The following is a 144,179-nucleotide window of genomic DNA, read 5'->3' as shown; positions in this document are numbered from 1 at the left end:
CCGCTACATCCAAAACAATACCCCAAAGTAAACCCACAGGTTGCACTCTTCGCTGATCCGCCATGCAGACTACAAAGGGTGCAGGCTCCCAATCACTGAGACCAAAACGCTCACACGCTGCTTGGGTGATAATGTTTACCCCCGCTCCTCCATCCAAGATTACCTTGTCAATGTATGTGCCATGGTACCGAACTGAAAGTTCCGGAATACGGGTATCCGTGATCCTATTCGTCGGCAACGGGGCTGAATCATCATCCTCGCTTTCAACCTTCCCAATGGCGACTTCCCTCATCTCAGTGGCTGTTTGTCGCAGCAATGCATTATGGAAATTCGGGACCAATTTTAGCAATGAACCCAGAGGTACTTGAATTGGTGACGTGAGAAACTCTTTCCAAACTGAATTCCACTCCTCCTGTTCTTTAATATCACCCTTAATTCCAGCTTTCCCTTCCCTTATTTCCAGGCCTACAATGGTTGGCATAGTCGATGGTCCTGCTGTCTTTACTGGTGGTGCGGATTGTGGCAACCAAGACACAGTCTTTTTTCGCACCTCTTCCTGAGCCGTCCAATTCGGAATTTTCACATCGGGAGTTGGAACCACATTTTTACCCGATCGCATGATTAATGAAACCGCTGGGTCAGACTCCTCCAATCCTTCAATTTGAACCATAGCCACACTAGGCTGTTTCCTGCAGTGCGTTCCTGCTTTTTCCGATCGTATTCCATAGCTTCAGTACACTCAGATCGCCAATGACCATCCCCCAAACAGAAAATGCATGTCTTGGGGCGATTAGGATCTCGGCCACCTCTTCCACGGCCTTGTCCTCCCCCTTGACCCCGTCCTCCTGCTTGACCTTGCAGAGGCGGCTCTGGTGTATGAGCATGAGCCATCGCCACAGCAGGCTCTTGTCCCTGCCCTATCTGTGGTTGTTGCCAGGTAGACGAGTCCCCTTGTCTCCAACGACCCCGGCCATTGAAATAACATTCCACTGTATTATGAGTATTGGTCGTGCAAATCGCACACCACTTCTAATTCATTGCACATTCCTGAGCAGCATGGCCCGGATTCCGACATTGGGTACACCATATTTCCTTCAGACTTTTAGCCACTGCAGCCGATTCCGTCGATCCGGAGGATACACCTTTTCCGTGACGGTGGGATTTTTTCCGTGGTGTCTCTTCCGATTCTATTCCCAAATCGCTGTTGCCTAAGTCCGAGGAATCAGATCCTGCGGATTCCGACTCCGAACTATCACTGCCACTGTCCTGTGACTTCCGATGAGATTTCTTTCTATCTTTCTTCTTTGACTTCTTTGGATGTTCTGTATCCTCTAAAGCCTCTCCTGCTACTACAGCCCTAGCAATTACAGTATCCAGTGGAGTAGTTACCTTATCCACTGTCGCCATAGCCGTTCTGAGATCCTTGTTGAGCCCCCGCAAAAAATAGTCATTCAGTACTTCCGCTCCCGGTCTTTGTGCTTGAGGTACCCTCTGCAAAAGCATCCAAAATTTTGCAGTGTAATCCTCCACTGGCAAATGTTGAGGAACTGTCTTTTCCGTTCGAAACCTATGTAGAAACACTATGGATCCGTCAGCATACGTCTGGAAATGATCATCAGGATATTCGGACAACCATTTCGCAGCTTTCCCTGAGAGTGTAGATTCAAATACTGACTGTTGATGGAGAGAAATCACCACCCCAGGATGATTCAATCCATAAGCTTTATTGAATTGGCATAAATGTGCATCCGGGTCTTCACTCGAAAGACCTCGAAACCGACTATACTTAATCTGAGGATGAGCCATCACTCCTTGCCCAACTATTCCTCCTCCCCTCGTAAAAAGCTGACGAGCACTAGGAGGTGGGGACAATGGCGAAGATACTCCCGGACTGCTTACCGGAGACGGTGGTGGAGCAACCTGTGTGGGTGAGGGTGAACGTACGACAGGAGGACATGACTGACTGCGCGGAGTACGTCTCGCTCGCCGCAACCTCCTACTTCGCACCAGGCTTGGTGATGGAGATACAGATTCCTCAATCTGCGGTGAAGAAAAAACAAATTCATCTGAACCGCCTCTCCTCCGACGTCTTCCTACAATTGGAACCACAGGGTCAGGCGGACCCTGCGACCTAGTGAACATGCATATTCATCGCAAGCCGTTCATCACGCATCGTGGTCGCCAGATGTAATGGCTATTGCCCACACAAGAGCAATAGGCATTACGGGAATGATTACCCGCAACTACATTATATGAACATCAACGCACAGAATGACAAGAGAAGGAAGTACAAAGTACACAGACACAGAACAACCCTTGCTTCATTCATCTCTAATCCAGACACAGAGTACAATAGATGATGCCATGAATATCATAGAGATTGGTTAAGTTACATCAAAAGACAGGTATGCCCCTCCATATACAACCGCTGCTCCAACGCAGATCGGGAACGGTGCACACACTCCTGTCCCATGATATCCTATGAAGAACTGCCGCTCCGGCCGCCGTATACCGTATGACTCCTGACTCCTGATCCGTAGTGTCCAGACCTCCGCAAGACCGCAGGACCGCATGTGCGGCTAATGCCGTAACATTCATGGGCTGCTCTCGTTGGCTCCCTTGCCACGAATCTACTACTAGGAGGCAAATGTAATGGTGTTGCTGCAAACATCGGACCTATCGTAGTATGTGTAGGAATGGAACTGCACTACCTCGATTCGTAGCCATTAACTCTCTAGAATGTAATGTTCCCATGGGGCTTGGCATAGAATACTGAGGTCGATTGAAAGAATCAGCTACGTGAGTCCTCTCTCCACATGTTGCCATCGGGTCTGGCATGACAGTTGTAGGTGCTAGTCTCAATGGGCTTGGAGTGACATAGTAATGGTGGAATGGTCCCCCAAAGTACGTATATCCTTCCAACTCCTTTTTATCGATTATTGCGTATCGCCTTCCATACTTGTCGTATGCGACAATCTTCGTTTCTGATCCCTCTGTGTAGGTAAAGACATAAAGTCTTTTCCGCTCTGTCAACTCATCGACGTAGGGTTCCTCGCATCTATAATATAGATCTTCCTCTCCATTATTATACTTGTATAACCCCACGTAGACGTTGTCTGTGTTGATTCTCAAAGTTTCATTTTCTCGCCTTAATCTCGCATTAGGGAAGCTCATTGTTGGTGCTTTCTCCGTAGGTTCCTCATCTACTTTGGCTTTCGTGCCCATAAATCCCCACTTGTCCACAATGTTAGGATTCAGGACAACCAAGTACATGATACCTTCATCATCTAGGTACCTATCTCCGCTATAGCTCACAGGCACTAAGTCCTTGAACTCACTCGGTCTATCTTCTATTTTCACACAGTAGCGGTCCATACCATCTTTGTAGATCTTGGCACCTTGCTTGTTGTCATACTGATACTTGATGAACAATAGCTTCATTGTGGCCGAAGGGTTTGATGGTCCTGATGCCATGTTTTCTCTTTCGTTTAGGTTTGAATGTCCCAAGTGTTCCGTGAAATACTCGTAAGATCTCTCTAAAGAAGTATCGAAATACTTTCTTCAGGGGTCGGCTCTAACGGTCGTACTACACCTTGGTTTACACTTTCCTCGGTTGATATAACACTCTTTTGTTCTCTTTGTCTCGGTTGGTTATTCTGGAGATATCTATCGGATCTCAAATTCATCAATCCCCCTAAAGGAATCTAACTTTTCAGTCTCGGCAATTTGTTTATCCCAATTCTCTGTGAAAAGTGATCCAAACTGAATGATACTTGGTCAAATGGTTTGTTTTGTCAGTTGGAAGACTTTTGTTACCTCAAGTGAAAATTTTGTATCAGATTTGCTCAAAAAGACATTATACGCGTATGATGTCTTTTTTTAGAGATTTTGGATATTTTTGCTTTGCTCACTCCCAGTAGCACCCTTATACTCTGTCCACTCACAAAATTCAAATTGAACTCTATTTGTGCAAGTTATGCCCAGATTAGGCTTTTCTTGGCAATTTCCCGATTTTTGACTTACTTGGGGTCAAATGTGATCCAAATGACATGAAACTTGAAATACAAGCTCTAGACAACTAGTACAAAGGATCTGTGATAGAAAAATATCAAAATATGCCCAGAATAGGAAAAAGACATTATATGCGTACGATGTCTTTTTGGCCAATTTCAGTCCAAAATTGATATTTGAGCTTTACACAGTATTTGTAACAACCTTGTCAAGTCAAATTTGAAAAATCACTTCAGCAAGTGCCAAAAGACATTATACGCGTATGATGTCTTTTTTCACAGATTTGCCCAATTTTCAATTTTAAGCTTCTCCAAGTGTTTATCTTTGAGTTTCAAGTGTTTTTATCAAGTCTGAATGCAAAAATGAGCTCTGAATCAATTTTCCCTATTCTTTGCATTTTTTGCACTCTGACTTGGTATTTTGAGTTTCTAGGGTTTTTAAAGCCCTTGTTTTATGTGATCTTAGGGCAAAACCCCCTTCTGAACACTAGGGTAATGTTAAATTTTTTGTTTTGGTCTCTGTTTAGCCCCTAAGACATCATACCCGTATGATGTCTAAAGTTGCAGAATTCCAGTTTTTCAACACGGAACTCTTCCAAGAGCTCTCCTAAGTGCTCAGCAACACTCAGTCTCACAGAAAATTTCTCTGAACTTTGTTTATGCAAGTTTCACTACCAAATCAACGGTTTAGTGATCTAACATGCAAACAAACACATCAAGCAAATAAATCACTGATTAATAGCTCTAGATCAGGATCAAATCAAGTCCTACCTAAGCTACTTCTAATCATAAAATGGGTTTTTGCAATTGTGAGTATAAGGAGATTCTCAATCTCAACAACCACTCAACACCAACAAAAATCAATCTAATTTAAACTAAAAAAATGTCAAACACGAACGACCCAAGAATATCACAAGTTTTCTAGTACCTCTCAAAGATCCTCGGAGTCCACCACTCCTAGACCTTTCTAACTAAAATATATAAAGTAACAAAATAAATCACCTTGTAGGATTAGTCTAAGGTCACCTACTTAGGGCTCTAGTCCCTGACAACGGTGTCAAATGTTGTGGCGGTTACGCCGCTAGCGGTGGCTATGATAGCGAGAACTCAATCAACAAACAAGAATGTCAGACGAGGACGGAGCTTGACCCGCAGGCGCATGGAAACAAATAGGTGGGTGTCAAATCACCTACTCGACCTTCTAATGACAATCACTACCAAGGAAATCCATCTAAGTTCTCAAATACACAAGTGACTGAAATACGTACTATGAACGAATGCTATCCGAAACATGATCTAGAGTCATCGAATCAGTCTCAAACTCAAAAGGGGGTCTCCACACTAGGTAAGGACAATACCCTATGAATCTACAATACAATCTCAATCTGTAACCACTCCGTGCGGTAAACGCGTATGAAGACAGGCCGAAAAATACAGGTGACCAAATTTCGACTCCGATGGTACTAATGTGTAGCTCTACTCGCTGCTATAGATATATGGCACGCTCAACTCCGACACACAGGTAGGGAGAAAACTCACATGCAAGCTCGTGGGAGCTCACCTCGCGTAGAAGCCGAATGCACGCACACTTGGTATCGGTGTGTAGCTCTTGCCGTTGCTAACACAATGGTAGTGTCTCTTCTCCAATGGCGGCTCCGTAGCTCGCGTAGCAAGAGGATAGACTCTCTCTCTCTCTCTCTCTCTCTCTCACTCTCTCTCAGACACAGTCACAGCGCTCAAAAACTCACCTTGATTAATGATTCAAAATTGTTCTCTTGGGTTTACAAAAATTGGCTCTTATACCTCAGCCTTGGAGGTGTGAAAACATCTCTAATCTAGTTACATAAGCAGGTGAAACAACTTGGGGAATACAAGCTGGAAACTCAATTGAGTCCCACTAATTACAATGAATCGTCTCCATTAAAAAAATGAAATGTCGGAAAGACATTTATTACAATAAGTGTTTACAAAAACATGAGTGTGAGCAAAAATGTATAGATGTGGTCCTCCGCTCAACAGAGTGGCAATAGGTTTGCAATCCTCAAGTCCAAACTTACATAGAAATGTCTCTATGTAACTTTTTTGACACAAGGCAATACCACCATCACACTGCTTGAACTGTATGCCCAAGTAATGATGCAACAGCCCCAAATCTTTTATCTTGAAAGTAGCATTCAAATCAGTCGTGAATTCAGTAGTATGTGCCTCATTGGGACTAGTGATCAGCAAATCATCCTTATAAAAGAACAACAATGAGAAGTACATCACCCTCAGGCTTTACATACAATGTGCTTTCTATTGGACTGTTACAAAAGCCTCGTTTGACCAAATGAGTGTCAGCCTTCTCAAACCAAGCACGAGGAGATTGCTTCAACCCATACAAAGCTTTGTTACATTTTCACACCTTATCCTCTTGTCCTTTCTTGACAAAACCGCAAGGTTGCGTTACATAAACTTCCTCAAATATGTCACCATTCAAGAAAGCTGTAACAATGTCTGATTGATGTACATCCCAACCAAAATGAGCTACCAATGCACATAGAAAACGCACTGTAGTCATACGACAAGTGGGAGAAAAAGTTTCTTCATAATCTATGCCTTTCTATTACGCATAGCCTTTTGCAACAAGTCGAGCCTTATGGCGATCAACCCCACCATCCGGCTTGCGTTTTAACTTGTAAACCCACTTTGTACCAATGGCCTTTTTGCCAGGAGGCAAATCACATAAAGTCCATGTGTCATTTTCTATAAGTGCATCATATTTTGATTGCACGGCAGCCATGCAATTTTTTGAATTTTGTGCTTCATCAAAATCCAGAGGTTCCTCAACATCATGTAAGCTAGACATAGCCAAAGCATAACAAACTGATGCATAAGATGCATGGCAAGAGCCTGAATGAGTAAGGTTAGACAAAGGTGCATCCAATTTACTATCACGCAAAGTGTGCACCAGCCATTTTGGCATACCTCTAGCGTCCTCATTTTTAGTCCTTTCCTCATCAAATACATCATGTACATCTGCATCAGTAATAGGCTGATCTGTAACATTTTTTTAAAACCCCCATAGGTTGTACATTTGCCTCATTGGAATTTAAATTTGAACTTCCACCACTAAAAAGAGGCGATAAACTATCATAAATGTCTTGTGAGCTTACATTACGATCTCTAGTACATGACAGCAAAGGCTGAAATAAATCTTTCACAAACACAACATCATGTGAGACAAAAATACGCTTTGTTTGCGGATGGTACAACCTGTAACCTTTGCTTTCAGCACTATAACCAACAAAAATACATTTGACAGCCTTATCATGCAATTTTTTGCGTTGCACTTGTGGCACTAAACCATAAGCAAATAGCCAAAAACACACATGTGCTCAATAGATGGCTTTCTATCATGCCATGATTCATATGGAGTCATAGACTGCAACACTTTTGTAGGACACCTGTTGAGTACATAAGTGGCACACATGACAGCCTCAAGACAAAAAGAATGTGGTAAAGCTTGACTCTTGACCTCACATCGTGCCATTTCCATAAGAGACTTGTTTTTCCTATCAGCAACACCATTTTGTTGAGGCGTATATGGCATTGTACCCCATCAATCAGAATGGAGGGTGTCCATAGTACATTTCAAGACATTTTCAGCCATAGCAAGAAATTGCTTGAAGTACATAAAGACTTCGGACTTAGCTTTCAACGGATACACCCATGCATGCCTAGAGTAGTCATCAATGAAAGTCATGAAATACAAGTAATTCCCCAAGGACGGAGTTTGCATAGGCCCACAAACATCACTATGCACAAGCTGCAATCTGCATGTTGCACGAACTGACCCAGCCTTTGGAAACTTAGCACGCTGCATTTTTTCCAAAATACATCCTTCACAAACATGTTTGACAGGTTTTTCAAGAGGCGGCAAAGAAGCAACCATATCAGGTTTCTGAAAATGCAGCAAACTGACAAAATTTATATGCCCAAAACGTGCATGCAGTTTTGCATCTGAAACAGCCCTTGAATTTGCAATTGCATTTGCAAAATTTTGTCCATACTTGTCATACAGAGTGAGTGTATACAACCCATGACACAAAAGGCCAAATGCAACAATTTCATCACCAAAATTGAGATAATGAATTTTACATCTCTCATCCATAAATTTGACTACGAGACCAAGTAAGTGCAGATACAGACAAAAGGTCCTTTTTTTCCCAGGTACATGCAATGCATCAACAGGTGTAAAAGAACTACCATTTGCAGTAGTAAGCACAATCTTTCCAACTCCTTGAATAGAATAAGAGGCATTCTTGGCACAAGTCACTGTATTCCCATGAGGGACAGACTCAATAGAGGTAAACAAATCACGATGTGAGGTAATGTACTTTGTAGCACCACTGTCAAAATACCACACATGTGAATCTGCAGCAACTGACATGCATGCATCATGGACAATAGGATCATAAGTGTACTCTGCACTAAATGGCCATTTTGCATCAACATCAGCATCACAATCTCCTTTGACATAAGACTCTACAATTGTTGCACTTGTATTGGACCTTGTAGTGGATCCAGCCTCTTTCTTCTTAGCCTCTTTAGCCTTCAATTTTGGACACTGCTTGATCGAGTGATCATTAGCTTTACAATAATGGCAACACATCTTCTTTTTGCCCTTATCACCAGAATTACCAGACGAAGTGCTGCCAACATAAGCATTAGGAATAGAAGTTTTGCCACTCGCAGCAGAACCATAAGAAGTGGTTACATTTCTGTTCCCACCTTTTCTTTGAGCTGCAATAAAAGCCTGTTAAACTGCATGCTACCTAGTCCTATTTTTTTTGGAAAGTGACTCTTGCAACAGCAATGTGCATAATGCATCCAACTTGACAACTTCAGGATTTCCTTGGGTCATAAGTCTCCAAGTACTAGCAAAAGTTTGGTAAGAATCTATCAAAGCATCAAGAACAGTTTGCACAAGTGAACTATCAAAAATGACTTCTCCTGCAGAAATTAGTTGCTCATTAACATCCTTGACACCAGCAAGGAAAGTGTCTATTTCATCTTCCTCGTGCATAATCTTCGATTCTAGCTCTTTACGCAGCAAAGCAATTTTAGCCTCATCTTGCATAAAGACCTACTAGAATATCCCAAGCTTGTTTTGTAGATTTTGTTGAACGAATGTGAGGAGTAATGGTGCGCTTCACAGACAACACAATCAACACATGAGCTTGTGCATCCTTTAAATCCCAAAGAGCTTCTTCTACCGTAGGCAAAACCACTCTACCAACAGCAATCCTTGCAGCAAGACCTGCAACATCCTCAACATTGCCTACATCCTCTGAACCAGGACGTACATCAATACCCTACACAATATTCCAGACGCCCTTTGACACAAGAACATGTTGCATCATGTAAGCCCACGTAGGGTAATTGTCCCCATCCAATCTGTCCTCAGCACAGTAGCAAACATCTTGAACACATATGTGTTGTTGTCAGCCATGGTAAATGCTGCACTTGATGTAAAAAATGCCCAAAAAGAGGAGAAATGAAACGGGAACAACGCATGCTATATAGCACAAACCGTAGAAGACTGTAAGGGACCTATTATGCAAAAAAGGCACTAATAGAATTTTTGCACAAAATGACAAAATAGCATGTGTAGTACTGCCTGTAGTGGAAATGGAGGCCAAAAAGAGCCCAAATCAAAAATCTAAGCAAACCCAAAAAAAAACTTGACCTGCGAATGCTCGCCAAAGCTCACTGAAATTGGAGAAAGTGAGCAGGCATGTGCTGGAACTGTTGTGGCGACTAAGCCCGGGAGGACGCAACCTGTTCTGGTACCAATTGTTGGAATTAGGGTTGCAGGAAACACACACAGCTTGGAGAAGATGAAGGAAGATCAAGGCACACAATAGAGAGAGTGTTACTTAGTGTGCAATGGAAAGATAGTTAGCCCTAGAGTAATGGACATATATACAATGCACAGGGAAAAAAACCTCCTAAAGAGGGAAAAAACGCCCTAGCGGTCCTAAGTTCACACACATCATTACCACATGTATATGGTAATAGCTCTTCTATTTTTTTATTTTTGTTTTCTTGAGTATAGGGCTATATATATACATTCCCTAAGATTGGGAGATTGAGAGGTCAGGGAAGGTTAAGAGGGGAGCAAGTGAATGATGGATGTCAGCAAACACTCCCCCTTCCTTGGGTAGATCATACCTTTTGGAATGATGTCGTCACCTTTTGAAACTAATTGTTCCAAATTGTAATGGGTGAAGACTTTGACCATTAGTTTTTCACCACCCTAGGCATTTGATCTAGTTGTTGCAAGGGTGGTAAGGTACTCTCCCAAGATTTTACGTGCAATGTTGTTGTAGGTGGTGAACTTACAATGGGAGGTGCAAATTCTTTTTTGTTTGTATGGATATTTACAATGGTAGGTGGAGGTTGTGTCGAAGCTTGTATTTCTGTATATGAACTACATGAAGAGCAAGAAGCTTCATTTTTTTTCTATGTTTGAGCTAAGTGAAACAAGCCTTTCCCGCTTGGGTACCCAAACTAGCTTCGGATTAGGTGTATAGTGTTCTGTGATCTTTCCCTTCCCACAATATTCAACTGGCTTTATCGTTACAGGATTTGACTCACATGGGTAAGGTGATAGGTGAGAACACAATTTACATTTTGGCACCTAGATCATTTTCTTTATAGTAGCTTTGGCCTTCCAATAGTCATTTAAGAATCCAACACAACGTCTTCTTACATTTCTTGGAGCGATCGTGGCGTCTCTTACAAGGCTTTTGTTTTTTAACATCCGAAGTGGTCGCTAAAGAAGCTTTAGGGACCCATTCGTATGTTTTCTTAGTTATATTGCGATGGGTCTTGGATGTCTCATTTTTTATTTCACCAACAGAAGGTGAAGCTTTAGAGAGTCGGGCTATAGGGACATATGGTTCAACGACTTCGACATGCAATGTTGTGGGTTTTATTTCCTTAGGAGGTAATATCTCAGGGACTATGGCTTGAGTGGTAGGGCTATGAGTTGCTTTATGTGTTGTGACACTCCCACTCCCCCAATCAATAGTGCATTTGGAGGCTATCATCCACGTGCGTCCTAGGTTTATATTGCCTTCCATAGTTCTAGCAGCATTACCAAAAAGTCTTGAGCTGCAACCCCGTGATAAAAGTGTGCCAGATTCCAAAAACCATAGTTTTTTCTTGTTGATACCCTTGACTTGGATGGTACTCTTAGATAGAGATGGCTTTCCTAACTGACAGCACACTCCATATGATTACAGATTATATTTAGCACCTATGTCCAATAAGGCGTTAAATAGCAATTTCCCATAGGCTCTATTTAGCTCAATAGGGTATCATAGAGGCATGTCAGAGTCCAACCAATCATCCTCTGTTTCAATGTGAAATGCAAGTGTGTCTCCAAGGTTGGTCTCTCATTGGCGTCTAATATGTTGTTGTGGTTCCTTAGCCTCAGCTTGAGCTTGTATCTTCTTCAATTCTGCTTGTGCCTTGGCTGCCTTTTTCTTTTTAGATGGCACATAGCTCCTCTTGGCTTAAAGAATCATAGTATCTTTTAAATTTACTCCCATTGAGGAATCCAATGGTTTCAACTCCATCAAGAGTTTCCACACGAATGGTACCTTGTGGGATGATTTCACATACACTGTATGGTTCCCGCATATTTCAACTTTTTCTTCGTGTTATGCACTCCATACATAAGGACTTTATCCCCAACCTTGATATCCTTGTTCTTTAAATGACGGTCAAACAATTTCTTTCTCATATCTTTCTCCACAAGTGCATTTTGCACATCCAATTGTCTTTCTTCATCTAACCTCTCAAGGGTATATAAGTGCTCAACTCAAGGGTTACCATACCCCAAGCTACCCGCAGACTAGGAATTACAAATTCCTATGGCATAACTGCTTCTTGGCCATATACCATTTTGAATGGTGTACAATTAATAGCCACTTTATAAGCAGTGCGATAAGCCCATAGAGCTGATGTCAGCTTCAAATCTCAATTTGAGCGATGAGGTTCCACTGTTTTGGTCAAGATAGAAATCAAAGTCTTGTTAATTCTCTTAGCTTGGCCATTTGCTTGTGGATAATAAGGTGTAGACTTATGGTGGGCTATCATGAAGTTTGTCATGAGTTCCTTTATCACTCTATTTATAAAATGAGTACCATTGTCACTCACAATCTCAAAGGAACAACCAAATCGTGTATGAATGTTCTCAAAGAGAAACTTAGCAGTTGACTTTTCATCAGCTTTGTGTGTCGTCCTGGCTTCCGCCCGCTTTGTCACATAGTCAGTGGCAACAATAGTATATCAAGATTGAGTGTTACGAGCTGCCGGACTAATGGGGCCTACAAAGTGTAAACCCCATTTTTCAAATGGTTGAGTCACTTTAATAGGATGCATGGGCATCTTATCCTTTCGTTGTGTGATCTTGTAATGTTGGCATTCATCACACCCTTTTGGAAAAAGTGATGCATCCTTGAATAAGGTAGGCCATCAATAGCCTCATTGCAACACCTTTCTAGCAATTACTTTCCCTAAAAAATATCCTCTGGCTATACCCATGTGGGCTATACTCATCCATACAAGCACAACAGCTAAGAATATCGTCCTTCCCTAGCTTGTAGAGAGTTCTTGCAATAAGAGAATAAGGTTTACATTCCTTTAACAATTTTTGAGCTATATCCTTACAAAGCTCGTTGGGTGGAAAACCATTACTAAAAAGTTCACAATCTTCTCACTCCATTCGGGCATGGTCACAACTAGGACTAGGAAAATATCAAGAAATTCATCATTGATTCCAGTAGGGGCTTCACCATTGGGTATGTGAGACAAATAATCCACCATGACATGTCTTTTACTGGGTCTCACCACAACAGTAAAATCAAAATCAAGAAGAATTAACAATCATCATGTAATTCTTCTCGTGGAACAAGGTTTATTTATTAGATACAACAATGCTTGATGGTCCACATAGAAAACAAACTTGTTGGTAAGAAGGTAGTAGGGAAATTTCTTCACTACGTAAATCATAGCCAAACCTTCCCGCTCTGCAGTGGTGTAGTTCCTCTCACCATCATTCAATTGATGATGTAAGGTAAATGGCCTATGAACTTTGAGAATAGCGGAATTAAGAGAATTAGAGTGAGCAATTTTGTGAGATTACTTTGATAACTTGGAGGGTGAACTTAGTTGATGGTAGCAACATTAACATAATACTTAATTAACTTAGCATGAACAATAATTTTGCAAGAGAGAGAGATTTAGAGAACATGACAAAAGATGAGGACCGGATTTACTTGGAGCTGGTCCCCCCTCCAAAAGGCGTTTGTATTATAGATTCTCCCATCAAGAGAGACTTTGTTACAATATAATATTTTATTTCCTTGTGACCTTGGTGATGCTATGAAGATGGAAAGCTTCATGCATCACGATCTTAGCATAAACTTTTTAAAAAGCATTAATTATCCCAAGCCTCAGTCCCAATGCCTCAAACACCTTCGAAGGTAGAGAGAGCTAGCGGGGAATGAGGGTAGGAAAGAGGAAGAAGAAACATTCCATAGGAGAAAGAAATAGTCCCTCACTTATCATCACTCTTCTTGCTTAGCATTGCATAATAGCGTAGTACTAAAGATGAAGAAGATGACAAGCTTAAGCATTGAAGCATGGCTCTTGGTTAGATTTGCATTCCATAGCCAAGAGTGTTGGTGTAGGCTCTCCACTTCTCAACAAATTTGGAGAAGGAGATGGAGCTCTTGCATTTTGCACTCCACACAATGAGAGAATGTGTGTGTTTTGGTGTGTGGGAGAGTATACCCCCCCTCTCATGCTTGGTCCCCACCTCTCTCTCTCTCTCTCTCTCTCTCTCTCTCTCTCTCTCTCTCTCTCTCTCTCTCTCTCTCTCATTATTTTATTATTTTATTATTTTATTTGAACATGTGTCCTCTTTTTTCTCTTTGAGAGAGAGAACATAATTATATATTTTTATGTATCTAAATTCTCATTGGACCCCTTTAAAAACCTAACCAATAGCTTCAAACACATCATGAGGGCCACATGTGGAGGATCATTTGAACATGTGTCTTTTGTGCTTATTAAGTCATTTGGTTGAATGGAATACTTCAAAGAACTAATCAATCAAGCATGGCACATTCATGTCTCGTGAGAGTTATCTTTGAATTGAATACTTCAAGAACTTTAATCATTTAAGCATGTGAGAAACACCTCAAGCTTTTGGGTAAAGTTCCCACTAAAACTTAGCAAGCCAACAAGCACCTCATGCTTGGGTTGGATTCCCACCTCAAGGTCAACCCTAGCTTGCCTAAGGTCAAAGGACTTTTGGACACTTAACTTTTGGAGGTCTTTAATGAAGCTAACCCTACGGTCTTTAAACTCCATTAGGTAGCAGTGCTCTTTGACAGACTATCTCTCATTTGGACCCCTTTACCATTGGCCCCGTGTTGAGATAGATCCGTAAGCACATGTCTCTATTCTAACCCTTGTTCCCATTTATTATCCCACATTAAATGATCAGTTTAATAAGAGAAACTCATTTGGGTTGATTAGATATTAGATTTTATGACATTACCTCACTCTTGAAATCATAGTAGTCCTCTACTATGAGGTAAAAGAGATAAAGCCATAGTCATTAGTCAATTGGTCTTAGCGGGTAGAGGATCCCCTTTTACCCTACGACATCATTCCAAGATGGATGACTAATCCATTTGGTGCTTGGGAGACATAGCTGCCGCAAGCATGGTTGCTCTTTAGTCCATTTCAACCTCCCAAGTAGAGTAACAAATTCTACATGGTGTTTGAGAGACGTCGTCATCACAAACATGATTCTTAGTATGCATACTACTTAAATTTGTGCACAATAAAGAGAGAATTAGTCTTATAAGACAAAAACATTGATCATTTAAAAGAACATGTACATTTGCTTACTCTAATGTAGCATTGTAAGCGTTGACAAGGTTCATACTATCCTTAAGTTGGATTCCTTGCATCCATCTAGCATCTTCAAAAGGATAATTTTTGAACTTAATAAGATACCGTCGGATAATCTTACCATATTGTAGTACCTTGTCTTCGTGCCGAAGGATAGCTTTGGGTTGTAGCACCTCTTCTTGGTCTTCGATTTCTGGAGGATCCTCAATAATTGGTTCTATTGGTGGCTCTCCTTTATAGGGCTTAAGTAGGCTTACATGAAAAGCATTGTGTATGAGCCAATGGTTGGGCAACTTGAGTTGATAAGCCATGTCATTGATTGGCTTCAATATTTGAAAAGGACCACAATATCTTTTTGCTAATTTAGCATAATACTTCTGATGGCCCGCAGGATTTTTGCCCGTCGTTTGCCTTCATCGAGCCTTGGGAAACTTAAGTAAGACCCAATCATTTTCTTTGAATGTTAAGGCCCTGTTGTGCTTGTCAGCAACAGCTTTTTTCCTTTGTTGAGAGATGGATATAGCCTCCTTAACCTTTTGAAAAGATTCTTGTAGGTCATGGCTATACTCATCAACAGCAAAGATCTTCCCATGTACTTTAAGTAGCAAGGGACTTTTAGGTCTTCCCTCTATGATCTCAAAAGGTTCTTTTCTTGTAGTAGTATGGACAGTATTATTCTACGCATACTCTACAAGGGGTAAGTACTTCTCCCATAGTGATCGTTGATATATTTCTGTAGCATAAGTCTTTAGTAGATCGAGTATCGTTACATTGTCTATCTCACTTTGGCCATCCGTTTGTGGGTGGTAGGTCGAAGAGAAATTCAATCTTGTACATAGATTTTTGAAGAGATCTTTCCAAAAATTATTGGTCATTCTAGGATCTTTATCTGACACGATGGATGTTGGTAATCTATGGTGCTTGAAAATCTGAGATATGAAGAGGGTTGCCATTTGGTGTGTCTTGATAGTCTTTTTAACAAAAATAAAGTGTGCTTACTTGCTAAACCTGTCGACTATTGTCCATATTCCCGTATTCCCATGGATAGACTTGGGTAATCCAAAGATAAAATCCATGGATATACTCTCCCATGGTGAATTACGGATGGGCAATGGCTGGAGTAATCCAGGTTTCTTCTCTCTATCATATTTAGTCTTTTGTCATATCACACATTTTGAAACATACTCTTGTATGTCCACTTTCATGGTAGGCCAATAGAAATACATCTCTACTTCTTGAACAATAGGTTGAATGCCTCTATGCCCCGCATAGGGAGGATCATGGGATTCATACATGACTTTCTCACGAAGAGAGTGGGTAACACATAGCCTATTTCCATGGAGAAGATAACCATCCTACAAGCTGAATGGTTCCTCTTTCTTTCCCAAAGCAAGAGCTGATATTATGTCTTTAAAGTCAGGGACAATAGCATACTCATCTAGCATAGAAGATAGATCATTGTCAGTTGCTATAGACACAGCATTAACTTTTGGTCATCGTGATAGTGCATCAGCCACTTGATTGTGCTTACCAGCAATGTGAGCAATATGAAAATTAAATTGCAAAAGAAAATTTATCCACCTCATTTGTTTGTCGAAAAGCTTTGTTTGCGTCATGAAGTACTTGAGACTTTGATGGTCTGTTTGTAAAATGAATGGAGTCCTTGATAAATAGTGCTTCCATGTGTCTAGGACATGTAGAACAGCTAAAATCTCTTTCTCATAAATGCCCAAGACTTGTTCATCCGTATTGAGCCTTCGGCTCTCATATGCTATGGCATGCCCTTCTTGAAGCAAGACTGCTCCAAGGCAATCACCAGAAGCATCACAGGGGACCTTAAATGGCTTTGAGAGATCCGGAAGCATGAGGAATGGTTGAGAGGTAAGTTTCTCTTTGAGCTTGTCAAAAGATTTTTGCTCCTTTGTAGTCCATGAATACTTAACATTCTTCTTTGTTAAGTCATGTAATGGTCCTGCTATTTGAAAAAAATTTGCTATGAAGCATCTATAGTATGCACACATACCAATAAAGCTTCTTAGTTCATGTAGATTCCTTGGATTAGGCCATGCTTATATTACCTCTAACTTTGATGGATCCATACGAATACCATCTTGAGAGATAATATGACCTAAGTATTGAATCTCTTGAAGGAAAAATTTGTTGTTCTTTGGGTTGAGAAAAAACTTGTTCTCCCTCAATGCTTGAAAAATCACTTGGAGATGTTGCTTGTGTTCCTCCAAGGACTTGGAGTAGATGATAATATCATCAAAGAACACTCCAGTGAACTTGTGGTAGGGTCTAAATATTTTCTTCATCAAACAATTGAATGTGATAGGTGCATTGGTCAAGCCAAAAGGCATGACTAGATATTCATAAAGACCAATTGTTGTACGAAACACGGTCTTTAGGATATCTTCCTCCACTATCCTTATTTGATGATAGCCACTTTTAAGGTCAATCCTACTGAAGTAGTAGAACCTTGTAGCTTATCAAACAGATCTTCTACCTGAGGTACAGGAAATCTGTTTTTGATAGTGATATGGTTTAGTGCGCAATAGTCCACACACATGCGGTATGTACCATCTTTCTTTTGCACTAAAAGGTCAAAAAGGAAGAGGATCTAAGCCTCACTATCCCTTTTTCTACCAATTCTTGTACTTGCCTTATAATCTCCTCTTGTTGAGCTTGGGAAACTCGATAAGGAGGCTTGTTAGGTGGTGAGCTTCCTGATAGGATCTCAATTTGATGGTCATCATCCCCTCGTTTTGGAGGTAAGTCCATAAGGATATCATCGATGAACACATCTTGGAATCCTTTTAAAAAGTTAGACAAGTCTAACTCTTCTTGATTCCTACCATTTTCACTTGATAAACCATTAGCATCATTAGTGGATTCTTTGACAAAAATCATGTACACAAAAATCGAGCTTTTCATTGACTTATCAAAAGCTGGTGGATTTACAAGTGGTATAGTACGACCAGACTCATTAGCATCTATATACATGTTCTTTCCCCTGTAGGTGAAGTAGATTCTCCTTTCAAGGAACTTCATGTTGGCAGCCATGCAATCAAACCATGGCGCCCCTAGGATAGCATCCTCATGTTGGAGAGGAGCGATGAAAATTTCTTCTTTGTCGACATAGCTTTGGACATGAAGCCTCAACTTCCAATCAAGGGAGTAACAGAGGCTTGCTATACCTTGAAAGTTGTGTCAGCCGTTACAATATCTCCCATCTCAAACGCTTGAATGCCCAACTTGGTGGCCAACTCCATTGATATGAAGTTGTGAGTAGAGCCAGGGTCAAACAACATGAAGGCATCATGCTCCCTCACCTTTCTCCAAGCATAGGAGAGGGATGATCCTTTGCAATGAGCATCCTCTTTTAGAGCTTAGATGGTGGAATCTCTGGGAGTCTCATTGCGAGCATTTTTCTTGGGGCAAGAACGATAGCCATGTCCTTGCTCCCCACACTCAAAACACTTATGGTCCTTGCGAAAAGCTTCAAGCTCTTCATGAGAGAGTTTGTTTTTTACCTTTGTAAACTCCCTTCTCCTTGGACCTATTGTTGTTGTTGTAGGAAGTGCCTTGGGAAGAATTTTGGGCATTGGTTTTTTCCTTTGCATCATTTTTTTCTTCGTTTTCCATGGGTTTGACATTCCATCTAGCCCCTTGTTGGAAATTGATGTGGGAAGCAACCATGGTGTGGTGGATTACTTCGGTGATAGAACCAGGCTGTTAAGAGTTGACATACTCGGCCATTTCTTCAAGTAATCCCGCACAAAATTGTTGCTTTTGCTCCATGAAGTCTATCTTTTGGAAGGAAATAGCCTTGAGATGTAAGTCCCAAAACTATCTACATATGAATAGACTCATCTGAGAGAAGCTTCAAACTGCACCATTTGGTAAGTACTTTGTCCTTTGCATCACTTGCAAGGAATTACTTCATGATGGAAACGCATAGAATTTTCCATGTCTTTGGGGCTTCACTATTGCCATGAAGTCTATCCCACCATTGACGAGCTGATTTTTGGAAGTGCATAGCTACATGGCATAGCTTGGAGGACTCCATGAAGCCCTCGTCTCTAAAGGCCGCATCAAATTGTTGGATGAAGGCCAATACTTTGTCAGTGGCACCAAACGTGCCATCTAGGTGATAAAAGAGATATTCTTTCCTCCCTCTTTGAACTTATTGAGCTTTTGTGATCTTCGCCATGCAGGGTATGATTTGCGATGTCCTCCCCTCTTCTATTCTCTAGGAGAATAGCCATAGATTTTGTCGGGAGAGGAGGAAGGTGAAGAAGAAGGAGAAGAGGGTGACCTCTTTCTTGACCTTTTTTTCCTTTGTTTCCTCTCTTCCCTTTTGGAGTGAAAAGGAGGACTATGTGTTGACCGTTTCCTCTTGGGAGGAGTTGGCGATCGTTTAGTCTGCCTTCTTCATGGAGCCACATCTTTGGAGTAACTTAGGGATTCATTACTTTCTTGAGCTTTGGATTCCTCCTCTCGTAATTAACTCACTTTTGGGAGTCTCATCAAGAGGCCTCCTAAGCTCTCTCTCCTCTTGGAGAGGAAAGGAAATCCCATAAGCACGAAGTTGTTGAGTAACTTCGGCTTGCAAAGCGGGGTTGCCTATAGCTTGTTGCAACCTAGTAACAAGATAATTAACAAACATGGGGGCATCATCATTAGCACCTTCACATGCAAATTCAAAGTTATCAATGTTCATTCTACTCTCTTGGTTATTGTCAGCCATGTTAATTAAACTTATGTGTTTACTTAGTGTATGCTTTGGCAATTCAAAACCTTAGTTGCTACTCCTCTTAGCCTTTGAAAATAGGCACTTAAGTATCTACACCCACGGATCAAATTGGTTAATTATAGAGAGTAGTGGAGTGGGTCTACCATAGCGAAATTGCCGAGGAAGAGCTCCTTTCCTTCTTATGGCTCAATAATGGTAAAGCCGTAGGCAAGTCTAAGAAGACTCCATTATTAAGACCAAAGCTCCCAAGGTGTGCACCATATCCCACATAGTGGGCTCAACAAAACCGATAATAGATCCCAATCCCACTTAATCTAATATAATTAACAAAATCAACCATTAATAGGCTACTTAAGGACCTCTCTTCTTAAGCAAGAAAGAGAAACCAAATGCTCTGCTACCAATGTAATGTAAATGACCTATGAACTTTGAGAATAGCAAAATTAAGAGAATTAGAGTGAGCATTTTTGTGAGATTACTTTGAGAACTTGGACGGTGAACTTAATTGATGGTAGCAACATAAACATAGTACTTAATTAACTTGGCATGAACAATACTTTTGCAACAGAGAGAGTATTAGAGAACATGACAATAGATGAGGACCCAATTTACTTGGAGCCGGTCCCCCCTCCAAAAGGTGTTTGTATTATAGATTCTCCCATCAAGAGAGACGTTTTTACAATACAATCTTTGTGTTCCTTGTGACCTTGGTGATGCTATGAAGATGGAAAGCTCCATGCATCACAAGCTTAACATAAACTTTGCAAAAAGCATTAACTATCTCAAGGCCTCAAACACCTTTGAAGGTGGAGAGAGCTAGCGGGGAATGAGGGTAGGAAAGAGGAAGAAGAAACATTCCATAGCAGAAAGAAATAGTTCCTCACTTCTCATCACTCTTCTTGCTTAGCATAGCATAATAGCATAGTAATGAAGATGAAGAAGATGACAAGCTTAAGCATTGAAGCATGGCTCTTGGTTGGATTTGCATTCCATAGCCAAGAGTGTTGATGTAGGCTCTCCACTTCTCAACAAACTTGGAGAAGGAGATGGAGCTCTTGCATTTTGCACTCCACACAATGAAAGAATGTGTGTGTGTGTGTGTGTGTGTGGGAGAGTATATCCCCCCTCTCATGCTTGGTCCACACCTCTCTCTCTCTCTCTCTCTCTCTCTCTCTCTCTCTCTCTCTCTCTCTCTCTCTCTCTCTCTCATTATTTTATTATTTTATTTGGACATGTGTGCTCTTTTTCCTCTTTGAGAGAAAGAACTTAATTATTTATTTTTATATATCTAAATTCTCATTGGACCCCTCTAAAACCTAACCAATAGCATTCAAACACATCATGAGGGCCACATGTGGAGGATCATTTGAACATGTGTCTTTTGTGCTTATTAAGTCATTTGGTTGAATGGAATACTTCAAGGAATTAATCAATCAAGCACGGCACGTTCATGTCTCTTGAGAGTTATCTTTGAATTGAATACTTCAAGAACTTTAATCATTTAAGCATGCGAGAAACACCTCAAGCTTTTGGGTAAAGTTCCCACTAAAACTTAGCAAGCCAACAAGCACCTCATGCTTGGGTAAGATTCCCACCTCAAGGTCAGCCCTAGCTTGCCTAAGGTCAAAGGACTTTTGAACACTTAACTTTTGGAGGTCTTTAATGAAGCTAAAACTACGGTCTTTAAGCTCCATAGGTAGCAGTGCTCTTTGATAGACCATCTCTCATTTGGACCCCTTTACCATTGGCCCCATGTTGAGATAGATCCGTAAGCACATGTCTATATTCTAACCCTTGTTCCCGTTTATTATCCCACATTAAATGATCAGTTTAATATGAGAAAATCATTTGGGTTGGTTAGATATTAGATTTTATGATAGACGACTTGCAAAGCTAATGGGGTAGTCCAGTTTATGTTCTCCTGGTTGAGCTAGAACACACCCAATAGCAAATTTTGATGCATCAATATGCACATGAAAAATTACATTCCAGTCGGGCACTCGTAGAATGGGAGCACTTATGAAGGCCTTTCTTAATAACTCATAGGCATGGTCACACTCCGCGGTCTAGTGGAAGTCAATAAAAAATTTGTACAATGGGCCAGCTTTTTTGGCAAAGTTTAAAATAAACCATCGGTAATAACCAACCTTGCCCATGAACCTTTGAACTCCTTTATAATTTGTAGGTGGTGGCAAATAAGCAAGGACTTTAATTTTTCTCTCACCTGTGGAAATCCCATTTTTGGACACTATATGCCCTAAAATGACTCCATGTTCAACCCAAAATTGGCATTTGAAAGGATTTAATGAGATGCGATACAATCTGCACTTTTCAAAAACACTTTTCATAAATCTGATAGATGTTCTTTCCAAGAGGAATAAACACAAAGTTCATCTAAGAAGGCTTCGCAAAACTCCCTTAAATATTCTCTAAAAGCAGTGTTTATTAATCTTTGGAAGGTAGTAGGGGCATTGGTTAAGCCAAAAGCCATCACAATTTATGAACTTTGAAGCAGCTTCCACCAAAGAGGCTAGTCTTTCAGAGCTAAATATTTCACATGATGAAGCTGGACCATCCGCTCAACCAAAAAGCTTAATTGCTGAGAAAGAAGCGACATTAAAGAAACAGGTGGAAGAGGAGACTGAGACCAACTGGAAGGAAGCCATGCAGTGGGAGGAGCAAATACTACACTCCATCAATGTCAACCTCCTCTCACACCATTTGATATCAATGAGGCATGGCATCAACAAGCTCTCCTCTTTCCCCTCATAAAGTTTGAAGGACTCCAAATCAAAGAGAGACTACTCAAGGATTTCCAAGACAACCCAACAGTGGCACATCCCAAATGGTGGGAGATCTGGCTAAATTGGTACCCCAGGTATCTTATTTTGTATACAAATGTGCCAACTCATATCAAGCAAGATCTTGTGTAGTACTTGATACCAAGAGTCAGAAGTTGACAACAACATTCTCTCCTCCAGCAAAAGCGGCCTACTTGGCTTGACTACCCTAGGTTTCACTACCCTTGAATAACCAACCCACAAAAACATATATGGGGGAAACATTATCCTTGACTATTCGATTGTTTTGTATGGTCGCTAAAGGAGCTTTAGGGACCCACTTGTATGTTTTCTTTGTTATATTAGGATGAGTCTTGTCAGAAGCTATAAGCATTGCTTGTAGCATATTTAAGGGTACGAATGATGGCATTTCATCTCCCTCAGGTGTTACCCAGGTCTTCCCCCTATTTCTCCAAGTATCTATGGTTGCTACTAGGTGGACCCATTCCACATTGTTCGACTCAGTCATCCCAGGTAGTACGTCCATATAAGGAGAATCTTCCCCAACATCAGTGTCTACTTTACACGCGTAACAATAATTCAATGGGGCCGAGTGAATTGTGGTGTCAAATCTATGATCAATTTTAAACCTGTTTTCTAGAGGATGTGCTTGACCAGTTACAAGATCCACTCGAATGATAGAATCTTGGAACTGCAAGTAGACATGGTTTTTAGACCAGTCATGCACCATTTGTGCTTCCCTCATGAAAGGACGTCCGAAGATCATCTCCGATGCCATAGTGTGCTTGGAGAATTACATAACAATGAAGGTAATTCTTATTTTATGTCCAAAAACCTTGATTTTGAGATCTTCTATCATCCCAATAGGTTTAACAATAGACCCATTGGCCATCTTCACTACTATGGTTGTGGTCGTAAGGTGAGGTCTTCCCATAGTTTCCCAGCAATTTTTAGTCACAATGCTAACCCCATCACCACCATCAAGGATTCCCTTCACAACTTATCCCTTAGGCTCTAGGCCCTCAGCGGGAACCCAAGGTAGTACCACTAAGGACCCGCATATAGCGTCTAGTGACTCTTCCTCTAACTAGGACGTCATGGAGGGTTACCCAATGCCTAGTCCTAATAGCTCAAGCCAAGACATGCATGCCACGGGGTCGCGGTCCGGGCCGAGCGTGCTTACCCTCTTGAAGGAAACCTTTAGTAGAGCCACTCACTCCGAACATGGAACAAACGATGTAAATGAGGGGGTGGCGAAGTAAATTCGCCATTCATGACCAACGTAGACCCTATGCCCTTAGAGAATGTGCACGTGAATACTCCATTCACTGCACCCCCTGACTCTTCATAACTACTCCCCTCTGAGGTTATATTACTTGATGGTAGAAGCCCTGCCAAAGTGCAAGAGGTTAAGCGATATATCATTGCGGCTAGGGAAAAGGAAATCGAGAGCTTACACAAGGCGGAGCAACGAAGAGAGTTAAAAGCGAAAGCTCCTATGTCAATATCTTTGCTAGGAGAGCAATCGAGTGCTCCGGAATTAGCGACCACTAAGGGTCAACCCATAGAGAGCCCCATTGCATCTAGTTCAAAGGACCCCCCTAGCACCTCAAGCTTAGATGGAGCGTTCCTTAATGAGAATTGGGAGTACGAACTACAAACCAAAAGTCTAACTGACCTATACACAGGTGACATCTATCACGTGGGTTGGTTAGATGTCCTACAATCCACAACGGGTGCTACTAGTGTGGAGGATCAACAACAAAGAGTTTGTGAGGTCATCCATAGGGTTATTGAGCTAGAGAGACAGAACAAGGGGATCCACATGCCTTCAACGGGTTTCATGAGATTCTTGGATACAGGGAAGGCTAAACAACCGACCGTATCACAAATGGAGACTCCCTCGGTAAGTTCGATGGATCCTCCATATGTTGTTTCGCCAAGGGTCTCAATGCAATTTGAGCCTACGAGTGACAGTTTTACTTTTCCAAGTCTGGCTCATCTTTCTCTTTATGACACCACGGCTACCATGCCTACTCCAATGATGGGCATGCCAAGAAACACGTCATGGACCTCATTTGCTAGTAAAGCACCGCTATATGGTAGCTCAATGCCGACAACAGTACCTACAAGTGTGTATCAATCGTATACACCCATGGGTCCTCATACTCATGTAGCCCCTACCCCTCTCATTGTTTCAACTATCTATGCTCCACAACCACAACACCCAAGCTCTTATTTCCATCGGACCATACCAGCTAGCATTAGCATGTCACATCATATGTCTGCTATGCCTAGGGCCACACATCTGAACTTCGGACCGCCATATGGCACAACACCATACCAAACATGGAACCCAAGGGCTTCCTATGCGCCAAGCCCAATGTCAATACCTACTCCACATGTAGTCTCTGGAGCACCTCCACCCACGGTTCCTGCTCACTTAGGTGACTTGGCAACATTTGCTCAAGCTATCGATCAATCTATTGGTGAGAATATGCGTAACACGCCTGATAAAGAACTTAGAAGTAAGGCAGTACAAATAGCCAAGCTCACACAAAAATTTAGTGGAGACGGGGATGTGAGAAATCATATCAAAGTGTTTGAACAAATATGCGATTCTCTAGGAGAACACAATGACCTACATAAGAGTAATGCTTTAAGCCTAACCTTAAGTGGGAAGGCTGGGGATTGGTATAGAACCCTAAGGGTGGAAGAAAAAACGATTTACCCTACTCTTAGGAGACTGTTCTTAAAAGAATACATACAAGAGGGAGTGCTTTGGGGTGTAGACTCTCACCTCCAGAAAGCCCAACGAGAGGAAGGAGAGTCGGTGAGAGACTTTATTAGTCACCTAAAGCATTTGAATTCTCATTGTAATCCAAAAGAGCGCTTCAATAATAATCAATTGCTTGATAGATTCATTAGGGGATTACGACATGAGGATATCTACAATGGCCTAGTCATTAGAGGCATCACCACTTGGGAAGCAGTCACCACCAATGCGATCCAATTGGAGGATAATTTAACGATTCAAGGGGAAAGAGTGTCTGTTGAGCCTAAGTCTATTAGCTTGCAAGCATCAGGGCATCAGCCAATGACCCTAAGCCTATTGCTAAGGAGCCAAAGATATCTGAGATGACTTTAGCAGATCTCACCAAGGCCATTCAAAATAGTCTTAGAGACAATAGTGCTCCGCAAAACAATCATATGTATCCAAGAAGGGAGCAACAACAGTGCTCAGTATGCTATGGGCCGCATAGTACCAGTGAATGCCCTACTTTTAGAGTAAAATTCAATGGGAACTACAATGCCTGTGGGAGGTATGGTCATCAAGCTAAGGATTTCATAGTATTTAAGCGTGCGATGGCCAATAGACCAACCTTAGCATGGACACACACATCTCGAGTGCCTGCATTGATGCCTGGCCCACCTCTTGAATAAACGTCACAGCACATGGTCCTTAGGGCCCAAAATGTTGTTCAAACAACACCCTTACCACCTCCAGTGCTAGGACCTCAACCACCACATCCAAGAATCACTTATGTGAATCAAGTGGGTTGTGAGTCATCTATTGCTTGTTTGGAAGGCTGTGAGGAAGATATAGACCTTAATATTGCCTATGGGATTGATGTGCTTGAAGAAAGTCCACTATACTATATGGAGGACTATTGAGGACAACTCAAACCTGTCTATCAAGTAGCTGCTCTTGCTACAAGAGGCCAAAATATCAATTACACTACTAAGAGACCAGCTCTTCAATGCTATGAGTGTGGAGGTCCACATCGTGTGGCTGAGTGTCCTATTAGGCTACAAAAGAATGCCGCACTAATGCAAACCAATCAATCCAGCACATCTACAATGCCGATACTCTAATCCAAATGCACCGAAGGTCACGCCATTTAACTTGATTGAGGTTACCGAGGAGCCATCACAAAGTATACCTGTGGTACCGGTAAACGTACTCACACGATTGATGCTCCAAAAACAAAATTATATTCTTGAGGAAAGAGACACGACATCAATTGCCCAATCTCAGAAAAAGGAGCAAACCACAAAGGAAGAGATCGCAAAAAGCAGCGAAGTCAGACCCCAGTTCAAAGACAAGCATAGGGACTGGTGACGATCCCGTATATATGAACGACGCTGAAGAGGATTTTGATTCAAGTGAAACCATGGAGACCAAAATGACCACTAAGATAGAAACCAACAAGGAAGATCTTCATGAGCCACAATGGCCAAGATCCAAGAAGAAGATAGGAACTTATCCAAACCCTACGGAGGAGATCGAGCAAGTCAAGCAATTAAGGATTTTGGTAGAAGATACCCAAAGGGATCTAGAACCAGTACCTAGGCAGATCCAGATTATAGACACCGTGTTCCCTACGCAACAACAACCTCACCAAGTCCATAGACCCTTAGCCATAACTAGTGTCATCCAAGAAGAAAGTGACTTAAAGTCATGGGAAAGTGGGCATACTCACTTCTTGATGAAAAGAATGTTTACAGAGGGACTACCTGATCGTATCAGGGAAATGGAGATCCCATCTTCCCCATGTCAAGGGACTGAAGCCCAAAAGGTACCGTTAAACATTGCCAAATTGATGGATTTCATGTCTTCAAAAGTTAGAACCACCATCATGTCCAAACTATATAAAGACCCTGAGCTAGTCTCAACTCTTCGAGCCTTCCTCAATGGAGAACTAAAGTTTGGGCTACCACAATTTGCACAGATGGATGGAGCTGGGGAGATGCCAATAGAGGAGGAGCACTTAGATCCACAACCCAACCTAGATGAGAACCTTGTTATAGAAATACCTGTTAACAAGTTGGGACAATAATTTGAGGGTGATGAATCCAATGCGACCATACTTAAGGGATTAACTATGAAGGGAATCCTTGATGGTGGCACTGGGGTTAGCATTGTGACTAAAAATTGATGGGAAACTATGGGAAGACCTCACCTTGCAACTTCACAACCATAGTAGTGAAGATGGCCAATGGGTCTATTGTTAAACCTATTGGGATGCTAGAAGATCTCAAGATCAAGGTCTTTGGACATAAAATAAGAATTACCTTAATTGTTATGGATTTCTCCAAGCACACTATGGCATCGGAGATGATCTTAGGATGTCCTCTCATGAGGGAAGCAAAAATGGTGCATGACTGGTCTAAAAACTATGTCTCCTTGTAGTTCCAAGATTCTATCATTCGAGTGGATCTTGTAATTGGTCGAGCACATCCCCTAGGAAACATGTTTATAATTGATCATAGATCTGACACCACAGTTCACTCGGCTCCATTGCAGTATTGTTACTCGTGTAAAGCGGACACTAATGTTTGGGAAGATTCTCCTTATATGGATATACTACCTGGGATGACTGAGTCGGACATTGTGGATTGGGTCCACCTAGCAGCAACCATAGACACTTGGGGAAATAGGGGGACAACCTGGGTAACACCTGAGGGGGATGAAATGCCACCACTCGTACCCTTTAATATGCTAGAAGCAATGCATATAGCTTTTGATGACCTACAAGATGAAGGTTTGATTGGCATTGGAACCAGTGGCGCCTCACAAGACTATAGCCCACATGATTTGGGGTCAGAATTATCAATTGAAATTGACTTTGAGGACAAAGAATCTTAGTTAAATCTTAGTGCAAATGTGGGGACAAACTATTCAGGGCCCAGTGATACCCTAGATGACAATCTATCCAAGGGAGCAGAAGACACAAGTAGTGATTTATCTAGTGACTCTTCACTAGAGATCGGCCGTAATCAAAATTTAGACAAGAAGAGTAAGAGATATAAGAGGCGACAATATCGATCAAATGTGCGTACTAGAATAAATGAAAAGAAATCTACCGCAGAATAGCTTAATTATATAGGGGCATGTGATGCTCATCGAAAGTTGGTAGATAACTGGGGTGAATACCTTCAAAGCGTTATGTGGTGTAGCCCACAACCCATTGACATCACACAACTAGAGGCTACAGAGCAGCCAAAGTTGAGCCGTACTGTAAGGAGACAACAAAATCGAGAGTTAGCTCAAGAACAAAAGGAATCGGAAGTAAAATCACAGTCCACAGAACAACAAGACCCCACAAACTTACACCTTGCACCTGACCATTTCAAATCCTATACCACAGAGGAACGTAAGGTTGTGTATACAAAGGCTAAAAGAAAACCTATCGATGGGAGCAATGGAGTCTATGAAGGTCTAGTGATAGTTAAGGAATAGAGTTAGCAGACCCAGGAGAAGAGTCCAAACATGTTTTCATTGCCCAAGATCTGACAGAGACTGAGGAGTGTATACTTAAAGAACTTCTCAAGGAATTCAGGGATATATTTGCCTGGACATATCATGATATAGAAGGTGTTCCACCTTTCGTGGTGCAACACACAATCCCCATGAATAGCACGGCTAAACCAGTTCAGCAACGACCCTACCCAATGAATCCTAAATATGCAAAAATCGTTCAAGAAGAGATTGAAAAGCTTGTGAAATGAAGATTCATATACCCTATTGAGCACTCAGAATGGGTGTCTCCAAATTTTGATTGTGCCAAAAAAGAATGGGGAACTCAGAGTGCGCGTGGATCTCAAGAAGGTCAATGCCACCACTAGGAGGGACCATTACCCCTTGCCATATTCAAAACATGAGTTGCAGGGAAGGAAGCTTATAGCTTTCTAGATGGGTACTCTGGCTACAATCAAATCACAATTGTACTGGAGGACCAAGCTAAAATAGCCTTTATAACCGAATTTGGAGTGTTTGTATTTTGTGTTATGGCTTTTGGCTTAACCAATGCCCCTGCTACCTTTCAAAGATTAATAAACACTACTTTTAGAGAATATTTGAGGGACTTTTGTGAAGCTTTCTTAGATGGCCTTTGTGTTTATTCCTCTTGGAAAGAACATCTATCATGCTTACAAAAAGTGTTTGAGAAGTGCAGATTGTATCACATCTCCTTAAACCCTTTCAAATGCCAATTTTGGGTTAAACATGGAGTCGTTTTAGGGCATATGTGTCCAAAAATGGGATTTCCACAGATGAGAGAAAAATTAAAGCCATTGCTGAATTGCCACCACCTACCAACTATAAAGGAGTTCAAAGGTTCATGGGCCATGTTGGTTATTACCGACGGTTTATTTTAAACTTTTCCAAGATAGCTCATCCTTTGTACAAGCTTATTATTGAGCTCCAATGGACCGCGGAGTGTGACCATGCTTATGAGCCATTGAAAAAGACCTTGACTAGCACTCCTATTCTACGAGTGTCCGATTGGAATGTAATTTTCCATGTGCATATTGATGCATCGTACTTTGCTATTGGGTGTGTTCTAGCTCAACCAAGAGAACATAAACTGGAATACCCCATTAGCTTTGCAAGTTGTCAATTGAATGATGCCGAGAGAAACTATACCACCTACAGAGTGAGAAGGTTTAGGTATGATTTATGCAGTGAAGAAATTTTGCTACTACCTTCTGGCCAACAAGTTTGTTTTCTATGTTGATCATCAAGCCTTGTTGTATCTATTAAATAAACCTTGTTCCATGAGAAGAATTAAACGATGGTTGTTAATTCTCCTTGAGTTTGATTTTACCGTTGTGGTGAGACCTGGTAAAAGACATGTCATGGCGGTTCATTTGTCTCACATACCCAATGGTGAAGCCCCTACTGGAGTCGATGATGAGTTGCCCGATACTTCTCTATTCCTAGTCGAAACCATAACTGAATGGAGTGAGAAGATTGTGAACTTTCTAGTTAATGGTTTTCCACCTAAAGAGCTTCGTAAGGACATAGCTCGAAAACTGTCAAAAGAATGTGAATCTTACTCTCTCGTTGCAGGAACTCTCTACAGGTTAAGGAAGGATGATATTCTTAGACGTTGTGCCCATGAGGATGAGTATTTATACATACTGAAAGAAACCCACATGGGTATAGCCGGAGGACATTTCTCAGGGGAACTAACAGCTAGAAAGGTATTGCAAGGATGCATCACTTTTTGCAAAAGGATGTGATGAATGCCAATGTTACAAGATCACACAACAAAAGGATAAGATGCCCTTACATGCTGTTAAAGTGACTCAACCATTTGAAAAATGAGGTTTGGACTTTGTAGGCCCAATAGTCTGGCAGCTCGTAGCACTCAATCTCGATATATTATCATTGCCACTGACTATGTGACAAAGTGGGCAGAAGCCAGGGGGACACATAAGGCCGATGCGAGGTCAACTGCCAAGTTTCTCTTTGAGAAAATTATTACAAGATTTGGTTGTGCCTTTGAGATTGTGAGTGACAATGGTACTCATTTTATAAATGGAGTAATAAAAGAACTCACTACCAACTTTATGATGGCTCACCATACGTCCACACGTTATTATCCACAAGCAAATGGCCAAGCTGAGAGCACCACCAACAAGACCTTAATCTCTATCTTGACCAAAACGGTGGAAGCTCATCGCACAGATTGGGATTTAAAGCTTACATCAGCTTTAGGGCTTATCGTACTGTGTACAAAGTTGCCATTAATTACACACCGTTTAAGATGGTGTATGGCCAAGAAGCGGTTATGCCATGGGAGTTTGTCATTCCTAGTCTTCGAGTAGCTTCTCAAGAAGGTTGGGATGGTAACCCCTTAGTTGAGCGATTATATATCCTTGAAAGGCTAGATGAAGAGAGGCAATTAGCTGTGCAAAATGCACTTGTGGAGAAAGATAGGAGGAAGAAATGGTTTGACCGTCATCTAAAGAACAAAGATATCAATGTTCGTGATAAAGTCCTTATGTATGGAGTACGTAACGAAAAGAAAAAGTTGAAATATGCGAGAAAAGGACCATATAGAGTATGTGAGATCACCCCAAAAGGAACCATCTGTGTGGAGACTCTTGATGGAGTTGAAACCATTGGATTCCTCAATGGGAGCAAATTTAAAAGATAATATGATCCTTTAAGACAAGAGGAGCTACGTGCCATCCATACAAAAAAGGCAACCAACGCACAAATAGAATTGAAGAAGATACAAGCTCAAGCTGAGGCTAAGGAGCGACAACAACACATAAGACAAAAACGAGAGGCTAACCTTGGAGTTACACATGCATTCCATGTTGAAATTGACGAGGATTGTTTGGACTCTGACATACATCTACGATACCCTATTGAGCTAAATAGCACTTATGGAAAAGTGTTATATAACACCTTATTGGACACGAGTGCTAAATATAATCTGCTATCATATGGGGTGTGGTGTCAGTTAGGGAAGCCCCCTCTATCTGAGAGTATTATCCAAGTCAAGGGTGTCAACAAGAAAAAAACTGCGGTTTTTGGAATCTGACACACTTCTATCAGTTATGACAATGGGGTTGTAGCTCAAGACTTTTTGGTGATGCCTGTTGGAACTATGGAGGGTAATATAAACCTAAGATGCACGTGGATGATAGCCACCAAATGCACTATTGATTGGGGGACAGGGGGTGTCACAACACAGAAACCAACTTTAGCCCTGCCACTCAAGCCATAGTCCCTGAGATATTGCCTCTTAAGGAAATAAAACCAAAACATTGCATGTCCAAGAGGTTGAACCATATGTCCCCATAGCCCAATTCTCTAGAGCTTCAACTGATGTAGTTGAAATATAGCTTGAGACACACAAGAGCCATCCCAATATAACAAAGAAAACATACAAGTGGGTCCCTAAAGCTTCTTTAGCGACCATAGCTAGTGCTAAAAGACAGGAGCCTGGTAAGAGACGTCCCACTCGCTCTTGTCTTTTAGCTAGTGCTAAAAGACAGGAGCCTGGTAAGAGACGTCCCACTCGCTCCAAGAAATGTAAGGAAATGTGGCGTTGGATTCCTAAATGACTATTGGAAGCCCAAGGCTACTATCAAGGAAATGATCAAATCTGGGTGCCAAAACGTAGATTGTGTTCTTACTTGTCACCGAGCCCATATGAGCCCAATCTTGTGGCTCCAAAACGAATTGAAGATCGCGGAAAGGAAAAAATCACAGAATGCTACACACCCGCTCCTTGGGTACCAAAGAAAGAACGATTTGTTCCACCTAACTCAAGAACAGGGAAGTCAAATGAAGCTCCTTGCTCTTCATGTAATTCCTATACGGAAATAGAAGCTTCGACACAACCTCCACCTACCATTGTACATATCCATACAAGCAAGAAAGAGTTTGCACCTCCCGTTGTAAGTTCACCACCTACAACAACGTTGCAAATAAAATCATGGGAGAGTACTTACCACCCTTGCAACTAGATGAAACGCATAGAGCGGTCAAAAACTATTAGTTAAATCCTTCACCCATAACAACTTGGAACAATTGGTTTCAAAAGGTGACGACATCATTCCAAAAGGTATGATCTACCCAAGGAAGGGGGGAGTGTTTGCTGACATCCATCATTCACTTGCTTCCCTCTCAACCTTCCTCCCTGACCTCTCAATCTCCAATCTTAGGAAATGTATATATAAAGCCTTATACTCACAAAAACAAGATAAAAAAGTAAAAGAGCAGGAGCCATAACACAAAATCATAAAAAATATATTATACACAAGAACACGACCCTCATAATATTTGCACTCTAACCATCATCTATTTGCGTGTACAGATATGGCTGGTACGCTACAGTCATCCACTCCTACCTTGGGTCAGAGGTACCCTCGTTACTTTTCACAAATGTTTCACATGGTCTTTCCGGTGCTTGCCTGTGAATGGGATTTGGTAGGTACGCTAGCATGTGAGAGGAATTTCGAGGAGTTAGAATGGCTGATACGTCTCTTAACCACGACTGATCCATACTCAGTAGAGAGTGTATCTCCCATTACACAAGCCTATCCTTTTGATCAAGATAACAATAGGTGTCTAGTGACCTTCTTAGTAAACATGGGTGCCTCTGATGAAGAAGAAGATTTACATGACTACACCGATGGCACATATGGTCTCATGGATGATGACTTTGTTTTTCTCGACGATGAGGATAGGGGTTTAGCCTTAGGGTTTCCCCCCAATCTCTATAATATCCTATTCCCTTGACTCTCTAGGGGGAGTGCAAATAATTAGGTTAGGGTTCCTTATGTTTTTTAATTGTGTTCAATAAGTGTTGGTACCTTTTTCCACTAATGTGCCTCCTAGAGGTATTCTTTGTGTTTCCTAGTGTGTACAAGAACGTGTTGCGGTTGTTAGGATTTGGACCTTCATGGAATCTTTCTCTCGTTCACACTTCAAGTCAAGCGCGACCACCATCAACATAAACAGGTGTTTCTTGTACATTAGCATTGCCCCTTATCTTTTTGCATCCATGTTTGTCTGCTTTATTTGTGATTGGTAGCATAATATCCATCACATTTTCTTACTATCAAACATTAAATTCAATGTAATTTTTTGTGATAATCACTTGTCTAGGTTTAAAAATCAAGCAGTCCGACTAAGCTAGTTTGACCGAGCTAGGCATTACAGATCTTCTCTTAATACCATGGAGAATGCCTTCCTAATAATCAATGGTTACTTAGGTTCTTAATCCGATTTAGGTAGCATTGTGTGAAATGTACTAGGGCTTTCTAGTGGGCTTAGTCCCTATTGACCTTTAGCTTAAATATTATAAAGGGAGTTTACTAATGTGATGAGCTGGAAAGGGTAACGTTATTATATGACCCCCCAAAGTTACAAAATTAAAATGATGAAAACGTACAAAAAAATAAAATAAAAAGAAATCAAAGTGCCACAATGTAAAATCTTAAGCTGGAAGAGAAATCTCAGCTTGATTTGGTACTTCACTCACATGTATCGCCTATGATACTAGAGCCCTAGAGGTTCCCATTGTGGGCGTTTTTCCTTGAAAAGCAAAAAACCCATGGCATACAAAATAAGCACACACATCAAAATTGAAACAATGTGAAAAGACTTTGGGGGGTCTCAGAAAAGGAAATAAGTCAGGCGATGATATCATGAGCAATTCCTTTTATCGTAGCTTAACTACAAGGTCTTCTGGGTATAGCCTCTAGTCAGCCCTCGGACATGAAATACTTGGCTCTTGCAATTAAACAACTTAACTGACCAAAGAAAATTGAGAAGCTTGCCTATGGTATTAATAGTCGATCTTTAGTGCCTTTCGACCATTAAATTAGCGACCCCAAACTTGTTTAATTTTTTACCTTTACAATTGTTTATGCATTTAATTATATTGCAATTTAATGTTTATTGCTGACAAATGGTTTAAAATTCTGTTACCAATCAAATTGTCTGCCTACAACTGCATATGCTTGTTAATTGTTTATGAGAATGCAATTACTGTGCCAATGTTGTTTGATTTTGCAGTGACTAGAGGAGGCTAAGGACATTCATCTCAAATGCTCTTCCACCTTGACGAACAAGCTCCAACTCAATAGCTTTCGAGGACGGAATCTACATCAGGAAGGGGGCATGTTAACCCTCACGCACATTCCTATCACCTAAGACGTACGCCGTATTATTTCTTTGGTAGAGTCAGGTACCGGGCTTGTTGGTCCAATAGGAAAAGGGCAAGAGTGATCACCGATGAGAGGCGCACTCTAACTGGAACATTCAAGGGATTAGTTGACTAAGCATGGACGCCCAAGTGTGAATGGGGCCAGCTCATATAAAAGTCAACTAAACCTAAAATTCACTCATTCTTTCATTTGTGCAATTGAAGAGTGCTCTTGCTCCATCTCCATCTTCTTCTTCTTTATCTCCTTGTGTGTATGTGTGTATGCGTGAGAGAGAGAGAGTGAGTGCGATTGAGCATTGTGACGACGGCACGGCGACGACGAAGTGGTTGAGCACGGCAAAGCGATTGAGCACGGCGAAGTGGTGGCTCCTTCTTCTTTGCAGCGAGGAATCCTCCACGACAACAAGCGTAGAGCGGTGAGTGACACACCATCGCCATCTTTGAGCTTACTAGTTTAGGCTAGTTGCGTGCTTGGAGCCATTTGTGGCTTGCACACAGTGTATCGGCAAGTTCCTTGCATTGACACGTGCGATAGACATGCACACTGTTACACACTAACACACTACTACAACAACTCATTAGCTAATATAACTACTTATTATACTTTACACAGAACTAACATTATGGATCTACTACCTTAATTATAACACCTTATCACAGAGAAAACACCTTATGAACATAAAAACCACAGTACCTTTCAATACCTTATTAACAAAACAATACACAGCAGCAAAACAAAATCCTTCTCAACACACACACCTTCCTTCTCTACCTTTCCTACATTTCAAAATGCACCACAAAGCAGCATAGAGTTATATTCGAGCTTAATGCAGGGCATTTCCCCGACAGCGACGCCAACAATGTGTGCGTCTGTCGCACGTGTCAATGCACTTGCCGATACACTGTGTGTGAGCCACAAATGGCTCCAAGCACACAACTAGACTAATCTAGCAAGCTCAAGAGAGCAAGGGTGTGTCACTCACCACCCTACACTCGCCTTCGTGGAGGATTCCTTGCCGCAAAGAAGAAGGAGCTACCGCCGTGCCACGCTCAACCGCCTCGCCGCTGCTGTGCCGTCGTCGCAATGCCCAGTGCTCTCTCTCTCTCTCTCTCTCTCTCTCTCTCTCTCTCTCTCTCTCTCTCTCTCTCTCTCTCTCTCTCACGCATACACACACACACACACAAGGAGATGAAGAAGAATCAAATGGAGATGAAGCAAGAGCACTCTTCAATTGCACAAATGAGAGAATGAATGAGTTTTAGGTTTAGGTGACTTTTATATGAGCTCGCCCCATTCACACTTGGGCGCCCATACTTAGCCAACTAACCCTTGAATGTTCCTGCTAGAGTGCACCTCTCATCGGTGATCACTCTTACCCTTTTCCTATTGGACCGACAACCCCGGGCCATGACTATTAGAAGTGGACGCCAGTGGTTAACAGCAGGTCTAGTAGGGATAGGCGCTCTCGAAACTACATGTGGAGTAGGTTTTGGCCTTGGGGTTGGTGTATAGGCAGCCCTTGGGTTCCAAGTTTGGTACGGTGTTGTGCCATGTGGTGGCCCAAAGTTCATATGTGTGGCCCTGGGCATAGCAGACGTGGGATGTGACATGCTAATGCTAGCTGGTATGATCTCATTGAAATAAGGTCCTGGATGTTGTGGTCATGAAGCATAAGTTGTTGAAACAATGGGAGGGGTAGGTGCATATGATTGATACACACTTGTAGGTACTGATGTAGGCATTGGGTTACCATGTAGCAGTGCTTTACTAACAAATGAGGTCCATGGGTGTGTTTTTTGTCATGCCCATCACTAAGGTAGGCATGGTAGCCGTGGTGTCATCAAGAAAAAGATGAGTTGAACTTGGAAAGGTAAAGCTATCACTTGTGTGCTCAGATTGCACTGAGACCCCTGGCGAAACAACATATGGAGGATCCAGCAGGCTTACCGAGGGAGTCTCCATTTATCATAAGGTTGGTTGCTTAGCTTTCCCTGTATCCAAAAATCTCATGAGACCTGTTGAAGGCACGTGGATCCCTTTGTTCTGCCTCTCCAGCTCAATAACCCTATGGATGACATCACAAACTCTTTGTTGTTGCTCATCTACACTAGTAGTACCCAATGTGGATTGTAGGACATGTCAGGCCAAGGGCCAAACCAAGGGGTCACGGACTCGGCCAAGGGTCGGCTGCCAGTGGGAAGGGGTCCGAAAGGGGCTAGGAGCCTATTAAAGGGAGGTTGGGCGGATGGACCAGGGATGGCAGTCCCTTGGTGTTTACACTGGTATCAGAGCTTAACATAGAACTGAGGCACATTTTTGCTTTTGGGGCAGCATGTTGCATGCACAAAAAAAAAAAAGGGACGAAGAAGGAGCGGCCGAAGCCCGCGTGTGCAGCAACCCTTTGTCGGGGACGAGGCTGTCTGACGACGTGCACCAAATCGGGTGTTGTTGGGCTTAGTGGGAGCGTAGGGTGAAGGGCTGCAAGATCCGTCTCTGGCCTGGCCTTAGCAGACCTCGCCATCACGAGGTAGAGCTTCAAGAAGGATGGCGCAGGCGGCCGTCGTCTGCAGCAGAGATTCTTGAGGTTTTTTTTTTTACAAAACCCCTTAAGGGTAGGCCGTTCACACCCGGCAAACCCTAGTGGGTTTTGAACAAGGGACATACCTTGCCAATTCCGTTGCTCTAAGGGACTTGTCTCCACATCGGTGGGCACACACAGCACACAAAGGCTATGGTACTGCATATTCTACAGCCCGCATCTGCTGCAACTCGGCTTCTCAAATTTTGGCACGCCAAAGCTTGGTTGCACATTTTCCGGTTTTGGTTTCTTGCATACGATGCACGCCAACTCGGTGGTGCAGGTACCTTGTTTCGTGTTCTCGAGCTTATCGTCGGCGGCACCAGTTGTCGGAAAATTTCAAGTTCCTCTGTCGTAGTTCATACGATGCAACCCCGCTCGTTGGCAACTCCAACTTAATCGAGACTTTCAAGAGCATCATCGACTACAGACTTGATCATTATTTTCAAGCTACTCTTTGTTTTGGATTGCCGTTAGCTTTTGAATTCAGCGTTTTTTTCCATCCAAGGCGTAATTATACGATTACTTATAGCAACCTGCTACGAGCTCGTTGGAATTGAGGTATTCTTCTTTATTTTCTCGCACAGTACGTCCACAGCATGGATTCGGACATAGATATGCATCATGCATTTGATTTCGAGCAGTCCGCACCCATTTCGTCTGTCGATGCCACGCGGACGGTTCCTCTCACGGAGAGCAATCGTGCCCCAACGGCAACAGAGGATGCGTATGAGTTGCTGGACATGCAGGATTTCCGTGCATTGCAAACACGCATGACTGTGCTTGAAACGAATTTTGCACAATTAAATCAGAATGTCACATCATTATCCGATTTGATTAAGTTGCATATGCGGCAGCAGGCCATGGGCCCTGCTAGTCAACCAACTCAGGAGCACGGCTCCACACCAGGCCAAGGGCCGGCTGCTGGGCAAGGCCGTCCTCCGCGACCGCTGCACTCTCTGACCCAAAAAGAGATGGACGATTTGTTGAAAAATACAAAGCCACCCATTTTTCGGGGAGAAGAGCGTGAGCGAAACAAGGACACCGTGCATATTTTTCTCAGTAAGTGGGATGGTATTCATGACCTTAGACGTACCCCGGATGCAGCCAAGGCGCTGCAGACAAGTCTGACTTTGGACGGCAAGGCCTACAAATGGTGGATGTCTCTCAAGGAGAAGGGCATGCTACCACAGACTTGGGCAGCTTTTGAGACTGTCTTCAGGAAGGAATTTCTACCTACCAATGAGAAGGATAGAAATTGGACCGCCTGGGACGAATGTTCTATGCACCAGCATAAAACATTATTGGAATATATTTCCCATTATCGGGATGTGATCCTCAAGCTAGAAGGGATGGATACCTTTCAGCAGGTGCGTGGGTTCATCCGTGGGTTAACTCATGAGCTTAAGAAGCACGTTAAAACCCAGGATCCACAAACACTTGAGAACGCAATAGTGCAAGCTCACATCCATGATGATCCCGATGATCGGGCATTGCATAGTTCGCATGTGCATGGCACTACACCTGTTTTAACACGTCCACAACATGTGCATCATAAAAGAAAAAATGTCTCTACTGCATCAGAGACCTCCAAAAAGCCCAAGGGGTCTAGAGGTCCTCTCTCAACAGAAGAGTTTGAGAAAGCCAAAAAAGAAAAGTTGTGCTTTAAATGTTTGGGAACTGGACATAGCAAAAAGGATTGTCCCAAGGGGAAATCTGCTGCTCAAGACAAGGGGAAGGAAAAAGCAGTACACATGGTGCAGCTTTTACCTCTTGAGTCCTCTTCCCAGTTTGCTAATGTGGAAGTAACACACACCGAGGCGGTGCATGAGAGCCGTATCATGGCCTCCATGTGGCAGCAGACTTTCGGACCACATGAGTTGGTGCGTATGCATGGCTCTATCCAAGGGCATAGGGTGCGGATCTTGGTAGACGATGGTGCATCGCACAATTTCATCAATTATAAATTGGTGAAACGACTCAAATTGCCCCAAACCCCGAGTTCCCATCGCTACAAGGTAGCAATGATTAACGGCCATGATGCTGAGATGTGGGAAACTCAGGTTAAAGATGTACCTCTGGAAATTCAAGGATACCGTACCTCTTTGGATTTCCAAGTCATGAATATGGAGAGGGCGGATGTGGTTCTTAGTCGTGAATGGTTGCATAGTTTAGGATCATCCCTTAGACATAGCTATGAGCATAATAGTCTAATGTTCGAATCCAGTGGTGTGCACGTGCTGCTGTTGGGGGAGAAGGATGTACCTTCCTCACCACTTATTTGTACAGATGAGCTTATGAAGCTCGCTTCTGATGATGCAATAGAAGAACTCTTTTTGTGTTACTCACTGTGCCATTTTATTTCCAATGTGGATGATGTTTTAAATGATGATAAAGTTTTAAATAAAACTTCCTCAACACCGCATTCTTCTCTCTCTCCTCTTCCAACTATGTATACTACTTCAAAACAAGCAAATTTTGCTAATGAATTAAAGGAACTTTTAAGGAAATTCAAGGATGTGTTCCCAGATGATTTGCCACCAGGGCTACCGCCGACACGTTCTGTGCAACATGGCATAGACGTGGTTGCAAGCAGTAAGCCAGTGAGTAAACCGCCTTACAGAATGAGTCATTCTGAGGCTGTTGAGGTGGAACGTCAGCTTGCTGACTATCTCAGTAGAGGGTTCATTCAACCAAGTTCTTCACCATGGGCCTCTCCCATTCTCTTGGTGAAGAAAAAGGACGGTAGTATGAGCATGTGCGTCGATTACCGTGGATTAAATGCGGTTACTGTTAAGAACAAGTACCCATTGCCACGAGTAGATGAGCTGTTTTATAAGCTCACCCACGCTCGTATATTTTCAAAGATTGATTTAAGATTTGGGTATCATCAAGTACGCATCAGGCTTGCGGATATACCCAAAACAGCGTTCCGAACAAGGTTTGGACATTATGAGTTTTTGGTAATGCCCTTTGGGTTAACCAATGCTCCAGCTACGTTCATGACACTCATGGATAGTGTCTTGAGACCATACTTGGAAAAGTTTGTTATCGTTTTCCTCGATGACATTCTTGTATATAGTGCATCTGAGGAAGAGCACTTAGTACATTTGAAACAAGTGTTTCATTTGTTATGCCAAAATCAGTTATATGCCAAGGAATCCAAATGTGATTTCCTCAAGGAGGAAATTCACTACTTGGGGCATGTTATTTCGGCTGCAGGGTTACACATGGATCAATCCAAGGTGGATGCCATTCGGAGGTGGCCCTCTCCCAAAAATTTGGAGGAGCTCTAGATTTTTTTAGGCTTTGCAGGTTTTTATCGTCGATTCGTTAAAAACTATGCCCATATTGTTGTTCCCATGACAGATCAGCTGAAAGCCAAGGGCAAGACTTTTCAGTGGGGATTAGAACAACAGCAAAGTTTTGACAAACTTAAGGACACATTAGCCACAGCTCCTGTTTTGGCTATTGTGGATCCCTTAAAGCCATTCGTTTTGGAAACGGATGCTAGTAATCGTGCGATTGGAGCAGTCCTTCTGCAGGAGGGAAGGCCGATTGCATTTGAAAGCAAGAAGCTGGATTCAGCACAACAGAATTACTCTACTTATGAACGAGAGCTCTATGCAATAGTGTCTGCTTTAAAGACATGGCGACATTATTTGTATGGTGCACAGTTCGAGATTGTGTTTGACCATGAAAGCATCAAGTGGTTTACACAACAAAGTGATTTGAAGGGTCGCAAGGCCAGGTGGGATGAGATTCTTCAGGAGTATGACGCCAAGCTACGATATCGTAAAGGGCGGTACAATGTAGTGGATGATGCTCTCAGCCGAATGCCAGAGATCAAGTCTCTCCTTTTCAGGGAATTGCGGAGTGAGTTTTTGGAATCTCTCAAAGGTAAGTGCGAGCATGATACTGCATACTCCAAGGTGTGGAGCTATGTTAGAAAGAGGGATCCTTCTCACTCCAATGTTGGTAGTGGTTTTGTTTCCTCCACACCCAGTTCTCCTCTTTCGAGTGAGGAACTGCAGCGATGGAAGAATTTTTCCATAGATGATGGGTACCTACTCCACAAGGGGAGAGTGTGTGTACCGACAGACGCGGACATTCGGCGCCAAATTCTTTATGAATGTCACGATAGTCCAAGTGCAGGGCACCCGGGAATTAAGAAAACTTATGCACTCGTAAGACGACAGTTTTACTGGCCAGGTTTGCATGGGTATGTTCAAGACTATGTCTTGCATTGCCAAAAATGTCAAGTTAATAAAGCAAAGCACCTGAAAGCAGGAGGACTCTTACATCCTTTAGAGATTCCCAATGGTGAATGGGAAAGTATCTCCATGGATTTTATTGTGGGTTTACCAACCACTATTCGAGGACATGACTCGGTATGGGTGGTCGTAGACCGGTTGACTAAACTTTTTCGGTTTATTCCAACCACGTCAACCATTAAGACTCTAGAATTAGCTAAGTTATTTGTGGACAATCTTTACCGGTTGTATGGATTGCCATGAACATTGTGAGTGATCGTGATCCCAAGTTTAACAGTCATTTTTGGAGGGTTGTTTTTAAACGATTGGGTACACAACTTAATTTAAGTACGGCTGATCACTTTGAAACAGATGGTCAGACGGAACGAGTCAACCAAGTGCTAGAGGATATGCTACGAGCATACGTTAGCAAGAAGCAATCAGATTGGGAAGATTATCTTCCTATTCTTGAGTTTGCATATAATAGTGCTAAGCATGTTACAACTGGTTTTAGTCCATTCATGCTTATGTATGGTTTTCAACCTAGATCACCAGTGACGGTGGGGTTGGCAACTGAGAAGCTCCAACAGGTCAAGGAGTTTCTCCAGAATCATATGGAAATGCTGAGACTTGCTCGTCAAAATGTTCGACAAGCACAGGATTGGTATAAGAAGTATGCTGATGAGAAACATCGGCAAGTTACCTTCACGGAAGGTGAAGAGGTATTTTTGTGTGTGCCAGAGCATTCAGAAAGTCTGAAGACTGGACCTACACCCAAATTATCTCCACGTTATTGTGGGCCATTCAAGATACTCAAGCGAGTTGGTGATAGGGCCTACAAACTTGAGTTACCTGCGCACTCGCGTGTCCATCCGGTATTTCATGTAAGTCGTTTACGTAAACGCTTGCATGGGGACGACAATGTTATCGGCCAACAGATATTGGTTGATTTCACTGAACCTCCCACTCAACCGCATGAACCTGAACGCATTTTAGATTTTCATGAACTCCGTACTCGTCATCATGTACGTAGTCAAGCTTTAGTCAAGTGGAAAGATCGCCTTGAAGAGGGTGCCACTTGGGAAAACATTAGTGTTCTTAAGAAGAAATTCCCCACTTTTGTTTTCGAGGACGAAAATGCTTCTCCAAGGGGGGAGTAATGTCAGGCCAAGGGCCAAACCAAGGGGTCACGGACTCGGCCAAGGGCCGACTGCCAGTGGGAAGGGGTCCGGAAGGGGCTAGGAGCCTATTAAAGGGAGGTTGGGCGGATGGACCAGGGATGGCAGTCCCTTGGTGTTTACAGGACATCTAACCAACCCATGTGATATGTGTGACCTGTGTATAGTTCGGTGAAAGTCTCTATTTGTAGTTCATACTCCTAGTTTTCATTTAGAAACATTCCATCTAGGATTGACGTGTTAGGGGTGTCCTTTGAACTAGATGCAATGTGGCTCTCTATGGGTTGACTCTTAGTGGTTTCTAGTTCAAGAGCACTCGATTGCTCGACTAGCATGGATGATGACAGAGGGACCTTCATTTTAAGCTCTCTTCTTTGCTCTGCATTAATAAGCTCTCGTTTTCCTTTTCCCTAACTGCAATGATATATCGCTCAACCTCTTGCACTTCGGCAAGGCTTCTACCATCATGTAATATAACCTTGGAGGGGAATAGCTTTGAAGAGGGAGTGCAGTGAATGGAGTATTCACATGCACACTCTCCAGGAGCATGGGTTCTACATTGGTCATGAATGGTGAATTTACTTTCCCACCCTCTTCATTTACATCGCTAGCTCCATGTTCGGAGCAAATGTCTCTACTCAAAGTCTCTTTCAAGCGGCTAAACATGCTCGGCCGGGACCGTAGGCCCATGGCATGCATGTCTTGGCTTAAACTATTGGGATTGGATATCAGGTAACCCTCCATGATGTCGTAGTCAGAGGAAGAGTCGCTAGAGGCAATAAGTGGGTCCTGAGTGGTACTACCTTGGGTTCCCGTTGTGGGCCTAGAGCCTAATGTGGAGAAATAATGGGTGCCCACGTAAACGGAGACACGCTCTATGTGATCGTCCTCTAGCACATGACCAGAGCGTAGGTGCATGTGACTTCAACATTCTAGAAGTGTTGGTGAGTGTCGTGAATGCCGCTCACCTAGTTTTTTGGGCGTTTGCAACCCAAATTTACTCTTATTTTTTTTTGTTTCTTCGCTTTTTTTCTAACCAAGTTACAAAATATGGCGTGTGATAGCTCAAAACAAGCGTCTTGGTTAGGGAGACGTTTCGTGCTTTACAACCCCCGGTTCGGTTAAGTAAAGCCCTCGGAATCCTAAAAACAGTCTTTTTCTAGTCGAAAAGAAGTCTAAAATTAGTAAGTTCAAGGGGTAAGTGTGAAGGGAAGGGTGGAGGACTCGAAGGACATGTCCCACATGCCCTCCCCTCACTTGAGGTGGTAGTGTTTATATATATAGTAGTGTCTATACTATATCATAAGACTGAGGATTGAGGCCTAGGCCTAGGGCTCGGGGACAGATCCAGATCCTTCCTTTTAAAATAAGATTTTTTCTTTTTTCCTTTTTTTGAATTTTCTTTTTGGTCTCAAATTTTTTCGAGTGTTTTTTTTATTTATTTTATTTTTTAGCAAAAAAATTTCACAAGAAACTTTTATGTGGATAATGTTGTTCTACATGTAAAGCGAGCTCACGCGCACAAAGCTACCTACTGCGCGCACACAGCTACACCTTGCAGCTCTGTATAAGCTACCTACAGCTAACATTACTAATTAACACTAATTAGCACTACACACACTTTCTAACACATCAAAATGCACATTGTCTACTACACACTGTCTACTACACATTACAAACCTCCAACACTAACTAATAGACCTGCTAACACCTGTACATTACAGAACTTAGCAGATCTAACAAAGACCTGCAGATTGCAACACTAATAGATTCTAACAAAACCTGCTAAACCTGCACATTACAGCCACTTAACAGATCCCAATCCAAACTCAAAAAACACCAAAACAGATGAAAGAATGGCTTCAAGAGGTAGCATTGAGTGCTCATCAAGCTTAGTGCAAGGCAGTCTCCAAAAATGGTGCCAAAAATGTACGCTTTGCCGCACTTGTCAGAGGTTGGGAACTTGCCAAACACTGTACGAGCCACGAATGGCTGCAAGCACACACCTAGACAGTCCTAGCAAGCTCAAAGGGGCAATGGTGTGTCACTCACGGCTCAATGCTTTTCGTCTTGAAGGATCCTATGCTGCACAGAAGAAGGAGCCGCCACCGCAACCGCGCTCAACCGCCACAATGCTCTCTCTCTCTCTCTCTCTCTCTCTCTCTCTCTCTCTCTCTCTCTCTCTCTCTCTCTCTCTCTCTCTCTCTCTCTAGCATACACACACACACACACACACCTGTGAGCACACGAGGATTTTAGGTCAAAATGGACCTTTTATACGAATTTGTCCCATTCATACATGGGCGCCCATAGTGGCCGATCATTGCAAAAATACTATAAAAATAAGACAAGTGGTGCGCCTCTCATCAACGATCACCTACGCACCTATTGGACCGACAAGCCCGGTCCATGACTCAAATAAGTGATAAGGTGTTCGTCGAAGGTGTTAGGGTGTGTGTAAGGGTTAACAAATCCCAAGCTTGATGTGACTAGCTCTTCAACTTTAAAACCCTCCAAATGAACCAAAAGTGACTATTTATCATAATGAAGGCAAAAAACTAGGGTATGCATTTGACCAATCAAACCAGTTAATTATAGTCCTCACATCTAGTTTTAGGCTTTGTGAGTATAAAATAATAAAAAGAAAAGTTTATTAGCTTCCCAAACAACTCCTAAGGCTTTCTACACCAAAAGAAGGGCTTTTATATATCCAATATTACATGGGTTTGGGAGTAAATGTATTGTACTAGTTACAATTACATAGTGGTTTGTGAGAAAAATATGCAAAAATGGTTGCAATTGTTGGACCTTTCTTGTCCTCTTTATCCCATTTCCTTCGAATGAGCTCTCCTAGTTACAATTACATAGTGGTTTGTGAGCAAAATATGCAAAAATGGTGGCAATTGTTTGATTTTTCTTGTCCTGTTTATCCCATTTCCTTCAACTTCAATCTCTTTAGTAGTTGTTTTTTAGCTTGAGTATACACTTCAGTTGGTGTGTTCTTGTAGGCACACAAGCCCTCCGCTAAGCCGACACTCCATCCTTGGATGTCTTTAATCCTTTGGAGGGGGTAGTGGTGCTGGCTCTTGGTGCTTCTGGCTCCTTTCCCTTCTTTGCATTGTGCATGAACTGGTTATGGTAATTCTATTTGTGGCAGTGACAAAGGATCCTCCATTGGTATTTTTTATCTTTCAAGTGGAGGAGGTGGTGGTTGGGTTTGAGGCTTCTATTGTTATTGTTTGGTTCCAGGTGTTATCAATGGTTTGATTGGAGGCTTTGCTAGTTTCAAGTGGAGGAGGTGGTGGTTGGGTTTGAGGATTCTATTGTTGTTGTTTGGTTCTAGGTTTTATCAATGGTTTGATTGGAGGCTTTGCTAGTTTCACCAATTGAGCCATATAGGCTTCTCTTCTCATCGTTGCTCTCCTATCCTATTGTTGAGCTTTTAAGTTGCCCTTTTCCATGTCCCCCTGCTCTAAGTCATTGCAATTGAGATTGGATCTTGGTGAGAATTTATGTTGAGACTTGAGAAAATGGTGCCTCTTCGGATTCAAGTGATGTAAAGGCTTGGTTGATTTTATCATGTCTCTTTTGGTATTCATTGTCTTTCTTCCATTCTGATTATAATGGTCTTTCTTCCAATGTCTACTTCAAAAGCTTCAAGATGATGCATTGATTATGCTTCTTTTCTAAATGTGGCATGATTTCCAAAGTACAGGAAGAAGTCAGTTTGGACAATCTCTTCCAAGGCTAGTAGTATACAGCTCAAAGAAACTGTCGAGCGATTGTCAATTTGGTGTCAAAGCACCTATACCCGCCTATACATATCCTATGGCAAGGCCACAAATAGGGATCTCTAGCAACCTAATCCACCTCACATTGGGTAACCCGGCCCCTAGTTCTTGGCTTCAAAAAACCTCACGCAACAACCCTCACAAAAGGTTTTGTAGACATGACTAGTCACTGTCTCCAAACCAAGTCTCAAAAACGACCAAAGGACTACCAAAACAAGACAAAATTGGCTCGACAACAATGTACAATGTCAATATCCGCAACACAACGTATATCCAAAATGTGAAACTATCTCTACAAAATCATAGGATGCGCACTCAAACAGGTGCCAATGAGTATGCAAGCAAAAGCACAAAACCAACTCCCTGCAGGGAGTAAAATGCTCTCAACAAAGCATAAACACTCTCAAGTGCTAGTAGTCACGCAAAAACCATATGCATTAAAAAATTCCGTTAGAACTGTAATGTTTGTTACTGTCAAAGATGCTCATAAATTTGAGCTCTATGGATGTAGCAAATTGGCTCCAAAAGCACTCAAAATCACGACAATATGCATACATAGTTTGCATATCTATCTGCAACTTCTCAAATACCTTGCAATTGGTCAGTCGATATCTCTCAAACTGTTTAGAATTTGCAAAAACTATCTTCTGCAAATTTGTAGATCTCAAAAAAAACGTTCATGAAGCGCTGGAATAAGCACAAAATGGACTGTTTTGTAGGTCAAAACAGATTTGAAAAAAAATTGCAGTTGTCTATTTTCGACCTATAGGCAGTCTGCCAAATGTACATTAAAATTGGTGCTTAATTTGGAAAAACTTTCAACTAGAAAGTTCTCACCCATGATGTTTTTGGCAGTATTAGTGAGAATCAAGCTAAAAATTGACCTTTTACACATTCAAATTTCTGCTGCAAAAACAATGCTGGAAAATTTACAGCTTCATCATAATCTTCAATGCGATGTTGCAAAGATGTAATACCTTGACTTTGGCTCTGATACCACTTATAGGGTGCATAGTGTGTGCACAATGCGAGGGAGAAGAAGCAGTGAGGGTTCATGATTTCCTCACTACTCCTTATTCATCTATATGATCAAAAGAATAGGTAACGTTAGTACGGTCAGTGTGATGGGTGTCTGACCAGCTAGCCTAAACCCTAACAGATAGTTAGATATGCTATTGTATATCAAGGGAAGGAAGGGAGCAAACCTAACAATCTATTAATTACAACAACGTATCTCTCCTTCGGCCAAGCAATCGTAGCTTCAAAGCTCTCACAAAGCAATCATTGAGTTGCAAGCCAAAATCACCACCAAAGAAGTAGATTTTACCAGAAAGTACAATGGATCTATTGAGTTCAAGAGTGGAACAGATGCAAGTGAACAATTCAAAGACTTCCAATTTAAGGAGTGTTAGATCAAGCATTAATTAATACAAATCAAGATCTAGAGATAGGATAAGGAGTTAAGAAGGGATCAAAAATCTTCTTCCCCTCTACATCTTCATATATGCATATACTAGGCCCTTGTTCCGTGTAAAAGACAAGTATCACAAATGTTCTCTTGGGAAATCTTTGAAATTTTTTACATTTCAATGATTGTGCAACTTTTTTCTTGATCTCAAGGTCATGATTTTTATTTGGGATGCACAAGACAAGATTGTACTCTACTCCATTTTCCTCTATAGCTTCTTTGATCTGGTTGTCCCATGACACTGGCTATAATTAGATCTTTTGCAGGATTGGGCATCCACAGCCTTCTATGATAGATTTTGATATATCTACCTTCATCATCTATATACGTTCTCCCCCCAACACAATGTTGTAATTGAATATTTGTTGGGTGAACCAATAATTCTTGGTAGGCTTGTGTATCAATTTTCCTAATGTGAACCTACACATGATCCTCGAGTCTACAATATAACACTCCTTTTTATCCTTAACAATTTTAGGATGCTCAAGGCATGGTTTCACACTAGACTAGGATAATTTTTCCGTTAAGACTCCAGACTTTACTGCTCAAAATATATATTTGACCTTCAATGTTAGAGAAGTAAACTTGATTACCATTGTAGCCCTCAAGTTTCAATAATAACTCATATGTTTACATGGTATTTGGTCTTGCACTAGATTGCTCATTAGTCATCTTGCTCTTGCTCATGTCTCTAGACACACATAGTTGATTTGATGGATGTAGTGTATGGTATGAATCCACTGGATCCGGATAATCACTCATTAAATATCCATAAGCCAAACTTTGAAGTATGTCTTGACATGATTGATACATCTCTTTGTTTGCTCTCAAATGAGCACTTAAAAATGTGTTGCAAAAGCTTTAGTCAATCTGAAAATATTGTCATGATCGCTCTAACTTGTCTTTGCCTTTTAGTCCTATTGATTCATCTAATCTTGAAACGTGAAGCTCAAAAATTAGTTTCCCCTTGTATGGTCTTTGAAAGTGTACTCAAGTATGTCCGTGAGCTTATCAACTCGTAAGCACTCATTGTGATGGAAAGTCCAATATTGCGATACTCAACTTTTTTCAATTATGAAGAATTAGACTACACAAAATTATTAATAATGATCAGTTATACCTATTGACAAAATTTTGTTCAATTTGGATCTCTTTTACTTGTCGAAAATGCTAATATTTGGTATATCAAACTGTGTGAAACTAGTTCTGGACCTCAGAGATGACCTATTGCACCAATTGTCACAAAACTTCACCAACGGGCACTTTTTAGCATGTGCATACGAAGTTTACCCAAGTTGATAAAAACTTTCTAGTTTTGACCCAAAAGTCCAGTATTGTGATATTTTACTTTTTGTCGAGAATTTGACCAAATTTGTATCATTGATTTCCCACTACAAGAGTTCTGGACCTCGGAGATGACCTATTGCACCAAATGTCACAAAACTTCACCAATGGGCACTTTTTAGCATGTGCATACGAAGTTTACCCAAGTTGATAAAAACTTTCTAGTTTTGACCCAAAAGTCCAGTATTGTGATATTGAACTTTTTGTCGAGAATTTGACCAAATTTGTATCATTCATTTCCCACTACAAGAGGAACCCAATAGTACCTTGGTTAGAAATTTGGATCTTTTGTAAACAGTTTTCCCAGACTCTTGATTTATCTACGTTTCTCTACAAATTTTTTGGCTCATTTTAGATGCTTAAGTTTGCTCAAACTTGAATCTAAGACGTGCTTAAATATCTCTATAGGACTATCCAATCAAATAGCCCCAATATGAAGAATAGTCCAATATTGCCCTAGAGCTCAGATTATGCTGTGAAGGTTTTGACTTGATACCCTAAACATGGATAACCAAACCAATGGTCACCTATCTTCCAATATCTAGATAAGTCCCATATCAAATTTTGGTTAAGTTTGGATCACTTTAGCTTGACCCAATGCCCAATTTTGGTTAAATTTGGATCACTTTAGTTTGACCCAATGTCCACTTTTCAATTTGACATACTATTTGATACTAGTTTCAGGTCTCTATAGGTGATCAAAATGTCCAAATTTAGTTTAACTTCACCTATGGGCTACTTTAAGAATGTATTTAGAATGTATGCTCAAAACTTTGCAAAAGTCTAATTTTGGCCCAAACGACTAAAATGGCAATACTAGACTTTTATTCCAGATTTTGCCTACACTTATCAAAATGATTGTCCACAACTTTAGGAATCCAATGGTACCCTTTATGTGCAATCTAGATTTTTTCCTAGCAAATTTCATTAGTTTTTTATATGTTTGTGTTTTATGATTGGTACTCTCTATTGGTCTCAGTTTTGATCTAGATTTTTGTCCCAATAATCTTCATTGGTTTTTAATTTGTTTGCGTTTTTTGATTGGTTCTCTATACTGGTCTCTTCTCCCACATATTGATGGCTTCTTATTTTATTGGATGGAATCTCAGTAGATCCCATCCCAAGCCCCATGCCTTGTCGGGTCTAGAGGACAAAAGTAGAACACTAACACGAATTGAACTCGGCTCATCACTTACGTAATAGCCTTTGCGCTAAACCATTTAGCCATGACAACTTCCTTGCACCCTCATGGGCCCCTTAGATATAGAAATTGAGGGCTGAGGCAATAAATACTTAATACTTTGTTGATAAGTTTTGATGATTAAATAAACACCCATTAAATAGTGTTTCCAAATTTTCAAGGCATGGACAACATCAGTCAACTCTTTGTCATGTGTACTAAATTTTGCTTCAGACGGTTTGAATTTATGACTTTCAAATGCGAGTGGATGGTTATCTGCATATTCTACAATTTGCATATAACAACACCACTCACACTGCCACAAGTAAATCTCAAATTGAAATTGTGTACGGTCACTCTCTTCATACTCTTCCTTCACGTCTTTCTGATGTTGTGCCTACCCCGCTGATGATTTTGCTGCTAATCTTCATGATGTTTATGCAAGTGTTCATTTTGTCATTAAACAGTCACATGAACTTTACACTAAGCATGCTAACAAGCATCACAAGGCACACCAGTTTAAGGAAGGTGATAATGTTATGCTTCGCATTGAAAAATGAAGGATCAAAAGTGTTGATACTAATGTTTTTGTTAAACTTGCTCCTTGATTTTACGGTCCATCCAAAATTTGTAATGTAATCAAAGATGTTTCATTTTGTTTAGACTTACCTTCACATCATTGGCACATACAAAATGCATTCCACGTTAGCCTTTTAAGACCTTTTTGAGGACCCCTACCTACACATAACATTTATGAGGATCCACCTTCACTTCTGGACCAAGAAGAACAACTCATCCCTACACAAATAGTTGATCACGAGACCACCACCACACGCATTGACATGGTTTATAACCGCTATCTTTTGACCTTCAAAGGCCACCCTAGAGAGGATGCCAAATGGATGCCTAAAAAGTTTTTCCGCAACTTCCCAGACTCTACACTTTCCATTACTGTCACGGTCCAGTCAATTCTCTACTGAGAAAATGAGGACAGTTGCTATCCCTGGTGGGAAGGATGTTACGAGACTGGACATCCTCCTGTTGTATGTGGTTAATTGCAATTGGGATAGCTGGCTTAATGGGTAATAATGTGTTGTCTATTTGATTTTACTAATAGTGAGTGCACGATGATTTGTAGATTGGAATTCTGGGAGTTGAGAAGGAGGCGTCGACAAATAATAATCCTCTCGGTCATTTTACTTTTGCACAGTCTTTTAGATCTTTTATCAATAAGCCACTATGGCTGCTTTGTAAGTAGGACAATGAGAACTCACCCTAAGAGGGTCATGCAATAATTAATGTGCTCCACTCATAACTAAAGTGGAATTAAGTGTAAATAAGGGGCCTCCAATTTTTGGCACCAACAAATAATATCAAAAATTAAATACCAAACCCCACAACAGGTGCCGAGGAGTTTGGGGCTATGATTTTAGACCTTTCTTGTGTAGATTCTCTCAATTTTTCCTTCCCTCTCTCTTATGCTATGTTGTGTACTCCATAATCAAGTCTACATCTTCTCTTTTACTCTCTTACACTCTTTCATCAAGTTTGTGTGTGTGTGTGTGTACTTGGAAAATTGGAACAGATGGTGAGAGGTTGACAAGGAGGTGTTCAAGCAAGTTTGGAAATTGGAAGCGCAAAGTCCAATATAGGGATAGTGGACAAATTTATAAAAGTTCGACTTTTTGATTCTTAGTGCTTGCTTTGTGTTCAAACAATGACTTTGAGACTTTGTTCAATATAAAATCACATGCAAATATTCAAATTACTCTTCACATCCACAATCTTCAATGAAATCTTTCTAAATGGATTTGAGGATTTTTTCACACCTTCTGTGATGTATCCTACTTACCCTACTCCTATGAAAACTGAAAAGTGTACAAGATGTCCAAAACATCAAATCAGCCCCATTTTCCTCGCCACCTTGGAGAATATCCCTTTTCCTTACTTAAGAGCATACGCGAATACTCCACTAGTCCAAATCCTAATCTAAAGGTCTTTGGTTGATACCCTAGCATTTGTAAATCCTTGAACATAAATAACCAAAAATCACATACGCGAAAAGAAATGTTACTCTAAAATATATAAGAAACCAATCAGAATCAAAATGCGACAAAGTATGTGGAGAAAAGAGTAGATGATGCCCACAAATACACAACTCATTTTCATATACTTTAGCAAAAATTTCTCTTATTAAAACCTGTCAAATTACGTTATAAAAGCGACCTTTATACCTTGGCCAAAGTTTGGGAATTGGTCCTGGGTCATCTCAGCTCAATAATCGAGCATTCTAAGTGCCAAAAAATGGTACAATTACAAACTGAAAACTTGTAGCCTCAAGTAATCAGATAAAGCTTACATGCATATCCATAAAAATAGGAAAGTATAGCTCAAGACTGCAAAACTAAGTGGATGATATTATACAAAAACAAGTGAAAGGGTCATGGTGGCTTTCTAAAATAAATAAAAAGTGTTAAAGTCATTAAGGTTATGTTTGATTGGAATCGGTGTTTGGGAAAGGGTTGCCTCAGCTTAGGCTTGAGCCGGTTGAAAATCGAGACTAGCCGGTTGCAAACCATGGTAAAGGGAAGAAAAATAGCAAAATATGTGAGAAAATAGTTCAAAAATATCACAAATTTATGCTAGTATTTTTTGTTCGCTTCTTTGTGATGAGGAAGAAATTCAGCCTATGGCTACTTAATAAAAAATACTTTTTCCAATATTGATTAATATTAATTTATAGAATGCAAGAAAAGTTAAGCCATGTGAGGCTGTGTAATGGAATGTGAAATAACAAGGTGAAAAGGCATGAAGGCCTGCTAAGTTAAGGGAAACGAGGGAGAGTAAGTTTAAGTAAGTGCTTACAATCATATGGAATTTTTGTCATGTTTTAATATAAAATTGTATCATTTTTTTTAAAAAAGTGGATCCTACTAGCTTGCTTAAAATAAAATATATTGATTGAAAGATGCCTTCAAGATTCCCTCTACCCTCATTGCCTAGTCCTCACCTCCTGCTCTTGTCACCAAAACCTTTTTCGTATGTGTGTTGCCCTTCCCTACATCTGGACTCGTCCCTACGAGCCTGCAAATTCGCCTTTCCTACTATCTTGCACATAATCTTTCCCCGCCATTCATGGACTTGCACTTATAGAGAAGTCCCCCCACGTCATCTCCACATTGCCTATATCGAGGGAGGACACGAGAGAGAGAGAGAGAGAGAGAGAGAGAGAGAGAGAGAGAGAGAGAGAGATCCCTAATTGGGAGGCATGGCCTCCACGTGGTCTACATCCCTCTCCTCAGTCCTCTACCTCTAAATCTCCTCAAGCATCTTCTTGTCATCCCTCTAATGGACCATTTTTTTATTTTCTTCTAGTCAGTACCCCCTACTCACAAATGGCTTATATATTACGAAGGGGCCCCTATAGTAAGGTATATGGTGCACATTGCACATCAGTAGCTTAAAACAAAATTTAAAAAAAAGGAAGTAAAATGAAAAGACAAAGTAAAAATCAAAACAAAAGAATATTTTAATGCTTTCAAATAAGCATAGAAAATAATAAAACAATTTAGTGAAGTGAATTTTTTTTAAAAAATCCTCAAATGAGAGAATCTTTTATCAATACCTCACTATATCAGTGTTCGAGAAAGGTGTGTCTGAGCTTAGGCTTAAGCTGGTTGAAAATCGAGATTAGCCGGTTGCAAAGGATGGTAAAGGAAAAAAACCCTATAGAATGTACGTACTATAAAATAGTTCGAACATTTCGCAACTTTAAAAATTTCTACTAGTGTTTTCAGTTTGTATTTGTACAAGGAGGAAACTTGCCCCTTAGACAAAAAAACTTTCTCAAAGACTATATCATAAGATCAAATTCCTATGAATATTTTGTTTAATGTTTTGATCTCTAAAGTCATTTTCAAGCATGCAAAAAGAGTAAATGCTGCTTTGGAGAATAGCTTTCTATTCAAAAGTTTTAGCTTTCTATTCACAATACTTTTGAGTCCCTTAGGGATACTTGTCTCTCAAAGGAATTTGAACGACTTTCATCCTTTGGGTACTAAGGCCTTTAGCACGCCAAAAAGAACTCATCAATGTGTGTATGTGTGTGTGTGTGTGTGTGTGTCTATAGAATTTACTAGAATTATGCAAGGTGAAGCTTCACTTTAACATTCTAAAACAATAGAATGCAAGAAAAGTCAAAACATGTCAGGATGTGAAATGAAGGGTGAAATAAAAAGATCCATGCACTATTTTAAAAGTGAAATAACATATAAGGTATGTGTCAATCACCACTGAAAACATTGAAAGTATGCCTAACGTGTTACCGTATACATGTGGTAGTGATGTGTGTGAACACACTAGGACTGCCGGGGCATTTTTTCCCCCGTGCATTGTATATACACCCATCACTCTACGGCTATCTATCTTTCCATTTGCACACTAAGTAACACTCTCTCTATTGTGTGCCTAGAGCTTCCTTCAGCTTCTCCAAGCTGTGTGAGTTTCCCTGCAACCCTAATTCCAACAATTGGTATCAGAGCAGGTTGCATCCTCCCGGGCTTAGTCGCCAGCTGCTCCAGCACACGCCTGCTCACTTTCTTTGATTACAATGAGGTTTGGCGAGCGTTCGCAGGTCGACAAATATTCGGGCTCATTTCGACCTCCGTTTCCACTACAGGTATTACTGCACAGGCTATTTCGTCATTTTGTGCAAATTTTTTATCAATGCCATTTTCTCCATAACAGGTGCCTTACAGTCTTCTATGGTTTGTGCTACATAGCACGTGTTGTTCCCGCTTCATTTCTCCTCTTTTTGGGCAATTTTCACATCAGGTGCAACATTTACCATGGCTAACAACGACACATATGTGTTCAAGATGTTTGCTGCTGAGGACAGGTTGGATGGGGACAATTACCCTATGTGGGCTTATATGATGCAACACGTTCTTGTGTCAAAGGGCGTCTGGAATATTGTGAAGGGCATTGATGTACGTCCTGGTTCTGAGGATGTAGTCAATGTTGAGGATGTTGCAGGTCTTACTGTAAGAATGCTGCTATTAGAGTTGTTTTGCCTACGGCAGAACAAGCTCGTTGGGATATAAAGGATGTGCACGATCATGCATTGATGGCGTTGTCTGTGAAGTGCACCATTGTCCCTCACATTCATTCAACAAAATCAGCAAAACAGGCTTGGGATATTCTAGTAGGTCTTTATGCGAGCCGCAATGAGGCTAAATTGCTTTGCTGCATAAAGAGTTGGAGTCAAAGATTATGCATGAGTAAGATGATATGGACACTTTCCTTGCTGGTGTCAAGGATATCAATGAGCAACTTATTTCTGCAGGTGAAGTCATTTCAGACAGTTCCCTTGTGCAGACTGTTCTCGATGCCTTACTAGATTCTTACCAGACTTTTGCTAGTACTTGAAGACTTATGACCCAAGGAAATCCCGAAGTTGTCAAATTTGATGCATTATGCACATTGTTGTTGCAAGAGTCACTTTCCAGAAAAAACAGGACTAGACAGCGTACAGTTGAACATACTTTTATTTCTTCTCAAAGAAAGGGTGGTAATAGTAATGCAGCCACTTCTTATGGTTCTGCTGTGAGTGGCAAAACTTATGTTCCCAATGCTTCTGTTGGCAGCACTTCGTCTGGAAATTCTGGTGATAAGGGCAAAAAGAAGATGCATTGCCATTATTGTAAAGCTAATGATCACTTGATCAAGCAGTGTCCTAAGTTGAAGGCCAAAGAGGCTATGAAGAAAGAGGGTGTTTCCACTGCAAATGCTGGTTCCACTACAAATGCAGCCATTGTTGAGTCTTCTATAAAAGGAGACTGTGATATTGATGTTGATGCAGAATGGGCTTTTAGCATCGAGTGCACTTACAATCCTGCTGTCCATGCTGCATGCTTGTTAGTTGCTGCAGATTCACATGTGTGGTATTTTGACAGTGGTGCTACAAATCACATTACCTCACATCGTGAATTGTTCACCTCTCTCAAGTCTGTCCCTCATGGGAATTCAATCACTTGTGCCAACAATGCCTCTTATCCGGTTCAGGGAGTTGGAAAGATTGTGCTTACTGCTGCAAATGGCAGTTTTTTCACACTTGTTGATGCACTTTATGTACTTGGGATCAAGAAGAATCTTTTGTCTGTATCTGCACTTGCTAGACGTGGACTTGTAGTCAAATTTGTGGATGACAGATGTACAGTTCATGATCTCAGTTTTGGTGATGAAATTGTTGCATCTCGGCTTTTGTGCCGTGGGTTGTATAAGCTCACTTTGTATGACAAGTGTGGCAAAATTTTGCAAATGCAGTTGCAGATTCAAGGGCTATTTCAGATGGAAAACTTTGGCATGCACGTTTTGGTCATCTAAATTTTTCTAGTTAGTTGCGTTTGCAGAAATCTGATATGGTTGCTTCTTTGCCGCCTCTTGAAGCACCTGTCAAACATGTCTATGAAGGCTGTATTTTCGGTAAAATGCAGCGTTCTAAGTTTCCAAAGGATGGTTCAGTTAGGGCCACATGCAAGTTGCAACTTGTGCACAGTGACATTTGTGGACCCATGCAAACTTCGTCCTTGGGTAACAACCTTTACTTCGTGACTTTCATTGATGATTACTCCAGGCATGCATGGGTTTCTGCTTAAAGCGAAGTCCGAAGTTTTTATGTGCTTCAAACAATTTATGGCTATTATGGCTATGGCTGAAAATTTATGGAAATGTACTATGGGCACCCTCCGTTCCAATCGAGGGGGGGAGTATATGTCTCATGAATTTAATGCATTTCTGGCTAGTCGTGGGATAAAACACCAATGTACAGTGCCTTATACACCTCAGCAAAATGGTGTGGCTGAGAGAAAAAATAGGTCACTTACGAAAATGGCACGATGTATGGTCAAAAGTCAAGCTTTGCCGCATTCTTTTTGGCTTGAGCCTTGAGCCATCATGTGTGCCACTTATGTACTAAACAGGTGTCCTATGAAAGCTTTGCAGTCTATTACTCCATATGAAGCATGGCACGATAGAAAGCCTTCTATTGAACACATGCGTGTTTTGGCTGTTTGGCATATGCTTTGGTGCCACAAACACAGCGCAGAAAATTGGATGGTAAGGCTGCCAAATGTATTTTTGTTGTTTATAGTGCTGAAAGCAAAGGTTAAAGGTTGTATCATTCGGAAACAAAGCGTATTCTGGTTTCACAGGATGTAGTGTTTGTGGAAGATTCTGTTCAACCCTTGCTATCATGTACCAGAGACAGTAATGTAAGCTCACAGGACATTTATGACACTTTGTTGCCTCTTTTTAGTGGTGGAAATACGAATGTAAATTCCAATGAGGCAAATGTACAGCCTAAGGGGGTTTCTGAAATGTTACAGAACAACATATGATGCTGATGTACATGATGTACTTGATGAGGAAAGGGCTGCAAATGAGCAAGCTAGAAATATGCCAAAATAGCTGGTGCATACATTGTGTGATAGTAAATTGGATGCACCTTTGTCTAGTTGTACTCGTTCAGGCTCTCGCCATGCATCTTATGCATCAGATTGTTATGCTTTGGCTGTGTCTAGCTTACATGATGTTGAGGAACCTCTGTCTTTTGATGAAGCACAAAATTCAAAAAATTGGATGGCTGCCATGCAATCAGAATATGATGCACTTATAGAAAATGACATATGGATTTTATGTGATTTGCCTCCTGGAAAAAAGGCCATAGGTACAAAGTGGGTTTACAAGTTGAAACGCAAGCCGGATGGTGAGATCGATCGCCATAAGGCTCGACTTGTTGCAAAGGGTTATGCACAACAAAAAGGTATAGATTATGAAGAGACTTTTGCTCCCACTTGTCGTATGACTACTGTACGTTTTCTATGTGCATTGGCAGCTCATCTGGTTGGGATGTACATCAATCAGACATTGTTACTGCTTTCTTGAATGGTGACATATTTGAGGAAGTTTATGTAACGCAGCATTGCGGTTTTGTCAAGAAAGGACGAGAGGACAAAGCGTGCAAATGTAACAAGGTTTTGTATGGGTTGAAGCAATCTCCTCGTGCTTGGTATGAGAAAGCTGACATTCATTTGGTCAAACAAGGCTTTCGTAACAGTCCAACAAAAAGCACATTGTATGTAAAGCGTGAGGGTGATGTACTTCTCAGTGTGGTTCTTAATGTAGATGATTTGCTAATCACTGGACCAAATGAGAGACATATTGCTGAATTTAAGGCTGATTTGAATGCTACTTTTAAGATGAAAGATTTGGGAATGTTGCATCATTACTTGGGTATACAATTTAAGCAGTGTGATGGTGGTATTGCCTTGTGTCAAAAAAGTTACATAGAGACATTGCTATTTAAGTTTTGGACTTGAGGATTGCAAACCTATTGCCACTCCCATGGAAACACGTTTGAAATTGAGTCTTCATGATGTTGGTGATCTTGCTGATGTCACTCTTTACCAAACTGCTGTTGGGTGCCTCATTTATGTATGCAACATGAGGCAAGATATTCAGTTTGTAGTCTCACAGGTCAACAGATTTATGCATAGCCCAGGGTCTAAGCATTGGCAGGCTGTCGAGAGGATTTTTTGCTACCTTAGTGGCACTTTGTTTTATCCCAAGGGGGATCATTGCCGCCAGACTTACATGCTTTTTCGGACTCAGATTGGGCTGGTTGTTTTGACACGCGAGTGTCCACAAGTGGTTTTTGTTTCATTCTTGGCAGTTCATGTATATCATGGTTGAGCAAGAAGCAACCTACTGTGGCCACTTCGAGTTGTGAGGCTGAGTACAGGGCAGTCTTCACAGCTACGGTTGAGTGTGTATGGCTCATACGCCTTATGGCTGATTTGGGTGTTGGACAACACACTGCCAACACTATCTACACTGACAGTCAGAGCGCATTGGCAATTGCAAGGAACCCAATGTTTCATGCTCGCACAAAGCACATTGAGGTGCATTACCACTATGTCAGGGAGAGGCTGTCAGTAGGAGAGATCAACTTGGCTTATGTGCCAACACATGACAACCTTGCAGATCTTTTCACAAAGGCATTGTCTCCTGAGAAGCTCAAAGCTTTGGGCTTACTCCCCTTTGTGGACTGATCATGTCCTCAGGGCATGGCACTTCCCTTTACTCATGTGCCAACTCTCATTCACCGCATCACTCAAGGGGGGATTTGTTACCATATACATGTGGTAGTGATGTGTGTGAACACACTAGGACAGTCGAGGAATTTTTTCCCTCTTTAGGAGGTTTTTTCCCCCGTGCATTGTATATACGCCCATCATTCTAGGGCTATCTATATTTCCATTTGCACACTAAGTAACACACCCTCTATTGTGTGCCTAGAGCTTCCTTCGTCTTCTCCAAGCTGTGTGCGTTTCCCTGCAACCTTAATTCCAACATAACCCAACACTCCTCTAAGGCTTCTTTTAGAAAGCCAAAAAAGTGAAAGGGTCACGGTGGCTTTCTAAAATAACAAGAAAATGATAAAATCATTAGGTTGAGTTTAACTAGAATTATATAAGGTAAAGCATTGTTCAGGAATATCTCTTTTATTACGGGACTAAGTTTCCTCCTTGCAAAGAAGCAAACTGGAAATAATAGTTGAATTTTTGAATTTGCAAGATTTTTGAACTAAGTTTCACATATTTCACAATTTTTTCTTCCCTTTATCATGATTTGCTCATTTAGTAAGGATGTGAAATGAAAGCTGAAAAAGGAAGATTCATTTAATAGTTTAAAATAACATTTAAGGTAAGTCTCCATCATGGCACTGAAAACAATGAAAGTTTGCCTAACCCAACACAACACTAAGGCTTCTTTTAGAAGCCAATGAAAAATGGTTGCTTTTGTTAGCTTGGTAGCTATAAATGTTAAATGACTTTTGCTCTAATCTTATTGCAGATATAGTAAGAACCTAAAATTAATGTTAATACGAGGGACGTAGTAGACTTGGCTAGGGCATAGAGACAACAAGAACTTGTCAGGTCCTTAGAAAACAAATCAATGTAAGAAACAATCAATACTCAACTCCCAAATGACTGCAAAGTCACCAAAGCGAAACTATGACCACATGTCAATCTCTACCAATTTATCGACCAAACGATACCCAAATGCAACTAGACTTGTAAGGATGATATATAAAACTATGATGCCCAATCCCATGGTCTTAGAATCATAGAATAACATGCAATTACAAAAATGATACCAAACTTTATCTTTATTTTTAGCATGTTAAAATCAACATTTAAGGTACCCTACGTTTAGGAATGAAGAGAGCTATCCTAACAACTAATGGTTCGTTAATTTGATACCTAAATCTTGAGATACGACATAAAACAGTTTAGAAGCAACCACAAACCAACTTGAGAAACAAGGCGAGAGACTTACATCAACTTGAAGAGCTCTTTATGTGGCAATGCATAAAAGCAATTGAAATATTTGACAATGTATATGGGAAAAAAGAGTAGATAATGCCCACAAATACGCATAGCTCACTATCATACGCTTCAACAGAAACTTATTTCCTTGAAACTTATAAGAATAGATTACAAAGGACATTTAAACTTTGGCCAAATTTTGGGACTTCGTCTTAGATCGTCTTGGCTCAATAACCGAGCAATTTAATTGAAAGATACAATTACAAAATGGAAGCTTGTAGATCATATAAAGTTCATTAGTGCATCCATAATTATAAATCGAAAGGACAAAATTAAGTGGCTGATATCATGCAGAAATGGGAAACGACTACCTTTGTTAGCATGACAGCTAAAAGTAGAAGACAAAAACCTCCACTATGTTTCGAGAAAGATGAACTCCTCTGCCTCCTTCTTCCCCTTCCCAAAACCTTCTCCCTCCTCTAAGTTACCTCCAAGACGCTCCTCTCCACCTCCAGATACCCAGATAATCTCCAACCACACAACTTATAACACCGTTTGCACATGTGAGTTCAGAGCAACAACCCATGTTATATGCATCTAATTTTTGGGAGTTTCCCCCAACACTAAAACACACGGGCATGTTAGATGGGATCAAGGGCGCATATCGTGGGCCATCCAATTGAACAACCCGAATTTACAAAATTGCCAATCCACCTGCATTTACAATATGACTCACCCAAATCCTCTATATTTTAATAACCGCGTGTACATTGTGGTTAGAGCACATGGCTTGCTAGGGGGAGGTTCAAGGTTCAAGACGGGAATTTATGAGCCCATTTGAACTTACTTTTAGCTCCGAATTCACAAAGTTTCTTGAACTTACAACTGTGCATCTAATGGCCCACATTCTCCCAATCGTAGATCCACTTACTTTTAGCCCGAAATTACAAAGTTTCCTGAACTTACAACTGTGCATTTGATGGCCCACATTATCCCAACCATAGATCCCATTCGAAACATGCCTTTGTAAGATAGGTTCGGTTCAGACGGGGCGGTGAAAGCATGAGGCTTAGGGGCGTCACGCTTGCATGGCATTCAGGCATTGGACATCAACGTTTCTAATATTTTCGGACCCACATAAAAGTTTGGAGAGCCCCCCAGCCCCCCCCCCCCCCCCCCCCCCCCCCCCCCCCCCCCCCCCCCCTCCTTTCTCTCGGAAATCGTATGTTGCTTCCTCTTTTGCAGCGTGAAACCCGGACCGCAATTGGCTGTTGTGAATCAATTGCCGCCGGTTGGTGTGAACGAGGAGGGTGCAAGAGCTTTTTTGCCTCCCCACACTATGGCTGATGGATCGAAGTTTCCACCCTAGCAAATGTCTAGTGGCAACTCGTAAAGGACCCGCGAATTCGCGCGCACGCGTGACTAGACGGTAGTTCAAATTTTCCGCACGCCTGCAAATCGTATTCTGTGTCTCGCATTGGCAAAACCCTAGATCGTCAACCTCAGTCATGCCAGCTGCTACTTGAAATCGGCGAGCCATGGCTTCCGTTTGCCCTCCATATATGCCTTCGGAAAATTCTTGCTCTCACAATTGCGCTCCTATGCACAATCTTAAACTAAGTTGCGATGGCACCTTGTCTGATAAAAAGATGGGGTTTTCCAATAACCTCTGCTTTTCTAGGTTGAAGAACAGAAGACCCAGGGATTTCCGCAATGTAGCTGGATCAAATTCATTAGTTCTAACAATAAGGTGCGATGGGTCGCTTGAATCGGAGAGCCCTTTTGAGCTGGCTCAACATCAGCTTGGAGGTTCCTTAGAGATGGCCTCGTCACAGACAGACACCACTAACAAAACTGCTAAAAACCATGTCCAGCAGCAATTATTCACTGAGGCAGGCGGAGGTGATAACAATGGTAATGGAGATGATGGCAGGTTTGGCAATGGTGGAGGAGGGGATGATGAAGGTGGAGATGATGATCTTGCAGAAGAAGAAAAAGAGTTTGGTCGTCTCCTGAATTCAGATGAGGTGAACTCACAAGTTCAAGCTCAGGGTGTCTCGCTTCCATCAGACATGGCAGAGTATGCAAGGACTCTTGGCATAAGGAGCTTAATTCTGAGTAGATTCCTCGACCTTCAGGTTTGCTTGTTACATCGTCTTTCCCATGGATTTGTGGTTATTGACAGGTCCTCCGGATTTACATTGTTCAAAGTATTTTGGAAATTTACATGCTGCATAGTGAGTGCAGACAATCACATTGTTTTTGCTCTATCAAGGCTTTGCTCATAGAGAAGGAGATTAAGATGTTCGAAATGTTTTCAAAGACTATTGGTCTAGGGGTGTGATTTGCATCTTGGCTCAAAGATATTTGTTGAGGTGCCCATTGACTTTGGTGGTATAATCCTTTGGGGTATTGTGAACGCATTTGCCTAGAAGAAGTTATGCGATCTAACCGCACATGGCCCTATGTTAAACTTATGTATCTCATATGAAAGCCCATAAGAGCCAATGTAATAAAATCAAGTTTAGGGAATGCTTGACTTATTTTACACATTGAATTGGGCTATGCAAATTCATTGGGAGTGCAAAAGAATACCATTGCCTACTTCATTGCGGAGAATATACTTGATCATTGTTCGTGGTCCCCCCTGCCCCCCCCCCCCCCCCCGCCCCCCCCCCCCCCCCCAACCCCTCGCTCATGTTCATTTTTGTGCTTGTGCTCACGTGCTTTCTGACACATTTTAGAGCTCATGGCTCTCAATCGTGAGAGAAGCTAGAGGAGGGCAAGCTTGGCTTAGAGTAGCAGTGTGGAGCAGCATGCTTCTTCATAGGGGCTGGCAATTAGCCTCAAATTTTCTTTTTGAAATATGCCATAATTACAATGGTCCTAGATGGCAAGATGCTGATGTGATCTTGCTGTATGTGCTTGGATCTGCGAGGCTAAGGGCTGAAAATAGGAATTGCTAGTGAAACTGATGGGTGAAATCTGTAATGACTGAACTGAATCCTAATGCAAAAATGCTACATGGCAGCGGTTTTCCATCAGTACACTCAGCCCACCAGCATTTTACGCATGCAGGACCAGATCCGCACCACAGTACCAGATCAGCCCCAACGTTAGTGCTTTTCAGCCAGGCTGGCTGCTGAGATGCTTTGGGTACTGGTACTAGGGGTATTGGATATCTGGAGAGGTGGGGTTCGCCTATATATATAGATTTATTGTTGGGTTGAGCAGTCTTCAACAAGGCCATGACTTGCAATAAAAAGGCTAAAATGTCACTTATAATAAGTTATTAACTCACTACAAAAGAGGCGCTTCATATGCATTTAATTTGCTAGGCTTGGTACTAATGCAACTACGCAGGAACACTCCCCAATGCCTACATCTAGTAGACATCGGCTGTGCTCATGTGCAGTCAGAGGGTATGCAACTATGCTAAATTGCTTGGACATGCACGTCCTACGTACAGGCTCACAAGGGTGCCATAACACTTCCTAGGCAGTCCTAAACCCTTGAAGTTGCAGTCAGCTTGTCCACATGCACATAGGGTTAGATGTGCACGTGACATCTAGATTTGATGCTTTGAGGGTGCTGATTACAAAAAAAACTTTGGTTTCAACATCAGATGGCTTGATAGGGTCTATAGATGTCATTTTAAAAATTCTATGGTTTTATGATAAATAAGATACCTTGTATATATGCTATGTACATCGTTCTCTTATTTTTGTGAAACATGAATTGCCTCATGTATCTATCTCTCTTTGTAATCAAGTAATGGTTTTGCAATATCAATCCTTATTGCGCTTGAAATGTTTAAGGTTACTAAGTCTTCAGATGTGGATTTTTATCGGTTATTTTATCTTCATGGTTTAATTCATGAGTGCTTGACATACCTGTCATACGGAACTTCGTAAGTGTTTCCTTTTCTTCAGTAGAGCTTCGTGATTTTGACGAATTGTTGCACTCTTGGACACTCCAAGCGAGAAATTAATAGCATCACACGAAGAGAAACTTCAAAATCACAGAACTTTGAGAGAGAGAGAGAGAGAGAGAGAGAGAGAGAGAGAGAGAGAGGCTTGTGGCATCTTCGCCCTCCTGCGGTTATTTTTCATGGCGGCTACCGTACCAGTTTTGGACACTTCTACAACTGCCCCATCACCCACTACTTGGACTTGTGACCTCTCAAGCCTAGGTCCCAAGAACCTCTTCAAGAAAAACCGATCTTGGCTCTCGAGCCTAGGTCCAAAGAACCCTTCGAGGAAGTATTATGTGTTCGCATGATTAGTACGCACGCATTGTTCGAGTGTTTCATTCGTGATCGTTTCCTGCATTTTAGTCAGCGTCTTTATGTGATCCCTTTTCCTATGCATGACATATTGTACGTTGAGCACTCATGAATGAGCACGAATGTATGCGGATTGTTCATGAAAAGCTGAAAAGTATGCATTCAAGGAAGTCACATTCCATGTCTCTTCCTTGGCACGACATAGTGGTATAAAGAGTCCATGAAAGTATGAGCACCAAGCATGGGCATTTCCGTTGTGAATTGCCACAGTTGATTGCTCTAGATCATAAGAGAGAGATTCGATCTCATTGTTTGCATGTGTGTGGTGAACGGTTTGGCACTCCGTCTCTTTGTTCATCTACATTGCATGCACAGTCTTTAAGGAAGACAAGATTTTTTCCACTCACCTTACATGGAATAGGTATGTTCATGTTTTTGTGTTGGAAATGGTTTCAGGAATTTTCAGCCATGGAGATTCTTGAAGAAGGAAGAAACATGACTCTAGACGAAGTTGAAGCATCGAAGGAGTTCCAAAAGACTTTGTCGCTTTCGGCGCGGCCCAAAGAAGCAAGCGTTGCAGACCTTTATGAAGTTCAAGTACCGCACGACCCACACAACAGAGTGGGCCGGCGAAGAGTCCCTTCCAGGATTCCGGATGCTATTGGCGATCTCCCTCGACGCCATACAGTTCGGTACTAGTACCTCACTTTGAAAAGGAGGGGATGTCATGTGACACATCCAACCCTATGTGTCCGTGGATAAGCTACAACACGACAAGGGTTCAGTTAGTCCAGTCAGTCTAGATTAGAAGTGATCTTGCACTTTTGTGAGTCTATTCGTAGACCGTGCATGCCCAATCACTTAGTGTAGATGCATATCCTTTGGTTGCACACAGCATGATCATAAGCATTCCCATCAGAATCCTTCAGGGGAATTTTCCAGTGCATTTAGCCTATTTTCTCTATTTTGACATTTTTCACTTATTATTTTTAAGTGACTTTTGTTGGAAAGTAGGTAGGGCAATTTTCCTAAGTTAATATATAAGCAAACCAGAGTTAGCACTTTCTGGTAGAAGAGGCAGCAAGAGCCCAAGCTCAACAGGCAACTTCTCAGCAAGATCCTTGGTGGACTTTCCTCCAAGCAAAGACATCCCCACACCTTGCGCGTTTTTCTCCATCAAGCCTCATCGCCATACAGTTCCTGCTCTGGCGTTTTTGGCATCAGTAATCCATCGCCACACACTTCAGCACCTAGCGTTTTTCCCAAGCCTAGTGTTTCCAGATTTGCAGCATTTAGCCATGGTGATTTTCAGCAATGAAGACCTGCAGTTTCAGTCCTAAAAGACCATCAGTTTCAGCCATAAAGACCAGCAGAGAATCAGCGTTTTCCATAGCGTTTTCGGCAACAGCAGATTTCAACCTTGAGCGTTTTTGGACAGCAGATAAAGACCATCAGATTTCAGCCCTTAGATCGGTCTTGCCATCACCGTCGTCGTCATCGATCTAGCCTAGGCTTTGTCATATGCATTCAGTTTGTACCAGTTTGTGCTTGTGCTGACTGCTAACGTGGCAGATTGTACAGAATCCCGGAATTTGCACTAACTGATGACATGGCAAGTTGTACGGATTTTCGCAAATTGCACTGACTCCTTTTGGTTTGTATAAAACATATGGTCATCGGAGTTCGAACTATCAGAGGATGACTCCTCTGTAGAACTGTCAAAAATTGGGCGAAATCTGGGTTTCTTTGCCTTTTTCTTGCCCTTTCCGTAGCTTTGATTTTTGCTTCGCTTTTTGTCTTTTCTGTCCTCCTCGCTCGAGTCAGAAGAGCTAGAAGAACTGTAAGAAGAAGAGGAAGCAGAAGAACTAGGTAGTCCTTCAAAGCGTACACGCTTCTTCTGCTTTCTTGCAGATGCAAAAGAAGATTGACGGCCCAAATAACAAGGGTAGTCAGTCCCCTTCTTGCGCTTTTTCACTTGCTTTTTGGATTGATTGTTCGCGTCCAAAAGCTGACTGATTTGGGTCTGAACCACCTCCTGTAGTTCTTGTTTTGTAAACATCCTTGGAGAAGGAGGTTTCTTGATTGCCGGTTTGATTGGTGGTTCTGTGGCTTTCTGCCACTGAGTGTGCACTTCTGCAATGGATGCTGAGATAAAATTTTTGCAAACTGAGGGTCCTTCGCAAATTTTAATCATTTGCTTTGTGCACTCGTCAACCTGCTGTCGACGTTCCATCTCTTGAAGTTTGTACTGAGTAGACCGAGGTGGCCCGTACTCTTCCCCTGTTAATTCGGTTGAATCTTCTTTGTGATCTCCTCCCGTATCAATAGAAGTGACTCCATAAGTGTCGTGAAAAAAGGATCGGATTTCCCGGTAGTCCGCTGGGTGTGTGTGTGTGTGTGTGTCCAGGGGCTTGCCACGTCACCAGTTTGTGACATCACTTGCTCCTCTTCTTGATTGGTGGAGGTATCCATACCGCTACAAGTCTTGACCATGCAAGGATTTCCGCTCTTGGTTCAAGGAAGGTTGCAGACTAATCTTTAGGAGACTATCTACCCCCTCGTTGGTGCACCCTGCATGCAACACCCGGTATACAATTTGTTGCTAGTTTTCGACGCTCAGGGCACACGGCTCTACACTCAATGGCAGACTTGTTGTTCCAAGAGAGGGAGGAGTATACACCGAAGGGTTACCAACACAACCTAAAACATGAGAGTTTTGGGGATTAGCAAAATCTTCAAGCTCTAATACCAATGTTTGGTTCAGCAGAATTGAAATGGCGAAGATCTAGTTTCACACTTCCACAATACTTGACTTCTTTCCTTGCGTTAGTGATTCCTTTTAGCTTGAATGATGGTTCCTTTTACCTTTCCTTGAGAGAGGGAATGAGAGAGTGCAGTAGAGATGTATAGAGGGAGAGAGAAAGAGAGAGAAAAGGAGAATGACAACTCGATGGGGTCCCACCAACGCTTTGAAGGGCTCCCCACACCGTTGCCGATGTGGTATTTGCTTTAGATTGTACACACAATGCAATACCTCAAGTGCAGACTCTACTGACTTGAATGATGACTTTTGTTGCGGTAATCCTCAAGATGAGGCCCTCTGGGGCTGATTCGATGCACCTTTGGATCCTTCTCGACGTGGGATTGCAGATGGCCACCAAGGCATTGATTTGCACTCCTGATGTGAAAGGAATGGAGGGCTAAAAATGCAGACCTCGACGATGCTGATGATGGACATCAATGGAGCACTCAATGCCGGTGAGGGAATGACCGCGGGGAGGCTCAATGGGCTGCCGGACCGCATCTGGAATGGGCTAACGCTTGCAGATCTCACACGCTCCTGCAATGGAAGGGCTGAAAACGCTCGCCTGATCTCTTGGCTACTGGAAGCGCTAAGGCGGAAAACCCCTAAACGTTGGCTGGAACCGCAGAGCGGGTACCGCTACGGCTGATCTTGCCTTGCCATGCAAAAATGCTAATCCCTTTTTTTGCTAGCTGAAAACGCTAGGAATTGTGATGCAAAACGTTAGGCTCTGCCTTGCATCCACTGACGCTATCTGCTTCTGACTGAAAATGCTGGCCTTCATGCTCCCTTTATAGGGCTGATTTTTGATTTATAAACTTATTAGGGGTGAGATAGGGCAATCTGTCCACCAGATCCAACAAATAAATCAATAAATTGATTTATTAATAAGTTAGGCTAGGGGGTGTCCGTTTGGGTGAAATTGTCGCACATCTGGCCACCCAGGAATCTGATCGATGTGGGCAATGGCTCGTTGGATTCCTCTAGCCTAGAACTACATGCATGTCATGCTAAATGCCCATTTATGCAAGAGGGTTCCAAAACATGAAAACCTAATCTAATGGCCTCGTCCGGACATGCAGGTCCTGCGAACAGGCTCACAAAATTGCCGGTACTAGACACTCCTATCTAGGAAGAAGGGGTGTCTAGCTCCATGCTTCCCAATCCATATAGATGTGAGTTCCTCGCTCCTATTTCCGGTTATCTGTCACAAACAGCCAGATTGTCAATACATCAATATCCCTTTTAGTGTCCTTTCCAGTATCTGGCTCATCTGGTCACTAGTTCTGTTCCAGCTCTTCCTGCAAGTAAAGCTTCCGCTTTTCTACACTCGTATGTCCTTTCGGCTTTCCACCCCGTCCTGAGAGGAGACTCAATGGCCTCATGCCATCTCGAGTGAATTGGGTAATTCTTCATGTGTTTCGAAAATTTGGAGTACTTGATCAACCTTTTCACACACATGTCAACCTGCAGTTAACGCTTATACTTTGCTGTGGCAAACTTCTCCGTTGAAAAAAATTGCCCAAATCTTCATTCTTTTATTCAATTTCCGCACCGGATTTCAAGTGTTAGGTGCAGCGGAATGATTGTTTGCGCTTTGCTCAAGATGAGTGCTCCGAACTGTGCTCAAGGTTCCTTTTAGTTCTTATGGAAGGTAGAGCCTTTCGTTCTTAATGAGAGAATGCTATGATCACAAACAAAGTGAATGGACACTGTGCGTGCAAGTGTATGAGACTGAGAGATAGAGAGAGAAGAGAGATACGACACCAGAGACGTTGTAAAACCCTCCTCCGAAGGCCCCACTCTCGTCGGCGAGAGTGGTCTACTTATTGATTGCACAAAGTGGTACAATGCGGATGCAATGGACTGATGCAACCTGTGACTATGTCGGTGACGACGACGGTGATGACAACGACGACTATAGGGCTGAAATTTGTGGTCTTCTATCTGCTGAATTTTGATTCTATGTCGATGGCGACGATGCGGCGACGACGCGCTGAAAACGCAGATGCTGAAATCTGCGTTTTCCGGGCTGAAACTGTAAACCTTGCGGAAACTGACCGTGCGGCGGGGAACTGCTGCGGGAAGGTGAGATCTGCGAGGTTCGGGACTTGATCTGTGAAGTCTAACTGCTCAAAACTGAAACGCTGGTCCTAGGGCTGATTCTATCGCGATAGATCTGCAAAACGCTGAGGTTGCTGGCAGATGCAAAAACGCTAGGGCTGAAAATGGTGTTTCTGCTCGCCGAGGTTTTGCAAATGCAAAAACGCTAGGCTGATCTGCTGTGGTCTTGTTGCGAGGGATTTGCAAGGGCAAAACGCTGGCTGATCTGTTGTGTCTTGTCCAAAAACGCTAGCCAAGCTGCTGTGGAGCAAAAACGCTAGAAGCCTTTGGGGTCTTGCTGAGAAGGTGCCTGTTGAGCGGTGCTCCTGCTGCCTCTTCTGCCATTGAGTGCTAACTTGGGTTTGTTTATATATTTTCTTAGCAAAATTGCCCTACCTACTTTTGTTGGAAAGTCACTTAAAAATAATAAGTGAAAAATACCAAAAATAGGGAAAATAGGCTAAATGGACTGGAAAATTCCCCTGACTGAATTTGATGGATTTTGAAGGGAATATTGATGATCATGCTGTGTGCAACCAGAGGATATGCATCTATACTAAGTGACTGGGCATGCACGGTCTACGAATAGACTCACAAAAGTGCCATATCACTTCTAATCTAGACTTGACTGGACTGACTGAACCTTGATCATGCTGTAGCTTGTCCACGGACACATAGGGTTGGATGTGTCACGCAGCGTCACCATGAAATGCGTTTCGACAGGTCGGGGGAGGTGAAACGTTTCGCGCCTTGAAACTTTTCGCTCACCAAGTGAAACACAAGTCGTTTCACTAGAAAGTTACCATAGGTTTAGTTTCAAAGTCACTAAACGCACGTTTCGGTCTCACATTTCACTGTGCTCTAAATTTGGACTGAAACGTTTCGTGGTGAAACACCGCGTTTCAGGTTGAAACGTTTCGCGGTTACGTTGGTGTCATGTGACATCCCCTCCTTTTCAAAGTGAGGTACTGGTACCGAACTGTATAGCGTCAAGGGAGATCGCCAATAGCATCCGGAATCCTGGAAGGGACTCTTCGCCGGCCCACTCTGATGTGTGGGTCGTGCGGTACTTGAACTTCATAAAGGTTTGCAACGCTTGCTGCTTTGGGCCGCGCCGAAAGCGACAAAGTCTTCTGTGGCTCCTTCGATGTTTCAACTTCGTCTAGAGTCATGCTTCTTCCTTCTTCAGAATCTCCACGGCTGAAAATTCCTGAAATCACTTCTAATACAAAAACATGAACATACCCATTCCATGTAAAGTGAATGGAAAAAATCTTGTCTTCCTCAAAGAGTGTGCATGCAATGTAGATGAACAAAGACACGGAGTGCCAAACGGTTCACCACACACACGCAAACAATGAGATCGAATCTTGTCGTGCTGATCTAAATCAATCAACTGTGGCAATTCACAACGGAAATGCCCACGCTTGGTGCTCATACTTTCATGTGCTCGTTCGGAAACTGTGTCATGCCAAGGAAGAGACATGGAATGTGACTTCCTTACATACATACTTTTCAACTTTTCATGAAAAATCCGCATACATTCGTGCTCATCCATGAGAGAAATGTGCTTAACATACAATATGTCATGCCTAGGAAAAGGGATCACATAAAGATGCTGACTAAAATACAGGAAACGATCACGAATGAAACATTCGAACAATGCGTGTGTATCAATCATGCGAACACATAATTCTTCTTGTGAGGGTTCTTTGGACCTAGGCTCCAGAGCCAAGATTGCTTCTTCTTCGTGACTGATCGAATCTGCAACGAGGTTAGCTTCGCTAGAAAAAGCATCCACTAACACATCATCCTTGTGAACAATCACATCATCTTCATGCAACTCATCATACTTGTGAGAAATCACATCTTGATCATGCAAATCATCATGCTTGTGAGAAATCACATCTTGATCATGCAAATCATCATGCTTGTCATTGTTATCCAAATCATTATGCAAATCATTGGCATCCAAATCAACATGCTTATCATTGTCATTCAAATCATCATGCAAATTATTGTCAATCAAATCATCATCATGCTTCACCTAATCATGCAAATCCTGTGTATCATGCGTTGGAGAAGAAGAGATTGAGAGAGCCTCCTTTTCCCGAATCTCTTGCATCTGTGGCTGAACTTGAGAAAAGAGTCGCAAAGAATTCTTTCATGGTTGGTCGCTCTTTTCTTTGAGGGCTTTGTTCTCGCGATCAAATTTGGCTTGCATTTCTTTGGCTTCCAAGCGTGCTTGCTCGTGCTCACGCTCTATGGCTGCCCTTCGTTCTTCGTAAGACTTTCTTTCTGCTTCTCTTTCTGCTTTTCTTTCTTCACGTTCTAACTGTCTTTCCTTAAACAACTGCTTCAACTCCTCTATAGGAGTTAGTGCAATCCTTGTCGTAGATGGGGAAGGGGGAGGGTCGGAAAAACCTCTTGGTGAGAAAAATTCTTCTTCGCCTCTCTCATGCCCATCACCTCTAAGCGAAGTATCCATTCCGCTTCGAGTGATGACCATTCTGAAGTCGTGGGTTCTTGTGGTCTTGGGTTCTTAAGTTCACGAGGAACTTGGGTTCTTGCGGGGTCTTGGTTCTTGGGTTCTTGAGGTTTTCTTTTGCTTGCAAACCTGTGTTTAAGAAGGATCTTCTCTTCACCCGAGTTCTACTCCTTTTTGCGGGCGCACCCCTTGGCGGCCTTGCGCTCACACCAAGGTTGCTTTTTCCCACCTCACGTCGATTGGCTGACCGCTAAGTGCACGGTCCGCTCTCAATGAGTGAAAAGAGACACAAGGGGAGGCTGGACAAGCCCTTCTTTCTTGGGATTCCTGTCACTCTTCAACAAAACACGATTAGGAATCGACACGCCCAAGCGAACTTGGGTTCGTGCGACCTCAACAAGCAAAAAAAATTCTTGTGGTTCTTGTGGTTCTTTCCTTGAGTGATACAGAACACTGCCAAAGCTCTGATACCAATGTAAGGTGCTGCGGAATGATTGTTTGCGCTTTGCTCAAGATGAGTGCTCCGAACTGTGCTCTAGGTTCCTTTTAGTTCTTATGGAAGGTAGAGCCTTTCGTTCTTAATGAGAGAATGCTATGATCACAAACAAAGTGAATGGACACTGTGCGTGCAAGTGTATACCCTCCTCCAAAGGCCCACTCTCGTCGGCGAGAGTGGTCTACTTATTGATTGCACAAAGTGGTACAATGCGGATGCAATGGATTGATGCAACCTGTGACTATGTCGGTGACGACGACGGTGATGACAACGACGACTTTAGGGCTGAAATCTGTGGTCTTCTATCTGCTGAATTTTGACTCTATGTCGATGACGATGTCGATGGCGACGATCTGACGACGACGCGCTTAAAACGCAGATGCTGTTTCCGGGCTGAAACTGTAAACCTTGCGGAAATTGACTGTGCGGCGGGGAACTGCTGCGGGAAGGTGAGATCTGCGAGGTTCGGGACTTGATCTGCGAAGTCTAACTGCTGAAAACTGAAAACGCTGGTCCTAGGGCTGATTCTGTCGCGATAGATCTGCAAAACGTTGAGGTTGCTGGCAGATGCAAAAACGCTAGGGCTGAAAATGGTGTTTTTGTCGCCGAGGTTCTGCAAATGCAAAAACGCTAGGCTGATCTGGTGTGTCTTGTCCAAAAACACTAGCCAAGCTGCTGTGGAGCAAAAACGCTAGAAGCCTTTGGGGTCCTGCTGAGAAGGTGCCTGTTGAGCGGTGCTCCTGCTGCCTCTTCTGCCATTGAGTGCTAACTTTGGGTTTGCTTATATATTTTCTTAGCAAAATTGCCCTACCTACTTTTGTTGGAAAGTCACTTAAAAATAATAAGTGAAAAATACCAAAAATAGGGAAAATAGGCTAAATGGACTGGAAAATTCCCCTGACTGAATCTGATGGATTTTGAAGGGAATATTGATGATCATGCTGTGTGCAACCAGAGGATATGGATCTATACTAAGTGACTGGGCATGCACGGTCTACGAATAGACTCACAAAAGTGCCAGATCACTTCTAATCTAGACTTGACTGGACTGATTGAACCCTGATCATGCTGTAGCTTGTCCACGGACACATAGGGTTGGATGTGTCACGTGACATCAACTCTTCTTTGCGTTCCTGTTGAGAGGTGTTTCTCTGTCAGATTCTCCATGAGAACCGATGTGTAATCTGGGATTCTTTTTGGCTTATGTCCTGTAAGACAGAGCAATGAAGAGAGAAGTGCGTCCGATGCGCGATGAAGTAAGAGTGGGAGTGGCTAATAAGCGCCGGGTCAGGACACGAAGATTCTTCAATAACAATTTCCAAAGTTGTGTCCAAGTGCCCTCTTTGCTCTTTGATAGGACCCGTACGCGTTGAGAAAAGCACACGCCTGATGCTCTGATACCACTGTCACAGGCTTGGGCACCCCAAGTCGGGAATCGAACATGACACACGAGAGAATCACTTAAAATACTTCACAACTTAAAAATCACAGTTCAATTCGGTCGACACGGCTTGGCGTAGTTCCGTGCCCAATGAGATTGGCCCCAAAGACAGCCGCCTCTTTCGGTATTTCTTTTATATTAATGCTTGATAGGATGGTCCTAGTCTGTGATGCTCTAGTCATCCTTTGATGTACATCTGAAATATGCCTTCACACTTATGGATCCAACTATTCTTATATTTCATTTAGAATAATAGTTGTAGCTAATTTAGCAAGAGTATTTGTTTTTGTGCTTGATCCAATCTAAACTCCAAGCATTTTTGTGCAAGACTCGGTCTTTAGCATTGACTTTCTAGGCTAGGTTATGAAGCTACTGTTTGCATAGATGTTTCAGCAAGAGGAATGAGGATTGCAAATACTTGTCTCGTATTTGCTTCTTCTTAAGCAATTTTCTGAAACAAACTTGCATGCACACACTTTTTTGATATCATAGTGCTCATGTTTGTACCCTGTTCTCAAAATTAAATTTTCAGGGTGCAAAATGGCCTTTGGGAGCAGCGATTCGCTTTAGCAGTGCATTTCGCAATCGCATGCTAGCTGACCAAAGTTTCCTTTTCAAGCTACTTATTGAGGTATAATGTTATTGATGTCAATATTATGTTTTGGACTCTGCATTTTAGACATTGGTTTTTAAGGCTTCACTTCACAATGGTGATGCAGATTGCCATTGATTCTGGATGTGCAACGGTTGCTGAAGTGCAAAAGAGAGGAGATGATTTTTGGAATGAGTTTGAGCTGTACATGGCAGATCTTGTTGTTGGCGTTGTTGTGGATGCAGCTTTAGTTAGTATGCTTGCTCCTGTCATACGATTTCAGAGACCAACCTCAGCAACTGGATTCATGGCTCGGGTCTCACGTGCAATTCAATCCCTTCCCAGCAGGTGAAGTATAGATCCATTGCTTTTGTTGTTTGTCATGTTTGTGATTACAATTTGGTACCAATTAAATTGTGGCCACCAGTTAAGGTAGACTTTGACTTCTATTAAGAGAGAACTGGACATGCGGTGACTGACGTAGGCCCAGGCAGTAGCCATCCTTTCTATGCTGAGTGTGTGATTGACTTTGTTATCTTCAGACAGGACTTATCTTATAGTTTAACTGGTTAACCTTCAGCAAGAAACTTCTTCTGGGATCCGCTGCTCTCACCGAGTTTCGACTGCCGTAATAGCAGATGTTATATCAAGCATTGAGGGCTTGACGTGGGGATGGACTCCATGAGTCTATAGGTCCAATGAGATGGTCAGCCATGCTGATTTCTCCTCCATATGGACTGCATCTAGAAGCTTTACACTGGCTGTGTGGGTCACAAGGACATGCTAAATCTACTTCTAGAGCCAAACTTTGTCTATAGAGCTTAGGGACCTTTATACTTGAAATTTGTGAGCCTGTTTCCAACACTTGCATGTCCAGACAAGTCGATTAGATTAGGGTTTTGTCAGCCGAAACCCTCTTTGTGTATGGTTTGCATAAGGTGTTTGATGGGTCTCATTACACTTAAGTGGCTTCTGATTAGGATGGGGGCAAGTCATGGTCTAGATCCCGTGTCAACCAGGGAGCCATTTGGAAGGTATTGACCATTTCTTTGACCAAAACTGTGCGCGCACATTTGACGATTTTGACTCATTTCGGGGACATCACGAAATTGGAGATCATGGGCCAGCTTTTAAACGATAGACAAGCGACCCTTCACTAGTCCTAGTGTCCTCAGTTGGGAGAGGCCTATCTGGCTTTTTTGCTACCAGCAGCCGGTCTTTTTGCCATCAGCCATCGCCCCTCACTCCTGGTGTTTGTGTAGTCATTATCCTCTATTTCCTGCCCTCTTAATAGCATTTTGGGACAGCTATCACAGCCTCGTCCAAGCCCACTCTCCATAGGCCCATTAGAGGCGCCTCTGCTGCCTAGGGAATCAGCCATTGCTTCCCCATCATTTTCCCCATCCTCCTCCTCACCGTTCTCTGTTAATTCAGCCCCATAGTTTGCAGTTTCATCTGCGTTTTCTGCAGCTTGCTGTCAGCCCATTCTTCTCTCATATTGGGTGACCCAAATTAACTCCGAATCATTCTATGCAGTGGTAATTGTAACCCGCATCAAGGAGAAGTCATTGCTCCATCAGATCTGCCCCGAGAGTGCTTCCTACAAAGAGTTGCAGTAATCTCCCATTGAGTTTAGTAGTCCATGCATTGAGGTGTATCATTCGTAAGACATTCCATTTATTCAATGCAAAGCAAATACCGCTTTAGTAATGGGGGTGAGGGCCCTCAAGAGTCTCACGTGCACAGGGCTCTATGTGCCATGTGGACATGCTGCTAGTACGTTTTCCGCACCAAGGTTTGTTTACAGAGTCTTAAGCGATTTAGTTCCAACAATTTTATTAGCTTGTTTCATGTCCGGACAAGTCCATCATATAGACAGTTCCAGTTTTGGAACCCTCTTGCATAAACGGTTTTTACACGTGTTTGATGGTTGTTGTTACACTTCGGTGGGCATCTGGCAACACAACCATGTATATTTAGGTTAGAGGAACGTGTCGGTTTAGTTTTTAGGTCAAATGCATCTGAGTGATGGCCCGTACAGTGCTAGAAAGTCATTTGTGCGCACACTGCATGTTTTGGGCAAAGTTACCCGGAACGGGACGGTGCGGAACGGGATGGAACGGGAAGGAGGAGGGGGCCCGGAACGGTAGACCAAAAGAACTATATGTATTATAGGCTCATAAGTTAGTGGAAAACTATAAGTTAAGCTTTCGAATTCGACCACCCTAATTAGAGCCATATTTTGGCATGTTTTACGATGACAGAGCTCGAGAGGATGGAGTTTGACGAGAGAGAGAGAGAGCTCGAGAGGATGGAGTTTGACGAACGAGAGAGAGAGAGAGAGAGAGAGAGAGAGAGAGAGAGAGAGAGAGAGAGAGAGAGAGAGAGAGAGAGAGAGAGAGAGAGAGAGAGAGAGAGAGAGATGAGATGAGATGAGATGAGATGTAATGAAATGTTATATTAACGTCTTCAAAAGGCCAAAGTGAACTATGAGACCAGAAAGTTACAATGTGGTGGATCTGATACAAAGTCAGATTAACAAAATAAATTAAACTAGGATAACAAAACATAAATATTGCGGAATCCTAAACTAAGCTGATAGGTGTGAAAGGTGAAAGGCGTGAAATGTGTGAACTAAGCAGTACAATGTGTAGACAATATGGGAGGGAAGTAGAGATCCATCTTCATAGAGATCCATCTTCATCTACACTCTGAACGACGAAAAAGTATGGCTCGAATCCTTTGCTGTAGCCTCCTTCGAAACTGTGTAGCTCCTCTTCTCCATCGGGGTCGTCTAGATCTCCCTAGCTCCAAGGCTCGGTCTATGAGAATGCCAGTAGTGCGGGCAGACTTCTCCACTGTTGGCTGCTCCTCTGTTTGTTCTTCTGGGTGTACAATATCTAGTGTAAAGAAATTTGTGATCTGTCTCTGGGGTTGTCTCTCTTCAACTCTCCTCAGTAAAGTTTCTCTATGCCTGTGTAACTCAAGTAGATATAGCCCAAGACATCTCTGATCCTCATAACTCATGACCCTAGATAGAGGCCCAAAACCTTCTCTGAATAGACAATGAAAATGGCCTCGTATCTCATAGTACACTCTGCAATGACATATGTAATGTATCTTTGTCTCTGGCTCAAAATGACAGAATCACAAAATAAAATACTATGGAATCCTAAACTGCTAGGTGTGAGCTAAGTAGCTAGCTGGGATAGCTAGATCACAAGAGATCCAACATCGGTCGCTGGCGGTTCTCATCAATCTCCTCCATGGTCAGCAGTCTGATTGGGCGTCGTGCATGTTGGGCCAAAGTGATCCGAATTCTCTGATGCAGCCTCCGTTGATGCTGTGTAGTCCTTTGCAGTCGTGGGCGTCTGGATCTCCCCAGCTCAGTCGCTCGGTCGATCAGTGTGCCTCTGGTGTGAGGCGACGAGCTCTGCTGTGGTAGTAACTCCTCCGGGTGTCCAGTGGCAGCTCTAAAGAAGTTTGTGATTTGTTTCACACACAGAGAGAGAGAGAGAGAGAGAGAGAGAGAGAGAGAGAGAGAGAGAGAGAGAGAGAGAGAGAGAGAGAGAGAGAGAGAGAGAGAGAGAGAGAGAGAGAGAGAGAGAGAGAGAGAGAGAGAGAGAGAGATTAAATGAAAGAAATGTTATATTAATGTCTTTGAAAGGCCAAAATGACCTATGAGACCAAAAAGTTACAATTGGTGAATCTGATACCATGTCTGAGTATGGAAAGTACAAAGAACTAAGACTAAAACACCAAGGAAATGAAACTGAAGCTGATCCGGAACTGAAACGAGATAGAGGGAGAGGGAGGGGGGGGGGGGGGGGGGGGGTTGGTGGGTTAAATTGAAATCTCTCATCGGTCGCTGTCGAATCTCATCAACATCCTCCATAATACTCTGATTGGGCGTCTTGCATGTCGAGCTAGAGTGATTTGGATCTTCTATTGCAGCCTTCGTCGATGGTGGGAGACCCCTCGAGGTCGTGGGCGTCTGGATATGCCTAGCTCAATGGCTCGATCAATCAACGTACCTCTAGTGTGGGTGGGCTCTGAGATCTTCTGTGATGGCTGCTCCTCTGGCTCTCCCCTGGCTGGTGTAAAGAAATTTGCGATCTGTCTCTGAGAATGTCTCTCCCCTGATGTCCTCAGCAAGCTCTCCCTACGTCTGTGCAGCTGTAGTAGGAACAATCCTAGACATCTCTGATCCTCGTATCTCATGACTCTAGAAAACGTCCAAAACCCTCTCTGAATAGACAAGAAGCGGTCTCGTATCTCGTAGTACGCCGGGCAATGACTTGTGTAGTGCAGCTCTGTCTCTGACTCTAAGCGACATAGGTGACATATCCTGGCCCCTGCTGGTACCTCTCGAAATTGGCTAGTCTCAATCTGGAGCTGATGTGAGGATGTGCATATCTGCCCAATAGCGCATCATATCCCATGAGATAAGTGTGTATCCATGTCTGGACTCTGCAGGCCTAGTCACAAAACCATCCTCTTTGAGTTGGAGAAGATGCTCTCTGTAGAAGGCCATCTTCGTGCCCAACGCCTGTGTCGGCTGTATCCATGTGCTCTTGGTATCTAGCCGAATCAGATCATGGCGTATGAATCTAGTGATCTCTGTTCGTGTGAGAGACAGGGAGGGTGCATCCAGGGAGTTTTGAACGGAGGCAATCTATCCATGCCGAAACCATGTGACTGAAACCATACTGTCATCTGTCCATACCAACATGCTGTATCCCCTTGTAATGCTAGTTGTCGAGATGACTCCAGGGCAAGCCGAGCATATCTGTCTCTGGGGAGGTCCCATAAACAGTAAACTGTGTATAAAGGATACTGATCTCCTTACCCACTGCGCCGTGGTGTTAAACACCATTACCTTGGTCTTACCAAGGTTCACAGACAATCCACTGTCCCGTGCAAATACATGTAGTGCATCCAAATGACGTTGCATCCCTTCTGGAGAATCGGAGATTAGCACAATATCATCAACATATAATAGCAACAGAATCCATGTCCCTGCAAGCTGAGCACCTCTATCACCCTCTGTATGCACATAATCTAAAAACTCATCTACATATATCCCAAAGAGAGTCGGAGATAGGGGACAACCCTGCTTCACCCCAATGGTCGAGTGAACCATGTCGAACATGCCCTGAGTAGTACGTACCTACCACTGTCCTGTATAAAGCTAAGATTCCCCAGATCAGCTCTGTGGGCACCCCCATGTCTTGCAATCTATGTATGAGTCTGGTTCGTGGCATTGTATCAAAGGCTTTGTGGAAATCCACAAAGCTACAATATATCCTCCTGCCATGGTGTCTACCCTCCTCAATAATGGCTCTGAGTGTCAAAATCTGGTCAAAAGTGGAGAAACCTCTCTTGAACCCTGCCTGTCTTGCTGCTCGTATGCCCTCTCTCTCTGCCTATCCACTTAACTCATGCTCAAGAATTGATGCATATAGCCTAGCTAGAGTGTGACCAACCATGATGGTTCGGTAATTCCCGGGAAGCATATGATCTCCCGACTTGAAGATAGGCCAAGTCTCAGGGAAACCCTCATACATGGCTCTAATAAAACATCATAGCAAGAGGCTCTACAAGCATGTCTCTGGCATGGATAAAGTTCTCTGCTAGCAAACCATCATGATCCTGTGCTCTTCCTGTCTTCATCTTGTCAATGGCTTTCCTTACCCTCTCAGCAGTAAAGAAAGTACATGTTTCTGGGCATGCCTCTGGAGGGTCAGGCAAAGGTGGCTGCCCCGATGCTGATAGAGAGATGTAGCATATTCCCCCAATGTCTCTGTGGAAGTGATGGCTGGCGGTGGAGAGTGCTCATTGAAAAGCCTCCATGCCTCACTAGATTCCTGACTCATAAACAGTTGATACAGATCACGCTCTAATTAAGATAGGTAAGCCCTCTTCTTTCGTCGCACTAGGCGGTGGAAGATAATACGTGACTATCTATGTGTAGTAATACCCATGAGCACCTCTCTTTGTAATTTGATCCTCGTCTCTCTACACTCCTCATCCTACCAACTGTTCTAAGGCATGCTCCCGGATCGTCTGCGTGTAGGTTGGCTGTGGGGATATGCCTCTGATGTTGCATCTGTCAGAATTTGGGCGAGCTCATCTAGTGGTCGTCCTGGCTGCTGAGTGCATAGCTGCCTGTATATCTCATCAGTGTACACATGATCCGTCTCCCTCGTGAAGGTATACCGAGTATATGTGGAGGCCTCTCCCAATGGAGCTGTATTGAACTGGAACGATAGAATGAAATACAAGATAGCATGATCGATTGCTACCCCAATCGGTCTAGTTTCCACCATGAAATCGTGAAAGGAAGGAATGAGTCCTGGCGGAGCCATAACATAATCCACTGTACCAGCGCCATGCCGATGTGGAAAGCATGTAAACAATAAAACCACCAGCTACAGGGAATCTCTGTAGGCCATTTAAAATGGCCAATCCATGTGCAGTCCCCATATCAATCAAGTATCTGCCATACTCAGTGTGCTCCTCATCCTGTGATAATCGAGATAGGCCCATTTCTGTAATATCAAGCTCCCGCATCAACTTCTCTGAGGTATCATAGAATACTGTCTGGTGGTGGGCAGTCCTAGCATTGAAATCCCCCAAGATAATAATGTCGCCGTCTCTAGAAAACTCCCATATATCATCATCTAAAAAAGAGAAGGGGGACTATCCTCTAGGTGATGCATATACTGACGTACTAGGAGGAAAATAGCAAATAGCGATGTAGAGATATCTGCCTGTCTCTGCCTTCAGTCTCACCCACATGTACCTTGCATGCTCATCCCTTTGAGCTATATGTATCAGAGACTGTAGCTCCTCCTTGAATAAGAATGCCACTCCTCTTGAACCTCGTCCTCTGCGCTCTGATCGATTCTCCTATCTGCAAGTTGTCTCCCATCTGTATCCGCTCACATGGGGCATGGATTGCCCCGGGGCTTGATGCTCTCAGAGTAGAAAATGATGTCTCTTCCTGTGAAACTATCCTCAAAGGCCCCTACATCAAGACGCAAAGATCAAAGATCCATTGCAATTCCATGTAGCCACTCTCTAACTGTGGTCCCACAAGTCTCGCGCCGTCATGCGGGGCGCTTCTCCAGAATAACCACTCGTCCATCCTTGTAGGACGCCACTTTCCTCTTCTCTCGAGCTGTCATTATCTCGGGCATAACTTCTTTCATATGAGCAAGCTGTGTGAGTGGGAGGTCATCTCCAAGGAATATGCCCGTTTTCTTTAGTGTAGGACGCTTCTTTAAGAAGTTCGAGAGAGAGAGAGAGAGAGAGAGAGAGAGAGAGAGAGAGAGAGAGAGAGAGAGAGAGAGAGAGAGAGAGAGAGAGAGAGAGAGAGAGAGAGAGAGAGAGAGATTTGATTTGATTTGATATTTATGTCCTCGGGGGGCCAAAATGACCCATGGGACCCTCGAAAACTCTAAGCAAACTCCCCTTGCGGGGGTGTGTGGTGTGTAGCACCCTTTGCCTTTTCCATGAGTAGTGTGTGATGTTCTAGAATACTGGCTAGGTATATGCCTAGAGCTGTAGGAGATGGGTCGGTTTTAGAGAGCAATTCCTCAAGAGTAGTGCATCCCCTTGTAAGCTGCTGAAAATCAGCGCGTATGTCGGTGTATGCGGGGCATTCTAGAGTCACATGTGTCTCATCCTCAATCTTTTGTAAACTGCATTGGGTGCATTCTCTTTGGCTTTCATCAATTTTCAGCCATCCTCCTGTCTCTACTTTCAGCCTGTGAGCTCTCATACGCATCATAGTGATGGCTCTTCTTGCTCGGTGACACATAGGAGTTCTTATGTGAGCTTGTGTTTCTGACATTTTGTATGCCTCCCAATACTTTGTGTGTACATGTTTGCAGTAGTATTCAAATTTAGAACCGTGTGTAGCCGTCTTCCATTTGTTGTGGAGACTGTCTAGTGCTGTCAGCTCAAAATTCAGCATATAATCTCCTTCTTTTCCTTCTTCGATAGGCATGTCTACATATGCTTCCACATTCCATCTTGCAAACCATCTCTTGATGTCTTGTACCAGACTTGAGGAGAGGATTTTGCTCTTGTTGGTTTTTTGTGGTGCACAACCGACTCCCTATGCCACTTGTGGTATTCTATTGGGAGACATCTTCTTCACTTTCATAATGTATTTGTACATTCTACAATGCTTTCATTTCTAATGGCCTTTTGCCTGTTTCCAACATCATCACGGAGTATGGTGTCGTCGTTTTGACCCCAATATGTCTACATAAGAACTTCTTTTGTATCTTTTCTATTTCGTTCCATGTACTGGCCGATATGCTAGCACCCCAAACTTCCACCCCGTATAGTATGGTCTGTACTACGCACGTTTCAAATACCATTGTTTTGATCTCCCATCTTCGGATATTGCTTTGTGTACACATATTCTCAAATTGGTAGTATTTGGCCTTGCCCGTATCAAGTTTGCTTCTTACACAACTTCCCCATGCATGATTGGAAGGAATATCCACTCCCAAATATTAAAACTATCCACCACTTCGATTGCTTGGTCTAGGTACATCACCTTGGGCTGATTTTCTATTTCGTGTGTTCTTATGGACATAATCTTCGTCTTTTTCACATTGACAGCTAAGCCCGTAGCTTCACAGAAAGCATGCATGGCATCCATTGATCTTTGTAATGACCTGAGGTTATATGCAAAGAGGACTACATCATCCGCATATATGAGAAGCCAAAGTATGAAAGCTCCAATACTTGGTCTATCTTCTTCTTGTGCGAGTGCTTGTTGTATGAAGTCCTCAAGTTGATCTATACGTAATCCAAAAAGTGTTGGGGACAGAGGGCAGCCTTGTTTCACTCCCATGTTACTTTCGAACTCTTGGGAGAAACCCGTTTGCATTTTCAACATGCATCTCACCTTTTTGTAGAGACGAGCCACCGCCCCTCTAAGGTGTATCGGAACTCCAATGTTTTCCATTCTTTTCCACAAACCATCTCTGCAAACTATGTCGAACGCTTTTTTGAAGTCCACAAAACAACAATACAAAGTTTTGCCCTTCAATCGGCTTTCTTCCATCAATACTCTGAGCGACATGAGGTGATCTATAGTGCTGTATTGACATCTAAAGCCTGCTTGACCAATTGCACGTTTGTCATTACATTCAGCCCATACACTGATCTCTTTTTCCAAAATTCTACCCAAGAGTTTTGCCATGCATGAACCAACCATAATAGTGCGATAGTTTTTTGGCTGATTTCTGTCCCCACTTTTGAATAAGGCCTTAATCCAGTTTTCTTGCCAATCTGCGGGTAGATCTTGCGTGGCTGCTTGATTTAGGAGTCTATGGATCCATTCCTTGGCCACCTTGCCTGACCATTTCAGCATTTCCGAGCTCATGTTATTGGTGTCTAATGCTTTCCCATTCTCAAGCTTTTGTATACCTTTTAGAGTTGCCTTCATAGTCAAGGGTTCTTTCGTTTGCAACTCGGGTTGATTTCCAATCATTTCCTTAGCATCTTTGTGTACATAAAGTTGTTCCACATAAGCATACATGTCTTCTTGGCTGATGTCTCCCATGATATCTTGTCGTTTCCCTTTTATTTTCCGCCATGCCCCTTTCGGGTTCTCTTTGAAATGGTTGATCTCTTTTTGTTCTTTTTCCAGCTCATATCTTCTTCTTTTCTTTCGTAGGAGTGCATTATATTCTTTGACTAAAGGTGTCCATTCCTCCTTTGACTTGAGTGTCATTCTCAACCTGTGTTTGGCTGCCTTACATTCTTCATCAAACCATGAATTATGTGGCATGCCTTTTGCATCTTTCTTCTGTTTGCGAGCTCTACCCATTACAACTTCAAGGGTTGTGATCATTGCTTGTTTGAAAATTAGCCACGTGTCTTCAACGTTGCAGGGCATGTCATGTACCATGAGTATGCTATCAAGAAAAGTCGCATATTCCTTTTTATTTTCTATTTGCATTTTGTATGACCAAGTCGGCTCTGCTGCTACTTTTCCTTCCTTTGTGTGGGCACTCGTAACCATACGTGAATGGGTGTGTGGTCAGAGTTTGGGGATCATTCTCCCACCGCAAAATCATGTATTATGTGTGATCCATCGTAACTAACCAACATGTAGTCAATGGTGCTCATCCCTTTATTGGCCGTGTAGCATGTGTATTTACCCGAGTTTGCAAATTTCCGCGATCCATTTATGACTAACATTTGCATGGAGTTCATCATGCTAATCAAGGCTGATCCTTGTGGATTTGTTATTTGGTCATGAGAGCACCTCTCCCACATAGGATTGGGGGTGTCATATCCCTCCTTATTGGCAGGATGTAGTGTGAAATCCACAACTTGCATTTGAGTGTGTGCTATACGAGCATTCAAGTCTCCCATAGGCATGACTATGCCCTCTTGTGTGTAGGTTTCAATATCTGCATACAATTCTCCAAAAGGATCTCCTTTGTCTATTTTGAAGGCATTATAGAATGACGACTCTCTATGCGGTATGTAGCATCCAGCAAGGAATATTGGCTTATCCTTTGTCTCAATTTTGATCCAGATATATCTTTTATATTCATCAACCTTGCTTATTTTGATCACCTTGTGCAATTCCTCCTTGTACATCACTGCAACCCCGCCTTGACCCCTCATTTTCATACTTGGCATCCATATGGATTGTGTCATATATCCCTCAATGCAAGGGATACGGCATGCATCATGTTCCCATGTTTCAAGCAAAAAAAGTACATCTGCTTTAGGCAAAACTTCTTGCAGACCATCTCCTTTGTGCCAGGGGAAACCCCGACAATTCCAACTTGTTATGTGTATATCTGTGATCTCATGGGTCCCTACCTGTCATGCCTCCTGTGATGTCCCCGTATTAGGGGATGCGTTCTTCTTTATGCGTTATTCATATGCCTGTCTCCGTTCTTTTTGTTGCAAGGGCGTCCTGTCCTCACTAATGTAGATTGTGCTATCTTTCAAGAAAATCTGTGCATTCTCAAGGATGATGGCTCATTTGCGCGCATCTAACAATGTGAATACAATCGCACGATTGCCCTCGGCTCTTTTTTTGCCCACACGGTGTGCCCCGTATATGACCACGTCTTGCATTCCAAACTTGTCTGTGATGATATTTGTTACATCCGTGTTCAATGTGAGCACTTTTTCATTGTCAGATTCGGGTACGCCACGAATCACAATGTTCATATTGCGTTTCTCGCGTTCACGGTATTCTGTCTCATCCACATTTACGTACCTATCTGTCGCATGTGATATAGCATGTGAATTCGCATGGCCATTCCTTACTACATTTGCCCATGAGTTTGCATGCCCAAGTACATTTTGTTGTGTGTCGCATACATTTGCAAGCTTCTCCTCTTGGGTAGTTACCTGCTTGTTCAAAGTGTCTTGTAATGCTTGAAATTTCTCTTCTTGTTGCGTGATTTTCAGGTCCTGCATCTTGATTGTGTGCTCTAACTTCTGGTTTTTGAGAGCAAGTTTCTTAATGTCCTCACTCTACCTCATCATCATTTCTTGCATAGATGTAATGAGACCCCATATGTCTTGCATAGAGCATACAACCGGACCGTCCATTCTTGTGATTGTACCTGTGTTTTTCCCTGTACCTGTACTTGTCCCTCTACCTGTAGTTGTACCTGTACGTGTTTCTGTTTTGGGTGGAGTAGCTAGTTTTTCTTTCGTGTTCGCCATTGTGCGTATTGGTGATGATCGTACTGATAGGACACTTCTTGAGACTCGCAGATTGACAGCCTCACTCATACATGAAGAGAGGGATGCTCTACTATTGAAAATGAGACAGCTTGCGCGTGAGCAGTAGGCATTGGCCTGCGCCGCCTGAGAGAGAGAGAGAGAGAGAGAGAGAGAGAGAGAGAGAGAGAGAGAGAGAGAGAGAGAGAGAGAGAGAGAGAGAGAGAGAGAGAGAGAGAGAGAGAGAGAGAGAGAGAGAGAAATGAAATGAAATGTTATATTAACGTCTTCAAAAGGCCAAAGTGACCTATGAGACCAGACAGTTACAATGTGGTGGATCTGATACAAAGTCAGAACAACAAGATGACAAAATAAAATACTATGGAATCCTAAACTGCTAGGTGTGAACTAAAGCAGCTAGCTGGGATAGCTAGATCACAAGAGATCCAGTATGGGTCGCTAACGGATCTCATCAATCAACTCCATGGTCAGTAGTTTGATCGGGCGTCGTGCATGTCGGGCCAAAGTGATCCAAATCCTCTGATGCAGCCTCCGTCGATGCTGTGTAGTTCTCCGCAGTCATAGGCGTCTGGATCTCCCCAGCTCGATCGCTCGGTCGATCAGTGTGTCTTTGGTGTGAGGCGACGAGCTCTGCTGTGGTAGTAGCTCCTCCGGTTGTCCAGTGGCAGCTCTAAAGAAGTCTGTGATCTGTCTCTGAGACTAGCTAGCCTCTCCTCCATCAAGCTCTCTCTGTGTCTGCGCAGCTCGAGCAAAAACAAACCCAAGCATCTCTGATCCTCGTACCGCATGACTCTGGAGAGTGGTCCAAAGCCCTCTCTGAACAAGCAATGGAAGCGGCCTCGTATGCTCTCTGTAGAAAGCCATCTTCGTGCCCAACTCTTGTGCTGGCTGTATCCATGTCCTCCTCGTGTCTAGTTGAGTCAGGTCCTGGCGGATGAGCCTGGTGATCTCGAACTGTGTAAGAGTCAGAGAGGGTGCATCCAGTGAGTACTGGAAGGGAGGTAATCTGTCTATGCTGAACCCATGCGCCTGAAACCATGATGTCATCTCCCCATACCAACATGCTGTATCTCCCTGCATGTCTAAATGTTGAGAGGACTCAAGTGCAAGGCGGGCATATCTGTCTCTGGGAAGTTCCCACATGCGGTGTATGAAGGAGACAGATCTGGTGAGCGCCTCAACCACTAGTGGGGGGGCAGCTAGCTCTGCTTGGACAATAGCACGTGGTACTGAAGCCTTAGCTCTAATGTGTTAGGTGCAGCGGAATGATTTTTTGCGCTTTGCTCAAGATGAGTGCTCCAAACTGTGCTCAAGGTTCCTTTTAGTTCTTATGGAAGGTAGAGCCTTCCGTTCTTAATGGAAAGTGCTATGATCACTAACAAAGTGAATGGACAATGTGCATGCAAGTGTATGAGACTGAGAGATAGAGAGAGAAGATAGATACGACACCAGAGACGTTGTAAAACCCTCCTCCGAAGGCCCCACTCTCGTCGGCGAGAGTGGTCTACTTTTGATTGCACAAAGGTGTACAATGATGATGCATGGGCTGATGCAAATGGGGACTATGCCGATGACGACGATGAAGACTTTAGGGCTGAATTCTATGCTCTTCTATTTGCTGTCCACAAGGGGATAATGACTGAGAATCTGGGACCAACTTAGGATGTGGAAAACGCTGTTTTGGTCGCTGTTTCAGTGGCTGAAATTCCTTGTTTTGTCGCGGTAATTAGGGCTCATAAAAACGCTGAGAAGAGGGAGACTCTGCTGCGTTTTACTGCTGCAAATCCATCGCTGAAAAACGCTGACAAACGCTGGATGAGGGCTGCAATTCAAGGGCTAAAAACGCTGCAAAAACGCTGGGTCAAGGCTGCGTTTTTACTGTTGAAAACGCTGAGGTTCTTGTGGCTTGGGAGGCTGATCTGCTAATGCCAGATGCAAGGGGTTCTTGCGATCAAGCAAGGGCTGAAAACCGCTGAGGAAAGGGAGTTCCTGGCGATGGAAAAATGCTGAGGCTGATGGGTGTTGGCGGTGACGGCAATGAAAAACGCCAAGGTTCTTGCTGGGTTCTGCTGAGAAGGTGCCTGTTGAGCATGTGCTCCTACTGCCTCTTCTGCCAGAAAATGCTAACTTGGGTTTGCTTATATATTAACTTGGCAAAATTGCCCTACCCACTTTTGTTGGAAAGTCACTTAAAAATAAGAAGTGAAAATAACCAAAAATAGGCTAAATGCAATGGAAAATTCCCCTGATTGAATCTGATGGATTCTAAAGGGAATACTGATGATCATGCTGTGTGCAACCAGAGGATATGCATCTATTGCTAAGTGACTAGGCATGCACGGTCTACGAATAGACTCACAAAAGTGCCAGATCACTGCTAATCTAGACTTGACTGGATTGACTGAACCTTGATCATGCTGTAGCTTGTCCACGGACACATAGGGTTGGATGTGTCACGTGACATCCCCTCCTTTTCAAAGTGAGGTACTGGTACCGAACTGTATGGCGTCGAAGGAGATCGCCAATAGCATCCGGAATCCTGGAAGGGACTCTTCACCGGCCCACTCTGATGTGTGGGTCGTACGGTACTTGAACTTCATAAAGGTCTGCAATGCTTGCTTCTTTGGGCCGCGCCGGAAGCGACTCAACGTCTTCTGTGGCTCCTTCCTTGCTTCAACTTCGTCTAGAGACCTGCTTCTTTCGTCTTCAAGAATCTCCATGGCTGAAAATTCCTGAAACCACTTCCAACACAAAAACATGAACATACCTATTCCATGTAAAGTGAGTGGAAAAAAGCTTGTCTTTGCTAAAGACTGTGTATGCAATGTAGATGAACATAGAAATGGAGTGACAACCCTTCATCAAACACATGCAAACAATGAGATCGAATCTTTCTCTTATGATCTAGAGCAATCAACTGTGGCAAAACACAATGGAAATGCCCATGCTTGGGGCTCATACTTTCATGTGCTCGTTCGGAAATTGTGTCATGCCAAGGAAGAGACATGGAATGTGACTTCCTTACATACATACTTTTCAGCTTTTCATGAAAAATCCGCATACATTTGTGCTCATCCTTGAGAGAAACGTGCTCAACATACAATATGTCATGCCTAGGAAAAGGGATCACATAACGATGCTGACTAAAATACAGGAAAGCGTCACGAATGAAACACTCGAACAATGCGTGCGTATCAATCATGCGAACACATAATACTTCCTGTGAGGGTTCTTTGGACCTAGGCTCGAGAGCCAAGATCGATCCTTCGTGATTGATCGAATCTGCAACGAGGTTAGCTTCGCTAGAAAAAGCATCAACTAACACTCTATCCTTGTGAACAATCACATCTTCTTCATGCAACTCATCCTGCTTGTGAGAAATCACATGTTGATCATGCAAATCATCATGCTTGTCTTTATCATCCAAACCATCATGCAAATCATTATCATTCAAATCATCATGCTTCTCATAATCATGCAAATCTTGTGTATCATGCTGTGGAGAAGAAGAGACTGAGAGAGTCTCCTTCTCCTGAATCCTTGCAATCTTGTTTTGCATATTAGCAATGAGAGATGGAGAATGAGGAATGTCCTCTCCATGAATGACAATAGGAGAATCACTTTTGGCATTGAGAGTTATAGTGTTAGTCAGAAAATCCATGAGAGCGTCATTATCACGAAACCATCGAATGCCCAAAATCATATCACATCTTGAGAGAGGAGAAACAACAAATCTTCTAGTGAAGGCAGTTTGTTTAATTGCAAATAACACATCAAGGCACTCCTCCGTGATGAGAGCGTCCATATCGGGACGAAAGCCAGAGACATCGATAGGAGATCTCGAACTAACTTCGAGGCGGGCTCTCTCAACAAGAGAGGAATTGATCACATCATGCATACTACCTGGGTCAAACAATATGACAAAACGGTGCCCCGACGTGCGACCATAACATTTAATGAGAGAATCATCAATGGGAGGGTCATGAGAAACTTGGGGCACACTCGTGTTATCATTCATTGCATTGACAGAGGAAGTGGGTGTTGTGGGTTCTTTAGATTCATCGATTCAAGCTTAGGACATGTTCTTTTTATGTGACCCTTAATGTGACAATGAAAACAACGACTTTCCTTAGAATAAGTGCTTTGCCCTTCTGACGTGATATATCCTCCTACAATTCCTTGTGCTACCTTTTCATATGGAGTAAGCTTAGGTTTAGCAATTGTGTTAGCCTTACCCTTAGATTCATTGGAAGAATTCTTTGATGAGAGACTGTTGGAAGATTGGTTAGAAGAGTTATCATTCTTACCATTCTTACCGTTTGTACCGTTCTGAGGGTTCTGAGAAGTCTGCGAGGTACTTGTGGAAGTCTTGTTCTCCTTAGGCTTTCCCTTGTTGTGCTTCATCTCTTGTGCGAGAGTAATCGCTACCGCCTTGTTGAGATCGATTGGATCGAGTACCTCGACATCGTACTTGATATACTCGTCCAATCCAAAGAGAAAAGCCTCTTTGCGCTCATCATCCGATCTTCGTAATTGAGTGCCTAGCTGCAAAACACGATAAGAAAAAGACATGACTGGCATACCATTTTGCTTGAGAGAGCGCCAATCGTCTCTCAATCGTGTGAGGTACTGAGGTGGCATAAACCGCGCCTTGAGCTTGTCTTGGAAATCAACCCAGTCTTGGAAATCAACCCAATCGAAGGAAAGGGACGTGAATCCGTCGGCTTTCACTAGGTGCGTGGCTAGTCGCGCCTCTTGCCATGCGTGGTATCAACTGATGGCATCACCGGTAAGGTACATAGCTGCCCTCAAAACTTTGCTATTTCCTGTTTTCTTAGTTGTCGCAAAATAAACATTAAATTGATGCAACCAAGAATGAATAACCGTAGCATCCATCTTATCATCATACTTACTGAAGGTCAACTTTTCGGTGACTGGGTTGTTGGAATCCGCATCGTGGCTTGCGTCACTTGATGAACTCCCACGATCTTTGGGTGGTTCGGTCTTCGAGGCTAGGACTTGGACAAGCAATTCTTGAGTGCATAGCTCCCTTTGAGCTTCACGCTCGGCCTCCAAGGCTGCGCTTCGTGCTGCCGCTTCCTCCTTTCTTAGTTTTTTTTCTTTCTTTTCTTGCGTCGCGCTCGCGTTCGAAAGCAAGGCGCTTGTCTTCTTGTTGTGCGGCAAGTCTGGGGTTTCTTTCGTCGTGCTCGCGGTCCTTGGCTACTTGCTCACGGTCCTTAGCTGCTTGTTCTTCGGCAAGTCTTGCAATTCTTTCGTCGCGTTCACGGTCCCTAGCTTCTTGTTGTTCTGCTTTGCTTGCGAGTTGTGCCAATGCAACTCTATTCGTTTCTTGTTGTTGTGCCATCATGTCCAACATCGACTTGACCATCATCTCCATAGGAGTGAGTACAACTCCTGGCATAGATGGCGAAGGGGGAGAGTCGAAAAAGTCTCTTGGTGGGGAAAAATCTTCGCCGCCTCTCTCATGCTCATCACCTGAATGCGAAGTATCCATTCCGCTTCGGGTGACGACCATGCACTATGATCTTTGGTTCTTAAGTTCACGAGGAACTTGGGTTCTTGAGGGTCTTGGTTCTTGGGTTCTTGAGGATCTTGAGGTTCTTGAGGTGTTCTTTCGCTTGCAAATCGCGTTGGAGAAGGATCTTCTCTTCACCCGAGTTCTACTCCTTTCTGCGGGCGCACCCCTTGGCGGCCTTGCGCTCACACCAAGGTTGCTTTTTCCCACCTCACGTCGATTGGCCGGCCGCTAAGTGCACGGTCTGTTCTTAATGAGTGAAAAGAGACACAAGGGGAGGCTGGACAAGCCCTTCTTTCTTGGGATTCCTGTCACTCTTCAACAAAACACGATTAGAAATCGACACGCCAAAGCGAACTTGGGTTCGTGCGACCTCAACAACCAAAAAAATTCTTGTGGTTCTTTCCTTGAGTGATACAGAACACTGCCAAAGCTATGATACCAATGTTAGGTGCAACGGAATGATTGCTTGTGCTTTGCTCAAGATGAGTGCTTCGAACTGTGCTCAAGGTTCCTTTTAGTTCTTATGGAAGGTAGAGCCTTCCGTTCTTAATGGAAAGTGCTATGATCATGAACAAAGTGAATGGACAATGTGCGTGCAAGTGAGACTGAGAGATAGAGAGAGAAGAGAGATACGACACCAGAGACGTTGTAAAACCCTCCTCCAAAGGCCCCACTCTCGTCGGCGAGAGTGGTCTACTTTTGATTGCACAAAGGTGTACAATGATGATGCATGGGCTGATACAAATGGGGACTATGCCGATGACGACGATGAAGACTTTAGGGATGAATTCTATGCTCTTCTATCTGCTGGCCACAAGGGGATAATGACTGAGAATCTGGGACCAACTTAGGATGTGGAAAACGCTGTTTTGGTCTCTGTTTCAGTGGCTGAAATTCCCTGTTTTGTCGCGGTAATTAGGGCTCATAAAAACGCTGTTTTGGTCTCTGTTTCAGTGGCTGAAATTCCCTGTTTTGTCGCGGTAATTAGGGCTCATAAAAACGCTGAGAAGAGGGAGACTCTGCTGTGTTTTACTGCTGCAAATCCATGGTTGAAAAACGCTGACAAATGCTGGATGAGGGCTGCAATTCAAGGGCTGAAACCGCTGCAGAAACGCTGGGTCAAGGCTGCGTTTTTACTGTTGAAAACGCTGAGGTTCCTGTGGCTTGGGAGGCTGATCTGTTAATGCCAGATGCAAGGGGTTCTTGCGATCTTGCAAGGGCTGAAAAAACGCTGAGGAAAGGGAGTTCCTGGCGATGGAAAAACGCTGAGGCTGATGGGTGTTGGCGGTGACGGCAATGGAAAATGCCAAGGTTCTTGCTGGGTCCTGTTGAGAAGGTGCCTGTTGAGCATGTGCTCCTGTTGCCTCTTTTGCCAGAAAGTGCTAACTTGGGTTTGCTTATATATTAACTTAGCAAAATTGCCCTACCTACTCTTGTTGGAAAGTCACTTAAAAAAAATAACTAGAAATAGGGAAAATAGGCTAAATGCACTGGAAAATTCCCCTGACTGAATCTGATGGATTTTGAAGGGAATACTGATGATCATGCTGTGTGCAACCAGAGGATATGCATCTATTGCTAAGTGACTGGGCATGCACGGTCTACGAATAGACTCACAAAAGTGCCAGATCACTGCTAATCTAGACTTGACTGGACTGACTGAACCCTGATCATACTGTAGCTTGTCCACGGACACATAGGGTTGGATGTGTCACGTGACATAATGAGCCACGAGATCATAGAGACCAGAGGCTTCTCCATGTCCCCCCATCCATCAGTTTGGCTTGTCCTCCCGTGACGATCCAATGAATGTCCCCAAATGTTAGCTCCGTAAAGCAATACAGAAGCCACCAAAGTGTTAAAGAGCCATAGCTCCGTCCGAGGCTCCTGAAACTGAACCTGTGAACACATCCTTTCCAATCTACCCAAATGCTGCATGGGCTCTGGTCAATCTAGTCTCTGTTGCCCTCCTCAATGAAAATGCTGGCCCACTAAAACCCACTCATCCCAATAGTTGAGTGAACCGGTGTGGATAGACCCTCTGAGGTGTGTACATGCCCCACTATTGACCTGTATAATGCCATGACCCCCCAAATGAGCTTTGTGGGTACTCCCATCTGCGCATCAATCTAGCTCTGGGTACTGTGTCAAATGCTTTGCGGAAATCCACAAAGCTACAATAGATCCGTCTCCCATTTGATCTGCCCTCCTTAATGATGGCTTTGAGTGTCAAGATATGGTCAAGAGTAGAAAAACCCCTCCTGAGCCCCGCCTGCCCGGCTGCGCGTATCTCCTCCCTCTTTGCCCATCTACTCAGCTGCAACTCAAGAATAGATGCGTACAACCGTGCCAATGCGTGTCCAATCGTGATAGTGCGATAATTCCCAGGCTCCATAGGGTCTCCCGACTTGAAGATAGGTACAATAGTAGATAGGCTCCAAGTATCAGGCGAGCCCTCACACATGGCACGGTTAAACATAACTGCTAGAAGCTCTGCTAGTAGATCTCTGGCATGCGTGAAATGCTCAGCCACTAAGCCATCATGATCATATGCTCTCCCAGTCCTCATCCTGTCAATGGCCTTCCTCACCATCTCAACGGTGAAAAATGCACATGTGTGTGGGCATGGATCGGGGGGGTCGGGGAGGGGGGGCTGCTCAGGAATTGTGTACAGAGATGATGCGTATTGCCCCACGCCTCTATAGAAGTGATGGCGGGGGGGGGGGGGGTGTGTGCGCTCATGAAATGGCCGCCATGCCTCACGTGAGTCCCGACTCAAGAATAGTTGGTATAGATCCTGCTCTAGGCGAGCGAAAAATGCCCTCTTCTTCCGCTGCACTAGGCGTCGAAAATCAATCTGTGACTGTCTGTGAGTGATGTCCCCCAAAAGCACCTCCCTCTGAAGTCTAGCTCTAGTGTCCCGGCATTCCTCATCATACCAACTGTTCTGGGGCATGCTCCCTGAACTGCGTCTCTGCTCAGGCTGGGTATGTGGGTATGCCTCTACTGTTGCATCATGTAGTGTCTGTGTCAGTATAGTAGTAAGCTCCTCCAGAGGTCGCCCTGGCTTCTCTATGCACAAGCGTCTGTAGATCCCATCTATGTATACAGAGTCCGTCTCCCGAGTAGGGGCTCGTCTCGGCTGTGCCATGACCCCCCGCAGCGGGAAATCTCTGTAGGCCATTCAAGATGGCCAATCCATGTGCAGTCCCCATGTCTATCAAGTGTCATCCATACTCAGTGTGTTCCCCATCCTGTGATAGTTTGGATAGGCCCGTCTTTGCAACATCCAGCTCTCTCAGCATCTCCTGTGAAGTATCATAAAATACTGTTTGATGATGGGCAGTGCTAGCATTGAAATCCCCTAGAATGATGATGTCACCATTTCTAGAGAACTCCCATATGCTATCATTCAAAATAGAAAAGGGGGACTGTCCTTTGAGTGGTGCATAAACTGACGTACTCGGGGGAAAGTAGCAAATAGCAATGTAAAGATATCTGCCTGTCTCTACTCTCAATCTCACCCACATGTACCTAGCTTGCTCATCCCTGTGGGCTATATGTATCAATGGCTGCAACTTCTCCCTGAATAACACTGCCACTCCTCCCGAGCCCCGTCCTCTGTGCTCTGATCGTGTCTCCTGTCTACAGGCTTTCTCCTATCTATATCCACTAATGTGAGGCATAGACTTCCCAGGGGCCTGATGTGTCTCAGAGTAGAAGACGATGTTTCTTCCCCTAAAAGTATCCTCAAAAGCACCCACATTAAGGCACATAGATCCATTACAATTCGAGGTGGCAACTTTGAGTGTGGTCCCATAGGTCTCACACCGTCATGTGGAGCGCTACTCTACAACTACCACTCGACCATCTCTGTAGAAGGCCGTCTTTCCCTTCTCTCTTGCCGCTTGAATCTCTGGCATTACCTCTCTCATATGCGCAAGCTGTGTGAGGGTGAGGTCATCTCCAAGGAATATGCCTGTTTTCTTTAGTGTAGGACGCCTCTTCAAGAAGTCCTTCTTTGCCTCCATGGATGGGAAACGGATGATTAAAGCTCTCTCTTTTGAAGTCTCCCCATTTCCTTGTGTCTTCTTCCCTACCCTCCATGCCTTTGTATGAGTAGCCTCACTAACCATCATGCGAAGAAGTTCTTCGATTTCCTCTTCCACATCACCTCGGTCTTTTAGACCGGTTACTCTTATATGCAAAGCTCTAGTTTTCCTTCGCTGCTATTTTTTGAGAGAGAGAGAGAGAGAGAGAGAGAGAGAGAGAGAGAGAGAGAGAGAGAGAGAGAGAGAGAGAGAGAGAGAGAGAGAGAGAGAGAGAGAGAGAGAGAGAATGAAATGTTATATTAACGTCTTCAAAAGGCCAAAGTGACCTACGAGACCAGAAAGTTACAATGTGGTGGATCTGATACAAAGTCAGAGTACCAAAATGACAAAATGACAAAATGAAATACTATGGAATCCTGAATTGCTAGGTGTGAACTAAGTAGCTAAACAGCTAGCCGGGATAGCTAGATCACAGGAGATCCAACATCGGTCGCTTGCGGATCTCATCAATCTCCTCCATGGTCAGTAGTCTGACCGGGCGTCTTCAAAAGGCCAAAATGACCTATGAGACCAATCTGTTTCAAAATGGTGAATCTAATACCATGTCTGGGTACAAAAGAACTAGAACAAAGATACTACTACTAGAATCCATCCTCATCTGCACTCTGGATGTCGAGAGAGTATAGCTCGAATCCTCTGCTGTAGTCTCCGTCGATGCTGTGTAGCCCCTCTCCTCAATTGTGGCCGTTTGGATCTCCGTAGCTCCAGTGTTCGGTCGATGAGAGTGCAGGTAGTGGTCGAATGAGTGTGGGCCGAGCTGTGCAGTGATGGCTACTCCTCTGGCTGTCCCATATCTAGTGAAAAGAAATCTGTAATCTGTCTCTCTATCTCTCCCCAGTAAAGTGTCTCACTCAAGTAGATATAGCCCAAGACATCTCTGATCCTCATAACTCATGACCCTAGAGAAAGGACCGAAACGGTAAACCCTCTCTGAATAATCAATGGAAACGGCCCCGTATCTCATAGTAGAGAGAGAGAGAGAGAGAGAGAGAGAGAGAGAGAGAGAGAGATGGAGCTTGAGAAACAGAGGTAGAAGCCACATTTGTTCTTTGAGGGTGTTGTGCTTTCCGCCAAAAAAGAACAGGTAGAAGCTAGAGCTCCATGTCCAAGCTTCAAGCTTGGCAAGGAGAGTAGCTCAGACGTTGAGAGTTTGAGGAGGAGGTGAGACGAGCCCCTAAACAGACCCAAATCAACCCTCCAAATAGCCCCACACCTATCCCCAAATAGCCCCAAATCTGCCCCCAAACATGCCCCCAAATGGCTAGTTTAAAAACATTGACTTTTTTGGTTGACCGCTCCGGGTGCCGTTCCGCCCCGTTTCCCCCCGTTTTGGGTCAAAGTTCCAGTTACACCCCGTCCCAGAATGGTGCTTTGTTCCCGACTCTGTTTCGGGAGCCGGACCCGTCTGGAACGCCGTTTTGGAACGTTTAGGGTGTGTCGGCATGTTCCCTGTTACAGTGGTTTGGGCAATCAATAGATGTCCTGTCTCTTTCTACCTCAGTGATCTCTCTTCTGCCCAGTTGCCTTGTTCATGCATGTGGCATTGCAGGTGGTGTCGTGTTTCAAAGGATCTTATCGGAGTCAAGGTGTCCACCCATTTGGAGGTGTCTTCATCACATCTTCCGCTGCCTATTCTGAGTGTCATGTTTTTGGTGTAATCTTGTTCTCTCATTGTTGTTTTCTATACGTCGGTATATATAGTCCAAAACAATCCTAAAGCAAGTTCTTCCCCCCCCCCCCCCCCCCCCCCCCCCCCCCCCCCCCCCCAAGTCGCTGTTTACATTGACCCCGTTCGGTAACTTCTGTCGTCCCGATTGAGTCCCGCATTTTATCTTACTATGCAAGAGTCATGTGAGGGTCCACGTGAAGCCATGTGTTGCTTTCCACCTAGGATTCCATCTTTGTGACAGTAGTCTCATAAATCGCATCGTTATATTTGAAATTTATCAAAGTTGCAAAACCAATTCAACTTGTAACAACTGAAGGCACATAAATCCTCTTGCTAGACAGACAAATGCTTATGGTTCATTGTTTATTGCAAAACGTATGGGACCTAGTCATGTCTCTGTTTATTTGGAGGGACTGACTAATAGTCTCTGCCTCTTTTGCAGACTGCATTTTTGTTTGTTTGATACGTGTTTGTTCAAAATTTGTACTTCTCCCTCTCATTCTAGGAACGCCTTCTATGTGCCAGTTGCCAGACAATAGCCAGAAGCCTCAGTCCCTTTTTGCTTTCCAAAAACTTCGAAGATATGGTATACCTCTGCATGGTTGTTTTTGAAACATGATACTACTCAATATTACAGAAGGGATGTACATGTTCTCTTGCAAGGTTTGGTCTTTCCAGAAAGGCCATAGCTAGTTCTTCTTACATGTTGTATGAGAGGATTATTGCAAGCTCAAGCTAGTCAATGATCTGCTATTCATCATGCTTTGTAGTTAGCTTGATGATTTTCTATTGTCTGAGATCAAGGCATGATGCTTGCATCAGTCTTATTCTCCTTGTCATACGTCGAAAATAGAATGATGGCATTAATTCCCTGGCTTTTAATTATCAATTGGTGCATCGAGTATTCATCATGCTTTGTAGTTAGCTTGATCAAGGCATGATGCTTAATTAGTCTAATTCTGCCTGTCATAGGTGTGAATCGTGCGAGACGTTTTTCTATTGTCCAAGATCAAGGCATGATGCTTAATTAGTCTAATTCTGCCTGTCATAGGTGTGAATCGTGATCCAACACAAAATTGGAATGAGGGCATTATTTCCCTGGCTTTTAACTATCAATTGATACATCGAGGCATAATGCTCAAGAAAAAATTAAGCAAATTTATGCTATTTGTGGTCTTTGGTATGTTGTACATAAAGCTTCTTCAAGTCTAATCTCAAATGATTTCGTGGTTCTTTTGACAGTGTTTTTGAAGCTGCCACTCCAGGAAGGACATTTTCAATTCAGCAACGACTTGCCTCATACTTCTATAAGGTTCGGGATAGATATATGTCGTGAGATTTTTTTTTTGAGAAAAAGAGGTAAATACGGTATGTGGTGTGTTTTTATCCCCTATGCTGACAAAATCTGTAGCCCATGGTAATTGGATATTGATGTCAGGGTATACAATACGGAGCAGTGGGATTTAGCTGTGGAATAATTGGGCAAGGAATTGCGAACTCCATAATGTTGCTGAAGCGGTAACTCCTACGCTTTTGTTATGCTTTTTTTGTTAGTGGTTGTCTACATATGAGAAACCTGCTCACAAAAATGCTCAAACGTTACCTGTCATCAGGAAAGTGAAAAAATCGGATTCCGACGTACCTGTACCACCACTAGTGAAAAGTGCTGTGTTATGGGGTATGCATTAATAGTACATTATCAATGACTACCATTATATCTTGCACTTTTGTTTTGTGAATTTTGGGCATTCTTGTTTCCTTGAGGTGTTTATAGGCTTACTCACAGCTTTAGACTTCGACTTCTCAAATGCTAATCTGTTTGTCATTTTGTTGCCGCCTTTATCATGTGACCAGGTGTTTTCCTTGCCGTTTCTTCAAATACTAGATATCAAGTTGTTAATGGACTGGAGAGAGTGGTTGAGGGGTCTGCTCTTGCAAAAAGACTACCTGTTGTAGCAATGGCATTCACCATCGGTATCAGGTTTGCAAATAATACTTATGGAGGGATGCAGTTTGTGGATTGGGCAAGATGGTCTGGAGTGCAGTGAAAGCTTTCAGACATTCTTTTCTGGTCATTAAGACATTGAGCTGTGTAAGCTTGTCAGAAAGAGAGGGAGGTAAGTGCATGGTTGTACTGGCAATAGAGACAATCATGCGTCGTATGGGATTGAGCCCATTTTGATGGTTTGGAAGAGTAGTATACTTGGCTATGTTATTGTGTTCAAGTCGTGTTTCCGGAGATGCTGCATGTTGAGCGCATGAAACCCTGTAATCTCGTTTCTTTGAAGCGTAAGTTTGTGAGTGCTACTGCTGTATCATTTGTGGTCTTAGAAGAACAAACAATAGTATGAGACCTGCGTTAAGAAAAAAAGCAATTTGAGGCTACTTGCTATCTCTGCCTTTTATGTGAGGGGATTGGCTAGCCTCCTTAATTGTGACAGCAGGGTTCCATGAACGATGAATATGAGGCATTGATTTCCTTCACAATAATGTAGCATTTTATTTCCATATCTTTCTGTAATGAACATCCATAGTAATGAACATCCGAGATTAGCTTAGGTTTTTGAGCCACTGAATTTTGAATCTCTTTCAGATTGAATGACCTTGCCATTATGACATAGGATTTTATCTAATTCAGCTGGATTGAAAAACATTTCGTTAGTAATTTGTAAGGTTTGTAGTTTCCATGTATATGATCAAAAGTACAATTGGTGGTGAGAACAAGTTGATAACCAGCTACCTATCTCATACAATCAATTTGAACTAGAAACTAAGTGTAGAAGTGGTGACTTTGAATCTTTCTAGCTTCAGAGTATTGGATCAATTGAGAGTTTGAGAAATATTGATTGTTAAGTCACAAGTCGTCCAGATTTGTGGGATTCTTCCTATAGCTCTCTTCACACATGTTCATTATTCTCATTCATGTAAGAATCAAGCATGATGGCTCCAATTTTTGGTTGATATCAGTGAATTCCTTTTTATATTTGAGGGTAGCACCACCATGAAAAGAAAACCAACTAGTCTACTTTGGTACCACTTCATTGCAAACAGCATAGCATCGGGCAACTTATCCTCAACTCTAATCAACTCTTTGCTACTAGTTATATGAGATGAATGTTCAACAGCTCTATGGTATTTGGTCCTTTTTGTGTTGCAACTTAAATTTTATATCCCCTCGTCATTTGAATAATTGTCCCCCTCAAAGAATGTATCATGATGGGCAAAAATGTTGGATATATTACTTGAATAAAGGGCAAAATTTATTAACCGTGTAGTTTGATGACCTTCTTTCTTGCTCTAATATTGTATAGTTTCTTTGGTCTTGATTTAGTTGCCTACTTGCATAAGAAATTGGGAAGTCCAAAATTCTCTCTCCAAGTTGGACCAAGATGCATCCTAAGGCTATTCATTTGTGTTACTATGCATATGGAAGATCATTTCTCATTCTCGTCTTCGCATATCTTCGTGTCTTCGCCATGCATCATGGAGATGACATATTGGTGAGCACTTTAATTGTTGAGAAAGTTTTAGTTTCTTGATAAGAGCATGGTTTACAAAGTTATGTGTGATAGTCATTTATCATGACTCTGATCCTTTCCCCATTTACAAATCCATGCATTTTCACCCGTTCATGTGGGCCAAAACATAGTTTTCTATCATAACTCTAACCCTTTGCTCATTTACAAATCCATGCATTTTCACTAGCTGATGTGGACCAAAACTTGATTTCCACATCTTGCTTGACAAATAGCAAAGGTGCTCTTTGTCTTCATACAACACTACTATGAATTTAAACTTTTCATTACCATTTATTGGAAGTGTTTTGACTACATGGATTTGCTTATCTTTATGACTCTTGTCCCTTTTTTCTTTTTTTCTTTAGACAGTTCCATTAAGGATGGTCGGGTGACAAAAAAGTGAAACATAAGTTTTCTTTGTTAGCCTTTGTAAAGTCCTCTTGGTTCAGTTGTAAGCCTGGTGCAACCCTCTTTTTAAACAATGATTTATTCTCTTTATTAAATGAAAATTTTCTTTTTCCTTTTAGAAAAGGCGGTGATACCCCCATATCTGTGGACTTGCACTCAGTTGGGGTGGGATTAGAAGCTGTCAAGCAAATATTATCTTCATAAATTTGTGCAATTTTAATCGCCACCTCCAAAGTTTTAGATGCACTCCTTTTTATCTCTCACTTGAATTGTCTATCTAATCCTCGTATAACCCTCTTGTTTTGTGAAAGTCATCTAACCCCTGGAGTCTGAGGATTATTTCTTCTGCATTGTAAGCGAGCAAATGCCTACTTCACTGCATACCTTTATCTCAATCTTCCGAGTTTCTTTTTGGTTCATTTTCAAGGAGATTTTTTTTTCACAAAATTGCTCTCAAATTAAGCCCAATTGCGTGGAATCTTTCTTGATGCCTTGAGGCTCATTCATCATTTGTGGGCTTTTGGTCCCAATAACAGATTAGCCTCAAGTGGTTGGTACTCAGGTTGGGTGTTTTTTAACCTATGTAGGTCTTGCCATTTCTGTAGGAAGGTATAGATAGCATCTTTGTTTCTATCCTTTTCTTCACCATTAAATTGAGGAGGTTTCATGTTTTGAGAGAGGGTTCTCTCTAGGTCTTGACTGTGTATCAAGAGAAGGTATAGCAATGTCTCTCTACATGGTTCCAACTTCCTTGGAGGTGGAGGATATGTTTGGATCAGGTGGCACAAAAGATTTCCACTGGTTGTTTTTCCTTCTGGATGCACACAGTCAATTTGGTCATTTGATCTTTGAGACCATCTAGAGCAGCTAGGAAAGTCTGTAATTGCATTTCGATACTTTCTACCCTATGTACTATCAGTTCCTGTTGCTCACGGGATGGCACATCTCACTCTTCTCCCCTATGTCATCACTCCCATACACGTTCTGATCTTGATTGATGTGGGTCTCAGATGGATTTTGGTGTTTTGATCCTTTTCCATTTTGTAAGTTTCAAAAGAAAAACTCACTTAAAAAACTTTGAAAGTATGCGGAGGAGGTCTATGCACAATTGTACAAAACTTCCCTGGTTTGGCTTTGAAAACGAAAGCCGGAAGCTAACAATGTCGTCATTGCTTGGTGATTCTTTTTCCTTTGTAAGTAGCACGTGCTCTCTTTTATTAACTCAGGGTGGTATCCTTCGAGGGCTTTTCCTGTTTTGTATCACTTGGTTAATATAGGGTCGAAGCTAAAGATACGACATTCGGCAGGTGAATAGGAGCTTGGCTAAGCATGAGAATGTGCCACAGCTCCACTAAGGAGTGGGGAAAATATTGATGCTGCAGTATGGTGCAGCCAACTAAGGCAAGCTTAATGGAAAAATCCCATGCCTTGCACTACTTTTTCGGTATGTGAACAGCTCGTGTGAAAAACCCTTGAACTACGTGACCAAAGATGGGTAGCTTCTTGGCAGCCAGGGCTAGAGAAAATACATTTTTCCTAACCAAAGAAAATAAGGGCAAACTTGAAATTCTACCGGTTTTAATGTCAAAATTTGAAGCTTTTGTCGGTATTTACACTAAAACTTGTGTAAATTTGCCGGTTTTCTTTAGGGCAAGCTCAAAATATAATCGGGATTTGACGATTTAAGCCGGTTAAAATACACTATACCTCGGTTTTTTTCTAGCATTGCTTCCGCTATACTAATTGCGCAAGGAATTCACCTCGCCTTTTGAACGTAGCATTAAATGCAATAAAGCAACAGCTTGATACCCCAAGGTCCTAATGACTAAGTGAAACAGAGCATTTGAGAAGAAGGGGGGGGGGGGAGTGGGGGGATCAATGGATGGGAAGTCCACGCATAGCCATCGAGGCGATTTGCACAATAGATTGCTTGTTAAAACTAAATCCGGCCAAGAACTAAACCCGCACAATATATACATAATCTTCGAAGTCCTTCTTTATCATGTATGCCACACCTTTCCACACCTCCTTGTCTTGTTCATTGCCTTGGATATTTGGTCCACATCCAAGAATGTATGTTGTATTTTGTTGGGCTTCAAGCCAACTGGCCGGCAGAAGCCCACTACTAACCTAGCCCATCTAACCCTATTCAAACATACAGAATAAGGGAGCTATGAATGGTTGTCCCTGCACTCAGTTTATGCTCCACCCATACATGTGTTCCTACTTCCCCCTTCCCCGCACTCACGCATCCGCACCTGTCACAAGTGGCATAAGAGCATCACAAACTAAATCATCCTATGTATTCTTTGGATTTTCTCAGGCTCTGCACACAGGGAGCTTCTGGAGCTTTTGAAGCTTAACATCAACATTGTAGCACTGAAGTGGGAAGCGCACACAATAGCGCTCTATGTAATAGAAGAAAATTGCAGCATTGACGAATGGCTTGAAGAATGGCATCGGCAATCGCTCGAACACTACAACATAGCGAGTGAGAGAGATAGCACATTGGCTTTCTCAATGTTCAACATCGACGAGGCATTTTTGTACAGTGGAAAAAATAGGCATGCAATGGTTTTTCTCGGCATCAATATCGGCACCTTATTTGGCATCGACACACCGTCTCGACATCGACCTAGCGTTTTTCTTGGTAACATTAGAGAGAGCAGTCTTGACAGTTACTGCTTGGCTTCTTAGTGGGCACATATTTTTTTGATGTATGCCTACTGTGGTTCGTTATGTGATGCTTAGCCATTGACGGCTCATTGGTTACTAGTTTTATCGGTTTGTCGGACTCACAAGTCTACACAACTACATGTTTATAGGCTCTCTTGGCAAGCACTCGACCACGGGTCTGTTGTTGTTACACTTGATTGGTGCCGGATTACCACTTGCATGGCATTTGTGGTTTGATTTGCCTAGCCTAGTTGGCTACATTTGACAAGTTTGTCAGTGATCGATTCTACTATCAGTGGGAGATTTTTGACCAGCGACTACTTCTGTTCGAGAGCTTTATGCGTTTGGATATACATGATTAGCACCTTGTGTATACTTGTGCTTTGTTGAGAGCAGTTTTTACTCCCCACACTTGAGTCTAAATTTTTCTTGCATCTCAATGGCGCCTGTTTGAGCACGCGTCCTGTGGTCTTGCAGTGATAGTTTTATGCTTTTGGATGTACCACATGTTGCAGATACTGCCATTGTACCTCATCGTGGATCTGATTTTTGGCTTGTTTTGGCAATCCCGGCCGTTTCTAAGACTCTATCTCGAAGAGCCCTTTCCGAAACTGTGGCTAGTCAAGTCTGTATAACTTTTTGTGAGGATCGTTGTGTGAGGTTTTTTGAAGTTGAAGACTGGGGGACCGGGTTACCCAGTATGAGGTGGATAAGGTTGCTAGAGATCTCCATTCGTGGCATCACCATAGGACATGTATAGACGGGTATATGTGCTTTGATGCCAAGTTGATAATCTTTCAACAATTCTTTTGAGTAGTGTATGACCCGTCAGTATTTTGTTTACAGTTTATGCATTGATTTGCTAAATTTTTCTTGAGATTTTGATATGTATAGAGGAGACTCTGCTGAATTTTTCTCGCGAGTCCTATAGTTTGCTTACATCTCTTTTGCATTGCCATTGTAGTGATTTTCTAGTTGAGATTTTGATCTCTGTGCAGAGAGACTCTGTCAAAATTCTTTTGTTAAATTTTTTTCCATAAGTTCTAAGTGCTACTCTCTTGCAGTTAGCTCTTGTCAGTATGGCTGGATCTTCTAAGAAAGAAGATTACTACAAGAAGTTTGATGGCACAAATTTCACTATATGAAAGTAGATAATGCTTGGTGTGCTTGATCAACAAAGGGCTTGCAGTGCCATTGAAAGAGTGCAAAGGGGGTTTGTACATTGATGATCACTGAGAGGAGCTTGATGCTCATGTCATGTCAACTATTAGGTTGCATCTTGGCGAGTCTGTATTCTTCATGATTATGGACAAGACCAATGCTAAAGAACTGTGGGAGTCTTTATGCTCATGGGATGATAAGAGTGCATCGAGCAAAGTATTTTTGATGAAGAAGCTTATGAATCTTAACATGAAAGAAGATAGCATTGTTAGTTCACAATTGAACGAGTTTAACAGTGTGTGTACTTAGTTGACATCAAAGGGACTTAATTTAGATGATGAAATGAAAGCCATTTTCTTGCTTCTTTGCCTACATTGTGAGCATTGCCATTAGTAACTCAATCCCTACGGGCAAGCTTGTTTTTAGTGATTTTACTAGTGCTTTGCTTACGAAAGAGATTCAACCTCAGTCTCTCGACACTAGTGGGCATTATATGGCAAGTGAAAGTAACCAAAGGAACAATCAAAGGCAGAGAAGTCATAGTCCTAGTCACAGTCATTCTCAAGGTCACAAGAATGCACGTAGCAAAAGTCATAAACGTGACACGAGAAACATTGAATGCTACCATTGTCACAAGAAAGGACACATGAAAAAAGATTTCCGTTTGTTGCAAAGAGAGAAGGGTAAATCCATTGTCATAAGTTCTGCACTTCCTAAGAACAATGTGAAGATAGAGGAGCTCAATGTCATTGAGTCTCTCCATGTTGATGTTGTTCCGTAGCCATGAGATGTACTAGTCTTCACTTTTGACTTGAGTGAAGAGGCGTTATCTCTTGACAAATGCTATGTGTAGAATCGGATTATTGACCCAGATGCCAATTTTCATGTTACTCCTAATAAGAAGGGGTTCTCCAGTTATGCTTCTACACATGGCTTAGTTAAGTTGGGTGATTCTCATAATCTTGAGATATGTGACGTTGGAGATGTGAAGTTGTGTATGCGCAACAATACTAAGTTTATACTGCGAGGTGTTTGACATATGCCAATGCTAACTAAGAGCTTGGTTTCAATATGATAGCTTGATGATCTTGGATACAGTACAATGTTTGGCAATGGTTCTTGGATGATCAGAAAAGGTAACTTGGTCATGCTCAAAGGCCAAAATTCTGGCTCATTATATTCCTTGTATGTATCATCTATGAAATAAAACTGTATCTATGTAGTAGAGTTTCCTTCTATTGAGTTGTGGCATAGGGCTTGGTCATATGAGTAAGAAGGGAATGAAGCAGTTACAGATTTATGTTTGTGTGAGTATTGCATGTACAAAAAACAGACTAAGCTTACCACTTTGCCATTGAATAGAGAGTCAGGGAATCCTCTAGACTTGGTTTATAGTGATCTATGTGGGCCTATGCCACATAATTTTCTAGGAGGGCATTATATTTCCTGATCTTCATAGATGACTCTACTCAAAAGGTGTGGGTCTACCTCTTGAAGAGGAAAGATGAAGTCTTCAGTGTCTTATAAAAGTTCCTAGCTATGGCAGAAAACTAGTCAAGCAAGAAGTTGAAGGCTTTGTGTACTGACAATGAGGGAGAATATGTCTCCACCGAGTTTAAGGACTTCTGTCAAGGAATTAGAAGGCAATTTATTATGCCCTACACATTTGCTAAAAATGGAGTTGTTGAGCGCATGAATATGACTATTCATGAAAGGGTCACTTCCATGCTATCTATGACACATTCACCTCAAGAGTTTTGAGAGAGGTTGTTATGAAATCGGTGCATATAATTAATAGGTCGCCTAGTATACCAGTGATCTACAAGATTTTATAGGAGATGTGGACATGCAAGAAGTAATTTTGATAGATTACATGTGTTTGGGTGTGAAGCATTCTCACATGTGCGTAAAGAGATTAGAAAGAAGCTGGACCCCAAGTTACACAAATGCATCTTAATTGTCTATGGTGTAGATAGAGATATGGGTTATTGTCTCTGGCATGTGAAATCTTGGAGAATTATTCATAGCTCACATATGACCTTTAGTGAGTCAAAGATGCATAGAAATTCTGTGAAAGAGATTGAGTATCGTAGAGTGCGATTTGAGAAAGTCGCCTCAAGTCTAGTTATGCAAATAACTCAGTCTACTAGCAATGTACCTACCCCTAATAGTGCTCCAGAGAGATCTAGTGATTCTTTTGAGAGAGCAGAGCCTCCATTAGATAGACATTGAGGAGATCTACATGTGTATCTCTTGTCCTTGAGCAATTTCAACCACGCTTATACTATCTATTGGTCATCGACTGCGGAGACCCTACCTACTACCAAGAGTCCATTGACTAGGAAGATAGCGCAAAGTGGGAGCAGGTAATGCAATTTGAGTATAACTCGATTATGGCTAATGAAACTTGGGAATTGATAGAGTTTCCATAGGGCAAACAAGCCTTGGTGGGTGTATAAGAAGAAGTACACAACAGAGTATCTCAAGCCCAAGTACAAGGCTAGATTGGTTGCTAAGGGTTTCAAGAAAAAGAAAGGCATGGATTTCGATGATATTTTTTGTCCAATGATCAAGATGACAATGTTGTGTCTTGTGCTTGGATTAGTAGACAGTGAGGATAAGAACTTGTTTAGATGGATGTGAAGATGTGGGCATCTAGAAGAAGATGTCTACATGAAACAACAAGATGGTTTTGAAGTCAAACCTGAGAAAGCTATGACGGAAAAACTAGTGTGTAGACTGTGTAAGGCATTGTATGGCCTAAAACAAGGCTTAAGGAAATGCACATGAACTCTGAAAAGTATATGCAGTCCCAAGGGTATGAAAGGAGCCAAGAAGATCACTGCTTGTATTGTTACCATATATATGTGGTAGTGATGTGTGTGAACACACTTAGGACCGCCGGGACATTTTTTTCCTCTCTAGGAGGATTTTCCCCCCGTGCATTGTATATACGTCCATTATTCTAGGGCTATCTATCTTTCCATTGCACTTCCTTCATCTTCTCCGAGCTGTGTGTGTTTTCTTGCAACCCTCATTCCAACAATTGGTATCAGAGAAGGTTGCGTCCTCCCGGGCTTAGTTGCGAGTAGCTCCAACACATGCCTGCTCACTTTCTCTAATTTTTGTGAGCTTTGGTGAGCGTTTGAAGGTCGACATTTTTGATCCGGGCTCATTCCACTACAAGCAGTACTGCACATGCTATTTTGTCATTTTGTGTAGAAATTCTGTCAGTGCTGTTTTCTGCATAATAGGTCCCTTATAGTCTTCTACAGTTTGTGCTATATAGCACCTGCTGTTCCCGCTTCGTTTTTCCTCTTTTTGGACAGTTTTCACATCAGGTGTCGGCATTCGTCATGGCGGACAACAACACAGATGTGTTCAAGATGTTTGCTGCTGAGGACATATTGGATGGGGACAATTACCCTATGTGGGCTTACATGATGCAACATGTTCTTGTGTCAAAGGGTGTCTGGAATATTTTGCAGGGCATTGATGCACGTCATGGTTCTGAGGATGTAGGCGATGTTGAGGATGTTGTAGGTCTTGCTGCACTTATAGTTTTTTTTGCCTACGACAGAACAAGCTCGTTGGGATGTAAAAGATGCACAGGCTCATGCATTGATTGCGTTGTCTATGAAGCGCACTATTACTCCTCACATTCGTTCAATGAAATCTACAAAACAGGCTTGGGATATTCTAGTCGGTCTTTATGCAAGTCGCAATGAGGCAAAAATTGCATTGTTGCGTAAAGAGCTGGAGTCAAAGATTAAACATGAGAAAGATGACATGGACACTTTCTTTGCTGGTGTAAAGGATATCAACGAGCAACTTATTTCTGTAGGTGAAGTCATTTCAGATAGTTCTCTTGTGCAGACTGTTCTTGATGCCTTGCCAGATTCTTACAAGACTTTTGCTAGTACTTGGAGACTTATGACCCAAGGAAACCTTGAAGTTGTCAAGTTGAATGCATTGTGCATATTACTGTTGCAAAAGTCGCTTTCCAAAAAAAAAAGGACTAGACAACATGCAGTTGAACAGGCTTTTATTGCTGCTCAAACAAAAGGTGGTAACAGTAATGCAGCCACTTCTCATGGTTCTTCTGCGAGTGAAAAATTACTTGTTCCTAATGCTTCTGCTGACAGCAATTCGTGTAGAAATTCTGGTGATAAGGGCAAAAAGAAGATGCATTGCCATTATTGTAAAGCTAATGTTCACTTGATCAAGCAGTGTCCAAAATTGAAGGCAAAAGAGGCTAGATCCACTACAGGGTTCAATACAAGTGCATTGATTGTAGAGTCTTCTGTCAAAGGAGATTGTGATGATGATGTTGATGCAAAATGGACATTTATTGTAGAGTGCACTTATGATCCTATTGTCCATGATGCATGTATGTCAGTTTGCTGCAGATTCACATGTGTGGTATTTTGACAGTGGTGCTACAAAGCACATTACCTCACATCGTGATTTGTTCACCTCTCTTGAGTCTGTCCCTCATGGGAATTCAGTCACTTGTGCCAACAATGTTTCTAATCCGGTTCACGGAGTTGAAAAGATTGTGCTTATTGCTGAGGATGGTAGTTCTTTCACACTTGTTGATGCACTTTATATACCTGAGATCAAGAAGAATCTTTTTTGTCTGTATGTGCACTTGCTAGACTTGGTCTTGTAGTATTTGTGGATGATAGATGTACAATACATGATCTCAGTTTTGGTGATGAAATTGTTGCATCTGGCATTTTATGTCGTGGGCTGTATAAGCTCACTTTGTATGACAAGTATTGGCAACATTTTGCAAATGTAGTTGTGGATGCAAAGGCTATTTCAGATGCAAAACTTTGGCATGCACGTTTTGGTCATTTGAATTTTGTCAGTTTGGTTCGTCTGCAGGAATCTGATATGGTTGCTTCTTTGTCACCTCTTGAAGCACCTGTCAAACATGTTTGTGAAGGCTATATTTTGGGTAAGATGCAGTATCCTAAGTTTCCAAAGGATAGTTCAGTTAGGGCCACATGTAGCTTGTAGCTTGTGCATAGTGATGTTTGTGGGCCCATGCAAACTCCGTGCTTGGGCAATTACCTTTACTTCGTGACTTTCATTGATAATTACTCGAGACATGCATGGGTGTATCTGCTTAAATCGAAGTCCGAGGTTTTTATGTGCAAATAATTTCTGGCTATGGTTGAAAAGGGCTCAAACTGTACTGTGGGCACCCTTTGTTCCGATCGAGGGGGGAGTACATGTCTCATGAATTTAATGCATTTTTGGCTAGTCGTGGGATAAAACACCAATGTACAGTGCCTTATATGCCTCAACAAAATGGTGTTGTTGAGAGGAAAAACAAGTCACTTACGAAAATGGCACGATGTATGGTCAAAAGTCAAGCTTTCTCGCATTCGTTTTGGCTTGAGGTCATCATGTGTGCCACTTATGTACTCAACGGGTGTCCTATGAAAGCTTTGTAGTATATTACTCCATAAAAAGCATGGCATGATAGAAAGCCTTCTATTGAGCACATGCATGTCTTTGGCTGTTTGGCATATGCTTTGATGCCACAAACACAGTGCAAAAAATTGGATCAAATGTATTTTTGCTGGTTATAGTGTTGAAAGCAAAGGTTGCAAGTTGTATCATCCACAAACAAAGCGTATTTTGGTTTCAGAGGATGTTGTGTTTGTGGAAGATTTTGTTCAGCCCTTGCTGTCATGTACTAGAGACAATAATGTAAGCTCACAGGACATTTATGACACTTTGTTGCCTCTTTTTAGCGGTGGAAGTTCAAATGTAATTTCCAATGAGGCAAATATACAGCCTCTGGGGGTTTTTGAAAATGTTATAGAGATCAGTCTATTATTGATGCAAATGTACATGATGTACTTGATGAGGAAAGTCCTGAAAATGAGTAGGCTAGAGGTATGCCAAAATGGCTGGTGCATACATTGCGTGACAGTAAATGCACCATTGTCTAGTCGCACTCGTTCAGGATCTCACCATGCAGCTTATGCATTAGATTGTTATGCTTTGGCTGTGTCTAGCTTATATGATGTTGAAGAATCTCTGTCTTTTGATGAAGCACAAAATTCAAAAAATTGGATGGTTGCCATGCAATCAGAATATGATGCACTTCTAGAAAATGACACATGGACTTTATGTGATTTGCCTCCTGGAATAAAGGCCATTGGTACAAAGTGGGTTTACAAGTTGAAATGCAAGCCGGATGGTGAGATTGATCACTATAAGCCTCGACTTGTTGCAAAGGGTTATGCACAACAAAAAGGCATAGATTATGAAGAGACTTTTGCTCCAAATTTTCGTATGATTATTGTGCGTTTTCTATATGCATTGGTAGCTGATTTTGGTTGGGATGTACATCAATCAGACATTGTTACTGCTTTCTTGAATGGTGACATATTTGAGGAAGTTTATGTAGCGTAGCCTCGCGGTTTTGTCAAGAAAGGTCAAGAGAAAAAGGTGTGCAAATGTAACAAAGCTTTGTATGGGTTGAAGCAATCTCCTCGTGCTTGGTATGAGAAGACTGACACTCATTAGCAACAATGGATAAGGTAACCACTCCACTGAATAATGTTATTGCAAGGGCTGTTGTAGCAGGAGAGGCTTTAGAGGCTACATAATCACCAAGGAAATCAAAGAAAAAGGATTCGTAAGAAATCTCATCGTAAATCTCGGGGAAGTGGCAGTGATAGTTCAGAGTCAGAGAGTGTAGACTCAGAATCCTCAGATTCAGGCAGCAGTGGTTCGGTGAAAGGATCGGAGGAAGCACCTCGGAAAAAATCCCAACGCCAAAGGGAAAGGTGTTCCCTCTGGATCGGCGGAATCTTCTATGGTGGTTAAAAGTCTGAAGGAGGTGTGGTGTACTCAGTGCCGGAATTCAAGACATGCCGCTCAAGAGTGTGCAATGAATAAAAAATGGTGTGCAATTTGCATAGCCAACACCCATAATAGAGTGGAATGTTATTACAATGGTCATGGCCGTAGGAGTCGGGATTCTTCTACATGGCAGTCACAACAGTCAAGACATGGACAAGAGTCTACGATGATGTTGGCCCATGCTCATGCATCAGATGCGTCTTTTCAAGGACCATCCTATGGACGAGGTCAAGGAGGGGGTCGCAGTCGCGGAAGAGGTGGCCGAGATCCTAATCGACCCAAGACCTGCCTTTTCTGTTTGGGAGATGGGCATTCACGGTCGGAGTGTTCACAAGCTATGGAATATGATCGAAAGAAACAGGAACGTGCTGCTGGAAAGGAACCGAGTGTGGCTATGGTTCAGATTGAGGGGCTAGACGAATCTGACCCAGTGGTTTTGTTGATTGTCCGTTCTGGCAAAAATGTGGTACCAGCAGCCGATGTTAATCTCTCGGATTGGGCAACTCAAGAGGATGTACGTAAAAAGATTGTAACTTGGATGCCACATTCAGTACCACCATTGCAATCATCAAGACCATCGGCGCCCTCTTCAGAAAAGAAAGAGGGGAAAGTCTGAAACAAGGAAAATACCATGGAAGAGGATAATTGGGATTCTGTTTGGAAGGAGGTTCTAGAATCACCATTACAAGTACGATTGGGATCGTTATTGAAATTGGTTTCGAATTTTCATAACGTTTTGCAGAGTCAGAAGTTCAAAGCAATGAATGAGATGGAAGTTGATATTGCGGTAGCTGAGGGTGAGCGGGATGATCAGTCCCGTTGTCAGCAAAACTAGGATTACGGATACACGCATTTCGGAGCTTTCAGTAAGATATCATGGCACATATATCGACAAAGTCCTATTAAATGGAGGTGCGGGAGTGAATATTATCTCAAGCGGCTTGTGAGCGCTTTGGTCTTATTGATTGGGAACCTGCACCCTTTGTAGTTCGCATGGCGGATCAGGGAAGAGTACAGCCAATAGGATTACTCTGAGGCATTGCGATGGATGTGGCTGGTTTGTCTTTTGCTGTTTTGTTAGTAGTGTTAAATATTGAGGATCACAGTTAGGATTATCATATTATTTTGGGGAGACCATGGTAACGTCAAGCCAGGGTAAAGCATAATTGGGAGGCAAATATGCTGACAGTTAAAAAGGGTCTCATGAAAGTTCGAGTGATGTTCAGAACATGCAGACAACCAGTTCAAGCAGCATGGCCTGTGATAGCGGAGACAATGAATATGGTGGAAGGATTAGAAGAGGAGCAATTCGTGAAGGCTAACCCGGATTTAGTTTCTCTCTATCTTGCAGATATTTCTACGATTTTGGAGGGGAAGTCTCTAGGGGATCAAGGAATAGTAGAGCCAGGGGGGCAAGGAAAAGTCTTGCCTATTCCCGAACCATTGGAGGAGATTATTAGGCAAGAACGTGAGTTTGAAGCACAGATGAGTAAAGTAACAAGGGTAAAGGAGGATGAACTCGAGACGGTCTTTCTAGAAGCTCAAGAGGAGTCTCAACCAATTCATATTAGTAACCAGCTTGAGGCAAGTTTTGGAGGAGACTTGATTAATTTGTTGATAGAATTTAAGGATGTTTTTGCATGGGAGTATGCGGATACGAAAGGATTGGATCCAAAGTTTTATCAGCATACGATTCATTTAAAACCAGATGCAGTGCCGGTGAAGCAGCATTCATATAGGATGAATCCGAATGTGGCGAAGCAAGTTAAGCTGGAAATTGATTGCCTGTTGCAGGTGGGTTTTATTACCTCTATTAACAATCCAAAATGGATTGTCAATAGAGGTAATAGATCTCCTGTTGTTGTAGGTGGGTTTTATTACCTCTATTGACAATCCAGAATGGATTTCTCCTATTGTGGTGGTACCAAAGAAAAACAAGAAAATTCGAATCTGTGTGGATTATAGGAAGCTGAATGCAGCTACTGTTCCATACCCTTTTTTGCTTTCATTTCTGGATTCTATTTTGGATGATGTGGCAAGGCATGAGATGTATTCTTTTCTAGATGGGTTCAGCGGATATAACCAAATTCGGATGGCTGAAGGTGATCAGGCTAAAACAACTTTTATTACAGTATGGGCCGTTTTTGCATGCACAGTAATGTGGTTTGGATTATGGAATGCGCCCTCAACTTTTCAAAGGGATATGTTTCAAATTTTTGGTCCCTATTTGATAGATTTTATGCGAATCTTTTTGGATGATCTCAGTGTCTTTGGAGCGCAATTAGAGCATTTGAAGCAACCACGGTTATGTTTTATGAAATATAGAGAGGTAAAATTTAGTTTAAATTCTCTAAAATGTGCATTCGCAGTGCAAAGTGGGAGATTATTGGGTCATGTAATTTTTGAGGACGACATTTTAGTGGATCTGGATAAAAAAAGCAGCAATTATGAAAGCACCTTCATTGACGAATTCGAAGCAGTGTGCAGTATTTCTGGGCCAAGCTCGTTGATGGGATGCATTTGAGGTTTGTTGCACATTTGGTAATCCCTATTAATCAGGCATCACATGCCAAAGTTTTTGAATGGACGCAGGAATGTGATCTGGCCTGTAGGAGATTAAAAATTCAGCTGTCCAAAGCTCCGATCATGATCCCTCCGAATTGGGGTTAGGATTTTCATGTTTTTGTGGATGCTTGTGATAGGGCTATTGACAGTGTGCTGATGCAGGAACAAACTCAAGGGTGGTTTCGACCTGTCTATTATGCCAGCAGACGATTATCATCCATAGAAAAAAAAATTATTCAGTAACAGAAAGAGAATATTTAGGGATGATTTACTCGGTGAAGAAGTTTTGCAATTATCTGTTGGGCCAACCATTTTTCTTTCATGTGAATCATTCGGATCTTTTATACCTGGTGTGACAAAAGAATTGACATGAAGATTAGTAGATGGGTCCTCTTGTTACAAGAATTTGATTTTGAGGCAATACATCGTCCTAGACCCGAGCATGTGGTTGCTGATTACCTGTCTCGGCTAGATTTTGGCGAGCCGCCGACGGGGCTTGCTGATGAATTTTTGGACGTGTCTCTTTTTGACACAAGTAGTTGTGAGTGAGGATCCAATTACGCAATCATGCACGATGATTCCCAACGTTCTCTGGACCTGGTATGAGGAGATGTTCCATTTTCTTGATAGTGGATAAATGCCTTCATTCTTGTCCAGAAATCAACGTCGCCGGATGGCTATTCGAAGTCGGAATTTTGAGATTGTCATGGGGAAGTTGTATTATCGCATAGTAGCGGATGTCCTGCTAAGATGCGTCCTACCCTCACAGGAACAAGGATCTGTTATGGAGGAGGTTCATACAAGCATTGCAGGGGGTCACTTTGCAGCTTTGATCATGGCAAGGAAAGTGCTACAATTTGGATTATGGTGGCCAACATTGTTTCAAGATGCGAGGGGTTTCGTACAACATTGTGATGTGTGTCAGTGGTTGGGGCAACATACTAAAATGTCCAAAATGCCTTTACAGATAGTGTTACCCTTGGAGCCTTTTTAAAAATGGGGATTGGATTTTATTGGGCCTTTTAAACCAGTAGCAACTAACACTGGTAATAGGTATATTTTGACGGCCATGGATTATGCGACTAAATGGGTGGAAGCATGGCCTTTGAAAGATAATAGAGTGGTTTCTATTGTTGGGTGCTTATATAAGGATATTTTTTCCAGATATGGCTGTCCTATTGAGTTGGTTAGTGATCGGGGTAGCCATTTCTTGAATAAGGTGATGGAGAGAATGTTATAATTTTATTTTGTGTTACACAGGAAACCTTCTCCATATTACCCTCATGTGAATGGGCAGGCATAATCAACTAATAAGCCATTGGTTCACATCTTGACAAAGCTAGTTAATTTGCATTCAACGGATTGGGATGTCAAACTTCCTTCTGCATTATGGGCCTATCGTACAACATATAAAGTGGAAACATGACTAACTCCTTTCAAATTGGCATTTGGAATGGAGGCAATTACCCTAGTGGAGCATGCGGTTTCAAGCTTGCGGATGCTGATTGTGGATAGGCTTCTTCCGGAATATTCCATTGTTTATCGTGGATGTTTTGCAAAAATTAGATGAAGAGCGATTGTGCAGTTTTGCGGTGTTGCAAGATCTACAATCCCGACGGAAGAAATGGTTGGATCGCCCTAAAGCACGACAATTTTTGCGGGGCCAATTGGTTCTTGTATTTAATTCCCACCTTGGGAATATGTCCAGGAAGCTGAAATTACGGTGGTCTGGGCCGTTCTGGATTTTTAAGTCATGTGGGCCTACCTACTTTTATTTGGCTGATTTACGGGGGGAGGTGATTTTTGTTCCATTGAATCGGTTCTGATTGCGCCATTATTTTTCATCTACCTCGATTAAGTGCCCCTTGTTGTGGTACAAGAGCCGGAAGCCGCCTTGGAAGCCGCCTTGGAAGCCGCCTTAATCATGATTGGCGATTCTTTAACATGCAATCCCAAAAAGCGTAAAAAAGGCTATGATGTTTGCAATATCATGGCATGCCCTATTTTGAGAACTCTTTGTGAGTGGTTTCGTGCATGCAGTAGATACCTTATACTTTGTTCGTGCTATTTGCAGGGCTTTCGCAAGGCTACTCTTCTGAGTTCTTCTTTTCTCCTGTGTGCCTTTGCCACCATGATGGATTCTTTGCTACATGTTGGGGTATAAAGCCCAATGTGGTCGCCCAGGTAAGTGGGCGGGCCGCCAGGTATGTACACATATTCTTTTGTAAAAACCTAATAAGAACTCACTATGCTCTACACATTACAGTAGAGTGAGTTCACCATATCATCGTGCTCTTCTTCTCGCACTCTCTCTCGCGTTGCACTTCCGCTCGTACTCCTTCAACTGGTATCAGAGCTCAGATCGAGGCTCGGGGCAGCACTACAGGAGGCTAGAGTCATCAACTCAGATTGGAGTGAAATTCGACAGGCGAAGACACGGCCCCAAATCTCGTGGGAGAGCCCGAAGGCCTGGGTGTTGTCAGAATTTCATTATGAGGTCATCTCGGCCACCGTTCGGCTTCGACAAAGGTCTGCGTAGGCCATTTTCGACTACGTGGTCTCAGCGGGTGCAGATCCGACTCTGCAAATTTGGGGTTTTCGGCCTACGACTGCAGGTGCTGAGGATATTGACACTCCCAGAGTGTTGATTTGTGGCTGTCTACACATTGAAGGACGGCTCACAGTTCTTGGAGGCGTGTCACATACGACACGGGCGCATCTACACACAGACTGTAGGCGACATCCACTAGTTCATCAGGTAGCTTGTGTTTGCTGCTTGATATTCCAGATTTCATCCTGACATTGCAGGTACTTCCACATGGGATGTATTGTCAGAGATGATGTATGTTTGTTGAGGGTTTGCTGGCTATGAGTCACGCAGCAAACAACCGCCGCAGCGGTTACAGCATACAATGGGAAATTTGTGGATGTATGACTTTGTGGGAAGTCTATGTACTGTCAGATTTACTGCAGCCTTTGTTGAGGGTCGAGTGAGGTTTTATTGAGCTGCGGGATTCTCGAATGTTGAGATCCTTTCGGTGATACAGGTCTTGGAGCGATCCCTCGAGCACCCTTAGATAGGCAGCTAGGATGTATTGACTGTGAGTTAGATAGTTGGGATTGCGTCTTTGCTTTACTGCCGTTGAGGCATTGTCACAGTCTATGCTTACAGGACAGTGAGAGACAGTACAGGTGCAGGACAGGTTTACCCGCAGCTTACAGTGTCAGAGAGACAGTGTTTTTGAGCTGTTTTTTGGTCTGTTTTTTGAGTACACCAGAGCCATTTTACAAAGGAGACTCTGCCGAAATTTATGCAGAATCTGAAGCTTTCTTGGTTCATTTGACAGGTTGATATTGGTTCAGAGGTCAGTTTACAGGGGAAACTCTGCCGAATTTTTCCCAGGAAAGTAAACCACTGTGAAGCGTAGCTATGGCTGGATCACAGGACACTGCTCTTTATAATATCAAGAAGCTGGATGGAACCAATTTCCCATTGTGGAAGAAGCAGATTTGGCACGTGTTGGTACAAAAGAAGCAGATAAAACCTATAAACCTCAAGGAGATAAAACCAGAAGATATGGACGAAGATGAATGGAGTGAAATGGATGAATTGGCACTTTCTACCGTTATGCTGACTTTGGCAGAAAGCGTTTACTTCAATGTAGCAGACGAGATGTCGGCTTATCAAGCATGGTTAAAGCTGAGTGATCTTTATGAGAAGCAGAGTGCAGCTTCACAGGTATACTGGCTTAAGAAGCTTGTTGACTTGAAGATGAAAGAAGGGACACCTATGTCCAATCATCTGAATGAATTCAACACAATCTATAGTCAATTGTCAGCTCAAGGTGTCAAGTTTGATGAACCTGTTAGAGCTATGTTCCTGTTGATCACATTGCCGCAAAGTTGGGACACTTTTCGCACAGCTTTGAGTAATTCTGCACCTCCAGATGGTTTGAACATAGCAGGTGTAGAAGGAAGTCTGCTTACTGAAGAAACCAATAGAAAGACAATGGACAAAGGCAAAGGAACAGCCTTAGTTGTCAGGGGAAGGACCAAAGAAAAGTACAAAGGTGGAAAGAGGAATCAGTCTCGTAGCAAGTCCCGCAGTGCTAAAGGCAAGAGTGACATAGAATGCTACCATTGTGGCAAGAAGGGTCACATGAAAAGAGACTGCAGAGAATGGAAAGCAGAAAAAGGCAAAGAGAAAGTTGAAGACCATGGTGAGAAGAACAAGTCCTCAGTGAAGATTCAAGAAATAAATGTGACAAACACTATTGCAGAGGATGACAGTCTAGTGTTAGGAGACATCTACTTCTTGAAGAATACAATGGACTCAGCTCTTCTTACAGCATCTGATGGAAATGCACTGAGTGACTGGATTATAGACTCAGGGGCATCACTTCATGTGTCTCCAAACAAGGAGTGGTTTACTTCTTATGTGACCACTAAAGATCATGTTCGGCTAGGCAATGGGCAGACATGTGAGATCTTAGGTGTTGGAGATGTTCAATTGAAGTTTCAGAATGGCTCTTCTTTCACGCTGAAGAATGTGAGACATGTTCCCGCAATTACAAAGAGCTTGATCAACACAGGTTTACTTGATGATGCTGGCTACGTCACCACTTTTGGACAGAACATGTGGAAGATATCCAAGGGTTCTATGACAGTAGCACATGTATCAAATGTCTCTAAAAATGTAATCAATGTAACCGAGTAGCCGAACGTTTCTTTGTGGCATAGCCGGTTAGGACATATGTCCAAGAAGGGAATGGAAATCTTGTCTCGTTCTGGTTATTTGCGTGGCTTTTCATTTAATGATTTTGAATTCTGTGAACATTGTCTGTATGGTAAGCAAACACAGCAGCCACATAAGCATAGAAGCAGTAGAAGAGATACACAGTTGGCACTTGTTCATAGTGATTTGTGTGGACCTATGCCTAACCTATCTCTAGGGGGAGCTTCTTACTTTATGACATTTATAGATGATTACTCGAGGAAAGTATGGGTTTACTTTCTCAGGCACAAGGATGAAGCGTTTAGTGTTTTCAAAACGTTTGTGACACTTGTGGAGAATCAGAGTGGCAAGAAGCTTAAATGATTACGCACTGACAATGGTGGAGAGTATGTTTCAAAGGCCTTTTAGGACTTTTGTGAGTCAAAAGGTATAAAAGGTGAACTTACTGCTCCTTACAATCCTCCTCAAAATGGTGTTGCTGAGAGGATGAATAGGACCATACAAGAGAAGGTCAGAAGTATGTTGTCTAATGCACAGCTGCCAAATGGGTTTTGGGCTGAAGCTGTATCAACAGCTGTTCATCTTGTAAATAGATCTCCTAGCAATGTTTTTGCAGAAGGATTCAGTGCCAAAGATGGTATGGTCAGGCAAAATGCCCTCATACAAGCATCTCAGAGTCTTTGGCTGTGAGGCATATACTCACGTTCCTAAGGAATTTAGGAACAAACTTGAGCCAAAGAGTAGAAAGTGCATCTTTCTAGGCTATGGTAATTCTGGTGAGATGGGGTACAAACTTTGGAATCCCGAATCCAGAAAGGTTGTCCGTAGCAATGATGTTCACTTTAATGAATCCAAATATCATTCTAAACCAGAGAGGGTTGAGGAGATTAGAAGAGTTGTCTTCCAAGAAGATGGACCTGCACGTGCAAGACAAAATGTCAGGGCTCAAGAGGAGCAAGGACAGGATAGAGTTGAACCACAGGTTGTGGCTGAGCCTGAGCCACCTATTGTGCGTAGATCTGGACGTGTCACGCGACCTCCTGATAGGTTTGTTCCATCTATGAACTATGTCATGTTGATTGATTGCAATGAGTCTTCATGTTACAAGGAAGCAGTGCAAATGAAGGACTCTGGGAATTGGCAATTGGCCATGCAGTCAGAGATGACAGCTCTGCATAAAAACCAGACATGGAAGCTAGTTAAATTACCACGGGGCAAAAAGGCTCTACCCTGTAAATGGGTTTACAGGTATAAGATCACCGCTCATGATAGTCAGCCAAAGTACAAAGCAAGGCTTGTTGCCAAGGGCTTTAAGCAAGAACAAGGCATTGACTTTGAGGAAGTCTTCTCTCTGGTGGTCAAGATGACTACATTGAGATGCTTTCTTGCATTGGTTGCCATATTAGATTTGGTGTTGCACCAAATGGATGTCAAGACAACGTTCTTGCATGGTGATTTAGATGTGGAAATTTACATGCAGCAACCAGAAGGGTTTGTTGAGAAAGGCAAGGAAGATTGGGTATGCCAGTTGTTAAAGAGTCTTTATGGCTTAAAACAATCACCGAGGGCATGGTACCATAAATTCCACAAGTTTATGCTTTCTCAAGGCTACAAACGTAGTGAGTTCGATCACTGTCTATATACAAAGAAGGCTAAGGATGGTAGTTGGTTGATCCTTATTTTGTATGTGGATGACATGTTGATTGCTGGCAAGCACTTGGAAGAAATTTCTGCTTTGAAGTCAAAGATGGCAAAATCGTTTGACATGAAAGACATGGGTGAGGCAAGTCATATACTTGGTATGCGCATTGAGAGAGACAGATCAAAGAAGTTGATTTGGTTATCTCAAATAGAGTATATTGACAAGGTTTTGCAACGTTTCAATATGGAGAAGGGAAAGGCATTGAGTGTTCCATTGCCACCATATGTGAAACTTAGCAAACAAGATTGCCCTGTGTCTGAGGAAGAACAGGCTGAAATGGATAAGATTCCATATGCGTCTGCAGTGGGTAGTTTGATGTATGCAATGATTGCTACTCGCCCAGACATTGCATTTGCAGTGGGAGTAGTAAGTCGATACATGTCAAACCCAGGCAAGAAACATTGGGAGGCAGTGAAAGGAATATTGAGATACCTGAAAGCTACAAAGAGTATGCGTATATGCTATGGGATTCAGGAGCTAAGTGTAAAGGGTTTTACAGACTCAGATTATGTAGGTGACTTAGAAAACCGAAGGTCTACGTTAGGGTATGTCTTTACATTGGCTGGTGGAGCAGTATCATGGTGTTCTAGATTACAAGATTGTGTTACACAGTCTACTACAGAGGCTGAATATGTTGCAGCATCAGAGGCATACAAAGAATCAATTTGGCTTAATCGACTAGTAACAGATTTGGGAATCAAAGAAGAGATGCCTGTGTTATATTGTGATAGTCAAAGTGCTATACAATTGGCTCGCAATCCAGTTTATCACTCAAAGACAAAGCATGTGGATGTGAAGTATCATTTCATCAGGGAAATGCTCGAGGATAAGCAACTTCAGCTTGTCAAAGTTCACACCAGAGAAAATCCTGCTGATCTCCTTACAAAAGGACTTCCCTCAGAGAGCTTTGCGCATTTTCGCAAGCAGTTAGGTGTAGGGTAGTACATCACTTCTCTACATCTCTTGTATATTAGCTTGTATAGTAGCTTCTCTCATACTTAAAGTACCACATTGGACCTTAAGTGGGAGGTTGTTGGGGTATAAAGCCCAATGTGGTCGCCCAGGTAAGTGGGCGGGCCGCCAGGTATGTACACATATTCTTTTGTAAAAACCTAATAAGAACTCACTATGCTCTACACATTACAGTAGAGTGAGTTCACCATATCGTCGTGCTCTTCTTCTTGCACTCTCTCTCGCGTCGCACTTCCGCTGGTACTCCTTCACTACAGTGCCTTTCGTTTACTCCAGTGCAGCACCAGCTAGCTCTCAGACAGGTGGATGCATGGTTGCAGGATTTGCGGCTGCGTGTCTTTGCCAACCTCGATTGGTAGGGTATCCGTATTCACCTGGAGGCTACGGCTTTGATCGAGCAGTTAGCTCTTGGTGATATGGTGCATGTCAACAAACTGTAGTTTCAGTTAACAGTTGAAAGAATTTCAAGATGCTGTTGCCTGCCTAGTGATGGTGTTGTGTGCGCTTCACATGTTTTTCCTACTGCAGAGGTAGAGCTGGAGTTTGGATTGAAAGTGAAGGGTGAATACAAGTTGTCAGGGCTCACTGATGCAAAGATAAGAGATGCATATTGTTGGTTCTTGGAAGAAATTTGGTTGCAAGAGCCAAAACCTACACCATTTTTGCTAAAGCACATAATGTATTGCATTCAGCCAACTTTGGGCCAGTGGCTTGGGTAGCGATCATCAAAGAACGATTGCTAACAGAATGTCAACGAGTGGTGGGGCAGATGGGACGCAGTATCCCAACAAATACCAAGGTCGGGTAGCTTCTAACATTGGTGTTTCCCTTACAAGAAGTTTTTCCTCTTGCCCTTCGCCCTTTGTGCCACTTCGAGGATGATAGATTTGTCGCACGCAACACCACGCAGTCGGCACAGGCTTCGAGTTCCGTGTCTCTTGAGGGTTTGTCTCAAACACTTGCTCGAGTATTGGATGTGGCTGGTGCTTCTATTGAAATGGTAGCCTCTGATTCACAGGAGATAGCCACTGCAGGGACATCGAGCCAAAAGCGAGGATGGGAGGAAGTCCTGCTTTCCACACCACCTCTTGCTGCGACATCGTCTTCATCAGTGGCCGACTGCCAAAGGATTCCACAATTGCGTTGTCGGGGATATGTGTTCGCTACGTGAGCCGGGCAGACGCCGGGCCTCTGGCTGTGGGAGGTGTGAAAGAGAGAGAACAAGAAAACAAATGCAACTGAATCTGGAAATCACCATAATCATCAATTAATCAATTAATATGTTTGGTACTAGCCAAGGCGGGCTGTTAATAACATCGTCATTTGGGTCATCTGCTAACTAGGAGTTTAAGCTCCCGTTTTACAAAATTAACCGGGCCGTTAACGACACCAGGGCTTAACAATTATTTAATCAATCTCTAGTTGATGACGATGATAGTAACTCCCTCATGTCGCTTCATCTGCTTCGATTGCCCGTGGATTCTGCAGTCTTTAATTCAATTCACTGCCTCGATCATCAATGCTTTGGACCGGCTTAATTGCCATTCTCTAGTTTGAACTTCCTCCTCCTTCTTTCCTTGCTTCGTTTCCCATGCATGCCTTCTCCTGCTTTCTTCTCTTGCTTTGGTTCAAGGCCCAGCTTGCCATCTCATGCCTGCTTGCTTACTTCAAGCTTCCCATTTACTCGTAAATCCCTTCTTCTTGCCTTTACTTGCTCAAGCCTCGACCTCGATCTGCCTTCTCCTCTTTGGCTTGCTCTAGCCTCACTTGGAATCCCCTCTTGATCTTGCTTCTCAAGCACTTGCTTGCTCTCCCTTCCCCCGCTTCAAGTTCTTCTTATTTATGGCCTCCGCCACTCGTTGATTCGTGTTCCCTTGCTGCTTATGGCCGAGAGAGGGAGAGGAAACTCCTTGCTTGGATTGGAGATCAAGAGAGAGAGAGAGAGAGAGATCTTCTCCAATCTCGAAAGAGAGAGAGCACTCCTTATCAAAGCTCGAGAGAGAGATCCCCTTGTGTTGCTCGAGATAGAGAGAAATCCCTTCTTGTTCCTCTCCAAGCTTGAAGCACCTCTGCTCTTGCTCATTGCCTTCACAATTCCCCTCTTTTGCATGCAAAACGGCTCCTATTTATAACTCCCTCCCTCCCTTAGCAATGACGGCGCCGTCGTTGAGAGGGAGGCCATAAAGATCATCCCTTGCTGACGTGGCCAGCGGATTTCGACCTGCATGGAATTCAGCGGAAGCAGTGCCAAATTTGTGCGCCATGGTGAGCTAGGAGTTTTTCGTCTCACGGCTGACCTCATCCGAGTCCTGCAGTGCCCGCTATGAGCCCATCTCTTCCTTGCGCAGCTCGCGTTTTCCTGCCTGCAGCCTCGCCATGTCTTTTCCTCTTCTTTTCCCTTTCCCACTTTCATTTAACCCTTTGGGTGGCCTTTGGGCGCCCAACTTAGTTTGGTTTGGGGCGGGAGGCCATGCCCCTTGGCCTTTGGTGCATATGGGAGGCCTCTCGGCCCTTAAGCTTCATAAAGGCAGAACATTTGGCATGCATATCAACCTAGGCACCACCCGCAATCATCACATTCCAAAAGACAACATTTTCAACTAAGACCTCAACAATAACTTTTTGTGCTTTCGTAACGGCACCACAACTGGCATGCATATCATCCAGGCAATGTTAAGCTTGGCATTCGGCTCCAAAGGCTTTTAGCATTATTGTAAATTAATATGAACCTCCCTGTTTGGCATATGTATCGGCCAAAGCTCTGTTAAGCACATCATGTTTTAGCCGGCCATGGAATTCAATTCAACTGGAGCATTAGCTATCAATGCACTACAAGAGATTCAATTCTGAACAAGATATTCCTCGAGCACTTATTCTACCATTTTCTAGAACCCGGATGAAGCTCAAAACTCCCCGATTGCACTCCAGCCGAGCCGACTAGACTGGCACGGAACCGACCCCCGGTGAATCTTGAACAGCCAATAACTTGGCAACTGGAACTCCAATCATTGATCTGAAAAGACCGACGCGCTCCACAAAGTGAGCAGTTTAGGTCCGTGCCTTCCTTTCATTTCTGTCGCCTCAGTTGCAGTTTCCCAATCTGGCACGGATCTGCATTAACTCAAACTTCAAACTGCCATAAATTCTTCATCGTAGCTCCAATTGACGAGCCGTAAAGATAGGCCGATAGAGCACTTCAAGCACTATAGTTCTAGATCATAATATCACATTTGTGCTCACTTCAAGCATAGTACTTTTTAGCATCATTAAAGCATCTGTTGGCCCTTTTAAACCGCATTTGGCATACATTAATCATTAAGCTTGGCCTGTTAACAAGCCATGATCACTGCTCAATAATAATGTAAGCTTCAAATAAGCATGATGTGCATCTTGTTGGCATCTTTCCTAGCATGGGAGCAGAGCTGCACGACATCCACCCCCTCTGAACCTGCATAGCCTTCGGTCTGTGCCAACTGCACTTCAATCCTATCATCAATGTTCTAGCTTAAGCATTAGGTAGCTGTCCATCAAAAATCTCTGAACTGTATTTGTCGTATCTTCAAAGCATTCAATTATGGATAACTTGTTTAGTGAACCCCGCCAGACTCAAGTGCTCCAGTTAATGATGCACACGGGTTGACCATTAAGCTCTCTTTAAGGAACCCTGTCAAGCTCAAGTATGCCTTACTCTGTCTGCAAACGGAATGGCCGTCAAGTCCTTTACCTCAAGTTCTGGTAGCAGAACCAACTCAAAATATGTAAAGATACTTCATTAATTGTCCAAAGAAGTTAGCTGGAAGCCAGCCATGTTATCTTATTGAATGCATAACCAAACACTCTTCTGACTTAACATAGTCTAGAAAACAAAACCTTGCATCATGCAACTTGCTACATTAGGCATCTAGTATCCTCTGCATCTGCAACTTGCACTTTAGTAACCCCCAGGATCAAATGGAGTAATAATGAATTTCCCACACATTGGGACATCATAATATCCACATGAGAATACATTGCCTATATCAATCAACATTAAGCATTTTTGGTGCAAATATGCTACCCTTGGTTCAAATAGCACGCAATTACTATGCATATCTAACAGTATCCATCCATATTGAATCTGCTTACGAACATCCTTAGAATCACTTGGATCAAACACCATAGAGATCACATAGCATTGACCGGCTCCGCAATATATTAAAGCTTCACTTGAAGCATAGTGCAACACCACATCCCGTAAACTGTTGGCAACTTAAGCTCGTTACCAGAAAGCATTAAAGAAATCTGACTCCCTTTTATTGGCAGCCAAGACATCACTGACATAAGCATCAATAGGAATAGCATCCAAATCCAGCCACATCTGGCATATTGTCCAAGCAAATGAAAAACCCTGTGCATTTTATGTTGTATCAAGGATGATTTAGCATCATCACCCCCTCTAGCTTCATAGCCATCATGAAAAACCTTGGGAGTCTCTCAACCTGTATCATCGGATGAATTTTCACCTGTTGGGATTTCAGCTTGATCATGAAAACAAGCTTTATCATGTAGATCTTCATCCATAACATCCTCGCGAAAATCACCCTTGGAAGTCTCAACATTAATCAAAATGGTAGGAGTTAGCTCCTCATGCATCCCATGTACAAGCATAGATGTAAAATCCCTGTTTTGATAACCTGTTCACAATCAGCATGGTCTAGGCAGTCTTCATACTCATCGATATCATCCTCTGCTTCCTCGTCTGCATCCATGCTACTTAGAAATACATCATAGCACTGTAAAGGCTCATTTGGCACCCCCTCTGAAGAGGTACACACATCAAAAAGCTCTTCTATACTGTCATAACCATCTCCTTCAGATCCAGATAAGAAATCATCGATTATGGCATCTTCTTCCATGATAATAGCATCTGCAAACATATGGTTAGTAGCAATCATAGGTTCATTGACATCCTCAGGTTCATCCTGTACTGGGTTCACAATCTTGGTCACTTCATAAGCTAATGTGTATATAATAGTTTTGTTTATGCAATTATCTGTAGCAAACATGCTGTCCTGCTTGCCTATTGTGCTGATAGTTTTAGAAATATCTTGTAGAGGCTCATCTGCTTGATGAGCTCCTTCAGAATAACCCATGTCAAGGTCAATAGCTCGTGAACCACTTGCTGTACAGTCTATGCTTTCACTAGAACCATTATTAGAGATAGCGTCCATGCGAGCAATCTTTGAAAAAAATTCATATAAATCTGTTCCAGCATTAAATTCATCGTTTACCTTTTCTTCATTGCTCAAATTAAGCTCCTCTGAAACTGAATTCGCTACTTCCCACTTAGCATTTTCTTTGGCTTTATTCCTTGCAAAAATATGCTCCCAAAATTCATCATAGTTGAGGAACTGTATCTGATCCCCTTCACCTTTGCTGAAGACAACCTGGTTTTGTTCAGTAATCTCCTTTATTTCCCGATCTAGAATCCTTGAGCTTTTGTAAATGAATTCCTCTGCAAAATACTCCCACTGTGTGGGATACGCTTCTGCCAGTTCTTGAACCTGCTTTTTAAAATCCGAGTTTACAACCTCCTCAAAAGTTGCAATCATCTGATCTTCTGGAACATTTTGGCTCTTCATCTCAGCTTCATAACATGCAATAAAACCTTCTGGATCATATCCCTAAAAAATATAATACTGCTCCCGAACAACATCAAGTGCTAGCTCTACAACATCATCAATTTACTTTTTTTTCTGCATGGCTTTTGCTTCCTGTAGATACCCCTGAACCAATTCCATCAGTTTTGGCAAATCTATAACTGCCAGAATTTTATCAAATCCATTGGCACTAAAATCTTCAATGAACTGCTTAAACTGTTCTGGCATCTCCATCTTAACCTCCCACCCGGGCTCGTTTCGTGTCGGGTTCACCAAAGATGTCGGGAGATATATGTTCACTACGTGAGCCGGGCAGGCGCCGGGCCTCTGGCTGTGGGAGGTGTGAAAGAGAGAGAACAAGAACAACAAATGAACCTGAATCTAGAAATAACCATAATCATCAATTAATCGATTAATATGTTTGGTACTAGCCAAGGTGGGCTGTTAACAGCACCGTCACTTGGGTCATCTGCTAACTAGGAGTTTAAGCTCCCGTTTTACAGAATTAATCGGGCCGTTAACGACACCGGGGCTTAACAATTATTTAATCAATCTCTTGTCGATGAGACGATGATAATAACTCCCTCATGCCGCTTCATCTGCTTCGATTCCCCGTGGATTCTGTAGTATTGAATTCAGTTCACTGCCTTGATCATTAATGCTTTGGACCGGCTTAATTGCCATTCTCTAGTTTGAACTTCCTCCTCCTTCTTTCCTTGCTTCGTTTACCGTGCATGCCTTCTCCTACTTTCTTCTCTTGCTTTGGTTCAAGGCCCAGCTCGCCATCTGTTAAGGCGGTTACGCCGCTAGCGGAAGCTAAATAGCGAGAACTCAACCAACTACAGAATTTGTCAGACGAGGACGGAGCTTGACCCGCAGGCGCATGGAAACAACTAGGTGGGTGTCAAATCACCTACTCGACATTCTAATGACAATCACTACTAAGGAAATCAAATCTAAGTTCTAAAATACGCAAGTGACTGAAATCCGTACTACGAACGAATGCTATACGAAACAGGATCTAGAATCATTGAATCGATCTCAAACTCAAGGGGAAGTCTATACACTAGGTAAGAACAACACCCTAAAGACTTGAACTGCAAACTCAACCTATAACCACTCCGTGCGGTAAACGCGTATGAAGACAGACCGAAATATACAGGTGACCGAAACTTGACCCTGATGGTACTAATGTGTAGCTCTACTCGTTGTGGTTCTATAGATATGCTGCACGCTCAATTTCGACACACGAGTTGGAAGAAAATTCACACCGAAGCTCGTAGGAACTTACCACACATAGAAGTCGATAGCACGCACTCTTGGTATCTGTGCGTAGCTCTCGCCGTTGCTAACACAATGGCGGTGTCGCTTCTCCAATGGCGGCTCCATAGCTCGCGAAGCAAGTAGATAAGACTCTCTCTCTCTCTCTCTCTCTCTCTCTCTCTCTCTCTCTCTCTTAGACACAGTCACGGCGCTCAAAAACTCACTTTGATTAATAATTTGCCCCCTTAGGTTACAAAAACTTTGGCTTATATACCTCAGCCTTGGAGGTGAGAACATCTCTAACTAATTACATCGGCAAGTGAAATTACTTCGGGATTACAAGCTGGAAACTCAATTGAGTCCCGTTACTTAATGAATGGCTCAAATCAAAATTAATGTCGGAAAGACATTTATTACAATCAATGGTTACAAAATGATGAGTGTGAGCAAAAATGTGGGTGTGATCCTCTGCTGGCTCAACACTCCCCCCCCTCCGCGTTCATGTCGTCCCTGACATGACTTTTATGCTTGGTCAATAAAGTCCTGTCGTCTTGAGCATCTGCAAATGTGATTCATATCGTAGGTTGCCGATGGTCAAGGTTGGGCCGAATATTTTGCTTTCGTGGGTGAAAAAGCCGGTGTAGAAAGCTTCTTCGAATGTTTGCATATGGAAGCTAGGCAAAAACATAATCCTTTGGTATAGGAGGTGTAACACTTTTGGAGAAGGCTGCAATGAAAAATCGTACATCATATCAGACACCGTGTCGGCCGTCGATAGTAGACTCGAGGTCGTGGCTTTATCTGGCGCGAACACTTCAATGCAAGCTAAGAGAGTCCTGCAGATTTTCTTGAGCATCTGACATGAAAGGTCAAGAGAGCCAGTAAAGAGCTTGATGGTGCCCGTTAGGGTTTTCACCATGTAGGCTTTACCTATTCTCTCTCCTGCCTTTGGTCCTGGCATCCTGGGATAATTAAGCCAATTTGGCTTCTTTTCTGCAATCCTGCCATGCTCTTTCCAATTTCTGACTCTTGGCACCGGGCAGAAGGTTGCATCCTCCCGGATCTCCTTTGGTGCCTCCACCAAGTAGATGAGGTAGGCTGGGTATTTGTTCAGCCAACCTTTCCTCCATCTAGGTTGTGAATCTACTATCTTCTTTGATTGTTCCTCCTTTGTGATGTCGCCCTCGTAAAGAGCGACATACTCCTCTCCTTCTAGTCTCTTTTTCGTCTTTAGCACTTCAAATTTCATCAAAGGGAAAGGCAGGCTGGGTTGCATCCACTGTTCATGGAGCACTTTTGTGTCTAGTCCCTGAAGTCTAATGGAGATTAGGAGTCTCCTCTCCCATTCCATTTCCGCCTTGGCACTCTCCTCTGCTGACTTTTCTATTTGGTCATGGAGCCTTTGTTCTTCTTCTTCAGAGATTCTTGAAGTCGAGGCCACCTCTTGAGCTGGGGCTGGATCTTCAATTGTGGTTGCCTCTCCAGTTTCTGGTAGCTCTATGGCTGCTCCACCTGATTCTTCTTGTGGTGTCTCTGTCTCTCTTCTTTGTTGCTCTTGTAGATCTTGGAGCTGTTTGCGGAGGGCCTCATTCTCTGTCCGTAGTGTTTGATTTTCTAATGTGAGCCTCTTCTCTGCGGCCAATGATCCCTCCGCAATGTGCAACCTTTGCACTTGCTCTAATCTTAGCTCTCTTTGTAAGCTTTGGACCTGGTCTTCCAAAACTGGTATGATAGCTCCCTCTTGTTCGGTTCCTGCTCTGCTAGCTCTAGGGGTAGACCTGAGTCTAGTGATTGTTCTTTCTTGGAGCTCGACTCTTTCCCTTAGCTCAATGAGCTCATCCTTAGCCGCCTCCAACTCATCCTCTATCTGCTCCCTTGCTTCCTGTGCACTTGTTACTTCTCTTGAAGCCTCGGCTAGTTGGAGTATCAAGCCGTCTCTCTCGTTTTCCGCGTCATAGAGTGATGCTTTATGAATTTCAGATTCAATCATAGCATTCTCTAAATTTCTCTGCAACTCCACTTCCCTTTGTTTGGATGTCTCAATCTCTACTTCCTTTGCCTTGGACCTTTCTTTTATCTTGCTGAGCAGTTCATGCACCATGTGCATGTCTTTTTCATCATCATCTGTCAACTCTAAAGCTCTTTCCGCCACCACCTCCACTGGCTTTGGCTCTTCTAGTATTTTTGGTTCGTCCAGTTTCTCTTCACTTTCTTTTTTACTCTTTGTCTTTTTCTTCGTCCCTCTCCGTTCATCTTGTTTTTGTAGGGTGATCCCATAAACTGCCTCAAGGGCCTCTTCTTCGATGTATCCTATCTCTACCAGATCCTCATAATCATTTCTCTTTTGCTGAACTGGATCTATCTTCTTTTCTTTGGTTTCGACTTCTGGCTTTTCCAAAACATCTGTGTCCACCTCTACTGTGGTCTCTTCCACAATTTTTTCCGTCTTCATCGGGCTTGATACATCAGTCATAGAGGGATGTTTGTCCTCAGCTTCCTTGGCTTTCCCTTTGTCGGCTTGCCCATCTTTCTCTTGAGGCTTAGTAGACCCATCTACTTTCCTTTTCCCCTTGTCGTCTTTTTTCAGCTCAGCTTTTAATTGATGTACCTCCTCTTCAGTGTATGGCTCGACAGGTTGCTGCTCCAAAATAGCCTCTGACTCCTCATAAGATTTAATATATTGATCGTATTGATCAATATGTGGCCTGGCCGAGCTAGTTCCGACTTTAGTGGGGTCTGGCACCCACTTTTCTTCAAAGTCACCCTTTAGAGCTCTTTCCACTCTAAACTGCTCCACTAATCTTTCCATTCTTGCCGCTTTCTGACTTTTGGTTTGCTTGGGAGCAACCTTCTTCTTTACTTTCTTCTTAAGTGGCTCGTCCACATCCTCTTCAGGTTCTGAAACTACTTCTAGTTTCCGGCGTGCTCTTGTGGATGCCCTCTTGGATAATTCGGGATGTTCTTCCTCCTCGTCGGCTTCTCTAAGCCACTCATTCTGGGAGGGAGCCTTTGGCCACTAATATCTAGCTCCAATAGCTTCATAAGCTATTCTTGTCAGAATTTCCGCTCCTCCTATGTATTTTGGCTTCTTGTTTTGCATGGCAATTACTTGCTCGTGGATGTGTTGAGCGTAATTCACCTCTTTTGGCATATTGCTCTTTAATGCCCATGTGATGGTGGTCGCAATGGCATGGGGTGGTGTCGTATACTTTTGCGGTCTTTTATTGCAAACATGAAGAAATTGGTTGTATAGTCGGCAAAGGGTTGCCGCTCTTGGGTCCTTCATATCTCCATAGGTCGCATTCTGTTTCTTGGGCCCATAGACCTCTATGGACTCTCTTCTTTCCCTGACCGAGCTCCCTTTGTTGTGCAGCTTCAATGCGTCTGCAATTAGCTGTGGAGTGATCTGTACTTCTACCTTCTCTCCATCCATGGCTGTCAATGTGGCTTTTCCATCCTTCTGAATGGATGTTGCCAACTCGTACACTCTTCTTGTATCCACACCTGATGGTCTCGAGGTGAAGAAACTGTGCAAGTCTACCCTTTCCAGGTACCTGCTGATGTCTTCTGACCTGCTATAATCTACCAATTCCTGTGGGATCATCGGTACATCCACCGCTTGCCCTTGAGGATCTTTGAAAGTCCCCTGGTAGATCTTTATTCCCTCTTTCTCCAATACTGCTTCCTCCACCCAAGTTTTGGTTGGCTTGAGGGTTTCTGCTGGAATGTCAAATGGTTCCGCTTCTGCAATAGCATCTTTGATTGTCGGTCTTTTTCTCTTCGTTGCCGATGACTTGGTGGAATCCATGGATCCTGTAACTCCAATTTCAGAAGTTAGCGTCTTTTTAGTACTGAAAGCCGAAATGAAGCTTTTAACTATCCAAATGACTTGAAAATTGAAACATGAGCTATTGAGGGCCTAAGGATGCAAGGTAGGTGAAAAAATATGCAAAATGGGCTCAAAATCATGCTGGAGACATCATACGCGTTTGATGTCTTTTGTGTCAAAATGACTTCATATTGGTTGTGCTTGTAGCTGATAGTGTATACATGATTATCATATGCTTGGATTTGAGTTTAGATCCCATTTGGTCAAGTTTTGGCCAATTTAGTCCAGTTCCGGCTCTTGGCAAAATTTTGAAAGGGAATTGGATTTTATGATCCAAATTGGATAAAACTTGGTGGTTCACTTTCAAATGGCATGTAGATCACTTCTGTTTGGTGGTTGAAGCCCTGAGGTGCCAAAATCACATAGTGAGACATCATACGCGTATGATGTCTTTTAGTGTATTTTTGGACCAAATTTCTCTATAAGCTTGGATTTGGCTTTAGATAGGCTTATTCAGTGGATTTATGAAGTTTGGATAGATTTTGGGCTAAAAATGGCTCTGGAGACATCATACGCGTATGATGTCTTTTTCATCAATTTTGCATGGGATTGGTTCTGTGGATTCCCCATGTACTAGTGAAGGACTGCTCCTACTCAAATCTTGGTTTGGACTTGAGTATGTTGGATTTGGGCCAAAAATAGGCTTTAGGTGAAGGATTTTCCCTCAATTGGGCTAATGGGGTGATCCTCTTGACCAAATGGTTCCAATTTTCATATGTAGCATGTATTAGATATATATAATGGATGTATGATGACAAATGAGCAGTTTTGGCTCTGTAAGTGCAAATAGACATCATACGCGTATGATGTCTTTTGTGTCAAAATGGTGCTTTTTGGTTCCAGATAGCTTGTAGATGTGTTTAACAACAAACAACTATCCTACAAAGTTTCAATGAGTTTGGAGTTATTTTGACAAAATTAGGACCAAAAATCAATTTTATGGCCTACTTTGCATCTTTTTGATTTTCCTTGGGTTTTTCTGACTCCAATTCTCAGGATACTTGGTTCATAGGATGTGATTAATATGTGGAATGAGGCTATGCACTCAAATGTTGAAATGGATGTGAAATTCATGCTGTGAGACATCATACGCGTATGATGTCTTTTCTTGAAATGTTGGTCTTTTTGTGCAAAGAATGCTTTGTGTTAGTGCCCTAAGCCCTGCTAACTAGTTTTCAGCTTAAAAAGTCATCAGTTTAGCTAAAAAGCCCCCTTATAGGCATTTCAGTCTCCGAAGTCGTCTTTTTGCCTTGGAGTTGAATTTCTTCAACTTTTCTTCTCGAGAGTTGCATTTCCAGCTCATTGGATATGTTGTGAAGCCATCTATTTGGTTGAACTTGACTTTGGCTCCCCGTTCTCCATCTTTCTTCCTTTGGTTGCTCGAAAGCGTCTTTTTCGCCATCGATAAGTGAATCAGCTTTCTTTTGGGTTTTGCTTGCAAACATAAGTCATCGATAGTTACTTGAAGCTGCTTGTGAAGTTTCATTTCATTCGGTCGTCAATTTCAGCCGTTATGCCAAAATGACGCTTTGTGTGTCCGCAGCCAAATCGGTTGTTCCGACCTACTTTTTGTGATTCAAACTTGGAGATATTCTATGGTTGCATTGTCCTTGATGTGGTTGAACTTCCTGTGAAGTTTCGTGTTGTTTCGACAACTTTTTCCTGTTTGCCTCTTGCAGGATCTGTTGACCTAGGGTTTTTCCAGTCGTTCTTTCTCGAGCTTTGAGTGTTAGAAACCCATCTTCTATACTAGGGTAACCCACCTATAAGTTCTTGCAAGGTTTGGTTAGGCGGTTGTGCCACTACCTAGCATTCTACCTCATTCCCGGTTTGCTCTTATTTCTTGGTTTTGGTCAGTTTTCGCGACAAAAGTTAATGATAAGCATCAAAAGCTTATGGCAACGAGTCTACCTCTCATGTCTGGTGTCCTCTGAGCTCTCGTGGAAGTCGTAGAAGGTCGTAGAAGATCTGTGCTCCTGTGGCTCTCTGCTCTTCTCCAAGAAGGTAATAGTGTGAATGAGCTTGAAAGTGATGTGAAAAATACTTAACTTCGGACTCTCTAGTTCACTTGCCACCAAATTTGTCATGTGCTCCTATCTCGTTGTGAGATGCGCTTTAGGATCTGAAATTTCCCAAATCGGACTCCGTTTGACCTGTTTTCTTAGAATTCCGTCCACTTGCCAAAATTCTGTCGTTTCGGACTTTTCGCAACTTTTTCAGAATTGTACCCAATTTTTACCATGGGTTGCCCTTGTCATTAGGACCATCACCGTCTATTCTTTTCTTTTTTCCGATCTCATTTCACCTGCTTTTTTCTTATTTTTCTTTTACTTTTATTAAGAAAATCATAAAAAATAAAGAAAAATAGCAAATTGAAGCCAAAAAATTCCAAACATACAAATAGCTGGTAACCCTGTGTATATGAATATACACTTATTTGTGATTTCTGGACTTGGATTACCACTTTTTTTCCACTTTTTAGCTCCAAAAACACTCTTATTTAGTGATATTTACACGTCTAGAGACCCAAATTCATCATTTGATCTCTTCTTGTTGCAAAACAATGTATATAAGGGCATAAATATTATCAATGTCCGCAATCAAACATAAAAATTGCAAAATCATGTAAGACAGTGCCCTTGTAATATAATTTTTTGTTTTTCTTTGTTTTTGTCGCTTGTAGCTGCTTTGTAGCTCCTGTATACCTGTATACCTCCCCCCCTCCTAGTCTGAGTCCTCCCGGACGACTATGAAGTGTCTGTGGGCGAAGCATTGTAGTTGTTTTGGTCATAAGTTCCCAATGCAATTGCAGAGCGATGATACAACAGTCTTTCCAATAAAGCTGCTCTTTGTTTGATTGAAAGATTGTTGGTCGGGTTTCGGGTTGGTTTTGGCACTTCGGTAGTAGAATCAGTAGATGGATTCTTATTTACCTTGTTGTTCTTTTTCACAATCCAAATCTGCTTCCGCTTTGCTTGTGCTTGCCACAAAATCTTTGCGACCCAAACCTGCTTTGTTTTTTGTGTTGATTTCCTCACCTTGAAATACCTAGGAGTTTCCGTTGATTGTACCGAAGGGAGTTCCTGTTTACAAATCTTTGGGATCCAAATTTGCTTGCTATGGCTTTGTGCCATCATGAATTTCTTTGGAATCCAAATCTGTTTCACTGTCCTTGATTCTCTGGAATCACTCTGTTGTCTGGTATTGAAGACTCTGTTTCCACCTTTGTTTTCTCTGGCACCACCTTTTTTGGTCTCCATATCAACTTTGATTCCTTTTTTTTCCAAGGTTGAGCTGTTATATTATTGCTTGTCTTCCTTATCCAATGTTGAGAGTTCCTCGTCGAAGAGCAATCCAGCTGTGTAGACACTTTTGGTTGCCATTGCTTCTTCTTTTTCTCTGGTTGTTGTTTGCCCTTGTTCGTGGATTCTTCCTTTGGAGTTGGCTCTGCTCCTTTGGTGAACTTAACTGATTGACTTTCACCTTCGTATTTGATAAGCACTGATTCAGAACTCCAGTCAATCATTGCATTGTATTGCTTCTGCCATGGTTGTCCTAGCAATAATGGATGTTGTGTAGCTTGGTCTTCAACCACGTAAAACATATGAGGATACACATACTGGTTAATCTGTATATGTAAAACTGTGCATCCGATAGTTTTGATTGAATTCTCAGAGTAACTCTTTAACTCTTGCTTGGCAGTTTGTAGTTTAGTGTCATTTTTCAATTGTCTATACAAACTGAGTGAAAGTAGGTTAGCTTGAGCTCCTGAATCCAATAGTGCTCTGGCTTTGATTTGGTTGGTTCCTACTTTGCATTCAATGATGGGTTCTTCTTTGTCATTATCCATTTCTGTTATACTGACTGCGTTTATTCGTATTGCTCCTTCATTGCGCTGTTTCTGACGTAGTAGTCTTCTTTTCTTCATTCTTTCCTTCGCCTCGGCTTGCGCTTCCTCCAAAATCATTTTCTTTTTCTGGACACGCAGCTTTTCTTGATATATTTTGAGAAGCATGTCTTGGGTTAGCGGCAAAAGATACTTTTTCACTCTGCATCCACTAATCCAATTGGGCATTTCTTCTCCGTCTAATGTAGCAAGCTTGACGGCTCCACTTGGTGATAGATCTTTAATCACCAGAGGGCCCATCCCTCGCTTTTTAAGCTTCTTAGCATGCTGTTTCAGAGTGTAAACTAGGACATAGTCCCCAACCTTAAACTCTTTAGTCCGCACATGCTTATCAAAAAATTCTTTTTGTCGCCTTTTTTGAGCGTAGATAGAAGCTACTGCTTTTAGGCGAAGCTCGTCTAGATTTTCCAGGTCGTCTATTCTATCAGAAAGCTCGTGCCCTGTCCACTCTAGATCCTTAGCCACCCTTAAGGTTGAAATCAAGAATTCTATTGGTAAGATAGCATTTAACCCAAAAACCATGTTATATGGGGTCGTTCCTATTGATGTTTTATATGTTACCCTATATGCCCATAATGTTGAATGCAACTTCTGGTCCCAGTCAGTTCTTGACTCAGATACAATCTTCGTAAGGACCGTGCATATGGTTTTGTTTGTTACTTCAGCTTGTACGTTTGCTTATGGATGATACGGGGCTGATTTCCTATGGATTACCATGAATTCATCTAGAAGGATCTCTATCACTTCATTTATAAAATGTGTGCCTCGATCACTCACAATTTCTATTGGCAATCCATATCGTACAAAGACGTATTCATATAGAAATTGTGCCGTGGTCCTGGCATCTGCTTTTTGAGTTGACTTTGCTTCGACCCACTTTGTTAGTTAGTCTGTATCCACAACGATGTATTGTGCATGAGTCTTATATGCAAGAGGTGAAATGGGTCCGACATAATCAATCCCCCATTTTGCAAAATCTCTTGCCCCCATCATTGGTCTAAGCGGCATATCATCTCTTTTAAGTGGTACTTTGGCCCGCTGACAGTCATCACACCGTTTAACGTATTCCTCAGCGTCCATATGTAATGTTGGCCACCATATTCCTGCGGCTAAGACAAGTTTTGCTGTCTTATCACCTGAGAAATGGCCTCCACCTACTCCTCCATGAGCTTGCTCCAGGATTATCACATACTCAGACTCTGATGCGCAAATCCTAAGCTGGTTGTCTTTACCTCTCTTATAGAGTTGATCTCCTATTAAAGCGTAATCTCTAGCTTCTGTCTCTACAGATTTCTGACGAGCTTTTGACGTTCCTTCTGGGAATGTTCTATTTGCGAGATATTCAACAATATACTGACTCCATTCCGGAGCGATCATTATCTGATATAATGTCGAAAACTCTGCTGGCGGTTTTGATGAACATACAATACATACAGTGACATATTCATGTACGCTTTCTTTCATTCCTGGCCAATAGAATCCCAATTGTAACAAATTCCTATATGTGTTCCTTCTTGAACAATGAAACGCACATTCCTGAACATGTGCTTCGCGCAGATATATATTATATTCCTCAGGATTGATGCATAGTCGTAAAACATGATCATTTCCCAATTGATACAACCTTCCTGCAACCAATTGAAGATTCTTGGATTACTGAATAGCAATATGTTTCTGGTTGTATTCTCTTCTATCAAACTCTCCTCCATAGGTTAATAGGCTAATGACATTTTGAGACCACTTCGGTATCATTTCTATGTTGAACTACGCGTCTAGCATTTCGTCATCCACTCCTATAGGGTCTTCTCCATTCGTCAATCGCGAAAGATGATCAGCTCTAAGATGTGTTTTTCCTTTCTTTACTACTACCGTGAAGTCGAATTCCAGTAAGATAATGAACCATCTCACTATTCTCCCGGTATTGCATGGTTTATTCACTAGGTAGAGCAAGGCTTGGTGATCCGTAAAAAACACAAACTTGTTGGCTAGAAGATAATGCCAAAATTTCTTCACAGCATATATCATTCCTAATCCCTCTCGCTCTGTTGTGGTGTAATTCTTCTCTGCATTGTTGAGCTGTCGACTGGCATAACAGATAGGAAAATCCATGTTTCCTTCTTCTGGCTGAGCCAGAATGCATCCTATTGCATATGCCGAAGCATCTATATGCACATGTAATATCTTCTCCCAATCTGGTGATTTCAAGACTGGAGCAGTAATGAGTGCCTCTTTCAATTTCTTGAAGGATTCCTCACACTCCTCTGTCCATTCAAAGTTCACTATTAGCCTGTAAAGTGGTTGGCCTATTATAGCGTACATGTAAATGAATCGTCTATAATATCCGCAATGTCCCATAAAGCTCTGTACTTGTTTCACATTGGTTGGTCTAGGCATATCCACTATAACTTTTATCTTCTCTAAATCCGTGGATATTCCGTTTTGTGAGACAATATGTCCCAGAATTCTGCCCTGTCAGACCATAAACACACATTTCTCAGGATTGAGACAAATGCGATATGTCCTACATTTCTCAAATACTTTTCTTAGGTGTTCTAGATGCTCATCTCTCAGAAGAGAATGTACACATAAGTCATCCATGTATATTTCTAGAAACAACCTTAAGTATTCTTTGAAAGCATGCGTCATCAGCCTCTGGAAGGTTGTGGGAGCATTGGTTAGACCAAAAGGCATAACCCGATAAACATAAATTCCCCACTCCGTTGCAAAAGCTATTTTATGTGGATCTTCCGGTGCTATGGCTAGCTGGTTATATCCTGAAAAACCATCAAGAAAGGAGTATGCTGTTTTCCCTGATACATGCTCTAGAACATGATCAGTTATCGGTAGGGGATAATTGTCCCTGATTGTTGCAGCATTCACTTTCTTTAAGTTGACACACACTCGGAGTTTTCCGTTCTTCTTGGGTACCACCACAATCGGAGATACCCAATCGGTGTGTTCAATCTCGTATATGAATTCAACTTCCATTAGCTTATCTATCTCTTCTTTGATTCGCTTAGCAAACGTATCATTATATGTGTATGGTCTTTGTCTGCTAGGCTTTGCGTCTTGTTTTAGTGGGATTGTGTGTTGGCATATTGATGGGTCAACTCCCTTTAAGTCCTTATAAGACCATGCAAACACATCCCTGTACTCTCTGAGAAGACTCAAAAGTCTCTCTTCCTCACCTGGAGACAAATCTATGGCTATGTACACCGGTCTAGGTGTCTCACCTGGAGCTGCTACATCAACTTTTTTTGCATCCTCCGGTCCGTCATAAGATTCGTTCTCTCTTCTCTCTCGAATAGGTTGGGTTAATACCACCTTCCTATCCTCTATTGTGAATTTCCTGTAGTGAGAGGGAACATCCATGTTTTCCTTGATTTTGGCGTTTTCATCCTCTCCACTCTCAATTTCTGTCGTCCAAACTTCTTTCAGAGTTTTCTTGAGCTCTCTGTACTTGTTTCTACGTTCTAACTTGGACTCTGTGTGTTCTCTGTTGCGCTTGTTCTTTTCTGATTTTTCTGTTTCAGCTTTCGTTTCATTCCTTTGAACTTGATTTCTTGAGCTTCTTTTGTCTTTTCGTAAGCTCTTTTGCTCATTGCCTCTCATTCTTCCAGAAATCCTGTCCTTAACACAATCTTCCGCCTTTACTAGCATTAGGAATTGATTTTTTTCTCTTATTCTAGGCATCGGATTGGTTCTAACCCCCTTTGTTTTTCTCTTTGCTCTATAGCGTTTCTGGCGTTGTTTAGTTTGGTTCGGAAAATCATAAAATCGGACATCCGTTATAGTTTCTTCGTTTCCGCTTGAATTGTCCGTTGACTCGTTGTCTGCTTCATTTCCCCACTCTGGATGATCGGGAATGTCGTGAAACACCTCTTCTTCATCTTCCTTTTCCAGTGTATAGTTCTTTTCAGTTTCTTTTTCGAGTATAGTTCTCAGCATGAAGTACGGAACTACGTCGTACCCGTCCTTGTCGCAAAATTTTATTGTGGGACCATCCGGCATTGCACAAACATCTAGGGTTGCTAGAATGTGTGTCCATTCTAATGGTTCAAGCGTGTCCTCTGGAAAGGGTTCTCCTATATAAGTTTTGTCTTCGATAGCCCTTTCTAAAACATATTCTTCTCGCCTCAGACTTCCACATTTCGAGGCTCCGGTACATAAAACTTTGTATGCATAATGGCATCAAGTTTATGTTGCAAATTGTCAGACACCTGTACCAAAATTGAGAAAGAGTTTGATGTTTGTAGGGTAATTAGACGATTTGGATTACACTATTATTATCCTTGGATGATCAAAAGGAAAATTGGTCATGCTTAAAGCCCAAATGTCTTGGTCATTGTATTCACTCTATGTCTCTACAAATAATTCTTTTTGTGTAACCGAGATTCCATCTACAGATTTGTGGCATAACCGACTGGGACATATGAGTTAGAAAGGAATGAAGGTACTGCAACGTTTCGATTATATCCTATGCTAGATTACTATGATTTTTCTTTATGTGATCACTACATTTATGGAAAATAGACTAGGTTGACCTCAATACCTTTACTCAAGGAATTAGGAAGCCCTCTAGATCTTGTTCATAGCGTCTTATGTGGACCTATGTCTGTTTAGTCTCTAGGGGGGCACTATACTTCCTAACATTCATAGATGGCCTTACTAGGAAGGTGCGGGTTTATCTCTTGAAGCAGACGAGTGAAGCCTCTTTTAGAAGTTCTTAGCAATGGTAGAAAACCAATCAGGTAAAAGGATTAAAGATTTGCAAATTGACAACGGAGGCAAGTATATCTTCTCTGAGTTCAAGGACTTCTATAGTAAATGAGGCATTAGAAGACAGTTCACCATGACTTACACACCCACTCAGAATGGTGTCACAAAAAGGATGAATAGGACTATCCAAGAATGGGTCACTTCTATCTTGTCTAAGACTACTTTACCTCAGGAGTTTTGGGGGGAAGCTAATATGATAGTTGTTTACTTGATAAACCGGTCACTTAGTACACCACTTAAGTTATATGTTTTTGCAGGAGATGTGGATGGGCAAACAACCCAATTATGATAGGTTACATGTATTTGGATGTGGGGTATTCTCGCATGTGCCAAAAGGGCTTTGGCAAAAATTGGATCCCAAATCACTCAAGTGCATCTTCATTGGATATGGTGTGGATGGTGAGATAGGACATCGTCTCTAGCATCCAAAATCTAAGAAGGTTATATGTAGCTCACAGGTGATATTCAATGAGTCTAAGATGCATGGACAACCAATGAAAGAGATTGAATATCGCAAAGTAAGTTTTGAGGATGTTGCCTCACCACTACTTATGCAAAATGTTGGACATGCTAGTAATGTACCTTCTATGAGGCCATAGAAAAATGTTGCTCCAGAGAGAGAGAAATCCAGTAGTCAGGCACTCAAAAGATCTACTCATGTATCTCGTGCACCTGAGTGTTTTCACCCAGGATTGAACTATTTGTTAGTCATCAATTGCAGTGAGCCCGCTAATTATATGAAAGCTATTTAGATGGAAGATTGCATGAGGTGGGAGCAGGCTATGCAATTTGAGTATACCTTGATCTTAGCCAATAAGACTTGAGAATTGATAGATTTACCAGAGGGAAAAAAAGCATTGCCTTGCAAATGGGTGTACAAGAAGAAGTACACGACATGAGATCCCAAGCCTAAGTATAAGGCTAGATTGGTTGCTAAAGGATTCAAGCAGAAGAAAGGTGTAGATTTCAATGAGATCTTTTCTCCAGTGGTCAAGATGACTACACTTCACCTTGTGCTTGGTCTAATAGCCGTAGAGGACATGGAATCAGTCCAAATGGATGTGAAGACGATGTTTCTTCAAAGGATCTCACAGAAGATGTCTACATGATGCAACCATAAGGTTTTCAGATAAAGCTTGAGAATCCAACAAGGGCAGAACTGGTGTGTAGACTCAAGAAAGATTTGTATGGACTAAAGCAAGGCTCAAGGCAGTGGTACATCAAGTTTGATAAGTACATTCAATCCCAAGGTTATGTACAGAGCCAAGAGGATCACTGCTTGTACACAAAGAGGTTGAATGATGGTTCCCTCATCATTCTAATCTTGTATGTGGATGATATGCTTATAGCCAAAAAGTCAAAAGATAAGTTTTCACTTCTCAAGGATTCCTTAAACAAGCAATTTTCCATGAAAGATTTAGACGATGCACATCACTTTCTTAGTATGCATATCGAGAGAGATTGTAAGTGTGGAATGAACTATCACACGAAGAGTATCTTCATAAGGTATTGCAACATTTTCAAGATGCAAGGCGGGAAAGCATTCAGTACCCCAATTAGTGCATATGATGTCAAAATTAGCAAGAATGATTGC

The 144,179-nt window shown here is 42.5% G+C and overlaps 1 protein-coding gene across 1 annotated transcript; it reads left to right on the top strand.

Moving 5' to 3' along the window:
• The first annotated feature begins 62,541 nt into the window (after positions 1–62,541).
• Positions 62,542–100,993, top strand: LOC147453409 (protein RETICULATA-RELATED 1, chloroplastic-like). The gene is made up of 7 exons (XM_086515590.1): positions 62,542–63,348; positions 75,359–75,457; positions 75,546–75,766; positions 99,726–99,795; positions 99,922–100,001; positions 100,097–100,161; positions 100,338–100,993. The coding sequence occupies exons 1-7, from the start codon at positions 62,749–62,751 to the stop codon at positions 100,529–100,531; spliced, it is 1,329 nt and encodes a 442-aa protein (XP_086371716.1). The 5' UTR covers positions 62,542–62,748; the 3' UTR covers positions 100,532–100,993.
• Positions 100,994–144,179: the final 43,186 nt, after the last annotated feature.

The sequence above is a fragment of the Adiantum capillus-veneris genome, chromosome 7, assembly GCF_014529385.1.
Source record: "Adiantum capillus-veneris isolate H3 chromosome 7, ASM1452938v2, whole genome shotgun sequence".
Classification (NCBI taxonomy): domain Eukaryota; kingdom Viridiplantae; phylum Streptophyta; class Polypodiopsida; order Polypodiales; family Pteridaceae; genus Adiantum; species Adiantum capillus-veneris.
This window is presented reverse-complemented; position numbering and strand designations above follow the sequence as displayed.

Coding starts and splice junctions, on each gene's coding strand:
- LOC147453409 (XM_086515590.1), top strand. CDS start 62,749: ATGGCTTCCGTTTGCCCTCCATATATGCCTTCGGAAAATTCTTGCTCT. Junction 63,349..75,358: donor GTAGATTCCTCGACCTTCAG/GTTTGCTTGTTA, acceptor TTAAATTTTCAG/GGTGCAAAATGGCCTTTGGG. Junction 75,458..75,545: donor TTTTCAAGCTACTTATTGAG/GTATAATGTTAT, acceptor ATGGTGATGCAG/ATTGCCATTGATTCTGGATG.